The 144,179-nt window shown below is 30.9% G+C and overlaps 1 protein-coding gene across 4 annotated transcripts; it reads right to left on the bottom strand.

Annotated features, from left to right (window-relative positions):
• Positions 1-43,424: 43,424 nt before the first annotated feature.
• On the bottom strand, positions 43,425-133,573 carry LOC105202888 (fez family zinc finger protein erm). Of its 4 annotated transcripts, XR_003269038.2 has the most exons (4): positions 132,481-133,573; positions 47,368-48,762; positions 46,954-46,991; positions 43,425-46,801 (listed from the first exon to the last, which is right to left on the bottom strand). XR_003269038.2 is itself a non-coding variant. In XM_026137705.2 (2 exons), exon 2 carries the CDS (start codon positions 48,753-48,755, stop codon positions 47,550-47,552), a length of 1,206 nt encoding a protein of 401 aa, XP_025993490.1. In that variant the 5' UTR covers positions 48,756-48,762; positions 132,481-133,573; the 3' UTR covers positions 43,425-47,549. The 4 variants fall into 4 exon arrangements, 1 of the variants encoding a protein (XP_025993490.1); XR_005575831.1 differs by having other exon boundaries at positions 46,954-48,762; XR_005575832.1 differs by having other exon boundaries at positions 43,425-46,991.
• Between the last annotated feature and the right edge of the window lie 10,606 nt (positions 133,574-144,179).

Raw genomic sequence — 144,179 nt, 5'->3', positions numbered from 1 at the left:
GCCGGGCACTCCTTCCGATAGCGGACAGGCCGATAGCTGACCGATATCTCGCACTCGCTCGCTCGTTTCCACACACGCTCAGTTCGCCGGGTCGCACGCAAAAGCCGAGAGGATCGCGCTCGATGCGCGATCGATGGGCGCTACCCCTCCCACAGGGTGCGCGATATCCTTGCGCCTAGCGGCGCGGCCTATCAGCGGCCGCCCTTATCTAGCCGCGACGTCACGGCAGCGCAGTGTCGGGTCTCCGCAGGTATCGTGCGGTCCCCGTCGGCATCCAATATCCTCGCCGCTCTCGTCGTCCTCGCGGATGACAGCAGCAGAGATTTCTCGCGACGATTCTTCGCCGCTACCCTTCCCAGCCGGCATTCGACGGCCCTTGTCCTGGCCGTTCGTCCGCCCTGGCCTGTCCCTCGGCTGCGCCAATTGCGAGCCTCTTTTGCGTGGCGCATATCTGTCACCACGTCGAGTCTCGTCCTTCTCTCCGCCGTCGGTTTTCCGTGCGCCGGCCCTGGACGATCGCCTTCTCCTTGTCCTGCGGCTGCCCATCCTCCTCGCTGCGGCTGGTCCTTAGGCGACGTTTGTCGAGGTGCCCGCGGATACATGAAATGAGCCGCGAATAAATAAATAAAACCAATACGCGCCGCAGTCCCGCCGGAGATCTCGCTCTCTCGCTGAGTGCCCGACCCGGTCCCACGCGCCTCCCTGCGCTATGCTCAGGCGGAGGACGAAGTGGCGAGGCAGATAAAACTGCCACGTCACAATATATATATATATATATATATATATAGTTAAAAAAATTTTTATTTAATTTCAGGATTTAAAGTCTAAAAACAATGTTCAATCTAAATTTCTATAAAAATTGTGTAGTATAAAAATAATAAAATATAAATAAGATATTAATACAAAGAATTGAAGAAATTAGAGAAGTTTAATAAATATAAAAAAGCTGTATTCTATATAATTATAAATTAGAGAATTAAAGTTTTAATACTTATTATTACATATAATATTGATTATTAAATAATATAATTTTAAAATTTAATAACTCAATACTTTAGCATTACAAAAAAGTAATGAAACCTTATTTTGTAACAGTAACAGTAATATGTTACTTCATGAAATCAGTAACGACTTACTTTTTTCAGAAAGTAACGATAACAGTATCGCGTTATTTTTTTTAAAATAACGTTCTCAACCTTAGCTATTTTAAATAAATAAAATTGTTGCGATCGAAAAATGTAATACAATAGTGGGCCCACTACGAAGCGTATCGACGACGTCAAACGATAATCGCGTACGGTTGACCTACCGACGACTTGCATTCGAAAACGGCAAAGCTGATTGGTTTTCCCTCAGCTTCAGATTTTCGTATATATAGCGGCCGCCTGCCGAGATCAGGTCAGAGAGAAAAAAGGTTTTCGAGAGTCGAAGCTTTCAGAAGCCTATAGTTACCGAGCCGAATCTCGTGCGTTAATTATATTATTAGAGACTGCGATCTCTTTCTTCATTATACGATAAGTTCGTGCGACGAGACCAAGACCTCTTTGTAATACGTTAAAAATAATAAATATTTTTAACCAAACGAAATCAGTGTATGGAGTGAACTTCCATATAACACGAAACAAAAATCTTTAGAAAATTACAAACTATATTTTAAAAAGATTTTAAAAAGACATTTCTCTACTTCTTGTTTCACGAGTGGTGTCTCCGAAAGCAAGATGGGATACACTTTAAAAATATAAATATACAATAGAAAGTGTCTTTTATTAGATAATATAGTAGTTTTTATAATATAGTTTCGTGATTTGTATTAATTAATGTTTTTTGCAACAAATTCTAAGATGTTATTATATTAACAAGGGAGCTTCCTCACGTTTTTCAAAACTTTCAGCGCTTGCAAAATCAATTTGACAATGGTGTGAATCTCGAGATTTACATATTTTCGCTTCTGATATCTTGTCTGCCAATAACATTGTCGCAGACAGCAAATCTCGTGTAGTTTCAATAGAAACTGAGTGGGAAATCTCTTCTCGACACTTTGCAGAAATACGGACGTTTCGATATAGATCTTTTTGCATCTCATATCCACGCTAAATGCAAGATATTTGTTTCTTAATTTGCTGATCCGTCTGCTACAGCGGTTGACGCTTTTACACTAGAGAGGAGCAAATTTTATTTTTACGCCTTTCCACCCTTTGTTTTAATCACTAGAGTCTTAAGGAAAATTATAAATGATGAAGCAGAAGAAATTGTAGTAGTTCCTAATTGGCCAGCTCAGCCGTGGTTCCCGCTCTTTCATAAATTGCGTATCTCAAACTTAATTTCTTTCAAACCAGATCCTAATCTCCTATTCTCTCCATTCAGGAATCAACATCCGGAGTGGCACAACATTTCCCTGGTTGCAGGGAAATTGTCAGCCAAGCGTTCCGTCGGAAAGGTTTTCCGGAAGAATCAATAGAAACCTTAGCATCACTTGCTGATTCAACTCTAGCTCAATACATCAAACCTATCGAACTACGGTGGACCTTCAGCAAGGAACGCAACATAGATTGGTTTCAGCATAGTATACCATTGGTTCTCAGTTTCTTTTTGGCACAATTTCATAAAATCATTTCTTATGGAACTCTTAATTTATATCGCTCAGCTCTATCTTTAATAACAAATAGTAATATTGGCTCTGACGAGAAAATTATACGGTTTTTCAAAGGAGTATCAATTCTAAAACCTTCAAAACCAAAATATGCGTTAACGTGGGATCCATCGTCTGTTATTAGATACCTAACTTCCTTATGGTTACATGAGAACTTAAGTTTAGAATTACTTACACGTAAACTAGCCACTTTAATAATCCTAGCATCAGTACAAAAAGTACAAACATTATTATTAATACGACGACGTAACATTCAACTTTATTTTATTTTCCTACGGTTTATTTTCTACAAAGCTTCTATGTTTTATATTGAAGTGTCATCTATACACTGTTTGAGTTATGGTATGCAAATAATAAGTCGCTCTCTTTCTTAGGTAAAAATGTAAAATTTTCAATTTACATTATACAGAGAACAAGACCAATTGGTCACAAATCGTCGGCTTTAAACAACTACATTATCTACTTGGACAAAGCAGAACATAATTGTATGATCAAATAAACTTACTAAGTGAAGTTCGATCATAATTATGCGAAGGCTTTGTCCGAGTAGACTCTCCCTCCCTTATCCAAAGGATACTACATACTCCTTTCCCAATCTGATTTGTGACATGCTTTAAAGAATGAAGGTGCAACATGCGCGCTCAGGGACGCGGCGCCGCTAAGGCGCTGCTACGACATGGGGATATTTGTTTTTGGCGCGGGCTTTAAAAAAGCTTGTTGGCTGGGAGTAGCATGGAACATGACTACATTATCTATTCGGACGAAGCCTTCGCATAATTATGATTGAACTTCACTTGGTAAGTTTGTTTGATCATACAGTTATGCATATTAAGGCCCGGTTTTTCTTTAACTTTTGGTTAAATTTAACCTAATGTTTTAACCAATGAGCTTCACCAATGGTATCATCAATACTAGGCCTAAGAGGCACCGCGCCGATGAATTTGACCTTGACCTTGACATATGTTATATAATACCTTTCATATGATGTACAGTATACTATTCCGTGGCGCAGAGAGTCATACGTCTGCTTTCTATGCCAAAGATTTGAGTTCAAATTCTACTAATCAGAAACGTTTCATTCGATTGTTACTTCTCAGTAGGCAATGGCAAAACACCAAGAGTATCTTGCTAAAAGAACCTTTCTAAATTAGGCCGTTTGGAATCGGCATTTAAACTGTAGGTCTTCTATATCTGTGCAATAAGTTGTAAGAAAGCGTACATCACAGAAATACGTAGAGGAGTCATTACGTTTTGACAAGAGCTAAGAACTAGAATCATCAATACTATTTCACATAAAATAACTTTCTACGCATAGAGAAATTCACTCTACCTCATCCCTGCTTAGGAATGAAACGATGTCTATGATAGTACTGTTTTATATGGGTTTGAGTTTTTCCAAGTGAAGCAAAGTTTACCCCCTCGAAGGTTACCCCCGCTCACCGCCTGCTTGGGGGAAAATGTGGTCTATGATTGTACTGTTCCGCATGAGTTTGTGACTTTATACTTGAAGCCAAAGTAACCTTATATCCTTCCTTACTTACAAAATGAAATAAAGTCTATAATTAATGTTCTGTTCTACATGAATTTTGCGTGAAAAGAATATACATGGGGGGGGGGGGAGAGAAAACCCATATGAAACAGTGCAATAATAGATCTCGGTTCATCCCTAAGCAGAGGGTGGAATGAAGTGGATCTCGTTTCGTCTTTAAGCAGGGGGAGATGAACCTTGCTACATATAGAAAGTTATAAAATGTGAAATAGAATAATACCCATCATAAGTTGTCATATACAGGGTGATTCAGAATAACCTTATGTCTTTGAAAAGACATATTCCTGAGATTATTTTGAAACAACTTTTTTTTGGCAAAAACTTGTCCAAAGCTTAATTTTTGAATTTTAAAAAGAAATAGTTATCCAATAATCGAGCGTGTATAGCAGAGAGGCAGGGCCGGCGCAACTCACCGTTTGATACGGGTGATTACGTGAGGCAATCGCAGTGATCAGCTGACAGCTTGAACACTGCTTTCTCTCTCTCCCGCTTTCTCAAAACACTATCCCATTCTCATTCTCATTCTTTTTTTATTTATTTATTAACTCATGCATTGACACTGAAATAATGCTAGATTTAAAAACAATATTTAACTATTTGACGTCTTGTCTTTAATAATTTTTTACGTGTAAAAAATATCTCTTTTAAGTCAAAACTAGCATATTTCAAATGCTTGATTTAAAAATAAACATGCAGAGAGAGAGATTGATTGATTGATTGGGCGTTTATTACTGTCCTAGGGTAAACCCTTTAAGGACAGAAAAAATATACAAATGATACAGGTCTGAAAGCGGTTCAACTTAAAACTAGTAACAACAGATAAAAATAATAGTAAAAAATAAATGAAAACAATAATTAAAATACAGATAAAAACGAAAATGAAAACGTGCTTGATAATTTGACTAGCGCAAGCGTACAGTGAATATAATATATAGACATAATAGTAAAATAAAACAGAACAAGAAATATGATATATCTTTATTTAGTACTAACAGAAAGAGTATTTATATGCTAAGCAAAGAGAACTAGAACGAGAGCTAGAAAGGTAAAAAAAGGTGACAATTTAATTAGACAGGCTAGAACGCAGTTAGGCCTGGGAATGAGGAGCGTCACTATGAAGCAGGAAACTATGAAGATCACGCTTAAAGGCGCCAATGGAAACTGCACCGAGAATGGGTGCGGGAAGTGAGTTCCAAAGCGTTGGTGCAGCTACAGAAAAAGAACGTTGGAAAGTTGCTGTGCGACTAGTGGGAACGGTGAGATCAAGAGGAGAAGCCCTAGAGGCAGCGCGTGATTGGGAGCGAGGTACAAGAGAGGATGCAAGGTAGGGGGGTGTCCCGGTACTGCTGACAGAGTAGATCAGGCGGCCGAGGAGATAAGACCTCCTGTTCTCCGTGCTCAGCCAGCCGAGTTGAGGATAGTGATGGGAAACATGATCGTCCCAGCGGAGGTAGAAAATGAAGCGCACGCAAGCATTCATCAGTCGCCTGAACTTAAGACTTTGCTGACCGATTAGATCAGTGAAGACAGCAGAACAATAATCAAAGAAAGGAAAAATCAGGGAGGATACCAGACGCACTCGCAGAGGACGCGACAGGCAGTGCTTGTAATATTTTAGACGCCAGAGCACTCCGTTTACCCGCAGGGAGGTTGCCTTAACCTGCTCATTCCAGCTGAGCACGCTAGTAAAGGTCAAGCCGAGGTTGGTTACGCGATCAGTTATTTCTATGAGTGTGCCATTGAGCGTAAGGACTATGGCATGGTTAGTGTTGATGGCGTTAATGTAGCGGGCACTACCCATGAGAATAGCCTTGGTCTTGGAGGCATTCAGCATGAGGCGGTTGTTTGCCCACCTCTCGATAGCAGAGATATCCTAGCTGATTTTTCCAAGGGCGTCAGCAAGGTCGGATGGACGGAAATGTAGGTAAATTTGCAGGTCATCGGCATATAGTATGTGATGGCAATGACGGAAAACAGCTCTTAGGTCGTTTATGAAAAGGGAAAAGAGCAAGGGGCCAAGAACGGAGCCCTGAGGGACTCCCGCCTGGACAGTGGACCATGAGGAGAAGTCGCAGTGCCCACGAACACGCTGTGTTTTGTTTGAGAGATACGACTCAAACTAGCCAAGCACAGGAGAGGAGATATCGAGGTTGGCAAGCTTGCTCAGGAGTAGGTTGTGGCAGACGGAGTCGAAAGCTTTGGAAAAGTCAAATAGGATGAGCAGAGTGACCATTCTCTGATCAATGGCCCGCCTTACATTGTCCGCCAGTTTCACTAGCGCAGTCTGCGTGCTGTAACCGCGCCAAAAACCACTGTAGAGGATCGAGGAGATGATGAGAGGAGAGGTGAGAGGATAGCTGACCATAAACGATGCGCTCAAGGATCTTGGAAAGGAAGCATAAGAGTGAGATAGGTCGATAGTCTGAAGGGGAGGAAGGGGCTTTGATTTTAGGGAGAGGGATAACGTGGGAGCGCTTCCACAGGGTAGAAAAGGTAGAGGAGTTAAGGGAGAGGTTTAGGAGGTCGAGAATGATATGAAACACGTAGGGAAGGCAGTCAAATATGAAGCGACGATTGAGATCATCGGGGCCAGCAGCGTTGGATGACCGCTTAGCGAGAGTTGTCGAGAGGATATCAGGTGTGACATGCTTGAAGTAGAAGGAAGAAAAGCAAGGATCTGTGGTTGGTGCAGGGGGGAAGGGGGTAGTAAGGGAGGTTGAGGACAGTGAGGGAGGTGGCTGGGAGTGATGTCTTGCCGTGAAGAAAAGGTTGAGCTGATCAAGAGATGTATTGGAAGACAAGGTGGGCGAGCGAGACTTAGCAAGTCCCATCGATCGAAGCTCGGACTAGAGCTGAGCGGGAGAAGAGGCAAAGTCGAGACGCTGCGCGAGGTAATCGTTCCTGGCCCTGTTCAGTAGGATGTTCTTGTTACGCAGTATGCGAAAAGTGACTAGGGTGGAGGAAGAAGGACGCCTGCGAAAGGCTCTTCTGGCCGAGTCTCTTTCGCGCATGGCTAAGCGCAGTTCACGCCAAATCCACGGGGCAGGCGACCTTCTAGCGGATAAAGTGTGGCGCGGGGCCAGAGCGTCAAGAGTTGAGTGCAGGAGGTTAGTGAAGGCAGCGATCTTATCGTCGAGCGAGACGGAGTGGTATACGGTGGTCCAGTCGAAAGTGGCTAGATAACTATGTAGTGTCTCGAGGCTATATTTGGAGAAATCGTGAGCGGAGATAAGACGAGGCGGGAGGCGATTAAAGTGACTATTAAGAGTGACCTCAATAAGGTCGTGTGATGAGAGGAAGGATAGAGCACATTGGCGAAGGGACAGCACAAAGGCACTATTACTGACCAAGCAATGATCTATGCGGGTATGCGAGGTAGCTGTGTGGTGTGTGTCAGAAAACGGGACAATGTGAAAACGATTACTGTCGCAAAAATCTCGCAGCGAAGAAGCGTCGAAGGACTGGCGATTTAGATTTATGTTGAATGCCGCCTATTATCACGGCAGACGGGAAGGAGGACAGTAGCTTTTCAAAGTCTACTTGGAACAAGGCGAGATGACCTAATTTGGGAGGACGATAAATGATGGCCAGTAGGAAAGGCCTGCGTCTCGTCGCGGAGATGCTTACAAGCATATATTCTGGTTGGCTGCAATACTGTGTGGGCGAGGTAGCAAGTAACTTAGCGGATAGTCCGTCGCAAACATAAACGCCAATCCCTCCCCCCCTTTGCCTATCCTGTCTGCACGCAGAAGCGAGAAGCCAGGGAGGCGTACCAAGCTATCAGGGACGTGGGGCTTGAGCCACGTCTCAGACATGGCAACTAGGTCATAGCCGCGGCCGGAGAAATAGTGAGCGAATTTATCAAAGTGGGGGAGAAGGGATTGACAGTTCACATGGCATAGTCGTAGTGGACTCGAGGGGGCAGAGAGGAGGGAGACCGATGAGAGTCAGGCTCCGCCAGCAGATGAGGAGCGGGCAACCGTCGCATGGCCGACTCCGGGGGCACCGAAGGATGCAGCAGGGGGCGCACGGGGTTTGACTATAGGCACCCGCTGGAGGCCAGTCGTCGCAGAGGCGGCACCCGTTGACTGAGTTGATAAGAGTGCGGGTACGGCAACGTGCGCGAGGTCGGTCGAGGTCGTCGCGGAGGTAGAGGCTCCAGGGGTACTGGTGGCCGGCGCAGAGATCAGAAGCGGGGGGCCGGCAGTGAGGCTGTTCAGATGCTCCCGATATCGCACTCTGATGGGCGAAGTGTCAGAGTGTCGCCTAACAAAGATGAGGCCGTTGCGGAGAGAGAGAGAGAGAGAGAGAGAGAGAGAGAGAGAGAGAGAGAGAGAATCATCATTTATTACGCGCTCTGGGATTAAATCCCCTCAAGCGTAATCTTATGCGTTATCTTCGTAAAGATAAAGACTGATTGCTGTGCAGGATGATAAGTGAGTATACACGTTCAAACTTGATCGGACACGTCTCTCTCTCTCTCTCTCTCTCTCTCTCTCTCTCTCTGCACGTTTATTTTTCAATCACGCATTTGAAATATGCTAGTTTTGACTTAAAAAGGATATTTTTTACACGTAAAAAATTATTAAAGACAAGACGTCAAATAGTTAAATATTGTTTTTAAATCTAGCATTATTTTAGTGTCAATGCATGAGTTGATAAATAAACAAAAGAGAATAAGAATGAGAATGGGATAATGTTCGCGCGCGGCACTGTTGCGCGAATTTGCACCGATGCTACTTGGCGGGGTGGAGATGCCGATTGAATTTCATCAAATGTGCTGGTTGCGTTTGAAAAAGAGTAGAGTTTTAATTTAGTTAAACAAAGATACTCGCTCTCAATATGACACGCTTGCTCCTCGAACTCTGACTACGAAAAGGCGCGCTCCTGCTGTTTGTGAGAGCCTATATAGCTTGCGACACGATTTGTTCCCGAGGGTTTCACATGAAACTTTTCGCGGTTTTGCAGGGAAGAAATCGTGCCGGACTTAGCCGTTCAAAATACGCAAGATCGTCGCGCACCGAACGCCAATTGGTCGGCTCCCGCGCGCATCGCTCAACCACGCGCGCAATCACGCGGGCGGTAGACCGAGCTCACCGCTTTGCTCCGATCGGCAAACAATAACACGTTAATTCCAAAGCCAAGAATCGATCGCCTGAAACTGAAAAATAATAATCTCAGCGCTTCGTAACATTTTTAGCTTTAGAATTAATGACTCTGAAAGAAGCTGGAAAATTGCGGCGTTCCGCAACAGATAGTGTTTTGAGAGAACGGGAAAGAAAAGGGGGAGAGAGAAAAGCAGTGTTCGAGCTGTCAGCTGATCACTGCGATCGCCTTATGTAATCGCCCGTATCGAACGATGAGTTGCGCCGGCCCTGCCTCTCCGCTATACGCGCCCGATTATTGGATAACTATTTCTTCTTAAAATTCAAAAATTAAGCTTTGGACAAATTTTTGCCAAAGGAAAAGTTGTTTCAGTATAACTTCAGGAATATGTCTCTTCAAAGACAGAAGGTTGTTCTGAATCACCCTGTATATAATACATAAATAATAAGTAATGAAATATAATAAATAAAAATAATGAAATTTTGAATGTGTGTGAAGCTGGCGTATCATTTCGTGGAATCTCACAAAATGTTGAGAGTTCTGGCTTTATTTACAATAGTTCTATAGTTCCTGATAGATAAAACAAATAGTTCTGGCCTTTAAAGCGAAAAAAACGTATAGGACAAAGTGAGACGCCAGGTTCACGCAGCGTCTCAGTTTGTCCTGCGTCATTTTCCAGACCCAATTCTTGTAGGATTTTAAAAGATCTATAGTTCTAGATGAGTTCTAGAAAGAGTTCTAGCGTTTAACATAGTTTATTTAATAAAAAAAAAAAAATTATTATAAAATATTTATTTTATAATATTACATAATAGAGTTCCGTGTACAAAAAAATATTTTTCCTCCAGTTCTGAATGTATATAAACGCCTTCCGAAGAGTTCCGGTCGATTGCATAATTTATTAGTTAATAATAAATTGTTAACTCCCGCCAAACACGTATTTTGTCATATATATGGGTGAGACGCTGGTCTTTATTCGAGAGTTCTATGTATCAAAAAATATTTTTCCAATAGTTCTTAACAAAGCGCCTTCCGAAGAGTTCCGGTCGATTCCGTTATTTAATATTTAATAAAAAATTATTAACTCCCGCCAAACACGTATTTTTCCATACATAATTTACCATACATAATTTATTAGTTGACGCTGCAGCGTCTCACCCATATATGACAAAATACGTGTTTGGCGGGAGTTAACAATTTATTATTAACTAATAAATTATGCAATCGACCGGAACTCTTTGGAAGGCGCTTTGTTACGTTAAGAACTATTGGAAAAATATTTTTTTGTACACGGAACTCTCGAATAAAGACCAGCGTCTCACCCATATATATGACAAAATACGTGTTTAGCGGGAGTTAACAATTTATTATTAACTAATAAATTATGCAATCGACCGGAACTCTTCGGAAGGCATTTATATACATTCAGAACTGGAGGAAAAATATTTTTTTGTACACGGAACTCTATTATGTAATATTATAAAATAAATATTTTATAATAATTTTTTTTTTTATTAAATAAACTATGTTAAACGCTAGAACTCTTTCTAGAACTCATCTAGAACTATAGATCTTTTAAAATCCTACAAGAATTGGGTCTGGAAAATGACGCAGGACAAACTGAGACGCTGCGTGAACCTAGCGTCTCACTTAGTCCTATACGTTTTTTTCGCTTTAAAGGCCAGAACTTTTTGTTTTATTTATCAGGAACTATAGAACTATTGTAAATAAAGCCAGAACACTCAACATTTTGTGAGTTTCCACGAAATGATACGCCAGCTTCACACACACAAATTTTGAAAATTAGTTTTATGTTAATATATTTTGGAAACTATACTAGACAACCGATTAATTTATAAGAAAAAGTTGATCAATATCTTTGTCTCTAAAACATAAGTCAAGCTCATGCGGTATCCCTTAATATGCATAATTATCTAAAAATTTGTAAGAGGATAAAACAAAAATGCAGAGATTTTTATTTTTATTTTTTCTTTTCAATGATCTTAAAATATTAATTAAAATCTAAAATTGTATTCTTATAATTGTTACATGTATGGGAGAAAATTATTATATTTACACAATAAACGATAAGATTAAAAGTTTTTTGTTTCCTGAAAATTTTACTTTTTGGATTTGTTCAATTTTTATGGGAAAACGTTCAATTATAAAGAAAGTTCGAAGAGATTTGATTACAGCACATTAACATTTTTTTACTTAATAAAGATAAACAAATGTCAATTTTTTTATTATTTCAGCTTAATATTACAATAAAATTATTAACAGAAATAACATAAAATAGTAGATTTTTATGAATAAAAATTTTGAAATTGAAATTTTTACAAATAAAGGTAAAAATTCTCACTCTCTTCTCCCTTTTCTTCAGAACATATTACACTGTTCAATACCATTTTGCAACATGAATATTTTTGATGTATTTTTGCCTGCTAAACGTAAATTCGTTGACAATATTTACCTATCACATCACAATTTTGAGAGAAATGACATAGAAACTAAGAACAATAGTTTTGAAAATTTTTATGACGTTATAGTACTTGTAATAAATTTTTTATAAACTTCGTTAATGTTACGCAAAAATATCAATTTGTAGTTTCAAGATGTATTTTGATTTGTTTTGATATATGACTCTTCTTTTCAAGATACAGAGAGTAATTTTAAAGAAGATTATAATCTTCCTATCGTATTGTGTTTTGTTAATTTCATATTGCTTCCTGATTTAGTATAATCCAATTATATTATGTAAATACACAACTACTTATAATATCTACAATATTAAAATGCGCGGAGAAGCAATAAAATTCTTCTTCCGCGCATTATAAAAAAAGAGCTATTTTTAAATTATTATACATCGAAAATAAAAAATTATACCGAAACAAACTAAAATGCATTTTAAAACTGAAAATTAATACATTTGTATGATATTAATAAAATTTAAAAAAAAATTTTTTTTTGTTAATGCTAAAATATTATTTTAGCATTAGGAGAGAACTCTTAAAATCGTCATTTTTAGCCTCCTTAATGCCATTTTTCCAAAAATTGTAAAGTGATAGCCACATTTTAACAATAGATTTGTATTCAGTAAACAAAAATACGTCAGACATACATATTCGTGATAAAAATGATAATGTGTATATGGTAGTGTAGTGTTATATATTGTATTAAAAATTTGAAGTATTAATATCTTTAATTCTTCTTAAAAAATAATATCATAAATTGTGTAAACTAATTCAAGTAATATACATTTTTCGAACAAAAATCTTAGAAAACTTTTAAATTGCGTCACTTAGAAAGAAAAATATATACATATAAATATATAGGAAGATTGGACAAGACGAGGTAGTTAAGGTTTGATGAATAAAAAAGATAGGTTTTTATAATCAACAAATCGTTTTTATTTTTTAAATATTCTTTGAATATCAACGTAACTATCATCATTTCAATGTAACTATCATTAAATAAAATCTTCAAAAAATTATAAATTTTATTGAAAAAAAATAGAAAAAAAGTATTTCTCTCCATCTTGCTGCACGGGTGGAGTAAAACAGGGTATGTTCGTGTTCAAGATGGGACACACTTTAAAAGTACTTTATAATTTTATACTAATATCAAAAATAAAAAAATGAGATAAAATTGTAAAGAAATAATAAAAAGATATAAATTATAATCTAACTTAATACGCAGCTGCCTATTTCGCTGGTTCGCATGGGTAACGACCAAACGGCCACATCTAACGCGTATGTTCGATTGTGATTCTTGCAATCGAATCGCACGATACAGGGGATACCGCGTTTTACCTCATCATCCTGTCTTGCTCCACTTTCCCCTATATATACATATATGTATACATATGTGTATATACTTATTTATTTATTCTGTATAAATCGTTATTGCAAAGTCGAGCAGAAACAATATAAATTTGTACTTGGTTATCCTGCTATTAATTCTTTGTTAAAAATTTTTAGTGTGCTTTTTGAATTTTCTTCTCTGCAGTTACACATATTTCATACCGTAAAATAAATTGTTTTCTGTCGTATCTAATCTTAATTGAATTATAATGTTTAACAGAATTTTCTGTACAGACGGAGACGTATTCGTATAAGAACATGATACACAAAAGGTTTAAATGATCATAAAATTACCTCACTGAAGTGTTTTGCTTTGAGCAACGATATATTGATAGGAGCGATCATCGAAATACCGATTGACGAAACGAAACAACATACGCAACAGCGGCACGCAAAATGATCGCAGCAGGAAACTCTAAATCCCCCTGGCATATCGGGTCGCTCGTATAAATGCAACACTCCCTCGGGGGCTGATTCGCGACCAAGCCACCCCCGTTAATATCCTTATAATTGGTTAAAACCCGTAACTGATGAGCGAACTGTAAGTTATTATGCGAGCAAGACCCTTGGTTCGCTCTGTTCGGGTGATGGAGGGGTTTACGAGATACGGTTCGACACCTCTTCATTACCCTCTTCATCCCTCTATAGTCCCGTCGACGGCGTGTCAGTACGGGATGCCTGGCATTATGGCGGCCTCCGTATTGTCATTGTATCACGGATCGCCGAGGATCGTTCGCCCCAGTGCGGGATTCGCGCGAATATTCGCTCGACTGAGCTGATTCGCGCAAAAATTCGCTCGATATACATTTCGGACGCACTCCACTCGAGATTATATTTATTGAAAGAAAATCTATGGCGGATTTGCGGAAATTACAACAATCATTGAGTTCATTTCAATATTCTATGATCTGTATTTAAGTTTTTTAATTGAAAAAATATTGTACATGTTGTGTCGTTTAAAATCTACAGATTTACAACCTGGAAATCTCTATTTCAGAAATTAAAAAAAAGAGTAATCGTAATAAATCAAAAATAATATACACGTAATTTTTTTAAGTTAAAAATAAATCAATAATTAATAAAAAATGTTAAATTTTTAAATAATATTTACTAGTGTACAATTATGTTCTGATAATTTTGAGCGATGAAATTATTAACATAACAAATAATGAAATTTAGTTTTAAAAGTTCAATCTTTATTTTTTCTTTAAACGATATTTTTTAAATGGCAAAAAATGTAAAAATATTACTTTATATTTTCAAACGCGACAATAATTTATGATTTTAGGATACGTCAAATTTACTGATATGATACCTTTTCTCGTAAAGAAAAATTCCAATATCGGAATTGCGGTAGAACGAGCTGATTTAAAAGACGGTCAACGCAGTTACTTTATAATTTATCCTTCGACAGACATCCGTACAAGTTCATGGTTCAAAGGATTTGCAATAGAAGCAAAAAGCCGACAACCGAAGAAGCAGCACGACATCGATTCCAGGTGTCAGTAATCCGCTCGTAATTGTGCCTCTCCAGTGAGAATAATTCCCATTAAATGCAACTAAATACTTGTTTGTATACAAATGCAATGTAATTGGAATTCTTTTATATACTCGGCTGAAAAAGCCGAGATTTCCTGCCGTTACATATAGAAAGCTTGTCATTTTTATATACCTTTCAGAAACAAGAAAATTATCGTCAGAAATAAATTGTATATGAGAATACATATTAAATATATTTAAGAATAAAATTCGAAAACTGCAAACTTCTTAGGCTTATTATTTTTTTTCTAATAAGATAAATAATCCAGTGACCGGAAACATATTCCAGTATCCAACCGTAAATTAAAGAAACAGTTATTATTAAATATTTACAAATATAAATCTTAAAGTAAATTCTTTTAATTTATAGATATATTATATATATTAAAAGTATGTATATACTAAAAGCTTATATATAAATACTACAAGTTTAGAGTCGTTGTGTAATATTTACTCAAATAATAATTAATACAATAAGCTGAGATACATTACATGTGATAATAGACTTTAATCTTTAATAATTTTACTAAAGGTAAATGATTTTTGTAACGTAGAAAAAAGATCTTCTTGATTAATTTTTGAAAGAAATTGATATTTTATTAATGTAAGTAATCATTCTATAATTATTCCTTTCTTGACAATCTAATTAATTTTTATTCTTATAATTTACAAATTATATAAAATATCAAAAGGGAAAAGAAAAAAGTATACACAAAAAAATATTTAGCATTAGAAGTAAAAAGAAGTGTTTTCTATACGAAAATCAAGTGCAATATTTAATGTTCCAAAAACTACGTTATTTGAAAAATATAAAAATATTACTTTAATAAAGGCAACTAAAAAGCAGTTCTTCACAAAGAAACAAAGTTAAAGAAATTTTGCAGTATCATATTATTTTACTAATCATATATTTTATTTACACTTAAATAAAAATGAGTTTACTAATTTTATCATTGTTTTTATTTTTTTATACATTTATAATATTAACAAATTGATTGTCACATTGCGATCGGACAACTTGTGTCCAGATATTGATACACATAAATGTACGAAAAAATTTACGAATATTTATTAAATTATAAATTGATAATCTTTTTTTCTTTTACCTTTTTTATGTAAAGTGTAATCTATATTGTATATATAAAAAAATGTTTAAAAAATATCATTTTGATAAAAAAAATTATGTTTTTAGTATGGATTAGCTCTTAAATGTTTGGTCACTGGGACATTTACTTTAAATGACAACAAATTTTAATTGTATCGTAAATTTTCAAATTTTGATTCTGAAATTAACTGTAAAGAACAAAACAATGACTAATTTGGCAGTGTATTACGCAGTATAAATAACATTTTTCTGCAGTTTTAATTAAATAACTTTTAAACGAATAAGTATATTCAAATAAATTATTATGTGAATATTTATTACGTAGAGTTTTATTATATAGAGTATCTCAAATTTTTATATGAAATCACACAAATACATAAAAGCATTAAGAGCCAGCTACGACCGAAGAGGCCTTCTTGTTTAGTAACTGTGTCAAATATTTATGCTTCACGGAAATTCACGCTACAAACGTCAGAAAAAATAGGAGTGAAGATAACTTGCTTGCAACCACTCTGTTATATGTCTTTATGTTATATGAGTACTGTGTAATTTTAGTATTTTACTCTTAATTTTAATGACTCCATTGTAAGTTAAATCGATTTGTCAATGTTATGAGTGGCTCAGCAACGTGTTACAATTTACGTAAATGATTACTATTTACTATCATTATAGGCAATGTAAAAGATTTATTGATTACTTCATGATACATAAGTCTAAAGAGATTGTAAAGGATGAAGTACACGAAAATACATGTGTTCTTTCTTATATTCTTTATCCAATTTGATTGCCCCACTCATAAGTGACTATAAATCCCACTACTTAATATATGACAAAAATGTAAGAGTTTTTTGAAGTTTCTTTCCTATTATAAAAAAATAAATATTTCGTATTTCTAGTTTATGAAATTTTTATTAGTTTAATTTATTTTCTTTAAATATAATAAATAATACTTGACAAATTAAGTTTTCGATCAATGCGGCGTATATGCAGGAGTTACTCCAGTATGTGTAAAAAGTATGATTAATCCTTACAGTCACTCAATTCATGGAACGAGCGAAACTTTGTATCAGGCATGCTATTATATAATAGTTTCTGAAGGTCGCCGAATTCAAATTTGTGGTCAAATTTCTATAATTAAAAATGGCAGATTTAATATGCCAGCAAATTTATTGCTAAATAAAATTTATTTAGAGAAACCGGGATATTACAGGCATAGTTACTTTAAACTGGTTTCAAACATATTCAAAGTAAATAAATCAAATTGATTTTTTACTAAAATTTTCTTTGAAATACCTGTTTTAAGAAAAAACGAGTTCTATTGCAAAAGAATAAATTAAAAAGACAAAATTATTGTTTTATTGAAAACGTTCACTCATTATGGTCCATTATGCGGGGTATAATGGGGCACGTCATAAAACTTGCTTATTTTTCAAAAATAATGTTCAACGTTTCTTAAAAGTAACTTAATATAAGTAGGAGTACCTAATATAAGTAGGAATATATTATTGTAACTTCACTTAATAATATATACATTATTAATAATTTTTTGATACATTATAATATTGTTATTAAAAAATTAATAAAAATTAAAATTTTGTAACATTTGTGATTATATTTTATATAAAATTTAATGCAAAACACAATGTATATATACATTTTTACGCGACTAATGTATGCCACCAACGCATGCAGTACCACGGCGCACTACTTTGTCCCGTGTTCTAGTGCCCCATTATGCTCCGAAGTATAGAAATTTACTTTAATAATATAAAACATCACAAAAAATTAATATTTGCATAAATATTTTATTAAAGTGACAAGGAATGATCATTTAATAACATGAATGTATTTGCGATAATACAAAATAGAATTTTATTATTGCTTACCTTATGCAAATGTACTCAGAAACTCCAACTCAGTTGTGGAGAGCACAGCAAATACATTAAAAAATTTTTAACAACTTTAAGCAAAAATAATATAAAAACTGAAAACAGTATATGGGAAGATACATCTAGTAGTAATTATTGCATAACATTTCATTACATAGTGGCAACTCTGTGAAAAGTTATCGATTATGCCCCAATATACCCTGCAAGTTCATTATGTCTCGGGTTTCCCTACATGAATGCGTTCAAAGAAAGGCTTTTTTTCAAAAATAGTTGTTTTGCTAGACTCGTAGAAAATAAAACAAAGACAATTTTTTATAGTTTTTGAGACAAGAAATTCGATAGTGCTGATTAAAATTATGTCACGTGAGAGACACACATTAAAAAATTGTGATTAAAATCGGGAAAACGCGTGGCATTGCAGTTATTCGTGAGACAAATCGATATGCTGTAGGTATTGATAGTATGATACATCGTATGATACATGTACGTTTTGATGTTAAAAACAGAGGAAGGACGATAACTGTGATATATATTTGGGATGTTGGAATATCTCATATATCTCGTGAATCTCATATAATTCGCGTTAAATTCTAAGAGTTAAAATTACTTTGTTACAGTCTATTTAGATATTGTAAGATAGTTATTGGTCATTAGTGTTTTATAAAAACTGAATTTACAGGTAGCAGACATTTTTGCAGGTAACCTTTCTACGTAATTTTGAGAAATATGTTACATATCAGCTTTAGTTTAACTTAAAGGCCTTAAATGTAGATTTCAAATAATATTATTAAATAATGTGCGTCATAATGTGTGCATTAATTTACTGATTAAAGTTATCTTATGTATGAGCTGTGATTATGGAATTTGATCCGTCCGTCATGTGCATCTCTCTTGCGACTTTACAATCTCATTATAAACGTAATGTTTATTAGTTAAAAATGACAAGAAATCTAATAGTATTAGTACTACATGATATAATTAAAAAAAAGAAGATAAAAAGTTGTCTCGTATGATACGCTGTAATTGAAGAGTTGAATTAATGTTACTCAGTCATAAAATTTGCAAATAAATACTATAAAACACAATTTTATATCAGAATTAAGAAAAAAATCAAGTGATTATGAAATCAATACACAAATTATGCTTAAATTTACATAGATACTCAAATGTAATACTAAAACTTTTTTATGAAATTTTTACATTTTAGATTGTTTCGAGATATGACTCATATATCCTTAATATAGATTGAATATATCTGAGGTTTTCTCTTTTATACGATCATATAATGTCTATGATATACTCGTATATGTAACAAAATTTAATTAAAATCTCATATTTTTTTCTTTATAATATTTTAACGTTAAATGTTTGTAATTAGTTTCCTAGTAAACACGAACTAATAGTAATTTAACTTCAACATTACAATTTTACGCTCAACAATTTAATTGTTAAGTACAACATGCATTATATTTATATTGTTGAATGTGAAATTGTAATATTGTTACGTCACTGTTACCGTTTACTAGATCTTTTAATAATAATTCTTCAGAATCAATAACGTGACAAGGGTAGCACATGCAATATCGTTATCGAGTTCAGATACATTATTGAGATACGATGTGTTCGTGTATCGACCGCGAAAGTATTCAATGGCGGGGGTCGTGTTACATCGCAAACATCGTAAACCGTGTTTCTCGTTGACACGTAATCTGAACGACGTTCTATGTAGAATAACTGATCCCGTAACGACCGACAGTATTTGATAAGAGACAGGATAGCCCCCGATGGTTGGATGAGCTCGAATTTAATGGATAGCGTACAGATTTTGCAGATACATCAGAGGGCCGGCGCTGTATCTCGCGCAAACATCAGGAGAGAAGCACGTTGTCCTCTCTCTGTCCCTCCTTGATACCCTTCGAGCTCCGCACCCCCTTAGTCATCCATTTCCAACGCGCCTCCCACCCTCACGCAACCGCTATCATTCTTGGTCGCACTTTCAATCTCTGTTTCACTCTAAATCAAGCCAACTTCCTTTCTTTCTTTTTCTCTCTATCCTACTTCCAATCCCGCGGATCGCATCATCTCTAATAGTAGTTATTCTTTTTGTCTCTCTTTTTTCAACATTCTCCGACAACCTCTGCGCTACACGTTTTCGATATCGTTAAGCCTCTCCCGCGATTGTAAAAGATGGGATGTCGAGGTGGACGAAGTGCTTAAGGGGCGGTTCTCGCTTACTACAGCTAGATTAGGGATCGCCCGGATGATGTACCCGACAGATTAGCCTGCATACACCCTCGTTATATGTATTACGCAAGGGGTTAAGCTTTTTTTCCGCATGACTGGTACACGATTCTGTAAAACTCACGGTACTTCCGCTTCTTACTCGAACAAGATACATATTTCGAGCTAAAGTGACGGAGTTCGATTGAATTTCGTATTATTAAACACGAATGCAATAAGCTATTAATTTTAATTAATAGCTGAGAAATTAAAGATCTTTTTGCTGCTGGTGATACATAAATGTTTAGAAATATATTTTAATAATACGTACCTACTATTTAATGTCATGTTTTTGTTTAAAATTTAGAGAAAATAGTAAAAGAGAAGATGATTTTAGGCCCTTGCAGATATTATGACTACTCGCAGATTTTCGTTATGAAATGAGGAAAATTAATGATTACTTATGGAATTATTTGTTTGATAGTCCGTCATTATTGACTCTAATATGTCAATACAAAATATCCGATATTTTTATTTAAGGTATAATATTTTAATAGAATATTAAACAAAATTTTCATTTTTGTGTATTTCGAAACTTTTTTAAAAGGTGTCAAATTACGCATACTTTATAATTCCCTTTGAAGGGAATAATTTCACACTTGGACGTATTATGACACAAATATATGTGCACTCTTAAATGTTTCTTTTGTTATTTAACATTTTATTCAATACTATACTCATTTCAAATTAAATAATTTGCTAGTGAAATTCATTCATCGTATTTTAATAAATTTAATTTTCAAAGAGTTCTGTTTTCGAATTTTTCAGATCAAAGTAATTACTTGACAAACAGACTGTAGTTTTACTAATCTATGGTTTATATTACTTTGTGTTATATTTATATTATATTATAGATTTTTAGTACTGCAGTCTATATGGAAAAGGTGCGAATGTATATGTATACTCGTATTTGCATATATTCTGCAATGTTTTTTTTTCTTCCTTTGTTCTAAATATGTAAGTTTACAACCAAACACTTTCTTTTTTTTAAACAAAATCAATTTTTTAAATCTATTCAGTGAAGAGATCATATTATCAACTTTATTTTTCTGCGAGCTGCCAGCCATCATATTTGGTAAATAATGTAATTCTAAGTAATATATATTTTATTACTTTAAATCTAAAATCAATTGAACGGCATATTGACGAATATAAACGTTAAGTTTTCAATTTGAAATAATGATTTTTAACAATATTATTGCACAAAATGTAAATGGGGAGCCAGATTATCACTTTCTCTTCCATTGACAGATATGTTTTATGTTGGTACATCATATTTTTATATTGATACATCTTTTTTATTATATTATATGTATAGTATAAAAATAGGAAATAATTTTATTACTCTCTAAATTCTTTAGAGTGGAATTTTATCTAAAAGAGTCTGGCAGGATTTTCACATTTTATCTAAAAGAGTCTGGCAGGATTTTCACATTTTTAAAGTGGGATTCCACTCCAAAGAATTTTGAGAATAGGTTTTACTCTTAGTTTTGAGAGTTGACATTCAGATTAATGATGAATAACAGTAAACTTTTTTGTAACATCTACTGCATGTTGAAGCTCTAACATTTTCTACATAACATAAATAGAGTTATTGTTAACTAAAAATACTCATTATTTATAAAATGAACCGTGCCAAATAATATTTTTGACATTTATTACTTTTTTTTCTTCGATCAAAAAGAAATAGCCGCTGAAGCTTCCGTATCATCATTGAAACTTATCTCAATTCTGTTTCCGTATTTGCACAATATGTATGCGACTTAGACGAGTCAAATATGATTTTAACTTGAAAGGCAAGAAATGCCTAGGTTAGCCAATAAAATTTTAAGATGAAGAATTGCAGGTAATCAAAATCTAGCTCAAACGCTGGAAGAACGGAAGGCTTTCTTAGATATTGATCAAAATGCTATTTTGATCCGAGCATTTCCAAGCATAGGAAAAATTGAAAAAGAAGAAAAATGAGTCCAGTATGAATTGTCGGCCATTCAATTTCGTTATAATACTTGCGTTTCACTGCTTTCAAAAAAGTTGCAGTTATCAAACTGTCACTGGAGATGAAAAATGGGTCTATTATGATGGATCTATTATGAATTCAAAATGAAAAAATATAATAAATGCAGAACAAGCGTAAACATCGACGCGACATTCATAGAAACAAAACGCATTGTATTTAAAATTATGAAGATGTGTACTACGAAATACTATAAACAAATGAAACTATTTCGTCTTATCACAATAATTAAGTCACTTACAATAAACATTACAACCAATAACCTCAAATAGTGAAAAAAAGATGAAAAGGTTCTTATGCACGATAATGTCAGGCCACATATCGCTAATTGTAAGTCTGAAAATAATGTTACTAAATCTTGAATGGAAAGTCTTACCTCAACCTGCGTATTTTCCAGACATTGTTTTATTACAATGGTGTGCAACCTTTAAACTTAAACTGTTTTCAAAAATAAGCAAATTGTTGTAAGCTGCGTAATGTCTATTTCGGTAATGCGTATATAATATACTATTTTGTATATGCACTATAGGGTAAATTGGAGTATTATGGCCATACGGAAAAGATGGCCATAGTCTGTAATTTCTCCAGTAATTGCTAAATAGTGCATTTTTGTAGTCATTTTAAAAGATAATCAATATTTACAGTATTTTATATGCGTACACTATTCAAAACAATCTTATTCTGAATATTATATGATACTTTTACTTTTGACTACCTGCAAAGTTTTGCAGGTAGTCAAAAGTAAAAGTATCATATAATATTCCTCTAAAATATGTGTCCTCTAAAAGCTGCTATAGCGTCGAATAAATTACTATTAAGCTATCATAATTAACGTTACGTATAAAGGAAGCTAAATTGTAACATGACTTATAATTTGTGCTTTTATTTTCACTAATTATTTAAATGCACTATAATCATCTTTTTCTTACAATTCGGCCAAGATGGCCCACTTTGTTTTTTCATACATTGTTTTTCTTTAAATTATAGAAATCTGTTTTTTTTTCCTTACTTTAAAAGAATTATAATTGTTATTGTATTGTCTATGTGATTTTATATACTTTCCTCAAGTTCAATGAACTGCGCGCCGAATTAATTTTCAGTCATAACACAATTCTAAATTGAACGAGATTCAGGGGGAAAAAGGGTTAATATTTACGTGATATTGCTTAATCTCGTTCAATTTAGAATTGTGTTATGACTGAAAATTAATTCGGCGCGCAGTTCATTGAACTTGAGGAAAGTATATAAAATCACATAGACAATACAAGCACGAAGACCTAGCTATGACCGTAGTAGGCATTCTTGTTCAATTTGTGTTGATATAGCAACGGTCAAAATATCTCTCTCTATTACTTTATAATTGTTATGTTATTATTGCAATATCAAATTTTACAATTTTCATGTTACTATTGCAATATTATAATTATAACTAAGTCATATATAATTATATATGTATATAAAAATTATATGTGTTTATACTAAACATATAGAATTATAAGTTTTATTTATTACTTTAGAAAATATTACATTCATTTTGAACATGAAACGTGTATAGCCAACTGTCCCATAATAATATGGCCATCTTTTCCTTAAAATTTTGATAAGATAGCCAATACATATGTTACAATATTTTGTTAATATTTAATTTTTAATAAGTGTTTTCTCTTTAAATTCAGTAGTATTATTAACTTTAAGATTCAGTGAAGTGATATGTCAAACATTATTAAAAAATAAAAAAAATGCGTCTTTTGCATTTTGAAAAACTATGGCCATCTTACCAGAGTTTACCTTATACATAAAATGCATAACGTACAGTCTGTAGCTCTCGATCATGTGACCCATGGGCCGTAAGTTGCGCATCACTTATTTAATTATTACTTGTTTCGATCGATGCAGCATGCCCTTAAAGATACATACTTTCACAATTTCGAAGAAATCTAAAAAATGTATCGATGAATGGATTGCTTTAGAAGACAAATCTCTGAAATCTATTTATTGCCAGAAAAATAAGAAAAAGTTGTAGCAAAATCAAAAGAAAATATTTTTACAAAAGTTTAATGTATCTACTTTTTCAAATAAATATATGTCTAAATCGAAAAAAAACCCTCAAAGATAGGTGTAACGTCTATTACAATATTAAATTATAATTCATTTAGTTTCTTTTTGTCATTTTCATTAAAACAGAATAATTTTTTTAAACATGTTATTAAAATTGGTTATTTTGACATGAAATAATTTCAATTGTTATTGTTACAACATTAAACTCTTATACATTTGCATTTTTCAATTTAATCATGTATTAATTAACACATTCTAATTTGCTCTGAATCTGATTAATTCTAGGAAAGAGTTGAGGAGGACTGCGAGTAACAAGCAATACATTATTGGTATCGATGAATTTATTGCATCGGATTGACTCATATTTACAACAAGGACAAATACATATGCATTTCCATCTACTCTACCAATTATCTACATACATAACTTTTCATTTTAAGTTACGCTTCATTAATTTTATTGTAATTACTTGCCGCTTGTCTAGTTCGCACGATACTTATACAAGAATCCATCATGACTCGCTTTGTTTTATAAAATAAATTTTTAATATATAATAAAACAAATTAATCTTTTAATATTTAATAACCAACGGTTGCTTTATAACGCGGCGTCTTGAAATTTACTTTATTCACGATAAAAAATAGTCTTTAGACTGACCTTTCAGTTACGAGATGTAAATAAAAATGCATAAATAGTTACATGAGTTATAATAATAGTAATAATAATCTTTATAAACATTCTTGATTCTATTGCAAAGCCTTTAATGATCGCAGTTGCATTAGCCAAGGTGATCATAATTTCGCTATAATAATTACAATATTAATAATAATGACCAACATTTCATTTACTATCTATTCTTAAAGCTACTATCACACCAATTTATACATTTGCTTAAAAGTAGATAGATATGCGATATTAACATATAAGAACGCTTCGGATGTTCCATTAACCGTAGCTCTTTATTCATAAAATTTATTGATACAAAAAATCACTTTAAAATCTTTTTTCTTTGTGTTCGAACATTCACATCATTGCTGTTTCATGAAAATAAGAATTTTCAATATATAATTTAATATGTAATATTAACAAAATAAAAATAATTACCTAGTACCACCAACTAATCGTAACAGAACATGAACGTTATAATTTCACACTTATCAATGTAATTGTTGGATGTACATGTATTATATTACATTTGAATTGTTGAACATGAAATTATAATATTGATGTTGTGTTACTGTTAATTGATGTTTAGTAGGAAGAATATGCGACTTGAGTCAATAATTGCAAAATAAAATAAGTGAAATTATATTTAAGTTTTGACATGTTACAACGTTACTAAAAATATTGTATTATGTTGTATTATAATTTTATTACAGAAATTGACAATTGCATGTTAAAAAAATAAATATAATTTGAAAATAACAAAATACATTGGAATGTTAATCAGTCCTGTTAAAAAAAATCGATATATTATGAGATAGTTGGAACCAATATGATCTGACAAAAATCTTATCGTTTCTTGTATTTTCTCATGAAAGCGAATTCAATCATTACGTTAAAATTCTTAAATTAATTTATTGCTTTTTTATCATTTCGATAAAATTGACAGTGATTAAATGATTAAAATTTTAATCAAACTAACTATACCCTATATGACCTAGTACCTAATATGGACTATTTGCTGTTTCTAATTAGTTACACGGTGCATTGAAAAAATAACGTTAGTATATCGTACAAGCAATCAACGTGACTTGTTTATAACAGTTGACTGCTTAGTTTGTGTATTATTTGTTATTGACAGTAAGGTCAAAATTTTCGTAATTGTGTTTCTCATGATTTACTATTTTATGGGAAAGTTACTGATTTTCATAACTCTCAAATGATGTTATTAATCTTTATAGTTTATATTATTATACCTCTATATTTGTACTTTAAAACGCTGTATTTAATTTATGTTTTCTTCATAACGTTCTGCTTATAACTAAAGAAAAAAATTTTTAGCGAGCTAAAACTAATATGGCTTAAATCAATGATGAGTATACACACACATCAATTGTAATGTTCTTTCGGTACTTTTATTATTTTAGTTCGGTACTTTTATAAATTTTAATTCATCTATTAAATTGTGATTTATAGTGGTTTTAAGGGGAATTAAAAAATTAATTGTTTACTTAATAGATGGTTAGTATAAAAAAATACTTTATGTACTCTTATGTCAATGTGTCAATAAGCATGTGTTATTAATTTTATAAACTTAATGTTATAAACTTATAACCTTATAAATGTAACATTGAACCACTTTATTATCCATTTTTCAAACACTTTTTATAAAAAAGGAAGACATAATTAGGTCATACGTACAACGCAATATGATCTAAATGTATCTTTTCTAAAAATCTTTACTGCATCCACATACATATTTTAAATTATTGTTCAGATATTTTAAATTAATGTTTAAAAATGTTTCCTAATTTGAATCTGGCTATCAATTTTCCATTTCACACTCAGTAAAAAATTAGAAAATATAGCAAATTTTAATTAGATGGGCCATATAGTGTATAATTATCTTTACTTTATTGTAATCAATTTTGATTGACTCTGTTAATTTTATATTCATAACATTACAATTAAAAACAATTTAACATATCATTTTTATCAATTCTTTTTAACAGGAAGAAAGCATCTTTGTTCATATAAATGAATAAAACAGAATATTGATTCAATTACTTTGCAATTTGACATATTAATAAACTTTTGGCGTTCTCTTCGTGCAAATGCATATATTTATTCGAAATTTTTATTTCTATAACAGAACAATTAATGCATAACGGGACTTAAATGTAAACATTCCGTGAAATCTGGACGAATTTTTGATAAGCCTTTTGGCCAATTTCATCATATTTCCATGGCTCTCTATCAGCCTCTATTTTGAGACCTTAATTACAGATCACTTTGCTAACTCTTGCTTCTGTCCACCGTTACGCGTAACATATTTGCTTTGCACATACAGATATTTACAAATATTTACATTAGCTCACAGGAATCTATTGATGTAATAATTAACCCTCATAATCGATCATTAAAACCCTTCCCAATTCATAGAGACTACCAGGGCATCTGTATCCTATTGATTCATCTCCATGATATGATTGATTTTGTTCACACTGCGAATTATTTAATGATATCCAATACATTCGTAAATATTTTATACAATTACATTCTAGGCATCATGAAACACTACAGCAATACGTTGTAACGTTGTTGCAATATTGTTGCGATATTTCATATTATCTGGGATGTTGATTGTAAGTATCATCTAAAATGTTACAAAACATGCAAAATAGTCGAAAATTTGACAATTTTATTTTTATTTATACATTATGAACTGATAAAATGCATTGTTGATGAAAATTTACTCAAGAACTTTTTAAGTGTGATATAAAAATATGAAGAATCAATTTTACTATGTAATACTTTTATATAAATTTTAAAAAAGAACTTTTCTAATCAATTTTGTCATCGATTAGATCTTATAAAAATAAAAAATTAGAAATACTTTTTTTTTATTAACATATGTGAAAGCAAGAAAATAGAATGATAAGTTTATGTAAATAATTTATTAATTTTGTTTTAATTTAATCTTAATTGTAGTAAAGATAGAGAGCAACCAGATGTCGGAGTTTATTGAATAAATCATCAATTTTTTTATATTAAAACGTCTGTCACATTTAAAATATCTTATCTGCGGATTACTCTTTTATATTTTTATTCATTTTCAGCCAGATACATCGGAACTGTATCTTTCGGCTTACACGAAGACTGATTGGAAAGTAACGACTGTCTTTGTTTTTCTTTCACAAAGTAGATGTGGCAACACTGCAGATATCTGTGAACATCAATTAAATCTACAATTAGATCGATGTAGTCTTCAGTATTCCGTCACAATGAGATAGAATTAAGCACTTTGTACTTCATGGCGGATGAAGTAGATATTTGTCTATAATACCTTTGAAAATATGTGTGGTAGCACGACTAATCGTTTCTTCACCATATGCTAATATTTCCAAAGTTTCATTAGGGTCCGAGTAGAAAGATGACTGTAATAGAGTCGTTATAGTCACCATCATAAATCCAACACATAAACAACTGATGTTAATCGGCAATCGTATCAATGCCATACGAAACAACCGTTACGGAAAAAACTACATGAAAACTATCAAAAAGTTACTGAAATAATATTGAAAAACTGCAGTGCCTCAATAATATATCAGTAACTTTTGACTCTATTACGGCCCTTTTTCTGCACACGCCCTTACTCTTTCAATGCTTGACGCAAAATTCAAACGCACACTTCTATCGTATTTTCAGCAGATTCTAAGACGTAGATGTACAACGTTCATAAATATCTATACATTGATGTCACATCTACCTCATGGAAAAAAAAAACAGAAGCAGTCTCGTTACTTTTCAATCAGCCTTTGTAGGTATCTCTCTATTTACGACTATTTCAACTTACAAATTTTCGGACTTACAATCAGTATGCTATTGATTTAAAACAAACTAATAAATTATAATAAAGTTAATTGAACACTCTTTAACCAGCGTAATTGAAATTAAATATAAAATTTATATATTACTAAATATTAGGGAAAGAGAGGTGATGAAAGTGATTATGAAAAACATGATCTTCTCTATAGTTTCTAGAATACAGAGTCTAGATATTTGACAATAGACCAAAACCTCTCAAAATGGAATGCAAATATATATGGCGCGCGCGCGTGTATGTGTACGTGTCATTCTTTGAACTTTGTACATTCGCACTACACAAATAATACCATCATTGATCTAAAAAAGTTAATTAATAAAAAGATGTGTACGAGGTTATCACCTCTGTATTCCAGGAACTCTAATCTTTCTGGATAGCAAATACTGTGAGTTTAATGTTGCCAATCATTGTAGCAACTAATTTCGGCAAACTCGGGACAAAATAAAACAGCATTATGTCTATTGAGTAGCACTCAGGTGAATTTTAATTCTAACAAGAGCAAATTGATGATAACATGACAGCATCAATTTACTAGTCGCAAAAAGGTGATTTATGACAGCAACTTGATAACAACTTACGTTGTCAATTTATTATCAGCGATTAATAGCATATTTATTGCAAATTAACAGTATATTAGTAACATGACGATAACGCATGTCAAACAATATCCTGTATAACATTTTTTTTATTGCAAATGCTAGCAACTGATTATATTTGCCGCAAATAGAAAAGTCTTGTTGTTGCCAATACTGTTAGCACACTTACGTAAATATTCAGGAATGAAAAGTAACTCGTTACTTATAACAAATATAGTCAGAGTTACCCTTTTTTATTAACGGTAACTTAACTTTGTTACTTCTCCATTTGCAATTACAATTTAACTTATTTTTTTCAATAACTAAGATAATAGAGTTACTTTTATGCAATATAGTTACTTTGACTTTATATATTTCAAACTTATTTGTTAATTTAATATAGTCATATCTGAAGGTAAAAATGAATCATAACTGTTACTAAACTGCTTATTGTAAGTGAGCAAGTACAGTACACTGCTGTATGTTAAATGCACTCTTTGCGCAAGGTTGCCAGAAATTAGCCACCGCAACATTATTCACTATGTGGAGTCATGTAGAGACCACGTCGTATATGCTCGTCACGCTAATTGGCACTTTACACAATTAAAAATATCTGACACTATTCGTCATAGGAATGAACACAGTATTTTTATCTTTGTTTATCATTGAATGTTAAACAAAAATAGAATAATTTCTGTGTCTCTTGCTGAAAGCTCCTATAGTAAGCGTCTCTAAACTTCAAAATATGTTCCAATATAAATAAAATGATTTAGTAATGATAGAATATAAGAGTCTGTTAAAAATAGCATTAAAATCTTACAAGAAATTAACGAAAAAATAATTGAAAATTGTCAGATACTTTTGAGCAACTGTAACGAGTTACTTTTTAAAGTCATAAACTTGTAACGGTAACTAGTTACTTTTTGAGAAAAAAAAACTGTAATTGTAACTAATTATTTTTTTAAAGTAACATTCTGAATATTGTAAATATGCAACAATCTTTGTCGGCAAAATATATTGAGTGATAGTATATATTTTAGTATTTGCTGTTAACATTGTTATCACTGTTAACAACAAACAGATTAACAACAACGACTATATTGATAGCACATGTCAAGCAATTAGTAACAAACGTCAAGTAAATTTGCTGCTATAAATAAACAAACACCACGCAAAAATGCAATACGTTGACGACAGATGGACAATAAGCAAGTCTGTTGAACGCATTAACGACAAATTAACACCAGAATTTAAAAAATCAGTTTTCACTAAAATTGTTTACCCGCAAGCAGACATCATTACTAAATAAACGCGGCGGAGTTTTACTTTTTGTAAGTAAAAAAACTACACTTAATAAAATATGAAAGGCGTAGTTTTTATGAAATATTTTATTCATATTCTAATAAAGTAATTTTCAAGGTAAGTATTCAAAATTTAGTTAAGAAATAAAAATAATGTATGAAATGCATCTTGAGAAAGAGTACTATTGGTTCTGTAAAAATTAATTTGAAGACTTGATATTGATTTATTTTCACTTCTAGAAACAGATTGGGTCTGCATTTGGCACTGTATCGACATATCGTAACAGATCTGATTTGCATTTAGTGTAAAGTTATCGGCGCTTTGTAATAAATAAACCTGCTTTGGCTTTGTTGTTCCGTTGTCATTGCTATTGTCACATCTGTTCTAGTATATATTGTCTTCAATTTGACTTCAGAATATGTTCTTCAAATTTAATTTACTTTGAGAACACCTGAGGATACAATAAGCCCTGGCTTTTGCATTACTGTTCCCCACTCTGCTAGAAAATGTTTGTTGAAATACTATAAGTGAAAGCTTACAACTTTTCATTAATCCTGAAGTCCAATTTTGAAAAGGCATGTGATAAAGGCCAATATATTTGTGATTTTTGTGCATAAAAGTACAAGCGAATTTTTTTTATCATTTTACAGAACAAAATTGCACATAATGCAATTAATCGATGAAATATAAAACATTTTACTTTGTATTTGTTTCATAATCACCTCCCTTTTTCACAACTCCAATCTCTACTTTCAATTCAGTTTTTTTATTAATTCTATTCACATATTTGCTTATCTGGAAAACTTCAAGCTATAGTATCAATTCTTTGCCAATAAATATCTATTATTCTATTAAATTTCTATTATTTTTATTAAGGTAAGTAGAGGAAAAGATGCCACTTATGAAAAAAAGCTACTTTGATTATTTTTTGTAAATTAAAAGTTAGTTATAATGATCACGCAGTGAGTATGTGCTAGAAGTTAACTAATTGTAAGTAAAATTAGGAATCTATGACTATAAAAGGGAATTCTAATATTAAGAAAAATTGACAAAAATTTGTAACACAAAAAGGTAATTAATAAAATTTATCATGTTTAATAACGTATGGCTATGTTCAGGGTTCTCATTTCATGTTTACTTTAAAATCAGTTCAAAACTATTGCACAGTTTTGAACTATGTTTCATGGCAGTTATATGCTTGATATATATATAAAGTACATTTTGTAAAATTATCATGTATGTGTACCAGCTGTAGTGTCATCTAGTAATATTTAAGATACCAATATATACAAAACATCATTTCTTAAGTCTTTATGAAAATGGTCTTAAGAATTAAAATTAGGTATTTTACAATATAAATTCAAGAACGCGAATTGTATACAAAAAATTAAAATAGAAATAAGCTCAGACGGTCATAGCAAGATCTTGGTGCTGAATTAATATTTAATATTTCAATTCATATCAAACTGCGCATTGTTACTTTTAATTTCAAACATAACTCTCGAAAATAAAACACAACCAAAATTGAAAATCAAATTCAATAATACCGATGCTAACTTGCATCTTTAAAATTCTTTTGCCCTAAAAAAAGTGAAAAATTTATTATGAAAAATATTATTTTGACCAGGGTTTGAACCTAGATCCCCCATCCGGGAAAGATGTCTTAGCCAGTTCAATGACTGAGACACTCTATTTTAATTGAGTACTTTATATAATTCTAAACAAAATTTGGTTAGCCAATGTGAGAAAGTATATACGAGCTCGTGAAAGTTGCGTGCGATTAAAGGCGATATTGATAACATTAGATTGTAAGGAAGTTGAGTGAGGGCTATTTAGAAAGAGAAGAAGGGGAGAAGAGTTAGGGAAAGTGAAAAAGAGGAAAAGCATAAAGGAAAAGATTTATAATTCGAGCAAAGAGAAGTGGAAGAAAGATCCAAGTAAGAATGTCAAAATAAGCAAAAAGTGAATGGTGTAAGCAAACTAGTATATTCAGGTAAAGTAAAGTGGTTAAAGCAAAATTTACAATCAGTCTTTATTACTATGTCGACCTGTAGAGCTCGCATTATCACTGTTACATGTTTGATTCAAACACATTTAAACATAAACGAATTATTGGATTTGATGTATGCCAACGTCGATAATGAGAAACCTGCATTACGTCTTTTAACAACCAAACTCGATTCATTCGCGAATAGAAAACAGCAAATCAATCACGATCTTAGAGTATACATATAAATGGAGTGTGCATATCTTCACATCGTGTAACCACACGTATGTCTAATACCCGTATTCATAGTTCTTCCTTAAAAAAATGAGGATTTCTTATTTTTGTCTGTCTTAAGTGTTAATTCTTAAAAAATTTTTAAAAGAATTGACAATTAAAAAAAACGTGTGTATTGTATTTTATGCAGTAATTGTAAGAAATCAATTTTCTATCATTTGTAAGTAAATACGTACATTGAGGGAAGAATTATGAAATTTTAATAAATATTTAATCGAATAGTACTAATAAAATATTTACTAAACGTATTTTTGTTTAGTAGAGGAATTACTAAATTAAGTATTATTTATAATTTAAGTATCATCTTATAGAGTAAATATTTATGTACCATAAGTAAATATTTTACTAATATTATTCGAATAAATGTTTATTAAAATTTAGAATTTTTTTCTCTTAGTATACGTAATATTTAATGTTCAAGTATATTATTTTAAAATTAATAATAGAAAATAACAATCTTATAATTTCTACATAAATTAGAAATGTTCTGTGAAAAAAATAGCAGCCAGCTGAATTGTTACATGGACCTTTATTTCGTTGTTTTTAATAATGTCTCAAAAGTCTCCATTGATGTGATCTCTGTTTAAAATTTTATAGAGGGTCAAAAGTAAAGAAAAAAACAATTTTTGTTCGAATATCTCGAATTTTATTGATTCTACGGCAAAAATAGTTATTATGATATTTGTAGATTAGGAAATTCTTTACAAAGAAATCATATAAGTTTTTTTTCGTAAGAGCAGTGTACTACAACTTCAACGTTTAAAGAGTCATTTTTCTGAGAGGTAATGCACTACTTTTCACTAAAAAAGATAGTTGATATCGATACGATCAGCTTTGTTCAATACAGGTAAAGCAAAAACGTTAAAAATGTTTAAAAAATGTAATATTAAATAAGATTTAATAAGAGGGTAAGGTTATTTCTATCTAGCGGCAGGTGTAACGCAATATAGCATTTTTGAGTCTCAACCTCTCCCTGCCAAAGATCGTGGTGCGGAATAAAGAATCCCAATCTACATCGACATGCCCCTGTCTAGCAGAAGACCACGGATCTAGACCAGAGAAAGTCGAGAAACTATCCCCCGCTCTAAACTGTTGTGTCGTAGCTAATGAGTACTGCACCAGGGTAAATGACACTGGGTGCTATGTTTCTTCTAGTAAGACTACTCACTGCTGTCTATGAACATGTGACGCGAGCAATGGGGAAGAGGTTTTACTTTCAACGCTCAGACATAGAGGAGACTACCTCTCTAAAAAACCCTAAACCAGTGGTGGAACAGCATGTGCCCATGGTTGTGTAACCGAGGGGGTGCTCAACCTCTAGCATGCGAACTCTAGATACAAGAGGATCTCCAATTTTAAAACTCCCTTACTGCGACATGCGAAGCTTTGTCGTGGCGGACCATCCCTTTCCTAGCTTCTCCTAGACCTAACATAGACATAGAGAACAAATTTACAACAGAGGAAAATGCCACTCCGACATTTACATCAACTGAGGAAGTATCCATCGAAACGGTGATTGAAAAGGCAGCAACTGGCCCCGTTACTAACTTTAAGTAACAAGGGGTTTCTGAGGAACAGGCTAGAATCCTATTCTAGGAACAGGCAAGCCACCCAGCCGATCAACATTGAGGGGAAGGGCTCCAAACGGGCTTAATCCGTCAGCTCAACACCTAAAACGCTAGTAAAGAAGAGACCGAAACCCACGGGCACTGATAAGCCCCAGGACACGTCAGCAGCGTCGAAGATTGTTACTTCTTTCACCAGCTTTAAACAAACATTGGAAAGAAAAAAAATAGGAATCCTTCACCAAGGATACCCTGAAATAAGCCTCTCAAATGAGGAAATGAAAACAATCCAGGATGAGATTCTCCAACAGATCGTGGACCTGGAGGAAAGCTCTGTAAAACTCAAATTTCTAGGTTTCAGAGCCAGCTGGATGATTTTCAATTGCGCCAACAAGGCCACCGCGCAGTGGCTAATGGACAAAGTGGGTTTTCTAACACCATGGAATGGAACAAAGTTAAAGGTTGTTGAAGAAAAGGGCTTTCTTTAGAACCTAATTGTTAATACCTTCTTCCCGGGCAGCCTAGAAGACAAAAATGATAGGATCCTGAAACTCATTAAAAGCCAGAACGGCCTTAATACAAATGAAAGATTCTAAGGAGAACATAGCAGAAAACGACCGTGCATCTTACGATGTCAATAGATGGACCCTCCCACAAAGCTCTAAAAAAGAAATGGCTACAAAACTGTGGCCAGCTTTAAGTTCGGTCAAGTGGGTATTAAACCGAAGAGTGCCGCAAGGCCTCCGGCTAAAGCATAGATCATTAGCAAAAAGCCGAAGGATGAGTTTACCCCTACGACTACAGCAAATAGTCGAAACAAAGGAAATTGACCGCCCTGAAGCCTCCCACTGCCAAAAGAGACGTCGGGAGTCGGGAAAGCAGGAGCAAAACAACTGAGGCTAGGGGTGATAAAGCATCCCCCATGTCACCTTCACACCCGGTCTTCGATAACCGCAGAATACAAGGTCCTGCAAATCAACTTGCAGCACAATAAAACAACCTCCGATGTGCTGAGCAGAGTTTTAATAAAAGCAAAGATATTGCTCTTATCAAAGTGCCATATGTCTACGGAGGCCTAGTCCGCCGACTATCAACAACTGCAGGTAAACAGATTTACGGTAAGGGAGTGGAGAGACCAAGGACTGCAGTCCTCAAAAATCACATCAATTTCCTGCCACTACCTCAGTTTACTTGCAAGGATCTTATAGCAGTGTGATCTTGCCAACTAAAGGAGGCTAGCAAGAGGCGATAATTGCCTCGGTCTACTTCCCAGGGAATGCAGCTGACAACCCACCACCAAAGAAAGTCAGAAACCTCATCAATATCTGCCAAGAGAGAAACAAAGGGCTTATTCTTGGCTGCGATCTGTATAGATACAGCTTCATGCTGGGGTATATCCCCAACTAATGAAGGCAGGCAAACGTAGTCTTCTTGCCAAAAGGAGGAGGGAGCTCAAGTGCCCAGTTCAAATCGTTTAGACCGATCAGCCTCACTTACTCAAAAAGAATGGAAAATATGCTGGATCAGTATCTCAGAAATGAGATGCTGATTCACGTTCCATTCTACAAAAATCAACATGCTCACTAAAAGGCAAAATCCACCATTACCGCCTTGCACTGTTGATGGGCAGCAAAGAAAAGGCTCACAAAGCCAAGGAGATAACCCTATGTGCTTTCATGGACATAGAGAAAGCCTTCGACAACACGTCGTATGACTTTATTGAGAAAGCGGCAAATAAAAAAGGATTTAACTATAGTTGTAAAGGCTTGGGAAAAAACCACTTTTTTTTCGCGGATTTTTTCAGTTTTTTTCTCAGGGGTAGAAAAATTTATTGAAAAAATTCAAAAAATGTTATACTAAGGTGGTACCTCATCAGTATCAAAAAGTTACCTGTTTTATGATATAATTTCTTAACTCTAGCTCATCACACTTATGTTCAAGTCCATAGTTTGCCATACTTCTGTTCGTGAGACAGCTTGATTTTTTGTCTTGTCATATTCATTCTAATTAATATTTTAAAGGTTGTATTGCAAGAATTAAAAAATACTTAGTCTAAATATCAGGCTCATAAGATAATAACAGGATGAGAGGATGATTTGAAATAATTGAATTTATAACTTATAATTGAATATACAGGAAGAAGTAAACTATAAAACGAGACACGATTACACTTCAGAATGTCACTGGATCAGGATATGACAAACTAAAATTAAAAATCTGTATTAATGAATAAAAAATAACTAGAAAACGGTCCATATACAGTTAAACTAATGTTTGTTTCTGTTTTCAAGTTTCTGTCGTTAAAGTTTTTTTTTATATTTATGATAATGCAAATACGAGAGAAACAAAAAGCAAATTACAAAAATAAATAAAAACAGAATTAATGTATTTTTTAAATAAAATAAAACGTGTATGCTTTTTAATAATTGCTAATATTCTGAAAAAATTCTTCAAATAATTAATATAAATATTAACTTGAATTAGTCTTTAAACTAGTTGCTAAGATTAGTGTTCTTAGTACAGTTTGTTTAATAATTACAATAATTATACAATAAACTTTAAGTAATATACATCATTCCAAATATAAACAAAAATTAGCTCAATATTAATTCCAGCATTTATACAAGGTATCTTACTTTAATAATATTCTAAAATTAGGTAGCATGACATTTACGTAGCAAAAACAGCAATTTTTTGCAAAAAAGCAATTTTAAAAAAACCGGAATTTTTCTGTTTTTTTCTCCAGCGATTTGAAAAAAGCGGTTTTTTTTTTAACTATTAACTAAATCCAGCAATCACAACCTGGATCAAAGCCATGTTGAGTGCACGGAGGGTCAAAGCTACGGTGGCAGGAGAATCCGTAACCATCACCATTGCAAAGGGGATATTATCACCCTCCAGGGGTGATAATATCCTTCTCTGGGGGTGCCCCCTAGGAAGGGACATTGTCACCGCTTCTTTGGTCGGTGGTTATGGACAATCTCCTAAACACACTGATGACCAATGAATACAAGATGCAAGGCTATGCCGATAACATCATTACTATCAGAGGGCGGTTGGATGCCATCGTATCGCATAGAATGCAAAAAGCCTTAAACATCACACAGCAGTGATGCAAAAGGATGGGTCTATGCATCAACCATGAGAAGACCACCATCGCGTCGTTCACCAGAAGAAAGAAGTTGCACTTAATAGCAGCCACATTGGAAGACACTGTGGACGGTTTTAAGACAGAGGTTAAATATCTTGGAGTTACCTTTGATAAAAACTCTTATGAAATTCCCACCTAAAAAAGATCCAGACGAAAGCTGCCTTAGCGCTTCAAACTTGCCATAGACTCCTCGCGTGGTGCCCTGCAGTGGTATACCGACGGCTCCAAATTAACAACAGGCGCTGCAGGGGCCAGTATCAGCGAGTCTAACTGCTGCAGATCGATCTCTATGAGCAAAGCGCTCTTCATCTTTTAGGCAGAAGTTTTTGCCCACAACTCCTGTGTCACAATCAACCAAAACGAAAGTATGAAGAGTACAATTATTGACATCCTTACAGACAGCCGCACAGCTCTAAAGGCTTTTACGGTCCATATGTATAACTCCGCACTGATCTGGAAATGCATCACTAACCTCAAGCAACTAGCCAGGGATAACCGGGTTATACTCTGGTAGGTCCCGGGACACGAAGGTAATGTGGAGGCAGATGAACTCGCAAAGAAATGGGCGCGTTCGTTCGCGATAGGGCCGGAACCCTGGTGCGGAGTCACTGTCAGCCACATCAAAAGACAAATTCAAAAATGGGAGGATGGGCAAAAGTCCTCATACTGGAGCGGCACGACAGGACTTGCTCAGGCCAAAAAATTCATTACGTATTTGCCACATAGAATACGGGATGCACTATCCCTGGATAAAAAGGACCTGTCAACCTTAGTAGGCCTTCTCACTGGCTACTGCTAACTCAAATACCACCTCAGCGTAATTGGCAAGGCTGAGAATGATGTTTGCCGGTTCTGTATGGAAGCGGCGGAAACGGCTGAGCACATCCTGTACAGCTGTTCGGCCGTCAGCCATCTCAGACAAAAATTTTTAGGTACTCATCACCTCTGATCAAATTAAGGAGCTGGGACTCCAACGAATCTTCTTCAAGAACCTCAACCTGGTGCAAACCTGAGAAAGGATATGGTCATAATGGAGTTTTGAGGTTGCAGTGACAAACTGGCGGGTGCACGCCAGATCCTCTCACCGAATTATTATTATTATTATTATTATTATTATTATTAAGAAGTGCTGCAGAAATGTTCTTAAAAAGAAAAATGTTCATCACAATTCATTTTTAAAAATAGAATCCCCCTTTTTTTGACGATGTATGACGCTCCATCTAATGAGGAATTAATCGACACATTCCGATATTATTGTTTCGCAAAATCAACACAACTCAATAAGGCTGTTAAATCAGCTCTTCTGCCTAATATCTAATGCTACTCAACAATACTTGTATTGGGTGTAATATCAAGTATAAAAATGGCTAGGCAACGAGCTCAATCCAAAAGACTGGGAATGGATAATGATGAAAAACATTTTGAAGCCCATTCAAATTTTGTTGCCACATACTTCAGACATTTTGCTAAATTCGATTTTTTGTAATTGCTCCAAAAACTGTGGAGTAAATTATGGAAGATTGGCCTGCATTGTTCAGTAGTGTATGCTATGATCAGTCTTGTCTTAATGCAGCACCCGATACAATAGATACAATAGAAGATTACTACACGGTTGGAAAAATTGTGTTAAATTTAACATAAATTACATATCTCAAACAGTTCATTCAAAATTTTGTATTAATTGAACATAATCTAGATGTGTTAAATGATAACATTAATACTACGTTAATATTTTAATTTAAAAAAATGTATTCTTAATCATGATTTAAAGTTAATTGTGTGTACAATTAACATAATTTTTATGATAAAATTAATAGAAAAATAGTAAAAAAATATGGCACATTTATCCCCACTTCTGTTACAGGGCAACATCAATACTCTTTTTCTATAAACTTTGACAATCAAAATGTAAAATTATAAAAATAATTGAAAAAATATGTTAAAATAACACAATTTTGTGCATGCATTTATTAAATATGTGCAAATTGTGTTACTCTAACATATTTTTAAAAGTATTTTCACAATTCTACATTTTACATTTGTTAAGTGCAGTAAATACACGCATACATTTTATACATCTTAAGTGCATTTAACACAACATACATATGTTAAATTTACACATGAATATGTTCATTATTTAACACAAAACTTTAACTAACAGATTTATTCACATAAGTACACAAATTTTCCAACAAAGTATGTTGACAATTAGAAAGAAATAGAGTTTGTTGATTTTCTAGCGGAAGTTATGAAAATCGAAAATGAAGTTGACGCAGAAACAACAAACATTGAGCCAGCTTTCAATTTTGTAAAAGAAGAAACTAATTAATTATTACTTTTTTTTCAAAAATATATCATGGATTAGGCCTACTAGAGAAACAACATTTAAAAAAAAGTACGCCTAATAATCTATCTAAACACGTTTACCTTTAAAGTGATATAAAAAGGAATCATTACTCCTTAGGAGCATGATTTTTTTTAAATTCGAAGCTGTAATACACGGAAACGGTTACGTCTACGAAAAAAACTTATAAGACCTTTTGTAGAAAATTTCCTAATCTACAAATATTATAAATATTTTTGCCATAAAACCAATAGCATTCAAGATAGAGTAGGACCCCCTACAACGCAAAAGATGCATTCAGCATTATAAGAATTTTGTTTATATGTACAAAATCAGAAGCACAAAAAGTTAAAATTGAATAAATACTCTTTTTTAATAGAAAATAATATGTAATTTGTTCTGTTTTAAACAATATGTTAGAACTAAATAATCACGTTTTTAATGTAATTGAAAATAAGATACAATTTATTCTATTTTAAACAACACGTTAGAACTGAATAAACACTCTTTTAGTATAACAGAAAGTAATATGTAATTTATTCCATTTTAAACAACATGTTATAATTGAATAAATACTTTTTTTTCTAATCCCATTATACGGGAACAGTAATACAATTTTTAGTTATAGGAATACCGTGTTATACGAAGTCCTACTGTATTTGCAAAAAACTGTGTTTTTACCTTTAATCCTCTATAAAATTTTCAGCAGGGGTCACATCGATGAGGACTTTCGACACTGTTTAGAACGATGAAATAAAGGTCCTTGTAAAAATTCAGCTAGCTGCTAATTTTTCCATAGATTTTTGTCTAATATTCCTGAACTAAAACAAAAATAGTATAAAAAGATGGGTCAGTATGCGAGTAGTTAAATTATTTTACTAATACAATACTATACATAAGAACGCTGATATGCGTCCAACGACTTTGAAATTCAGTATTTTATACATTCATATTACGTTCAAGTTTATATTGTATAAATTGTTGTGATTAGGCTGAAGATGACTAAGTAAAGTAATAACGTTTCTTTTATTATATTTCAATACGTTGTTATAAAATTATAATATATTTGTTATATCCTTTTAATTGCTTATTTATTGATAGATTAAGTACGAACATGTTTTTGGAATTTCAATCAATGAACCTCATTTATTCATGTTAAATTTCATATTTCAACTTTTGATATATGTCAACTGTAACAGTTGCAATATTGGCATATGCGCACAAACGACGAATATTCCATATGTCTTTTTCTCTCACACACATTTTAGACACACTTTTGTTTACATTATTCCTACTCCATTTATATATGTGTGCTCTGAGATCACGAGTATGTTTTACACACTTATGACTTATCTTAATTCTTTCTCTGACATTATTTGTACTTAACTTTTTATACCTATTCGCCGAAACGTTTGAAATACTGATATCATTACGTATCTCTTCAAAATTTTATTGTTTAATCAATTTATATTTGTGCTGAAAAGGACTTTGTGAAGTTAAAACGTCGTACAGCATTTATTGTTAAAGATTAGACACACATTACGCTAGCTTGTGAAATTTTGCGGATGTAATAAGACTAGAGGTGCGTTTACTTTGGACGTTCACGCGCTGTAAGCATCATTTCATCCTTCTTGTTTATAAATATTAAACAAAGCTAAATGATATTTACAAGCGTTGTGAACGCGATAGTGAAAGCCTAGGTGATTTTAAAAAATTCTTTGCAGCTGAATATGAATCCGTTGTCAAAAAATTTGTCTATCACGTCACGATTTTAAGAGAAATAATGTTAAAAAAGTTTTTATTTTGCTACGATCTTTGGTTTCGTTAGATATAGTTGGAAGAAAAAATATTAGTTATACACACATGTCACCAATATGATTGCAAACAATATCTCTCTAATAAATGCAAATAATGATTTCAAAGTATTTTTGCATGTTGAACGTGAATCCGTTGTCCAAATTGGCTACCACATCACAATTTGAAAATATTAAATAGCACAAAAACAAGAACGATTATAATTATTCTGCTTGATACCATTGCCTTGTGATGTAATAACCAAATTCTATTAATGTTAAAAATTTTCATATTTAGTATTCAAAAATATGTCCTAAATGACTATTTGTACTCATTGGAAAAACATCGTATCAAACATTGGTGATACGCGCGTACAACTACTATTTCTTCTTCCAATTATATCTAGGAAACGAAAGATAATAGCGAAATAAACAAAATGTATTTTAAAAATAAAAGTTCATACTTTTATGTGGCGTAAATTTAAACGGAATTTTAAAAAATTGTTGCGGGTGATACAACACAAAGAAATTCTCAAAATCGTTTTTGATCTTTGTCACATCATTTTTCTCAAAATTATGATATAATAGCCGAATTTCGACAACAAGTTCGTGTTCAGCATGCAAAAATCTGTAAAAATCATTTTGTTAGTCTCATTACATTCGCAGCAAAAATGTCTATTTTCACAGGCTAGTGTTATTATTTTAATATAATTGTTTGCTTGTTTTATTTGGCCTTTTTACATATCATTATTATATTATTGTATATTATATTATATTAATTTTTTGAAATCTATACGAGATGTTACCTTATTAAATTTGTTAAAATAAAAAAATAATCGGCAGAAAAAATTAATGACAGAGGATAATGCAATAAGGAAAAAGGTCATGTTTATGTTGAAAGAGGGTAGAGAGAACAGTGAGTAAATAGACAGGAACAAGTTAAGAAAGAGCTATATGAGCAGATACATAAAGAAATAAAGATATTAAAATAGGATTGGAGGACATATTAATTCACATAAATTTATGTGAAGGAGTTGAAGGAGAAAAAGAATGAATAGGAGAAAAGAATTGAAGAAATTAAAGAAAAAGTGGACAAGTTTAGAAAGCAGAATGGAAAGAATTGAAAGAGAAATTAGAGATAAAAGTAGGAAATAAAGGAAAAGAAAAAAGAGAAGATATAATTTTGTCATAAAAGGAGGGAAGATGTAATTTTGTTATAAAAAGAGTAGATACCAAAAGAAATAGAGGGAGGTTGATTAATGTGCGGAAGGTAAGTAGAAGAGTTCATAAAAAAGAAGCTACGAATGGATTGTAAAATAGTAAATTTTAGAATGTATGGGCTGATAGTAATAGCTAAGACATGTCAATTTACAGGAAAGAGGAGAGAAATAGGAAATAAAAGGAGCAAGAAGAAAATAAGAAAAGCAGAAAAAAGGAAACAGAATTTCGACTAAGAAAACTTCCCAACTGCTAATCGCCGATACCAATAAGTAATATATCACTAGAATGTACGCATCGAGATGATCATAAATTTATAGGTCATTATCTCCTGAATGAATCCCGGTATGATATTTACAGGATTCCGCAGTGATAATACTAGAGTAAAGTCGGTATGTATGCTGCATCTTTTGAAAACCTAATTTATCAAGTATTATTTACTATGATAAAAAAAATAAATTATACCAAAAACTTTGACTACTATTATAAAAAAATTTTAAATATAAAATATTTTATTTTTTATATTCGAAAAATTTTTAATAGACCCTTGCATTTTTGTCGTGTAAAAAAAATGGTGGACTTTATGATTACTCATGTGTAAGATACACGGCGCATCGATAATTTACAAATATAATGTAAAATAACATAATGATTTACAAAATATGTTTATAAAGTTTATTAAGGGATAAGAATGATAAATTGTATATACAAAGTAATAATATAATGCGATATTAAAGAGATTAACATGTGCAGACATTAACAGAGTGCAGATATATGCACATTGTATTCTCGACGGAAAAGCAAGTGCTACTTCCTAATCACGCACCGTTTGTGTTAATTGTAAGGTGTAAATCTCGCTTGCTTGAAGTGTACCTATATTATAAATAGGTGGATATCAGATACAAGAAATCAAACTAAACAAAGAATACAAGAGCTATGCATTTGTATCTTGCTCGTATCATCTTCCATTCTTTACTGTTCCTCCACATTTACGTATCATAAAATAATCATTATGTCTTCTACATTTCTTACAGTAATCATTTTATGTAGGTCGTAATACACGATTGTGCTATTTATTACAAGGAGAAATCAATTTATGATATTTTTGTCAATATTAACAATAAAGTATTGAAATCATAATACAATACTAATATATTATAAAGACATATATCAGAATGGTTGCGAGCTAGCTACCTTTACTCCTTCTATTTTTTCTGACTTTTGAGGTGCAAATCCGAGCGCGGTATAAATACCAACTTTATTCTATAACATTTACGCCTTATAACTCGAGAAATAATTAATAAACATCAATATGGTGTTTTGAAAAGCTCTCGACAATTACTATTAGACTGTGGAACTAAATAGGGTGTTTCATTAAAAAGAAGTGTTGTGACTTTGACCTGACCTTGATGATGCCATTCAAGGGCAAACTGATAAGATCAATGAATAAACTTTTTTAAACCTTTCTATTAATAACTTCTATTTGAAACATGTTTTTATGAAACTTATAAGTATTTCCCGAGATAATCCAATTTCGACCTTTCTGTTACACTTTGTAAATACCATATCGACGTTTGTTCGAAAGACAATGACTTACATATCTGTGATCATCTTGGTGTGTGCTTTCCAATGTATTACTTGTCGGGACATATTACTTGATTGGCGACTAGCATTTGAGAGGTTTTTCTAGTGAGCCAAGATAGGATGAAAGATGGTATTAGAAAAGAAGAGGAAATAGTGAATAGTACAAGGAAAGAAAATAGGAACAACAGCAGATTTTTATTTTGGAACATAGCAGAATTAAGAAATAAAGATTTAGATTTTTTTTTGAGGATACGTAAATGGTGATTTTGATTTTATAAGTCTTTGTGAAACTTGAATGAAAAAAAGTGGATAGAAAAATTTAAAGGAAAGACTGTATTACTTGTATGAGCATATAGCTTTATAATGGGAGAGAAAAATAAGAGGAGAAAGAAAATAAAAGTAGGATTTTGCAATTAGAATTATAAATGAATAGAAAAAAGATGATAGTAAATGATTAAAAAGAGAAGAACAGGAGGTATTAATGTTGAAAGCAAAAAAAGAATATAATAATTGTATTAAATTTAATAGAAAGTAATGGAAAAATTTAAAAGAAAAAGGTTAACAAGATAATAGAAGAAAGAAAAGGGGAGAGAGTAATAAAAGGGGATTTTAATATAAGGATAAGTAATATGGTGAAAGGATAAGAAAAGAAGTGAATATAAAAAAAAAGCAAAAATCAAATTATAGGAAATGAGGGAAAAAAGTCTCACAAAATGGATGCAAGAAAAAGGGTAATATACAATGGTCTTAAATAAAATAATAAAAGGGAACTGAGAAGGGTAATTCATATATGTATGAACGAGAGGTAGTGTACGGTAATAGATTACATAGGTAGCCATTAAATGGGCAACATGGATAAGGTGTATCAATTTTTGTAGATTTTTGGTCGCTGATTCCAAATCCAGAACTGCAATATCCCTAGACACTTTCGTGCACACAGCGATACAAGTTGCGTTGCAATTGTAATCGTCGACATTGCAATACTACACATTTGTACTCAACCCGAGAGCTACTAGTGGGCTATGTAAGTTAATCTAACAGTTACTAACCATGGTAGCTACAAATGAGATTAAAACAACAAAATCACAGTTTCTATCATTATCAGGAAATAAAAAATGCTAAGGCATTAACATGGTATTGAAAAATAATCATAACTTTATCGGAAGCTGTGCAAAGTGTACACAATAGTATATACTTTGTTCCAATTAAATCGTGCATAAGAGTGTTATGGCATACGAGGTAGAGATGTGAGGGTGAAAGGAAAAAGAGGTATTAGAGAAGTTTATGATGGATTATATAAGATGGATTTTTGAAGAAGAATTTTATATTAATGTACTTAATTATAAAAGAACTGGCAATAGATAAATTAAGAATTGGATGAAGGATGAGGAGGGAGTGGATGGATTTGTATAGTAGAGGAAGAGATCTTTTAATAGGAATAGATAGGAGACAATGAAGGAATTAAGGGAGAATAACGGAAACATGGAGGGAAATTTAATTGACAGAGAACGGGAAAGACAAAGGATATGGGAAGACAATAAAATTGCAGCAGCAAGATGTAACAGTACATATAGAAAAATAGAAAGAAAGAATCCTAGATATTTGGAAAAGGAATTTTTAGATAAAGTTCGAGTGGGAAGGGGAATTAAGGCGCTGATTAAGTTAAGATGCAGAAATACGAAGAAAGAATAAATATTAGTTAGGTGAAGAAGATTGAAATACATTACGTATTATGTGAAGAAAGAATAGATGTTATGAAACACTATGTATATATAATAAGATAAGCAAATGGTTATGGAAGAATGTAAAGAAGAAATATATAGGTGATCAGAGAGTTTAGATTAAAAAAGGCGAAATATAAAAGATATGGAAAGAGAGAGAAAAGAAGATAAAGAGGAAAAGAGCAGAGTTATGAAAGAAAATAAGAAGTTATAATAAAAATAAACGGAACATAACATAAAACATATGAAATAGGTATATTGCGCAACAAAGAAATTGTAAGGGGCAATTGAAGTCTATTCATATAGTTTTGTAAGGTTAGTTTAAGATGTGGATAGATGAGTGTAACTTAAGTTTTAAAGATTGTAAACCAAATCTCTTTTGGCGATATAATCTGAAGAAATAAATTTCCATGCTGTTTAATTTTTTGTGAAATGTTTTTTAATCTTTAAAAATGTGAAAAGAAGTTGCTTCCCAAATTATCCATTTATGTTTCATCAATTATTTTTGTGTTTTCATAATTTAAACTTGATATTCTACTGTAAATATAACATAAAACTTTTTATTATGTTATACTAATTAAATGCTTGTATCTTCTTTAATCACAGAAGGTGGCTTCTTATCCATACGTTATAAATATAATTTGACAAGGCTGACTAATTTTTTTCTGAAAATTTAGAACATTGAATTAATTTAATTGTTTATACGAATAAATAAAAATCTCGAAAACATTATAATTAATTTTCCTTAACTTAAATCCATAACATGATAGTTATTTAAAAAAAAGACTTAAATGTGGGGCATCTTTTCTTAACTCACCATATAGTCACATCACATGAATATCTTCTTGATTACATCTAAAAAACAAAGAATGATATTCTATAACTTTTTTCTCTTATAGTTTTAAGAAAAAAATATTTTTTATAATCACTTTTAAAGTTAATCTGTGTTCAAGGTAATATTAATTTTGTAATAACAAATATTATGTTAAGAATTATAATCTTTAAAAAATTTGTTTTTTAATTTACTGAATAAAAATCCATACTTGTTTTTAGTAATAATATAATTATCTACCATATATAATAGTTTATTTATATGAAATAATACTAATAATACATCAATTTAAACGTTATGATATCGGCAGTTTAGTGTACTTAACGCTATATTGCTATTCGACTTACAATCAGTTTAATTTATGATCGAAGTCTAACCCTGTCGTAAGTAGAGAAATACCTTTATTTTTGTAACTAAGGGTAGAAATATTCTTTCCGAGTAAGAAATTGAACGGTTTTTGGCGGTTCCTTTATTTTTCACTTAGAAGTTTGCGCCAACTGACTCATGTCAGTTGAATAGCAAGTTGAGCCAATAATAAGCGGATATTGAGTCTTCCTTGGATAATGCATATTTTCGCTTTGTCACAACATCTTACTCAAAGAGTGATAACTGGTGGATCCAGGCGGAGGAAGTATAAACGGGCTGACAATAGAATGTTCCGGGCCGTGATACACTGACGAATAGCCCGTCTGTTGATTGTGATTCTGGCTCGAAGCATCCAATCCGTTGAGCATCGGCGAACCTGTATCGTGCAGCTTTCGCATGTGTTTTTTGAGATCGAAGTTTCTGCAAAAGCCCTTGCCGCAAATCTTACAGGAGAACGGCTTCTTGTCGTTGTGAGTGTGCATGTGGAAAGTCAAATTGTAGATCTGGTGAAACGCCTTGTTACAAATGTTGCACTTGTACGCCTTCTCGCCGCTGTGTGTGAGCTTGTGATTCTTGTAATTGCCCTTCTGATGAAAACCCTTGCCACAGAACTCGCAGACAAACGGCTTAAAATTAGCATGTATGCGCGTGTGAGTGTTAAGAGTAGAACTACGATTGAAGGCCTTGCCACACGTCACGCATTTGTGCGGTTTTTCGGCGGTGTGGATGATTTTGTGTCGGCAAAGTGTGCTCGCCTGACGGAAACCCTTGCCGCAAATTTTACAGACGAATGGCCTGGCGCCCGTGTGCACTGGCATGTGTCTAGTCAAATTATAATGCGCATTGAACACTTTGCCGCACTCCGGGCAAGTGAAAGTCTTCTGCTTGTTCGCAGTGCCAAGCTCGCCTCGCGGCGCCGGGCTCTTTTTACCGCGTTGATTTTCTGGCAACATACTGGTCAAATTCAATCTCGAGGAGGCCTCCTGAATAGTCGTAGGAGGTGGTGAATTCTGCGTGACAGATTGGGCCGAAGCAGGAGGGCCTGGAAAAGCCCTCAATAAGGGATTCGGATAGTACAGTGGATAGTACTTGGATAATACGGGATAATGCTGAAGCAGATCTTGATGCCTCAAGGTCGGCACGTATTTTTCAAACGCTGACTTCAAATGCGCCGAGTATGACGGGGAAGAGATGTTCGGTGGTTGTTGAAGAATTGTTGTCGTCGTTGTGGCTGGGACTGCTGGTGGGGGTGGAAGCACCGGATTAGAGTTTTGCTCGGTTAGTCGTTTATCCGGTTCCATAATTTTTGCAATGGAGAAGGTAAGATTTCGGCAAGGCTCAGTCGGGGAAGTTACCCTCTCGGGTGGTAAACTAGTTGGTGTCTCGGTTGCCATTGTGCTACCCGTTGAAAATGGTTGCATGGTAAACCTGTAATAAAAATATTGATCATCAAACGATATTTTTCCAGAGTGTCTGGATTTTCATAATCGAAAGTAGATTGCATAACAAGCTTTAGGGGAAACACTCCCTATAAAATATTTGAGCTGAATAAAGCCCCACATTAAATAAGGCCCACTTTTGAATTTACCATTTAAAAACGTAATTTATGCTTAAAATATATATTTAAAATATGAGTCATTGAAGTAGATAAAGAGAGGGAAATTGAAACCAGCAGAAACACGTCTGTTTAGTGCGAAAAACTTGTGACAAAGCAGGCACATAAACCGTTTCTATAAAAATTCGCAGCAAGGTTTCTTAAATATATGTTATTTTGTAATTATAACATGTTGCAATATTATTCGACTTCCTAACTATAGAAAGTAACAAACGTATATAGCACTGACGTTTCCAGTAAGCTTCAAGAACATTGCAACGTTGTAAATTGAAATATAATATTGCAGATATGTTTCAAAGACATACGACATCAATGTTTCATTGAAATATTTTAGAAATGTTATAGAAATATTTAAAAATTCTCAGGTTATATATACATATACATGTATTAAAACACGTGTGGAATATGCTCCAATTAGGCTTGTAATTTCACGTGAAAAGGCATTTGCGTCCTCGTATATATACTATTTTATTCAATACATTAATAATATATTAATAACATTAATATTGTTTTATATATGTCAATAAATAAAATAAAATAGCGTTGTTAATATTACATAACATTGGAACACTGTATAATAGTTTTCATTCTTGTATAAAAATTTGGTGACAATTTTCGATTATACAGAATACTTCAAATTTTAATGGATAAACTTTAAGAATATATAATAGTATTGAAGGAAGATAAAAAAAGTTGTTGCAGTTGCGTACATTTGTAATCTTTTTTATCCGAGTTTCAAATGCAATAAGATTGTGAATTTACGTAATTATAACAAGATTTTGTTTATTTATTTTGAACCTTGGATCTATTTTTATATTTTCAAAGTTTGTTATATTTGAAGCATTCAATATTTGTAGTAAAGCGTTTTAATGCAATAAATACATTGCATTATAACATTGCTATAGTCTTATATCATAGTATTACTAACAGTAAAAACGGATTTTTCAACGTTACAAACTTACAATAACGTTGCAGAAATATTTCGTAACTTGCGTGCAATATTACAATGTTTCAGTATATTTATATAATGTTCTTGCAATATTTTGATGCTGTATGTGTATATCCATTTTTTGGAATAAGTAAAGAAAAGACGAGAATTGTGTAGTACGTGTGAGGTGATAAGATACTATGATATTTTTTATAATTCAAATTAAATTTTAAGAACTATTAAAATTACTTTGTTAGGGTCTATTTAGACATTGCAGGATGGTTACTGATCGTTAGTGTTCACTGCGTTTTTACAAAAGCTAAATTTCAGTTTTGCAAGTAGTAGCAATTTTTACAAGTGTATACTCTTTACATAATAATCAAAACAATAAAAATAACAGCTCGTGTATACTAAAACAAAGTCGCTAATTGGATGAAAGTCAATTAATCGACCAAATAAGATGGAATATTATAAAAGTAGTATATATATTGAAATACTTCAAATTACATATCAATAAAACGAACCGGTTCGACTTTATTAAATCTTTTTCAATAATAACGTCAAACAGCGGACTAAAATAATTTAATTCTTATCAACTGTGACATAAATAATAAAACGGAAGCTTTATCATAAAGTCAGACCCAAATTTTATATATATGACCGAAATGTAATTCAAACTATACCAATTTTCACTACTTTCAAAATATTCCATCTTATTTGCTCGGTTAATTAACCTTTATTTTACTTATAAATTTGCTATCTACGTAGTTTTAAGAAATATGTTATATATTCATTTTTTAACTTTAGTCTAACTTGAAAACTTTGAATGTAGCTTTCAAATAATTGAATTTAATGTGTGTTATAATGTGTATAAACTGAGAAAAAAAAATTGTTTATTTGACTATGTTTTACTGGATTGAATTTCTTCAGATCAAGTATTTATGTATTTAAGTTAAATATATATAATAAATAAACCTTAAACACACTGATCTCGTAAACACATTTTCGGATCTAGGAGATCTGTTCAAGCTTTGAGAAGCTTTTTATAACTTTCGTTCCAATCAATATTTATCAACAACTTTTTTTTAAATGAAAGCTCAGAATCTCAGAAATGTGACTGCACAAACGGCATTGCGAAGAAATGATTTATTGTAATGTTACAAGGAAAAAACCATTAGGCAAAAAATTGTTCAAAAATTTACTTTTCTTTTAGAAAATTATATCTTTGCAACAAAAAACTTTTAAGGACTTTAAAATACGGCATTTTAAAGCTAAGGAGTCATACTTTTAAAAAAATTACATCATTGTCATTCTTTTTAAAAGGTATAATGATGTAACAAGAAGAATATAAAGTATTTCTGGATGTTTAAAAAACCACGTCTTTTAAAAAAAATTATATCTTTGCAACAAAAAACCTTTGAGAATTTTACAATATTATTTTAAATATATTTAAGTAACAAAGCAAATATGAGATATTTTTGATTAATTCATGGTGTCTAAAATTGAAAATTAATGTGTTTCATGATATATTTCGGACTCTGCGCAAAATCCTTTTTCCACAGCACTATATAGTATTTTAATTTTAGATAGAGTATATGCGAGTAATATACACAAACGGACCTGTTCGGACGTATTTTGTCCGATTTTTTTATATAAGATTACTCACAAAGAGTTATACTCACACACAATGGCGGTCTCACAGACCTCAACAAAACTTTGCTGCCATGCCGTTTGAATTCTAGTTGACCAATAAAGTTGATCAACCATATCAATCAAAAAAGGAGATTTCAACCTTTTTTTACCTCCTGCTACTATCTCATTCTGTCATCACTGTACTTGAAGAGATCTTATTGAGATGCAAATTTTAAATTTTTTCTAGGTCAACTATTTTAGTTATAGCAACCCTAATATTAAACTTTTTTACAATTTTCTCATTTTTGAAAGTTCATACAAAAAATGGAGACCAAAACACTTCAAGTTTGTTGTTATTTTTATTCTTATCTGATATCTCTATTTGCAAAAAATATTAATTATGGTGTTGTCCCCTTCATAATAAAATTTTGGTTTAAACAGGAGAATAATATAAAATTAGTATCTTGAAAGAATTTAAAATAACAAAAACTACTATCTTTAGGGAAAAAGTTGTAACAATCTAAAAGAAAGAGCATTTTAAGCTGAAGAGAATAGATTTGGTTCATTAAAATCGGACAAATAGAATAACAGTTACAGTCAATGCTTGCAAATTGAAAAATTGCTATACGCCGCCGACTTAAAATGGCCGTCGCAACCAAACGTAAGATTAAAACATTGTTTAAAAATTGGTTTTGAACATTTCAAAACGTAGATAAGTAAGTGATTACAATAACAAAGTTTCCAGAAATTATGAAACGACCAATTAATTCTACACTGATTAAAATGGCAACAATGAATCAATTACATTCGTTCTATTACCAGATACACTTCTATCTATAAAATGATTGGTAAAACTCTATGACTAACAAACTGATATTGATAAAAATGGTATCGCGTTAATATTTACTAATTGTAAGTAAAAAAAACAAAATGATATTTTATCACCTTTTTTCTTTTATTAGCGTATTGTTTTATTTGTCCTATTTTTCCAATTTATTTCGTGACAAAAAGTTGTAAATTATAAATACATTTATTATTATTTTATTTAATCTACATGGAGAGAATTTTCTTTCACAATTTACCTTCATCATGGACAATGTCGTAGAATGAGTCCAAAAAATTTTATATAATTTTCTGTTTTATTAATATCACAATAAAATATAAAATAATTGAGTTCAATTTTACTAAATTTTATCAAAGTTATTATAAAATTCTTCAAAATATGTGTTAATACGTATATTAATGAATATAAAAGGGTAAATCCTAATAAGGAAAGGTTTTGAGGTGTCCCTTTCCGAGTTTGATGAGCCCTTAATATGTTGTTGTACAAATAAAAATAAGGGACACGTATTTTTTTTGTACGTGCCCTAATGCACTTTTAAGGGTGAAACATCCCTTTAAAGAAAATCGGTTTTTTTCTTTCGAAGCATGTATCGTCGAAACTATAAAAGATAGAGAAAAATATTCTAATTAAAAGTTAAATGGTTTGAAGAATACTTTATAACAGTGATAAAAAAACTTTTTAAATTTTTTTAATACTTTTCCCACCACCTACTTATTTTTTCAAAACTTTTATTTCCTGTTATAGGCAAAATAAAGCTTATTTTATTATGAATTTAATAATAAATCGTATGTGACAAAGTTATGTTGCGACATTTACATAACACTTAAATGTATGCATATTAAGGTCAATATGCATACAAATGCTAAGACGTAAAAATTAAATTTCAAGATAAGAGATGATTCAAAGTGCATGCGCCAAGTGGCGTCGTTATGCATATTTCTACATTAATCAAATTTTGTATATAATAAACACATAAATGGAATTATATAAATGCAGTATAAAAGGTTAAATTTTCTAACTAATTTTTAAATTAGTTTTATGTTAGTTCTCTTGTTATTAGTTGATCAGCTAGCATTAGATAGTAAAGGTATGGAATGTTTGAGTAATAACTTTTGTAAAGCAAGTCTCCTTGTCTGTAAAATGCTGAAGAAAACACATGCAGTCGAATCATGTAAACCAGTAAATAAATGTTTAACTTGTATTAATTACATTTATTATTTTGTACACAAAAAATTAATGTCTTACAACACCGTAATTGTTGTTATTCTTCAGTTTAGTGTTATTTTATTTTGAAGTAACTAAGAGAAATATTTGCAATTAAAAACAAGTTATGAATAAATAATAATTTCTTCATTCATAATTGGTTTTCGGTACATATTGTAACATATTACAAAAAAAATTTTACTAATTTTAGCGGTTTAAAAAAGTCACTATTATTTTATTATTACTATTATTATTATTATAAAACTATTATTTCGACATTTATTGTATTGTATTGATTTGTCTTTGTGCTCTTTCGCGTAGTCAACGCCGTTAGATCATAAGACAAATCCGTTTTATTGTGAAGTAATTTCGAACGCACGGATGAATAGGCGGTACCATGCGTTATGGAGTGGTTTTTAATTATTTTTGGAAAATGGAAAGGTCGCATTATAACTTTGTCATATAATTCGTAATAAAATAAGCTTTATTTTGCTTATAAAAAAAATAAAAATTTTGAAAAAATAGGTAAGTGGTGGGGGAAAGTGTAAAAAAATTAAAAAAGAATTTTGTATCATTATTATAAAGTACTCTTCAAGCCATTTAACTTTCAAATAAAACATTTTTCTCTATCTCTTATATTATAGTTTCAACGATACACGCTTCGAAAGAAAAAAACTGATTTTCTTTAAAAGGGTGTTTCACCCCCAAAAGTGAAAAACGGACACGTATAAAAAAATACATCTCTTATTTTTATCTGTACGACAACATATTAAAGGCTCGTCAAAATCGGAGAGGGACATCTCGAAACCTTTCTTTGTAAGATAAAACTCTATAAGTGTATTTGTGTTATACGATTAATTATTTAAAAATAATATATAGTTAGTGTATAAACCAATTTAATAAGATTATATTTTATTGTATCATATTAAAAAAATATTATTAATATTTTTACAATACAAATATTCGCGTAATTTAGTGTAAATTTATGAATCATACACTTGTTTAGACTAACATATTTAGACTAACGATTAAGCATATATGATACGACAGAGGAGAATGAATGACTAAACTGAATGAAATGCGAAATGATCAGCACAGTAAAAGTGCAATCTTCCCTGGAGATATTATGAAAGATTTGCGTGTTGAAAAGTAGAAATGTTTGCTCTGTGGAATGACGTTATATTTGGACTTAAAATGACGGAAATTGGATGAGACCTCGTTGACGATTCCATAAAATACTCGCGACTGTATGGCAGTCGTTGGATTCAAGACTTACTATAGAACCAATCTAAATGAAATAGCTCGAATAATCAGAGACATATCTGTCATTAAACATACTTCAGTATTTTCAATGTAATCAAACATAAAGATGAGAAAATCTTTATCGATCTTTAGCGGATCTTGGCTTAATAATAAATTTTGTAAATTTTTGTAACCTTTAGCTTATGCGTCGTATATTCGTCGGTTTTAAAACACAGTTATTACCTGAAGCTAGAACACGTAATATTATAATTTAAATTTACGAGCATTTAATAAAATTGATGCTAAGAATCATCTATAAGACCACATTTCTCCGAAAAATTGTAGAGAATTTAATATTTTCAGAAAAGGAGAATTACATATTCATAAAGATATCTTGTTTTCTATAATAAATAATATTCATCGGAAATTCTTTCGATGTAATATCGATATCAGATAATTACGAAATGATATTGAAAAAGAGCTAGAGAAAAGAGACAATTTCGATAATATTAAATTAATTATCTCAATTTAATATTAATATTCTATTTCAACTTAAGAACTGAATTTCAAGACTAAAAGTAACACGCAGTTTGAAAAATTAAAAAATGTATTTAATATTGTATAAGAAATGTAATATTGAGCATTAAGGTTCTATTATGATCCTTCTTTCACCTTCTTTAGATTCCAAGTAAAGTTATAATATTGATTTTATGTTATTATTACACTGTTAAAAAGCGACAATGGAATATAACGGAAATATTTAATGTAATGTAACGGAAACAAATTTCAAGTAGGTTCATTAAAAACATTTAATGTATACTTAATGTAAATTTAATATTGTTAAAAATGTACTAAATTTTATATATGTATTTTCCAGTTATGAGTACTTATATTTAAATAAATGAAAAGACGGCGGTCGTAGAATATATCTCAGGTGGAGTATCATATCTTGTATAATTTGCGTTGAATTCTAAGAGTACTCGTTAAAATCACTTTGTTACAGTCTACTTTGACATTGGATGGTTACTAGCCATTAATTTGCTGTAGTTTTATGAAAGCTAAATTTTAGTTTATATGTAGCAGAAATTTTTATAGACATATACTCTTACTGCAAAATTTTGCAAAATATGTTACATATTAATTTTTTAACTTTAATCTAGAATGAAGGTCTTGAATGCAAATTTAAAATATTATTATTGAATTTAATGTGTGCTGTATATATGAATTGGATAAATAAAGTCATCATAATAATATATAATGTGATTGTGGAATATAGTCGTCTACTATGTGCATCTTTCGTACGACTTAATAATCTCATGTAAAGACTGTATGTGTATTAGAAGCAAAAAAAAATTATTTAAAAAAATTTTAGTTTTATTTAAAAAAAAATTATAAAAACAATTTTTTTTTTTAATAAAATGCATATATTTTATGAAATATACGTAAAACGTTGTTTTGTAGCACTTTGTGTTTAAATTCTACGAAAAATCATAAATTTACATACACGCTTTTTGCAAACATTTTTGCTACATATTACTGGTTGTTGTAATAGAAAAAACATCACCACATGTCTCAGTCGTCAAGGCTCAATGATCTGCCCCGAAAAGTCGGGTGGTTCTAGGTTCGATCTCTGTGATATTATTTTTTGCAACAAATTCTTTGATTTAGGGAGTAAAACTTTTTAATAGGAGTAAAATTTTTTACTCCTTAAATTTTTTACTCCCTAATTTTTTAGATACTAGCATCTATTATTAAATTTACTTAATAATGCGATATTATAACTTCTTATTCAACTTTGAATTGTTTTCCCGTAAATTTATTCAGCGTTCAGTTTTATAGACTTGTAATACTATATAAAATTACACAATAAATGTCAGCACTAAAATTTAGCTATAGCCTATAAGGCATTTCATTTATATTGAGTTTTCATTAATTTATGTTTTTTTATAAAAGTGCCTTTCATGACATGTTTTTAGTATTCCACGCCCCCCTGCTTTCCGTAAACGTGTTCTCTTTTCCCTCTTTAGTAAATTGTAAATTACATTTGTCCTATATAGTTGATGAACTATTACTACAGATAGGGTCATTGGTACAATTCTTTGACGAATAAACTGGCGTTGGTTAGAATGGTATCGCGTTAATATTTTCTGAGTTATTGTCAAAAAACAAAATAGTATTTCACGTTCTTTTCTCTAATATACATTAAATTTAATCTGTAATTTAAAAATATATTGAATTTTATGACATTTTTAACAGTGTAGTTGATATTTAGCTACTTGTGCCTGATGTCGAATTATCAACTAAATTTAATAAATTAAAATTTTTAGATTTTGATACATACATATATGGATTACGCCTCAACATTTTACGAAAATATGCTATCATTTTTTCTTTCTTTTATGATTTGTTTAAAGATTTTTGAAAAAGTTTAAAAAGTCAATAATAGAAGAGAAGATTAATTCTTATTAAAAATTCTCTTATATTTGATACGAACATAACGCAATAGGCTTACACAAGCTCCGCCCATCGTTGAGCACTTCTTGATTGCCCTTCGATCGAAGGCAACCCTAATAATCGAGACAGCATAGTAGGAAATGCTACGCCTAGCGTGAGAAGCGAGATTCTAACAGAAAAAAATGGCCTTGTCACGTAACTCGCTTCGAAGCCCGCTTCTCTGTGACCTATAGAAAAGGCCGACAATGTCAACGTAGACAGCGGCAGCGCGCCATATAACGCTATGAAAGGGCGCAACAGTCGATTAAAGTGTATCGATAAAAGAACACGATTACGTACCACGAAAATTACTCTCTCCAAATTCTTCCAAGACAGGCTCAAAGCAACTGTCGTTTCTTGCACTATATTACGTCATGCAGTCATTCTTTTCACTTTCTCTTTCGTAATAATTGTGTTTTTATTTTAAACTTTTACTAAAATATAACATTAATGCAAATTTTTTTACAACGTTTAATTTTTACAACTCAATCTTTATAGATGCTTTTAAAATCTTTATTACTTTCCCAGTAATTTTTATATGCAGTATTTTATTTCATTTTTTATAGCTCCTGAACACTCATCGCTACTGTCTTAGATTGTATCGTCAAGAATAAAGAGAAGATACATGCAGAGAAAGGATCAGCCAAAAAAGTTAAAATCTAGTTATTGCAGCTAAGATGTGTCTTTAAAATAGTGACAGCTGATACCGAATTAAATGATGTTTTGCTGAATTCATTATATTATTTTTTTCGTAATAAAAAGACATACGTGTAAGAAACCGTGTTGAAAAAAATATATACATGCAGTATATACGTTATGTTATAGCAGATAGTGTCCCAATAATTGCGATTTGATTACATATTTATAATAGTTTCATACGTATAAGATATTGAAGAATAGCTGCCTCTTTCTTAACTACGCGTGTTAAAATACATTTTTTATTTCAACTAATAAAATTGTAATTAGCAGCAAATTATTTTATCTTTAATAGTCAATTTTAGCACAAATAAAGAAATTTTAACTAACTATTGATATTTAACCAATACTTCTAAGTCATTTTTTTTCCATGGGACAAAACGGGATCCAGATAGCCAAATGGAGACGATATATTTTTCTGTCACGCATGCCGCATTCAATTTCGGCAATCTAAGGGCAAGGTGCTTCCACAAACTGTAGATTCAGATGTCAGAAAATTGATAAGTTTACAACGCATATGCAATGCTTTAAATTTGTCAAATGTGCTAAAGTTTGTTTCTGGAAATAGATAAGGTTAGATGATGAATAAAAGCCAAATTTTCATAATCTACGAATTGTTTTTACTTTTTATTTTAAATATTCTTTAGATATCAATCTTTCAATACAACTATCGTTAAATAAAATCTTCAAAAAGTTATAAATTTTACTTTGAAAAAATTAAGAAAAGCATTTTTCGTCGTCTTACCTCACGAGTGAGATAAGACAAAAGGTATCCTCGTAGGCAAGATGGGATAAAAACATAAATACAAATTAGAAGCTATTTTCTATCAAATGGTATAACAATTTTTATAATATTGTTTCATATTTTGTAATAACTTTTTTGCAATATAACCTAAAAAAATGTTATTGAGTACATTCCAAATTTACGCAAGCAAATGCATTTGTCCTCGTTTAACGTTCAATGAACCAGGGCAAATTAAGTTCTATGATGCGCAATTCGAAACGGAACCCCTTGTATCGAATGTTTTGGATCCACGTATACAATCGAAAGATTAATGTTTTTTGTCGATTTATACATCTTTCATCTTGTTCTGCAGTTTACAACAATTTATTTCCTTTAGCAGACAAGCTTTTTTCAATCCGTTTATCAATCAAAACATGGAGTGATATTAAAGTTATCATAAATGAGGTTATTTGACTTAAGTCTATTAATTTGAGTGACATCCGATTGATGTCGCTAATTAGCTATCCAAACAAAAAATTGCTCTGCGAGTGACTGTGATCAATTGCTAGACAGGATGTGCACAATTTTACTACGCACACTCTAATAGCTTAGATGTTCCAGAGATATCCACGGGATACTCGTGGGACGTCCAATGGACGTCCGTACGTCCTATGGACGTGCCTGGGACATCCTCTGCACGCAGAGAAAAGATTAGCCAACAAAGCTAAAATTTAGTTGTAGCAACTAAGATGTGTCTTTAAAATAGGGACAGCTAATATCGTTGCTGCCGGAGCTAAATTTATTAGTTATTAAAATTAACAATTACAGCAAGAAATATTCGCTGCTAGAATCAAATAATGTTTAGCAAATGCGTATATAGTTTCACGCTCCTAAGTCCCGGTCTACAACAGGTGTAGTAAGCCTTAAGCCGTAAGAAATTGATCAATCATAGTTGAATATGAGGAGAATAATCGACCATGGTCAATTTTTACGATTTAAGGCTTGCAACATTAATTGTAGTCCGGGACTAAGATATTGAGGAATAGCTGCCACTTTTAGCTACACGTGTTAAAACACACATTTTATTATAGCTAATAAAACTGTATTTCGTAGCAAATATATTTTATCTTTAATAGTCAATTTTTAGCACTGATAGAAAATATCGAACTAGCTACTGATATTTAGTTACCACTTCTAAATCATTTTTTCCGTGTGGATGAAGTGTGCTATTAAGGCACTCTACATTCCTCAACCCCATCTTGCCCCTTACCCAATTATGAAAATGATAGAGTAGAGTCTCCTTAATTTTGATCCTATGGGGCGATAAGAGCAAAATGCCAAAATTATAGAATACCCACGGAAAAAAATGACTTAGAAGTAGTAACTAAATATCAGTAGCTAGTTTGATATTTTCTATCAGTGCTAAAAATTGACTGTTAAAGATGAAATATATTTGCTGCAAAATACAGTTTTATTAGCTAAAATAAAATGTGTGTTTTAATACGTGTAGCTAAAAAAGTGGCAGCTATTCCTCAATATCTTAGTTTCGGTCTACAATTAATGTTGCAAGCTTTAAATCGTAAAAATTGATCATAGCCGATTATTCTCTTCATATTCAACTATGATTGGTCAATTTCTTACGGCTTAAGGCTTACTACACCTATTGTAGACCGGGACTTAGGAGCATGAAACTATATACGCATTCACTAAACATTATTTGGTTCTGGTAGCAAATATTTCTTGCTGTAACTGCTAATTTTAATAACTAATAAATTTGCTCCGGCAGCAACGATATTAGCTGTCCCTATTTTAAAGACACATCTTAGTTGCTACAGCTAAATTTTAGCTTTGTTGGCTAATCTTTTCTCTGCGTGCCCTTACCACAGCACGAGTCTACCAATCACCGTGTACTTGCGCGAACAAAGTACACGGTGATTGATAGACTCGTGCTGTGGTGAGGGTATTCTATAAAAGGAAGGGGTATAATATTAGTGGATGTGACAGTACGTGTGGAAGGAATGCAAAGATTATAGAGGGCCAAAGTTAAAGAGGTTTTACTATATCAATAATTTTTCAAACATTGTTTACAAAAGTAGAAAATAACGTTCTTATAGCTTATTAAGTTTTGTCATAATTACACATACATTCACAAGGGAACTATAATTTGTCGCAATTGACAAAATGGTATAAAGTCATATGGAAGTCACAAAAAATATAAATTAAAATTTAACTTAATAACGCAGCTGCCCACTTCATTCGTGGGTAACTTTCAACGATCGAAAAACCACATTTAACGAATATGCTTCATTATGATTCTTGCATTCAAATCGCGCAATACAAGAAATATCCCGTCATACCCCGCTATTCTATCTTGTCTCACTTTCTCCTACGTAATAAAGATTATATTTTAAATAAAAGAAATAAAATAAAAAAAAATAATTTTCAATTTGCAGTTTATTAAATATTCATAATATTATCGCATGTAAATGTACCAATGCCCGTACAGCTTTAAGGGGATACTGAACTGACAGTGGAACTCATTCAATGTCGGTATTGCAGATTTTTCTTGTTATTAGACGGAAAGAATAAGGGAAACAGGCTAGCGCTCTTTATTTAACATGCTCTTCTGTCTTTATTCTTCGATTTTATCGCCATTTATCATGGCATCCAGGAACTAACCTTCTTTCATCTGTTTACCATTGTGAACCTCTATTTTCCATGCACGTACGCATATAATTTTATGCAAAAATCTTTTTTTCCAAGCTTTCAATGTAAGTTTCGATGATTTAGTTTTATTCTATCACGTTGAAAAGTGGCAATGTTTTATTTTGCCCAGGAAACCTGTGCAACTGTCAAATTAAACTGACATTGTCGTAACTTGATGGCTTTACGGTGTGGATGAGTGCAGATGTGAGTGATTATTACTGTATTTTTTAATTCTTTTATTGTTATTAACATGAATTGACGTTCCCACCCAAAATTAACAAAAGTATATTTTAATAGTGTTAAAGCATTTTTAATTCTATAAACCCAATTCGAAAAAAATGGTTGCAGAAAAAATGTCATTGCCTAATGGAAATATATACAAATATATATAAGAAAATAAAAACGATGGTAAATTTATTTTCATAATGTATAATGTGTTTTAATTATTTTTATTTAAGTGTGATAAAATATGTAATTAGAAAAATAATGTAATGTTGCAAAATTTCTTTACATTTGTTTCTTTCTGACAATTTTCTCAACTTTTTCCTTTTTTAATTTACGTAAAATTTATTTTTTCTACTAATTTCTTCTTTTCTGAAGCATTTTTTGAAGCCTTTTTCGTTTCTTTAATTTTTTATTTTCCATTGTAATTTTTTTTATTTCATGTTTCTCTTCTTCTTTATTTTTAAAATATTGTATGTATTCATCGAAAGGATAAAACAAGATTAAAATATTTTCTAATTAATTATTTAATACTATAAACTTGATACTACAGATATTAATAATTTAATAAACTGTGTCAACAATAGAATAATTATTGAATAATTATTTATATTAACGAAAAAGATATCTGAGAATAAATTAACAGCACAAAGAATGTTCATAACTAATAATATAACATCTATTAAATGTTATACATTTATACTGTCAAACATGTGGACGGGCATTAGGATAGCTGTTAGTTTAACCTGAACCAGTAATCAGACATTAAAGTATTTATATATTAAATTAATTTAAATAAAGAAGCTACAGAGAGAGAAAGAGAAAGAGAATATACTCAAAAGATCATTTTTAAATAAAGTATCAAAACATTTTTTTCAGATTAAGGAAATCTTTCTTCTACGTTATAAAATTTACTTGCTTTTAGTAATTTTTTAAAAATTAAAAATTAAGGATTAAAGTCATTATCTTAGCATATTTTATTAATTATTATTTAAATAAATTAAAGTAAATATTTCGCAAGAACTCTAAACTTTAGTATATACAAGCGTAATATGTCAATGGTTTAAAAAAATATATTTTAAAAAACATTTTTAAAATATTTAAAGATTTATATTTATAAATATTTAATAATAAATAAATAAATAATTATTATTAGGCATTAAGCACTTCTGTGACAAAGGTTTTCTAATTTTATGTTATAATAATAATTGTTTCTTGAATGGGATAACATTAGTGTAAATTTTCAAAAAAATCGAAAAAAATTTTTTGTTTTAGATGATGTCTTAGAGTCTTAACAATAATGTGTAATTGATTTTATACATGAAAAAATTGTTTAAAGTGGTTTTACAACTAATTTTAAAAACTTTTCACGCGCGCGTTTTTTTCCAAACTATGTTTTTTAATTAACTTGCAGCATAACTTTAACAAATTTTATCCAACTTATTTGAAATTTTTACAGTAGTTGCAAAACTAAATTCTCTAAAGAAGTAGAGAGTATATATAATTTTTACTGGTTAAGACATTTTTTGTTATAAATACTTTTTCAATAAACTTTTTGGATAAAAATAAAACTTTGTTTTCAAACGTTCATTTGTACAGAGATCAGTATTTTAACATATACGATTGTATTTATATGTAAGCGTTTAACAAATTTAATGTAAATTATTAAAAAATTTTGCTTTTTGTCCTTAGTGAAAGTATGCGGCACTTCTGTTGCAAGCCGCGGAGGCCCATCAGAAAAAAAACAGTCTCATTTGCAGAGCTCCAGCACCGCCATCTTGAAGCAAAAAATAAAATAAAAATTATTTTGAGCAGTTTGTACACATTAAAGGCCTTTAAACCGAATTTCCATTTATTTTATTATTTATCTACAAAAAATTTTCAAAGTTACCCTATATTTTCAAGTGTTCACACTAGTGCTACCCTTTAATATAAAGTCTAACTTTAAAGTATATTCTAGTTATTGGGATATTCACCTTTCACGCACCCACGCATGCACGCACGCACACGCACGCACGCACGCACACGCACACGCATACGCACGCACACGCACTCGCACTAGTTTGTACTTGTGTTTCTAAAGTCTTATTTTTAGCTTTTGTTTAAGAAATATTATCCAAAAATAAAATGGAATGCCGGTATTGGCAATTTTCCTCTACTTATATATGTACATATTCATTTAGTGAAATCTATTACGTTAAATTACATTGTGTATGCCTATTGACAGCTGCTAGCACAAAGTATATAAATATATATGATTTTATGATTGTAAACAGAAATTTTCTATTTTGGCAAAACTTAACATTTAAATCCTTTATAACGTAGCTAAAATATGATACAATATATCAAAATTTAAAAAATGCATTTTATGAAGGATAAACAATATAATCATAACTTCTAATTAGAATTTCATAAAATAACGTTAACTCTTTTTACGAAAAATTTCAAATATCAAATGTTATTTTTTGTACTTTAAACTTCAACTATTTTGAAAATCTGACGTACTAGCAAAATTTACTTTATGACATTTGTTTTCAATATCTGAAAGTTTGTAAGAAACATCTTCTGCAATTTAACTTATACTTTTTACTTGTAAACTAATGTTATTAATAAAATTAATATTAAATTAATTTTTTTTTATATTTTTTATTATATTAATTTAATACTTTTTCTTATTGAATAACTGTGATACTTTTAATGGCGATACGATTTATGTATAGGTGATCTGAATCTTTTATAGTAAGGTTTGGTGTTGCAAAAGAAAAGTTTATAATAAGTTAAGTCGTTATTGGTGAAAGGTAACTTTGTACTAATAGATACCTACACATTTTACAATTTTTTATGTTTGTTTGCATACAAATTAGTGTAAAATAAGAAATTAATAAAAAATAACTTAATGATATGTATTCAGCAATTGTCCCTTAATTCATGTTTTCATATTTATGTTTGATGTACGCTTTTCTTTCTTCCTCCCCCTTCTCTGTCAGGCTCTCTTTTTATTTTTTGTTCCTCTCATTTTATTGATACTCTCTTATCTTTGTTTCTTGAGCTATTTTCTCCACTCTTTCGTTTTCCTTTCATATTGTTCTTTGTTCTTTATTTCTTCAACATGCTTTATTTCCTAATGTTCTTCCAACTCGTCTATCCCTTGTTATTTTTATTCAAATTTATTATATTTTTATTTAATTTGCATATTTCGCTTCTACGTTGCTTCTTTTATTCTTTTCTTTATATAATCTTTCTCATCTGTATCTTCCATCTTATATCATTTTTTCTCTCTCACGCACTATCATTCTTTTTCTCATCCATCTTTCTTTCGTGCTCTCCACCTTCTCTGTTACTCATCTTCAATGCTATCCTTGGTACTCTTCTCACACTCTTTACGTTCACACGCTCCTCCCCATCTACTATCTTCATTCTGTTTGGTGCATCCTTTTTCCCATTCTCACGCTCCTCTCACTATCTCTTTTGCTCTATCTCCTGCTTCTACATTTGCACTCTTCTCTCCATAGTCTCTTCTCGCACACTACCTGAATATCTGCTTTCATCTTTCTTTTCGGTATCAATCTCTCCTTCTCTTCCGCCATCCTCTTCTCAGTTCACCTCGGTTGATAGAGACAGAATAAATCGTCGTCGACAGGGTGGGAGGTAGGGAAGGGGCAGATGAACGAGAACAGATTGGTGGAAGCTATCATCGCAAGAGTGCAAGAAACGAGGGGTGGCAAACTGGTATCGTGGTGGGGGTCAGTATTGTTACAGTACTTAACGAGCAGCCGTGGCAATCAGTATCGTTCGCCGCTACCAAGACCCGCGGCACCCAGTAATTCTACCAATTTAAATCAATTTCAACCAAAGTATGGCCGATATACGGACAGAGACCATTTTGTTTTCTTAATTCCACTCGACTTAATCGACAATATATTCAATGTGTAATCATTTGTTTCTTTCGATACAACTCGATACACTTTCGCGAATATTCCTCTTTGCAAGATTAAATTTTGATAACATAAAATCGAACTTTGTTATGTACGGTGACGGTCAATTATGGGTCATTTAAGGTTAAAATGATTTTCAACAATTCCTGTAAATTCAATAGTCACGCATTTTAAAAAATTGTTAATGTTAATATAAGCAATGTAAATATAATTTTGAAATATATGGTCATACAACATATTTAATAACCAATTTACGAATTTCGGGAAAATATTTAAAAATGTTTATATAAATTTTAATAATAAGTCGACATAATTAGGTAAATGTACATTATTGTACGTTTTTAATACGTTTTACTGTATATTTATTATACTAAAAATCTATTAATTTCCTTTCTTTATCTTTCTTACTAAAATCTTTATTACTAAAATTCTAGTAATAAAGAACTTATTAAAAAGGCATTTAAAGATCTTATTAAAGAATGCTAACTTTTATTAGTCAAAAATACATATTGATACTTGGTATATAGAGTTTTTGACTTCTTTAATTATTCAATTTATCAGAGAGGTTATTAAAGACAACTTTCGCTTTCTTTCCCTAAATATCAGCAATAATTAAGAAAGTAATTTCATATTGTAATAATTACAGAAAAATTAAAAACTGTAAAAAATTTTCTGCAACTTTATTAACAAATGTATATCGGCAAAAGCATTTAATTTTATAAGCTTGACTTATAATTAGAACTTAACCAATAATTGGGTAAGTATCAAAATATAAAAAAATGTATACATGATAAAAAACTCCAATCACAACTAAAGAATTGAGACATAAAAACGAAACGAGAGAATATCAAAATAATCTTGTAAATATGATAATAGAGAATAAAGATATTACAATTTTCTATTATATCACCTGTATTTTGTATTAAAAACGTTCCACATCTGCACAATCAAAATAGAAAAATTTAATACCTCAAATGAAGTATATGCAATATTAGACATTTATATGTCTAATAAAATATGTTTAAGACGTGTGCGCGCCCATTCCACCCCCCCCCCCCACCTCCATACACACATACACATGAATGTAGATATGTAGAAACATGTATATATAGATGTGCGCACATATGTATGTGTAGACTGCGCAGTAGTCTGCTATTATACAAAAGACGCTTCTCACTTCATATTATATAATGTCCATTATTTACTTAATTATAAAATACATATTTTTGTCTCTCCATAAAGATATCAACGTAAATAGAAACCTAACAATAAAAAATCATATATCAATCATTATTTAAACATATATTTTAAAATAATGCAAACAAAATAAACATATAAACATAACATTGAAGAACAAAATGTTCGAAACAGATATCGTAAATAAGTTTTGTATTAAAGACGAACAGGTTACACAGATAACTGAGAGCCGCTTGCTTAATAATGCGGCAACCCCTTTGCGAGCGATCTATCTAAAGACAGAGATTAAATCGCAGACGCTAAATGTACAAAGATTACCAATATGGTTACAAACGATCCGAAGAATCCAATCACTTCCAGTAAACTATTAATGATAAACGAACAGCTTCAAACAAAAGTTGAAAGAGCTTGAAGAAACTTGAAATGGCTTTGCAAATTTACTCATCTTGTTGTCAGTTTGATAATTACTTTTCTCTATTCTGCGGTCCCTTTCCATCATCAAGATTTTGTCCTCTCAAGATTGTTTACTTTCTGTCATAATCAAAGAACCAATTAAAAGATTACATTCAATTGAACGTCGTTTCACCGTTTCTGTTATCGTGAAATACTTTTTAAGTTCGTCCGCTGATTTACAAATACAACTGTTTGAGAATCACTAGTTGTTTCTCGGAATAATTCTTTCATTGCTCTTATTATTATGTTATTCTATATTTGCATGTTCCTTTTTTTTTCTACGTTATTTAAAGATTAAAATAATAAATATTATTGAGCAAGAAATATTTATAGCTGTTTCCAAGCTACAATAGATGTCCAAGCAATGTCCTATTTTTCATGCATAGAGGTCATTCATTTGATATAGCGAACATGACTCGAAGTCGTCCACGAGTCTTTTTTATAAACAATGTAGCGCCTAAAAACATCCAACTGACGTCATTAGAGCGTAGGAGTATAAAATCCAAAGACGTCGTAAAGATATCTTTCAGACATGTTGCGTAAAATATACAATATGGCGGGCACAATACAATATGTTGTGTGCAATTCTAATTTTTCTAGGTGGTGTTCTATCAGTACTATAGAGAAGGCTGCCATTCTAGTACGTTATTTGTCGTTCAAATACGCATTAAACTACAAACTTTGGTGAGTCGACTTCAAAAAGTTCTCATGCTTCGAAACATATAATTCTTGTCTTAACAAGAATGAAGAATCTCAATGTTGTGCCTGTTACTCTATTGCGTATGAATTTTATTTATGAGAAATACAACTTTACCATAGCCATCTATATATTAGCATACTGCCATGTTCGACGTCAATTGCAAAACAATAAAACTATATTTCAGAACTATTATCGTATTTCTAAACTTATTATCGAGAGAAATATCTGTAAACTAAATATACAAAATAAACTCATTTAATATTATTTGTTGGAATTAAAATTAAGAAAAGTTTAAATTTAATGAATTCAAAAGTCAAACACATTAACAACGTCCCTTGGATGTATTTTAGACACTAATCTTTCAATGACATAAATAGGACTTTTTATGACGTACTTCGGACGTCCCGAAACATCGAATTGTTGCTTAATTTAAAAAAACAATAATAGCACTGTGTGCACAAAATTTTAGATCACAATTCAGATAAAATAAGTCTTATAAATTTTTTGTCACTGAAAACAAATCCGCTAATCAAATTGCTCTGTTACATTACATTTCGTTGAAAATTGGAGTTAAAGATGCCAAAAATAGCATATATAGCAAAGTCTACGAGAAAAATACTTATAAATACTGCATTATTTTTTCGCAATCTTGTTTGTGAAACAATTGATTGTTTTTATTTGACATATTACATATTATATTTGACAATTTTGAACATAGATAATTGTGCAGATGATTATAAGACTGACAAGTATGCACGCAGACCACTATCATCCTTCTTTCTTTTAATCCATAACTATAAATTTTGTGTAAAACAGTTAATACAATACATGATTTTATGGATTTTAAATTGCTGAAAATAAATCTATAAATAAAATTGCTCTATCATATTACATTTTTGAACCATTTTAGTTCAAAGATACCTAAAATTTTTGGCAACTTTAAGTCCAATTTTCTCAATTATGTAACGTGATATAGCATTTTGTTTGCGGTTTTTAGCGACAAGAATGTATAAGAATCATTTTGTCTAATTTGTGGAATAAAAAAGTTTAAAATCACATAGTAATTAATTATTTAAAAATAAAAATGCAAATGATAAAATAAATAAAATGTTGCAAGTTTTATTTGAAATATTTTGATATTCTATTGTTCTTTAAAAGAACTGCACATACTCGATTCATATACCCTTCTATAATTTAAAATATAAAATTAAAAAAAAGATATACTTAACGCGAGACGCTACCGCGTCTCTTAATTCTAAAAGAATTAAGAACCATCATCAAGATTTTATTATATCTATCTTAAAAAAACTCAATACAAATTGGCTTTTACAAATGCTTTTACATTGCAGATGTGATATTTAATTGTATTAAAATAGTTAACCCGAAACATGGCACTGCGATTCGAATTAATGTATCCCTCGTATGATCTTTCTGGAATAAGAGAATGAAAGTGTGTGAATAGTGAATTTGCGTGTACAAGCCGCATCAATCATTACGGTTTTCTTTTAATGCATAAGTCTACTCATGAATTCAGGCTCTTAACCTCTAAATAGCGATAAGAAAATAAGGTGCGCTGCAAAATTTTTTATTCAACTTTTTTATGATTTGTAAACCTTTTTTAAAATATTGTCAATATAAGTCATCCTTCAATTGAGTTTAACAGAAATGTGAGTGCGTGTATGTGTGTGTGACATTTTATTACTTTCATCAAGAGGTTCGGTATAGCGCTCGCGACGCCAAGTAACAAAAGGTAATTGTACTCGTATTCTATACATATAGGTTTAAGCTTTCAGATTTTTTTCTAATTTCTTGATGAGTTCAAAATTAAAAACTAATGGCCGGATTCAAGATAAGAAACATTTCTAGAAAAATATGCATGAAAGTGGAGCAGTCTAATGATTTTACCTTCTCAGAAAGGATTTCTCATACCAAGACTAAAAATATTCTTGGCGTACTTAATCCTATTGCAATCTTGTGCAATATAAAAATAAAACAATATTAAAATGAGGTCTAATTCTTATTCACTTCTATCGAGTTAAATGAGACTGACTTATTTTGAAACAAGAGTAACACATTTCAATTTTATCTTAAGGAAGACAGGGCTAATCAGACCGTGTTTCGAATAGGACCTTTTAATTTAAATGAATACACGTGTATGAAGCTAGCACATCATAAATTGGCATCCCATGAAAGAAAGACAGCTCTATTCGCATACGCTACAGTTCTACAATTCTGGATAGTTTTAAACAAAATAGTTCTATCGAATTACGCCAAAAGATATATTTCAAGAAATGAGATGCTAACTTCCCGTTACACTTTCCAGCATCTCATCGAATTTCGATTGTACGAACCATAAAGTACGAATATTCAAAGAGTTCTACCGTTTCTATCGATTATATCAATAGTTCTGGCCATAAGAACAATAAAAAAATTTTTTATCATTATTAAACGCATTTCACACGCTGGAATGTAAAATGCTAGTTAGTTATAATAATAATAAATAATCTAGTTGTTTATAATAAATTTATTATTTTTTGATAGAACTGTAATGTATATGATGCTAGGGACTGACAACTATGACTTCATGCTCGTACAAACCCAGAACTATCAATAGTGACGCTAGCATATCATATTTAAGCACTCTCGACGGGTAAAATAATTATAAATATATAGTTTCGTTATTGTTTTTTAATAGAACTGTAATGCATGTGATATTAGAGACTAAGAACTATGATTTTATACTCGTACAAAGTCAGAACTATCGATAGTGACACTAACATATTACATTCTAGCGTGTGAAATACACTTAATAATGATAAAAATTTTTTTTCTTATGGCCAGGACTATTGATATAATGGATAGAAACGGTAGAACTCTTTAAATATTCCTACTTTATGGTTCATACATTTGAAATTCGATGAAATGCTGGAAGGTGTAACGGAAAGTTAGCATCTCATTTCTTTAAATATTTCTTTTGGCGTAATTTGATTGCTAAAAACTTTCCAAAACTGTAGAAGCATAGTGTATGCGATCAGAACTTTCCTCGTTTCATGGGATGCGAAAATATGATATACTAGCTTCACACACGTAATGAATATAGTTAGGCAGCTCTGCGTATCATTTATGTAAAGTCCTTATAAGACATCAAATATGTAACAACAGTTTAACAGTTCTCTGTCATAACATGTAGTTAGAATGGACGCGAGTATGTATTTTCAGCCATCCTGTGATAATTGTTTAAAAAAAATTTTTTATAAATTATTATTTAAAAAGTGTTAAATTTTTTAATGTAATGGATTTAAGATAAGTAAAGAGCGTAGGATTCAAAAATATCAAATATTTTGAGATTATTTTTGCGGTTTATTGTAAAATTTGTTTCAAAATTCAAAAGGATTCGTGTCCAAATCGGACTTTTACATCGAAACTGCAACCTAATTTTAGCACTGGTGATCGGCTAACCAAATCTGATCCTAGAAATGTTAAATTAGTAAAATACAGGGAGGGGAAGTCGTTACTTCTTCGTTACTTTATCGTTATTTTTATTGTTTTATAATAACGATTTGGTAATGACGTTAGAATTTTTTATTGTGATAATAATAACGTATGCTAAAGTTGAAGAACAATCATTTATAACAAACCATTTGTTGTTATGCTGTATTCATTGAAAAAATTAACTCGTTAGTTGACTCATTATGTAACGAGGAAAGTTACAAGTTAGTATTTTTCAGTGAATAATGCATTATGATAACGAATTAACTGTCAAAAGTGATTATCCCAACCCTGGCCTTACAATTACTATTATAGAAAATTTGTAACATTATTATCAAATTATAAAGAAGTATTATAAAAAAGTAAGGAGTAATTTACTGTAACTCGTTACTTCCCATCCTTGGTAAAATATTATGAATCACCAGACACGGAATAATTGAATTTTACTTATTTCAATTTTAATTATATAATAACGATATCATAACATATGACCAGGAAACGTCTAATTATATAAATTGTCACTTTCTATTTTTGATTGTCAAATTGCTCGTTTTTAATACTCAATACTAAAAAAAAAATATATTAAAGTCTCTTAAAATTCTATCTAAAAGTCGGTGAAAATAGAAGTGTCTGATTTGCACCAGCAGGTGGTCCAATTTGAAACTAGTGGTTACAAATCGAATTGGAAAAAGCGTTGTTACATTTTCTATTATAGTTAAATACTAATGAGAAATACGTCAAAATGATCTGAAGCAAAAATGAAGAGAACTAAATTATCTTTCCAACGACATCTTTGGTTGTACGATCGAATTTTATTTTCTTTTATGGAGCAAAAACTGCAAATAGGCGCAACTTACCCCACTCTCCCTTATATATTCTTACATTTAGAACAAAAATTTTCTCGCTGTTATAATACACAATGTTTAATCGCTATGCTTCGAAGTATCACCATTAAAAAGCCGTGCGAACAAATACTTTCTCATAAGAAAAATTCGCATGCGATGCTTTATAATATAATTAACGCATCCGCGGAAGCAAGTTTTACTTATGCCAACAGCGTAAGCGTTATGGATCTTCTATGAGTCGAGGTACTTTTGGTGTTTACGAAGCAAACTGCTCCCTTGTGGACATTCGTCATATTTTATAAAAACAGTTCTTCAAATTTTCCTGAGATTAATGTATAATTGTCAAATTACGAATGTTATGAGATTCAGTACAAATTTCCATTGTCTAATTTAAATCTGTCTGAGCAAATCCAGGGGACAGCACCAGAATTATTTTATTGTAGTTATAAGAACTTTTCCATTTAAAAATAAAATATTCTACTCCCAATAATAGTTACAATTATCTCTATATCAATTTTATTTTATAATACATAATAAAAAAATAATAGCATTGAATCTTTCCCAGAAATTCTTTTTGTGAGTGTAACTTTAATATATGTTATTAAAGTTGGTCCTAAGTGACTTGCAAAAGATTTTATGTAATACTTACTCTTCATTAAAGAATTATTAACAAAATATAACATTTCCATCGTTTAGAAATTAGATGGCGATTAGATTAAATTGCAATTATTGCAAGCGGAACCCCTTCCCTGCTCACGCATGGATTTCGATTTTTTACGCGAAACAAGGTCTACCCCACACTTTCCCCTTACTTATGGATCAAAATGAGGTTTGTGATCGTTCTGTTCCACATAAGTTTCTAATTTTCCACGCAAAGTGAGGTTCACCTCACATCTTTCTCTCTTTAAAGGGCAAAACGAGGTCTGTAATTATTCTGCTCCACATGGGTTTTTGACTTTCCACGCAAAGGGAGGTCTACTCCACACCTTCCACTGTTTACGGGGCAAAGTGATGTTTGAAATTGTTCTGCTCCACATGGATTTTCGACTTTCCACGCGAAGCGATAGTTACCCCACACCTCCCCCTGCTCACAGAGAGAAACGAGGTGTGTAATTGCTCTGCTCCACATAAGTTTGCGACATTCCACGCAAAGCGAGGTCCCACACCCTCTGTTTACAGGGCGAAACAAGATCTATAATTGTTGTATTTCATTTCATTATAATAATTTTTTAATAAAGAATGACCATACATCACCTAAAATTTTTTGAACATGTAGAACACAACAATTATAAACTTTATTTTGCTCCATAATCTTTTACAAGTCACACAAGTTCTTGATAACATATGATCAAAGTCGTCAGAGGTCGCTCCCTTTTTACGCATATTTACCTAGTCTGTTAAATAAGAGTTAGGTTAAATAAGAGTGTGGTCAACCTTATTCACAACTGGTAAAAGTATCGCTCTCAATTTTTTGTGAGCCAATAGAAGAAACCTTTGTCTTCGATACATTTTGAAAAATGATTCGTTGTTGTTGATCTTTTGTAAGAAAAACACAAGCGCCATGAATGCCAAATACGCAATACGCTACCAGGCTGTGTTTCTGTGCAGCCAAAAGGTCCGAAAATGTCTCAAGATATTATATGCTTGTTGAGATTGACCAATTTTGTTTGAATCTACTATATGATCATATAGAACATTCGTCAGTAAAAATTACGTCACTAAAATCTCGATTAATGGTCTAGCTCGTGCGCTTAAGCGAATCACTTTTTTTACATGTTTTTCGCTCAACGGAAGTTTCTTTATTGTACTGCGGCATACGAGGTGTGTTCAAAAAGTATCGCGAATTTTGAATTTTCGCGGGTTACGTATATTCGAATTTCGATCTTTTTGTGGCGTTATGTTGGTACTCATGTCTCTCACTTATGCCGACAAGCTCGGCCATTTTGAATGTTCACTTAATTGTTGACAGCTGCTTTGCTTGCACGTGTTTTGGATCGTCTTCGATTTTTACCTATTCAAAAAAATGGATCAAAGAACCTGTATCAAATTTTGTGTGAAAAACGAAATTAAGTGCGCGGATGCATTCCGAATGTTGACTGTGGCATACGGAGAAGCTACCTTGGACCGAAGCAACGTTTATCGGTGGTACAAAATGTTCTCAGAAGGCCGAGAAGATGTGAACGACGAAGAGCGTGCCGGACGCCCGAGCACTTCAACAACAGACGAAAAAATTAATGAAGTGGAGAAAATGGTATTGGCCAATCGTCGAATCACCGTTAGAGAAGTTGCTGAGGACCTAAACATATCGATTGGCTCGTGCCATTCGATTTTTATCAATGATTTGGGCATGAGACGGGTCGCCGCGAAATTCGTACCAAAATTGCTCAATTGCGACCAAAAACAGCATCGCATGAACATTGCTAATGAGATGTTGGACTCTGTCCGCGACGACCCAAATTTGCTCCAAAGGGTCATAACTGGTGACGAATCGTGGGTTTATGGTTATGACGTGGAAACCAAAGCTCAATCATCTCAATGGAAGCTGCCGCACGAACCAAGACCGAAAAAAGCGCGCCAAGTTCGGTCGAATGTGAAAGTTTTGCTGACAGTTTTCTTCGATTGCAGGGGCGTGGTGCATCATGAGTTCTTGCCACAGGGTAGAACGGTCAATAAGGAATATTACCTGCAAGTTATGCGCAATTTGCGCGAAGCAATCCGCCAGAAACGCCCGGATTTGTGGAAGAACAAAAATTGGCTTTTGCACCACGATAACGCCCCTGCTCACACATCGTTGCTTGTGCGCGACTTTTTGGCCAAAAACAACACACTAATGATGCCGCAGCCACCGTATTCCCCAGATCTGGCCCCCTGTGACTTTTTCTTGTTCCCTAAACTGAAGAGGCCCATGAAAGGACGACGTTACGCTACGCTTGACGAGATAAAGACGGCATCGAAGGAGGAGCTGAACAAGATAAAAAAAAATGATTTTTTGAAGTGCTTCGAAGATTGGAAAAACCGTTGGCACAAGTGTATAATATCTCATGGGGATTACTTTGAAGGGGACAAAATAGATATTCATGAATAAATAAATAATTTTTGAAAAAACACAAAATTCGCGATACTTTTTGAACACACCTCGTATTAGTGTTATTTGTTCAATTTATAATGTAACTGCTTAGAAACAGCAAGTAGATCATATAGAATACTAGGTCATTTAGGGTACAGTTACCTTATATAAAAAAAAATTTACAAAATCGTAAAAAATCATAAAAATAATGCCAAACGTAATAGCTTGTTTATTGCATTGGCATTGTCGAATGTGCCGTCAAGATTGTCATGTCACTACCAAGTAGTTTTAGTTGAAGTTTTTGCCTTGTCAGATTTCCGATTTATTATTTCGAAGACAAAAGTCATAATAGAAGATATAATGATTTTTATTATGTAACGTCGAGTTTTCAGTTTATAATATTGTATCGCAATCATATATACAATTATCACATACTAGTCGACACAATTTGTAACTGCTATATAGTTTGGTAATACTTTATATAACAAATATTTCGTGATATTAATATCATAATTATACTTATTGCTTTTTTGTGTAATATAAATGTGCAAATGCTGCATATTATTTACATAATAAATATATGATGCTACAATATATACAATTTAGGGGAAAGTAGGTAAATTGCACGCAACTAAGGGAAATTTATCGCAGTGAAGTGATTTTTGAAGTTGAAATCGAGTAAAGAAATAGAAACTTTAAACATTTTTCTATCATTATGTATAGTCATATTAAACAATTTTTCATTTGGTAATGTTATATTCAGCAAAAAGAGGCAAGTGGATAAACGAAAAAATTTCTCGCGCTTTGGATAATTGTACGCGCGCTTGGATAAATGTATGCGGAGGAAAAATAAGTCCATTCTTTTAGCTGAACGAACTGCACTACACTGTACTAGTGGCACTATAGTTGTTGTCATGCCTTTCAAGATGGATGCATAAAATTGTCCACAGCGGACTTGATTTGATAAAAAAACAATTACTCAAAGAGTATTTAATTAAATTTAATAAACAATAGCTCAAAAACGCACAAAATAACGTACTTTTGTTAGGTATAAGATTAACTGAATAAATTAAAAATACAAACTTATTGCCTTATTTTCTGAACGCCGAAATCGCAACAATAATCATGATTTTACTTTTTCTTATTTTGTTCAATTAACTACATTTCATCGGGAAGATGTCAAACTAGGAAGCGTACAATTACTCAATGCGTACAATAACCCTATTTTTCCCTAGACATTGAAACTATATAAACGTTATGTAAAAAATAAATAATTATAATAAGATAGTATAAATATACCGTTGTTATTTTTGAAAAGGGGCAAAATTATATTATAACTATATATACAATATTGATGCAACTTTCACGTTATACAAAATGTGATACTAAAACTTATAGTATAGCTATTATATAGTGAATAATGTTGGGTAATGCTTTTATACATCTAGATACGTATATCTATACTCGGTTCACAGCAAGAATATATCCAAGCCTGCGCATACGGACAGCACAGTGGGGAGAGCGTAGCGCCTTACTCAGTACCGTGCACGTAAATATGATACGCTCGGGTCCGCGCTTACTGTTAAAGCACCGACGAGAGACTATTAAAGACCGCTGACGGGAGTTTGTGTGACTGTTAAATTTTTAATGATAAACTGATAATATAGTACTAATTTTATGATTTATTGTTATCCTGATATTTCATAGATATGTTTATGTATTTGTAACCTAAAAATTCTCGATTTTTATTAAAAATTGCAGTTTTAATGTTAATCCAAGTTTGATTATCCTGGGAGATAATAACTGATCAAAAAGAAATGAAATTTTAAAGCAATATATATGATGTTATTGCATATAAGTATGCATACTTGCTTATGAAGTATTTGTATAATAAAAAAATCAAGATTTTAATAATGTATTACTCAAATATTTGTGTTAACAATCATATAGTCGATAACGTCATTGCTGTTTAATTACCGCCGGGCCCCTGGGGTCCCCGTGACGGTCACGAAAATTTACCCAGGGTTGACGGTCTTTAACAGTCTCTCGTCGGTGGTTAAAGAATTGAACAGGTGAAATAATCTCTACATTACAGTATGATTAAGTCGAAATTGTAATATATTTAAATTACACAACCGAGTGTCAATGATTTATGAAATAGTTAAAATCATAAAACAAACATATATTTTTTAAAATCGTTTTTATTTATTTGAGTATTACAATAATAATAATATACAAAGCAATATAAAAAATAAAATTTTATAGAATTACTAAAATTTAAAAAATACAACATGATAAATTATATTACAAAATGGAAAACAAAACAAAAAATAATTTTTATTTTACAAAACTTTATTATAAGGGTTATTATAATAATAATAGAAAAAAATTATTGTGAAATAAAAAATAATATGATATAATATCAAATTGATGTACGAAGAAAGATTATAATAAATTATAAATATCATATCGATTTTTGTTGAAAGTTTATGAAATAAACACAAATAAAAATCGTCGAGATACTCAATGTTCTTTTGCAAATTTATTGTATTATATTATTCTTTAATATGTAGAATCTCAGAAATTAATATCGATATAAAGTCGATGCTCTCATACTATCCGCTGTAAAGAAGTGAGTATACGTGCCTGAGTGGAAGGCGTTCTCCTGCTGTAGGGGAACATGCGCGAAACGGATGAATTTTCGTTCGCGCTGCATATATTCTTGCAGTGAACCGAGTATGGATACATGTATCTCAACTCATATCTAAGATGCATTCATATTGGAGTTTTTGTATCTGTATCTATTAAATACGATATGATACTAAAATACAACAGCTAAACTATTTGTCAAATACATTTTTAGATACATTTCTTCCATACAGGCTACAATTCCATTATATGTGTAATGACAGTGCTTCTGAGACAAAACCGCAGTGATGCTTGTTTGGAATCATATCTGTTGAATGCTAAAAAAGATAGAGCAAATGGTACGTGTGATGTACAAAAAATATCTATTTTTCCTTTTTTATTCTATAATTATGGTTGGAGTTTGGTTAGAGAATTCTTTGATATCTTTCTGCTTTTCGCACATTATTAAATTAATTATATCTATAAATTTAATTAGTATTTAATATTATTTTATAATTAAATTTCACAGATACGTATGTGGAAATTTTATTTATGTTTCACATTTATGTTAATTTATCACGAGCCGTCACATTTCTAAAACTTTTTCTTGTAAATCTGTGACAATAAATGACTACATAATGTAGACTACACTGTTTTGAATTGGCATTGTGTATTTGATATCACGTTTTGTATTCTGTGCTTTTAATTAAATCATTGCGGACAAATCGTAATGTGCCACTAACATTAATGAATGTTTATTTATAATATTATCATTATTACAAATAAAATATAATTTTGAAGTATCTAACATGCATCTCAGATATCTTTGAAGTCTATATTTTGAAGTGTTATCTGTATCTATTTACATTTTAATTTGTGTATCTATATCTACATCTGTGTCTATATGTGTATCTATATCTGTATCTACATTTTAAAAGTATTTTACTCATTATTTATAGTGAACACTGTGTCGACTGGGATGTTTAATCAAGGAAGTAAATCTTTTGTATTTCTTAATTTATATTAAAATGTGTTTCATTTGCATAAAATTTGAAATTTAAATTTATGTTACGCAAATAGTAATTAATTACAAATTTCATAAAAAATTTTTTTTAATGTTTAATGGCATAGAATTATTTTATAAGAAATCATCAAAATTGTAATTAGACATGCATGCGCGCGCACCGCACACGCGCACGCACGCACGCACGCGCGCGCGCACACACATACACACGCACACGCACACGCATACACACGCACGCACGCACGCACACGTACACGCGCACGCACACGTACACGCACACGCACACGCACACGCACACCCAAATGAAAAGTTTCTTGTAAGAAGTTGAAAATGTTTGAAAATGTTTTCGCTTCATATCATACCCATTAGCAAGTCTTTTCTCATTGTCTCTAACTTCTGACCGCCAACCTTTGATATGACACGTGAATGGTTGACATATAATTAGCATTTGGGGCAACGAAGGCTTAGGCTGAAGATGACAGGAGGTACAATGCACACCCCCTTGATTTGTTCTCTGTCCCATAACTCGGCCACAAATCGCCCTTCATGTTCTATTCAGTTGACAAGTATGTCACGTAAGCTTCAAAATTAGTTGCTTTAATTATTAATAAGACCGCAATTTCACACGCAGTTTAAAACATTACAAGCATGTATTAAAGTTATACGCCATAATACATTTTATAGGTTTAGGGAGATATAATTAATAAATCTCTGTAAAAAGTGACTTATATTATTAAAAACGTAACAATTTTTAAAATTCTAGTTGGTATAATGCTTGAATTCCATAAAATTAGTGTTATTGCACCAATCAATAAACAAATAAAAAATTGAACTAATCAATGATTATATAAATGAAATTTTAATATAATTACAATTTTAAATAAAAAATGATCTTTTAATAATATCTTTGCAAAAATTAGATCGTAAAAAATACAATTAATTCATTATTTATTATTTTAATATTTTTCTGAAATATTCGTTTCCTGATGATTGTTCAGCGACTGGTGCAGCTTAATTTTTAATTAATATAGGAAAAGGTGGTAAAGAAAAAGGGAGCAGTATTATTGATAGTGTAAACATTAAGGATACACCTATTATCTCAGTTATTAGACTTATTAGATGACGAATTCTAATAATTGCTTATGGAATTATTCGTTAGGAAGCCGTTTTTAGTAACGCTAATATGCCAATACACAATAACTGATATTTGTTATAAGGCATTTTTACTTTTGAGCCTTTCAAAACTTTCTCAAGCTACATTTTAAAACTTAATTACACATACTTCCTCATTGTTTTCAAACTTCAGCATATTATTACACAAATGTATATACACTCGAGTGTTTTAATTATTTAACTTTTTATTCGCCTGTATATATTTCGAGTTATGCAAAATTAAACAATAAAATGGAATCTTGCTAATTAAGCCTTTATGCGTATTGACGTTTCAATATGCCTAATATGATCTTTTTAAAGTTCCATTAAAGTTATTATTCAATAGATTGATTGTAATTTCTTTACTAATAATCGTATTTTACCTGTAAAAGCTTTTTGCTAGTAATCTTATTTTAATTTTAATTGCATTTATTAATTAATTATACGCAACACTGCCAAAAACTTACGAGTTAACTACACGAGAGTAGCTTTCTTAAACTTTCATGCACTCTCACATTAAGAATAATGTAAAAAATGCCCTTGCAGACTTATCGTATCTATATGGAGTTAATGTTTTCTTTAACCTTAATCTAAGTCTTTAAATTATAGCGCAAACAGAGGTATTATGGCCATACTAAAAAGATGGCCATAGTCTGTAATTTCTCCAATAATTGCTAAATAGTGCATTTGTATAATCATTCTAAAAGATAATCAATATTTACAGTAATTTATATGCGTACACTATTCAAAATGACCTTATTCTGAATATTACTTTTACTTTTGACTACCTGCAAAGTTTTGCATGTGTCCTTTAAAAGCTGCTATAACGTCAAATAAATTACAATTAAGCTTCTATAATCAAAGTTACGTATATAATAAAGTAACGTAAATTGTAACGTAACTTATAATTTGTACTTTTATTTTCACTATTGATTTAAATATGCTATGATCATCTTTCCCTTACAATTTGAGCAAGATGACTCATTTTGCTTTTCCATACATAGTTTTTCTTTAAATTATAGAAATCTGTTTTGTTTCCTTACTTAAAAAAAATTATAATTATTATATTATTATTGCATTCTCAGATTTTAATTTTTATGTTACTATTGCAATATTATAATTATAACTAACAATAAGTCATGTATAATTATATATACATTTAAGATATATACGTATTTATACTAAATATATAACATTATAAGTTTTATTTATCACTTGAAAAATGTTATATTCATTTTTAACATAAAACGTGTATAACCGTATAATGGCCATCTTTTCCTTAAAAATTTGATAAGATGGCCAATGTATATATTATAATATTTTGAGATAATATTCGATTTCTAATAAGTGTTTTCTCTTTAAATTCAATAGTATTATTAACTTTAAGCTTTAGTGAAATGATATATCGAACGTCATTAAAATATAACAAAAGTAAAAATATATTTTTTTGTATTTTATGACCATCTTACCCGAGTTTACTCTATTATAAAAAAACGTCATCATAAAATATCGTGCAGAGTGCCGCACATCCTGGTGTGGCGAATTAAGGTTAATTTATAAAGTGTAAATATGTATAGTAATATTATTCATAATGATTAAAAAACTTCTCTTATTGTACAAGTACGGGAAGTATATCTAAAGTAAATTAAATTATTTTAAAGATTGTTAATTATAATTTGTGTAAAGTTATATAAAATATTATTTACATAAAATGTATGGTATGAGTAAAGGAATAGAAGAAGTATAGAAATTAACTTTCAAAAACATATTAACACGCGAAAATCTTGCAGTATATAACGTCCTTGAGTAAATCGAGATGAACTGGGACTGAATTTCGAAGTTTTACGTTATGAGAAGGGTCCGCGGAGGAGGGTGATTTAAAGTTAATTGAAGAGTGGCAATGCGATGGCGAGGAGTACGGAGGAATAAATTGCGAGTCGACGAATCAGGGGATTGGTATATTCCAGCGGTATTCCGGATTAAGTCGTTCGGTTATATGCCGTTTACATTGCGTCTCAGCAGTCTTTCTCCCGAATCATTCGGGGGAATTGCTTAATTTTAAGAAAGTTCCCGGTAGATTTACCAAGTTGGACTTTAACATCTAACTAGTAGAATCGAGAACGCACGACTTTTATAGAGTTCGAATAATTTACTATTTTAACAAGTATAACGGAACTTAATTATAAAAAAAGTTAAATTTGTTGATTATCTTTAAAATCATTTGTCAATAAGTAGTCAATAACTTAAAATATAATTGTAATTATATTTTACGCATTTGTGCTTGGTTATACTCGCCAAAAGTGGGCTACTTTTCAGCATAATTTTATTGACATTCTTCAATAGCAATAATTCAGCAAAAGATTATTGTAATGAAATGATTATTGAAATGAAGAAAAAAAACTTTATAAAAGTTATAGTAAACAGTTTATCTAGAAAAAATTCTCAAATTAAGACTTTAAACTAACGTAAAAATGGCATATTTTTTATTAAAAATTTATATTACATATACTTATAACAAAACATTAAAATATATTACACTGTTTAAAAAAATTTATTTATTAAACAGTGAGAGGATTTAGAATTAGTGTGTGAAAATTATTATATTGTTATATAATTATAAATGTATACGGAAACATATAGTATATGTAAGAAATACATTTTTTATACTATTGTAGAACTAGCCAGAAATAAAAGTTAAGTTGCACAAATACTTCGCTCGAGCCTCACATAGTAATAATACATATGAGTAAAGTCACGAAAAAAAAAAAAAATCGGTGCCCGTGTGTATGCTCGGATGAATGTGAGCGGCTTTGCAAAATGGCAACGCGGGTCCCGCTGGGTTCGATACGTGAGTTCAAAATTCACTGGTGTTCGACATGCCGTCGTCATTGAAACGAAGCGGAGTTGGCGGGGAGTTCACAGCTGCGCAGTCTACGGGGGGTTAGTGTTCTCTCCCACCCGACGACTATTGCAGCCCCTGTTGGAGCACCGGAGGCACCTCGTTATCACTGCTTCTTTCTTCTCGTTCTTCCTTTTCCAACTAGAATGGAGCGGTTGCCTTTATAAACGTGCCACGAGCTCATTTCTGTTTCCACGAAGAGTTGAATTCGCAACGAATGATTCGTGTTATAAATAAAACATAATTATATTTATAGCACGCATATTGTGGGCACACGAAATTTTGCTGACAATTTAGATGCAAAGTTAAATTAAAATTAGCATTCTCACGTATAAGGCACCAGTAATACCATTTATCTTCATGCTCGATAATACTAACGCCCTAAATAATTTCGACGTTCGTATATATAAATTTTAATGTACGATCGTGAATACCGTTCACTGAATGCTATATGAAATTTTTGTCACAATTGGTCGATCCGTAATGTCATAAATTTACATCATAAACGTAAAATAACTGCATCGGAATAACTAATTAAATTATGATTCTCCTCACAAACTCAGATAAGGTTGTTTAAACGCCAATAAAAATCGTTTGAGCGGAAAGTTATACATAACACATGCTGATCGCCGTCGCACCGTCGCCGCGCCGCCGCCCGTCACTCTGCGTTTTGTATTTTCGGTGTGTTATGCGCGTTCTTTGTCGACAATGACTGGGTAACTCGAGATCATCGACCTTTATAATGACGATCGGCAGCTTGGACAATCATAATAGTCGCGCTGAATAATGAGTAGGATAAAAGTCAGAGGAAACAATTGTCTCGCCATTGTCATTTTGTAGCCCATTCAAATTACTCTACATATCCAGTTTCGTCACGTACGTTTTCGCCGAGAAATCCACAAACGAGATTGGAATTAGGAATTTCTGTAATATCATGAATAAAACGAATATGCGTTGGATTCTTTAAAATATAATTCCGAAAAATTGCTTATACTTAAAAATTTAATTATAATATTATACTATATATGTATAATGCTAATGGACGGAGTGAATTTGTTCTTAGAATTAATCTTAAAAAATTATGGTAGCCGAGCGATAACACAAAATTCGAAAAATTTTTTTTACTATAATTTTAGTAATATTTAATAAAATTTTCCCAAATTTAGTAAGATTTAATAAAATTTTAGTAAAACTTGATAAAATTTTATTACTTTAGTAGAATTTTATTAATATTTACTAAATTTCATTAATTTTATCAAATTTTACTCTCTTAAAATCTAGTAAAATTGTTTAAATAAATTGGGATTTTGTTAATATGGTTTTTTAAACAAAATTTTTATATCGAAATATTTCTTCGATAAATCGATTGTTACTTTAAACGGCGATGTTCAAAAACATTAAAGATATCATTTTGTTTGTTGTTCAATGTTAAACAGGGATAAAATGATGTCTCTAAAGTCTTTAAATGCAGGAAAATTTTATATCAGAAGACTTCTAAATAATGTAAAATTAAAAATATATAATTTTGTAATAAAATACTGTATGTTTTTTTTAAATCAATTTTTTTAAAATTATTTTTGGGCCAGCCATATTACCACCACTTTCTTTCTTCTATCGATTATACAATACGTCACGTTTTTATAAATCACATCAAAAGTAATAAATATTTCATTACTTTTAATTTAGAATCTGTTAACACTTTGACGAATAAAATCGTTCGAATCTCAATATAAAATATAGATTATAAACAAACTTATTCAATCAAATAAAATAGGTGTTATATTACCCTCTTCTCTTCTACATATATATTTGTTAACATCATTGTAGAATAACAGACAGATTGTCACAATTGAAACTTTTATACAATGTATATAATGTTTGAGACTTTATTATAATCGTGTACATTCGCACATTGTTCGCAGTATTTCTTGACATTCTTCTCACGTTTCTAACCATCTTCACCAAGTCGTATGAGACAATGAACGACAAGAAAGGGGTTTTGCGTGACGCGACACGCTCATATACAAATGCATGGGGGCGTATGCTACTTCCGCTCTCGCCATTCAATCGCGATCTCGATTCTCGAAGAAAGAATGAACCATAAACCCGATATTCCAAGTACGGGAGACGTTGCAAAGGTGAGCCGGGGACCGATACCGGAAGTCTCGTGTGCCATTTGCTTGGTATGATATACATGTCTTCGGGAATCATGATAAGATGAACATGAGACTCTTCTAGTGGCGCGTGCCTGTTGCCATCAGCGCAGATCTGACACTGAGAAAAATGTGTAGCAACTCTAGTTTCAGACTGTATGTATAACAAGATCTTCTGGTGATTATTTTTCACGAATTAATATTAAAATGTATGTTATTATTACTTAAATGTCTTTACTAACTAAAATAGCCGGCGTAAGACAAGCACTTTTAGACAAATTAAAAACATGATTCCATAGTAATTAAAACATTAAATAACTATCTCCAACAATTACAAAGCAGAAAAGATGAAAGTGACATGGAAATGTAACGTTGCGATTATATTTAAAATAAAAACAAATGAATTTAAACATGTTCTTACATGTTGATTCTTTTAGGTTCCACTCTACCTCGATTGGATCGAACAGTTATATAAAATCTTTTATATTATTTCATTATTCATTATTTTTTATTTTTTATTTTATTTATTTAATTAATGATTATTACTCACTGTTTATTGTCATTATATAACAATAGTTTAAAATTTATTCATATATTTAATTTTTTTGTATATTTAAGATGTTTTTCTAAATAAATTCTGTCTAAAAACAAGAGTAATATTCTTATTGTTACCAATTCGAAATATTATCACATGAAACATATACGTAGTGATATTTATCCCAATAACTGATAAATGTTAAAAGGAGTATATGCATATTCAGTACATTTAATTTTTAAAGGCATGTTTATAAGAATAGATGTTTATAACAATAAATGAGAATATATTACTCTAACAACATACTCAATTTTGATAATAAACTTCTCTAATAAAGAGAAGTTTTCCAACACGTTAGTCATCAAAATATGAGTTACAATATAATGAAGTAGAAATAGCCCTTTTTGCAACTTCAATTCCTTAAAACTGTGATATAACGATGCAATTTAAAAATAAATTTCAGCATCCAAAAAATTATTGGAAATGATTTTCGTTCTGATGTTAAAAAAGTTTTTTTAACTGCGTTACTAACACACTAAATTTTTTAAATCTTAGTCTTTTATTTTTGTTCATTTTTTTATAAACTTTACTATAGTGCAATAAATAGCAATAAATTTATCAATGTATTGCTACATACCAAAAGTGTTTTTATAGTTCAGTCAAATGAAGCACGGACATTCAAAGTAAAACTTATAATCCTTTACTTTGTGACGGAAGGATAAAGGGCGAATGTTCGGAATTCGCCGGAAGACAGGTTGAATCGAGGATACTTCAATCTTGGGAAGTGTTCGATGATCGATTTGGGTAGTCGTGGGGACCCTCAATAGTACGGTTTAGTTGCCGAGGAGTGTGTTACTGGCGGATTTGACGTGCTTATCAATGGATCGCCGACGTAACAGGCACGCACCCTAAATCAAGCACATAACTGATATCTGATAAGGAAGGAATGGTCATGATGATATTTGCGTACGCTTATTGATATCCGTGATAAATTTTCACCATCAAATTTGATATTGTGTAATCTTAAAGCACGAAACAATTTCAATATAAAATGAATTTCTTCTAAAATATATATCTCTATAGTTGAAATTACAAAAAATTAAATTTTTTTCTATGACCGGCAACATAATCTTAAAAAATTGTTAAAAAAAACAAATATTATTTTTTTATAAAATAGATATACGTATATATATAATAAAGATCTTAATGAAGAGATTGAGTGTGAAAATAATAGAGCGAAATGTAATCAAGAACATTCGAAGAGACTTTACTAAATAAAAATATTTCTATTCTAATTTTTATTAATTTCAATTTTTGATAGACATAAAACTTATAAACATTACACAATAGTAGTCGTTAAATTAAAAAGTTTTCATAATAATATTTAAAATTACAAATTCACGTAACCACAAACTTACATTCAAAACATTTTAACAGGAAACCGTTTTTGTTGTACATATAATAGATACAATTATTACAGAATATATTGTGTAATATAAAGAGATAAAAAGAATTTTCTTTTTAATATAATTAAAAACGTTATAAAAATATTCGAAGGAAGACTACTACTACAAATTTAAATCTTCCTTAGAATATTCTTTGATTTTAAAGAGTTTGATCATTTCCGAAACGTTTTTCAATAAGAGAGACGTTAATCATCTCCGTGATGACACTCCGACGTCTCCGAGCACTTAATCCCTTACTCTTTTCTGAAGTAAGTATCGGGCAAAACTGGCGGGGCAAAGTGCCGGAAAGAACTGGTCCGATGGCTGCCATCTGCCACCCCCAACCCCCGGGGAGTTCCTGCCATCGGTCTCAGAAGCTCGGAACTCTCGCGAGTGGCTTGGACGGCTCAATGCCTTTAACCGTCCTTCTAACCGCCCCTGAGAAACCACCCTTACTACTACAGCGGCTTTATTCTATCGCGAACTACTGCATGGAGCTTTTCATACAAGATTATATAGGATATTACACGTTAAATGTCACAATTTAACGCCTCAAGCTACGCCGTTGGTTGGAACACCAAAGAAATCCTGTAGAAACGATTAGAACGGAAATACTGTGAAAAGAAACTGTCGAATAAACATTGTGACATTTAACGCAAAATTTAAAACATTTTTTTTAAATTTGTTATATAAAGAAATATTTTCATTTATTCTTTGTTTCAATTTCTAGATGTTTTTTTAATTGCTAGCCTAATAATATTTTAATTGAATGATTTTCTATGAAGACAAGTCCATTTTAATAAAATCTGGGTTATGACGCCAAATCATCCACTATTATCAATAACGTCACATCGAGACAATTTTGTTCTGGTAAAATCAAACAAATAACGAGATACATAATAAAGAAATAAAAAATATAAAATTTTTGCAAAAATCAAACAAATCTAGAGATTTTTATATTTTTAATGAGTTCTCAATTAATCAAAATCTAAAACTTTGTTCTTAAATCTATTATATATTTGAAGAAAAATTAGCATGTTTATAATAAGAGGAATAATATAAGAATGCTTTTGTTAAGAACAATTTGTAAAACTTTGTAAGTAAGAAATAAAACGTTATTACTTTATATTTTAAATAAATATTTTCTTTTACACTTTCACACCATTACAAAAAATAGGTTATACATATAAAATATTATGAGATAAATACTGACAATAAGTTGGAATAAAAGTTTGTATAGCGTTATTTTAAAATTCAAAAATAATGAATTGATTTGTAGACAAAATTATTTAACCACATATGTGCTTCTACGAACTTTCGTTTCAATCCAATAGATAGCAAATATAAATTTCTTACAATAATCAAACGAGTCTCTCTCCCTCTTCCCCCTTCCTTTTCTCTCTCCCTCTCTTTTTTCTCTAAAAATTTTTTATTTATACAATAAACAATTTGAAAAAATAAAAAGTTTTTTTGTTTACTGATAATTTAATTTTTTGAACTTATTTGGTTTCTTAGGAAACTCTTCAATTCTATACACTCGTACACATATTGATATTGATAACTCTATTTATTGGATAGTCTATAACAGATGTTTTAATAATTGGTAAAAATAATAGATTTTTGTGAATTATTGAATTTCAGCATCCACAGCCGTGTGTTATTTCCGGCATACCCGCAATTTGACTCGGCGAAAGCCGTAAATCGGTGTCAAATTGTCGGGCAAATAGAGGGCGGAGACGAGTTGACGAGTGACATAAAAAAGCCTTATATACAGCGTATGGCTCCTTGGTCGTTCCCCCAGTACAGATCTCACAATCAGTCGCAGCGAAGGCAGCTGGCTCGTTTTTTGAATTCCATTTGAATAATTCGTGGCCTTCGTGGCGCGTGCCGTCGAGACTGTACATGCCTTTTCTTGAATCCTCGCGCCAGGTTGGTCCTTCTTACGGTATCGCAGCTTCCATTGGCTCGTCTCACGGGAGACACGTGGCCGGATGTCGGTGTACATGTTCCGTATCCAACGTTTCCGTTCATCTTGACGGAATAATACCGTCTCGCCTCGCGTTGCAATTGTCTTCACCTCCCTCGATCGGTACTCTTTTGTCCATCATAGGGAGTCCTTATAACTTCGAGATTCACGCAACGGTGTGTTTCGGAATCTTGAAAGCATTGTAATTTCTTTAACGACGCAGGCGCTTTATATTCTTTGCCGTTAGCGACTGTTTGATTTAAGTCAAGGACATTTTATCACATTTTTAAATATTTAATCAAATGTATGCTTGTTTGAAAACTGAACAATTTTTTTCTCATTTTTTTTCTTTTCGTCTTAATATAAGGACGGAAACGTCTGTATTATTATAAATTTTATTTTACGTACTTACGGCTTGTTTGGGCTTTTATGTTTCTTTGATCAACATTTTTGTTTTTATTGTTTTTTTCTTTTTTTCTTATATATTTTTAATAATTTTTGTACGTGTGTAATTTTTGTACACACATACACACACAACACGCTCTTAATATATCATAACAAATAAAAGTCCAAAAATCACATGTCTCTTTTTCCCTAATAGAATAGTTGAGATCTCAAGAGAAAGTCCACAAGAAGAGACGAATTACGCTGGGTAAGCTATAATCAGAATGACCACTCGACAATTTATGTGATAAATAGTGGAGGGAGATATTGAAGAAGGGGATGTGGTCTACATCGACAGAGGTGAAAAGTTTATTTAAGACCAAATCATCCTTCATCGATTAAGGTAAAAGAGGGTGCGTGCACAGGGCGACAGTGAAATTGCGTGGCGAGAGGATAAGAGAGTGGGGGACGAAAGTCGGTACGTGTTATTGCTTGTATTGTGGTTCGACCCCTCGAGCAACTGGTAGGGGTTGGTTTTAGTCGGCAAACTCTCCCCAGAGATTTCAAACTTCTCGGTTGCCCTTAAACGGAATGGCAGGATGCGGATTTAGTTGGTGGCAGCTACTTGTCGCGGCCAATGTAATGTTATCGTACATAAATCATATGTTATGCCAACAAGGATCTCCAGTTGCAATATTTATCAGAAAGCGTTATGGAGTGTAATGACTGTTAAACTTGGTGGGTAAATGACGGTAGGCCTGGTAAGTATCTTTATAAATTTCTGACTTATTAACTATTGTGAAAATTGCAAAATTATAGTTGAAAAGGATTTTACGATTTAGTTTAATTTGCTCTACTGCATATAACCGCTTGGCCATTTGTTATGGGACGCCATGCATGTATGTAGAGGAAAAAAAGGAATTATGGCTACTGTCTACAATATGGTTACTCCTGTTATCTTAGCTATTAGGTGATTCTAACAATTGCTTATGGAGTTATTCGTTTAGTAATCCGCTGTTTTTTAGTGATGCTAATATTCCAATATGTAATAACTGACAATTGTTATAAGGCATTTTTACTTTTGAGCACTTCTAAACTTTTTCAAGGTACACTTTTAAAGCTTTAATTATTTCCTCATTATTCTTGAATTGAGTGTATTATCACACGAATGTACATACACTCGAGTATTTTTTTGATATTTAGCTTTTTATTCGTATGTACACATTTCGAATTAGACAAAGTTAAAACAATAACATGGAATTTTGTTAATATGATTTTTTAAGAAAACTTTTTATATCAAAATTTTTTTTCGATAAATTGATTGCCATTCTAAAGGATACTGTTCAGAAACATTAGAGAGATATAATATTTTATGTTTGTTGTTTAATGTTAAACAGAGACAAAATAATGTTTCTAATGAAATTTCCAATGGTATTTCTAAAGTTCCTGAACGCAGAAAAATTCAAAATCCGGAAAATTTTAAACAATAGAAAATTAAAAATATATAATTTTGTAACAAGGTATTGTGCTTTTTTTTAAATTAAACTAATTTTTTTAAATTACACAGGCACATAAAAAAACAAAAGTGTCGTGTCCAAGAGAATACACCTACGTATTCTTATGTATTTTGACCCCCTGAAATCGAATATGACAGAATTGTTCCATCAGGTCAGGATTTTTTTTACACTTAAAAAATTGCCAAATATTTCTTAAAATTACACTATTCAGCTCTGTAAAAAAAATCTTGATTTGATGGCGCAATTCTGAAGTTATATTCGGTTTTAGGCGTCAAAATACATAGAGATACATAGGTGTAGAGTCCTAAAAATTAGAGAGGCGACATAGAAGGGTATGATGTGATTGGTAGTCTAAATCACGTGATATAGAGCCATTTTTTTCCTTGCTATAGATGTAACCGCGCGGTATATGAACGGTTAACCTTTTTTTTTAACAGAAAATAATCAATTAATCGATTTAATATTTTCCTCTTACAATATATCGATTTTCATATATCGCTCGTTCTAGTACCCATGAGGAAAAAAATGGCGGTATCGACCTAGCCAAACCACGTCGTGAGGCTTCTCTAATTTCTAGGACTCTACATAGGTGTAGTTTCTCGAACATGACACTTTTGTTTTTTTATGTGCCTGTGTTATTTTTATGGATAGCTATATTACATAACTACTTTCTTTCTTCTACCTATTATGTAGTGCATTAGATTTTTATAAATCACGTCCTAAATAATACATATTTCATTACTTTGAGTTTAGAATCAGTCAAACAACACTTTAACGAATATAATCGTTCAAGTTTCAATAGAAAGTATTAATTATAAACAAAGTTATTCAATGAAATAAAAATGCAACACAAATTTTTATATAACACCAAAATCACGTTCAAGAAACTCATGAAAAACGCCTTAAATTCGTGAGGAAGCATGTGTAACAAGACCGCAAACATTTATTGTATGATATTAAAGTTGTATGATATTAAAGTTTGATTGAATAAAAAAATCTTATTTTTTATCAAGACTGAGATTATGTCTCTTATGTCGTTTTTTCGCAAGAACCACATTGTACTTTCTGTTTTTTTGACTAATATATACCTTATTGATATATTTCCCCTTATATCGCAATTGTGTGGACAGTTTTGTTTATTGTACAAATATTTTCACTCATAGCTCTGCTCATGCGCGTATATTAGTTTAAAATTTAACTATCATGATTTAATTTACTACGCGATGCATAAACTTCCTTTTTTTCTTCAATTAATTTATTTTATTATTATTTATAATTGAGTAAGTAAGTGTATAAAATAATTTGTCTTTTTTTTAACTTCTAGATTTTACATAACGTATATATTTCGTTTAAATTTATAGATATGTTTGAGTTATTGACTCGCATTGTTGGGATAATTACTTTAAGTTCAGCAGCCGCGCTCCAGATGAAAATTGACAATCATCACACATACACAACTCATACACAGCGGTATTCAGCACGCGACGGAATCTCGCATAAACTACCGAGTTCTAATGACATAACATTGCTTATAATTTAACTTTCTTTAAAAAATTTGATAACCTTAAATTTTAACAAAATTTTTTACATAAAAACACATGTTACATATTATTTTTCTTTCAATATTACATTAATCATCTAAATCTATAGAATGCAAAATGAATGTTTTAATAATAATAATAGTATTAAAAAATTCTAATTCTTAATTTGAATTAATATTAGTGTTTATATTCTGTTTAATATGTTTTTCTCTCAACTCATAAAAATTATTGTTCAATAATGAAAATATATTTTTCTTGATGAAACTATACAAAACTTTTTTATGTAAGCAAATTATGTCTGTGTAACACTGTATAATCTCATTTCCATATTTACTTCAAAAAATAAAGATATTTTTAAAACAAGAGTACTTTTTTATGCAAATAAAAGTAATATTATTTATTGAATAACATTATGTATTTATTACCCGATGAGAACAGGTACGTGGATACCACGTTCTATCCTCGTGTATTATGTAAAATTCGTGGATAGGACTTCATCGACTTGATATCCACGTGAATTCTACGTGGACACTTCCACGTAGATTTTAGTACATTTCATTTACGTAGAATTACTGATGAAATTTGACGGAGATTAAGATAGGTGACAGCAACGTGGATTTCATGAGAATAAATTCACATCGACTTATCCTGTACAATTCACGTAGAATTATTGGTAAAATTTAAAGGAGATAAAAATAGGAGATAGCAACATAGAATTCACGTGAGTAATTTCTTTATTTTGATTTTGAAGTCCAAGATTTCTTTCTTGAATACAGTACTGTTGAGAAACGTAAATATTATCGGTAGACAAAATAGATCTATGAATGAAGGAACCTTGATCTACATCCCAATGAGCAAACAATATTTTTTAAAAGTTTTTGAATTTTCTTAACAAAATTTTTTAAATATTTAATTTGATTATTATATTATATTGACATATGTTTTTTAGTTGCATTCTTATTTAAACAAATAACAGAAAAGTTATTCCAGATATTATTCCACATTTATGAAAATCAGTAAAAAAAACTATAATTTTATATATATTTATATAAATAATATTAATTATACATGGTTTATATCTTTTCGATAATATATATTCACCTAAACTATCAGTTATGTACACATATTAGCGTAAAGTGTTCACAGGTCATCACGAGGGATTCAGTTCGCAGCGATCTTGGAATTCAAGCAGCGTTCAGGGGTCACACCTTGAATGGGCGGCCGCTCGGGAATTTTCGAGAGAAAATTCCCGATTTTTTTTGTGAAAAATATTTTTTAAAACGTTACAAAAATATTTTTTTACTCATTGGAATTATGTGATGTAATATTATAATATTTATACGGATATTTCGAAAAAATTCATAGAAAAATTTGAAACATTGATTAGATTTTGACGTGGATTCTAGTACCGTTTTTGAGTGGACCATCCAATCGATTGGTTATGTAGATTTCACTTGAACGATCCACGTGAAGATTGTGGATTCCAGTACCCTTTTTTCATCGGGTACTGTCAAAAGTACTTAAAAACACGTAAATAACTGATTCTCGAATGGAAGATTTAAAATAAGAAGAGAGAAACAGTACACACACACACACACACACACACACACACACACACACACACACACGCGCGCGCGCACATGCGCGCATACGCACACATTGTCTTACTCTCTTGTAAATAGAAAAATTTAAACTATAATTAAAAATATTATCTGTGTTTTAAGGATAAAATAAAAAGTTTAATATAGTTTTTAGGACACGCATCTATTTATATTTAAATAATTTAAATATAGTACATTAAAATAAACTATTTAAAGGTAAAAGGTAGCATGTTTTTAATGTGTGTGTTTAAAGTATACAATTTAAAAATATTCTATTTAAAAAATGATGTAATATAGTGACTGCAAAGGTACTTGTTTTTTAGAACCGTAGCTGGATTAATTAATTTGTTTATTTTATTGTGATATTTATATTTTCCATACATCAACGATACTTATCATTCGTGTATCACTTTGATAGGTATCATAAAACGCCAAATTTCGTCGTCCAACTTTAAACTCTTTACGTTGCTCATAAATAACCACGTAACTGCGATAGAGACGTTCTCGCGTGTCGGTCAATAATTCTTCAAGCTGCAACGAAATGCTCTCGATACTCCTGTTATAACTCAAGCGTATACGCACGAGCTATAACAATGGTCGGCTTTGTTGATACCTAATTGGGTGTCGTTAACGCGCACCGGGTCATAAATGTAGTGGCACCTATAGCGATAAATTTCCCTATACTCCTTCTTAAGGAAATTAAAGGTCCAACGCCAACATGTGGACGTGGGCCGGAACCCAGGCCGTAAAGGCCGATTGTGATGAGCAGGTGTTTATATCCGGCTTCTCTCGACCGGTGGCCGCACCGTTCCGTTTCGCGTCCGTCCGTCTGCCCGCGTGCGCATACGATATGCATACATATGCATAAAAAGAACGTGTAATGCCCAGTGGGCATTGTACGCCCCCGCCGCAGTTCGCAATTCGTCGAAAACTTTCCGGCGGCATAAGCATATGCATTGCTCACTTAACAAGATTGATATAACGAGATATACATGAGAATCGCGCGCGTGCGCGTGTCTGTGCGAGGGCGTGCGAATGTTCGGCCGTGCGTGTGCATCCGTAATTACGCAGACAGAGAGGATATGTAACAAATAATTAATGCAAACGATGGCTTGCCCGGGAAATTTCGGCCAGACGCGGTGGGATCTGCCGGAAAGGTGCGAAGTGGAATGTGACAGCTTGGAAAAATATTTATGAAATCGATGCGTTTCCGTAGCAGCCGCGTCATCGCATAAATTAGATCGTTCGTGCATTCTTAATGGCATTACTAAGGATACTTCAAAGATTATTTTAGCTCTGCATTTTATGGAATACGTTTGATTTGCGTTTGAAACAGGATTTACGGTTTATACTTTTTTAAAGACAAAAAATATGTAAGATCTTATTAATTATTAATTAATTGTCATAGAATGACACACACACACACACACACACACACACACACACACACACACATACACACACACACACACACACACACACACACACATTATAAACGTAAAAATACATCCTTTTATAATAAAGAAGAATGTATATCCAGATAGCATAAAACATTGCAGCAACATTATAACAATATTGCAACGTTGCTACAATATTCCTGCAATGTTTTATGTTACCACGCAAATATTTATGATAAAAAATACTTTATCAAACACCAATAATCTTGTAAAATTCTTAAATTGTTATTTTCAAATTCTAAAAAAAAATGAAAACCTTTTTTATATAATATATTATCGCGTTTGTATAAATACATGTTTTTATTTGCAAAAATCACTACAGGTTAATGTTCAGCTATTAAAATACGAAAAACTTCATCTAGATTTTAAAAAGCATTCACTTCCTGAGCAACCAATCTTATCTGATGCCAAGAGCTGATTGATATCTCGATATAGTCTGAAAAGGGATGGTTCGAGTCTCATCCGTTATAAACCACCCCCATTGGCTTTATGAACTGCGCGTAGGGTACTGAACATCTAGTGCCTCGGAGGTAGGTACACATTTAATCATAATCTAATATTTAAAAGGTAATTTCACGGCCTGTTTACTTCGTGCAATTCGCCTACCCTCACATCGCTCCATTCTCTTTCCCCTTCGCACTACTCTGACCAATGCTGGAGTATGAGAATCGTGTTTTCATAAACGGCGCCACTTCTCACGGTTTTCATCGATATATCGTTTTCACATAACACATGAATTATATTACATTCTCAACTCCAAGTTTGTTTATAGAACTTATTAGATTGATTAAGCTGGAAAAAGTTCTATATTAGGGACACTAGGGGGAGAATTTTACAATAAATTTTAAAATATTTTAAATAATTCCTTCATAATAAAATTTTTATTATTAGAAAATTTTTTGTATTTATTACTAGTTTTAATTCTTAAACTGCAAAAGACAAATATAAATCATTTCTACGCATTTATATTTCTCGTATTTAAAAGAATTTGTCTGCGGATATTTCTCTTACTTTTTTATTGTCACACTCATTATTCGTGCGGATAAAAATACATTTATAATTATCTCTCGTTATAGTGCACTCTCTAGTTCTTTATTTCTTCACAATTGCTTTCCGCTAATGAGTCCCTCCATAATTATAACGATTGCGTATATAACAAAGAAGAGATATTTGTACCAGGAGAGACTAAATATCAGAAAAGGTGGAAATAGTAGATATTGCGTCCACGTGGCCAGATAATGAAAAACGTAATGTATTCGTTTAACGCTTGTAAACAGGCGTGCGAGGCACTACTATTATCGTGAGCCATTGCGATTAATCGCCGTTGATTCATTCTGCTTAATTTATACGTAAATTATACCCGGTCGCCCTTTCGGTGCTCAGTGAATAAGTATGAACTTCCGGTGTCCGTATACCTCGATTGCGTTCTACGATACGCTCGCACATTTATTCCCGTGAACTTAGAATGCTTTACCAGCCATGTAACATGTAAGTGTCCGCATAATAGCGACAACGAGTTGTGCGAATTTTATTGAATTCGAGAAATTTATTTTTACGATAATATATGAGCCTCTAACTTTGAGAGAAGTTTAAAAAACTTAAAAAGATTTTTCTTAGTTTCAATACCGCAGCGCAATGATTGATTTTAGCAATTTATTAATTTTTTCTTCTTTATTTTATGGAACCGATCAGTTTAACATCTGAAAAATTCATAAAAGTGAAATTGAATTAAAAGTAAAAAATTTTTATATAAAACTTAACACATTTTATATATCTTAAATTATCCATCAACATTTTTATATTAATTTAATACAAGATGAATATATTGCAAAGCAATACAAATGATATTATGTTATGTGAAAAATTACCACAAAAATTGTAACATTTTGACATAATTTGAAGAGAAGCGCATTTTTTCAGTAAAATTAACATTTGAAACATATTAAATTGATAAGAGGAAAGAAAAGAGTGGTGGAATACCAATTTGATTTTTAAATAACGTGTTAGTAAATATTAACGCGATTTAATTTGTGAGAAAGGAGGTCGTGGAATACTAACAACCAATATCATAAAAGACAACATATTAATTATAAAGAATTGCAAATTAATGACTCCTTCATATATCTTACATACTAATAAGTGCTAAAATTTTATAAAAATTTTATAATACATGTTTTATTTGAAAAAAAAATTATTCTTAAATAACTTTTTTTGCTTAAAAAATAATTTTTTTAAATAATTTGTTCGCTGCTAATAAGTGATGTCCACCGTGAGATTGTAAAGTTGCAAGAGCGACTTTAATATAATGCTCACAATGCAAATGGCTCACGAACATTACGACTTCTTTCAAAAAGTCGTAAAGTTATAATTTACGATATAACTTTATACGATATAACTTATTTCAAATAAATAATTCAACGATATAACTTGTGTTAATATAAGCAAACATAAGGAAAATTAATTCCCAAGCTACACAGTTACAAGGTTTTCGTTAAAATTAATAAAAAAGATGATAATTGGTGATTGAAAGATAGAAAATGGCTGACCATCTATTTATATTTTATACAATAACTTTGTTATTAATCAATATTTTAAACAAAATGAAACGACCAATATCGGTCATAACGGATCTTACAATTAATAGTGAATAATAATATTTATAATCTCTGGCTAATGTGATCTGCGTGCCGCATATTCATCGGACTTGAAATGCAGTTATTGCTTGATACCGGAATACGTGGAGGAGGAGGCAGTATGTGGACATTGTGGCTACCTTAATTAGGTGACGAATTCTAATAATTGATTATGAAATTCATCACCAAATAATGTTATTTATTTAATAGCCCACCATTTTCTAGTGGCCCTAATATACCAATACACAAGAGCTAACATTTGTACTTTTGAGCACTTGAAACTTTTCAAGGTACACTTTAGCATTTAATTACACATATCTTTTCATCGATTTTAAACTTGAGCGTATTATCATATGAATGTATGCACACTTGAGTGTTTTGTTTTTGTTATTTAACATTTTATTCGACTGCACACATTTCGAGTTAGGCAAAGTTAACAACAACATAAAATTTTATTAATATGGCTTTTTAACCGAAATTTTGATGTGGAAATATTTCTTTGGTATATCAATGATTACTCTAGAGAGAGGGCTGTGTTCGAAAACATTAGAAATATCATCTTATGCTTATTAGTTATTATTATATTAAATAAGGATGGAATGATATCTTTAACAATATCTGTAATGTTTTTGGACGCAAGAATATTATAAATCAGGAAAATTCTAAACGATGAAGAATTAAAAATATACAATTTTGTAACAAAATACTATGTATTTTTTAAACCAATTTTTTTAATTTATTTTTGGACTAGCCATATCACTACCACTTTTTCTATTCCACAGAGTATGTAGTGTGTCACATTTTTATAAATCACGTCCTAAATAATAAATATTTCATTACTTTGAGTTTAGACTCTATTACAATACTTTGACAAATATAATCGTTCAAGTTTCAATATTGATTTTATTGATTAAAGTTATTCAATAAAATATAAAAATGGGCAAAATAAATCTCCTCTAATAGTGTTCAGAAGCACCTATAGAATTCCCCTTTCCCAATAAACTGTAAAGAATTTTACTGCAATCAATGCGACGCGTAGTTCCCATAAGCCGGAGATTGTAAAAATTATTATTCAGCACTAAGATCTATTGACCGATATAGATTGTCTCATATTTACGTTTGATATTTTCATCGAACCGAATTTCAAACTTATTGTCAATATTTTAAATTAAAAACTTAAAGATTGCATTCATCAAACTGTTGTTCAATAGATTCTAGACTCGAAGTTATGACATATTTATTATATTAAATATTATTTATAAAAATGTAGCAACGCTGGATAATGTGTCATAAAGAAATATGTAGACATGGTAAAGTAGTCCACCACAAAAGCATATTTAAAAAATTGGTTTTAATTTTAAAAATACAGTATATGTTATAAAATTATACATTTATTAGAAGTAAAGAGAAAATATTACAAAATACATGTAAATATATGTACATACACACAAGCTTTCCACATATAGACTGCAGTACTGCAGTACTGAAAATCTCGGCTTGTAGGGTCACTGCACCAGTCACCGAACACAATCATTAGTAAATGACTATTTTAGAAAAGTATTAAAATAATAAGACTTTAAAATAATAAATTGCTAATTAATAGTATTTATCATGACCTAATTTTCATAAAGAATTTTATTAAAATATCATTTTTCGTTTAAAAATGTAATTATATTAAAATTTCATTTATATAGTATGTTTATTGACTAGATCAATTTTTTATTTGTTCATTGACTAGTGCAGTGACCCTATATCGGCATATTAGCGCCATAATATAACAGCAGACCTTTAAAAGAACGATTCCATAATTTATTACTAGAATTCATCATCTGATAACGTGGAAATAATACGAGTGGCCATAATACGGCTGATAATATACTCTCTTGTCCTCTATATATCCCATATCCCAAACAGTCGATTCAAATTTTTGTATTAATTTTTAATAAAATAAAATAAACGTGTTAGAAGATAACACAAATACGTATTATGTAAAAATTTAATATAAAAGATATAAGATATTTTGACCTAATTTGAAACTAATTATAGGGGCATTTATTTAATAGAACATTTATATTATGTTGAAATGCATATTTCATTGATTATCTTAGAATTTACATTTCAAAACAACATTATTTTAATATGCATTTACTTATAAATTGTTACCTTAATGCTAAGAAATATTGAACATCAATTTAATAAAATAATCAAATTACAATTACAATTACAATTAAATTATCACTTTAGTATGTTGAAAATTCAATACAAAAATTGTAACAAGTGTCAGTGTTTAACAAAAATAAAATATTTTCACTGTATGTAGCTATAAAAACTATAAGTTTCGCAAAAATCTTACGTGAGAACAAGTGCTGCATGATTTCGATCGTAACTATGCTTTCTTTATTTCTCATCTTTTTACTATCATAGATAGTCTCACCACGGGATCTCGATGGAAAAATAATCGCAAGACAATCTGAGATGACATTATCATATTGGCTGCAACTACTAATTATAGAATTATAGCCCCGTACCTCGATTACTTTAATTAACTGAGCGTTTCGAATTAACGTACACCAACCAATGCTGGTGCGTCGCACGCGAATGTTTAGCTTCTGCGATGCATACAGTATTATACGTGGTATACGCAGCGCGCGTGTAAGTCGTCTCACCAATTTACTGCTTTAGGTACAAATCCATAAGAGGATGACCTAGCTCGTTGCTTGCGTATCTCGCATGTGTAACCGTCCTCTACAATATAAAACGCTAGCGGATAATTATATTTTCATCTCCTCGTCGCATTAAGATCATATCTAAATGCGTAATGAACACGCCTAACGATAACACTGTTATTACATGTATACATATACACATACATGCCACAATACGCGCGCGTACACGGGAGAGAGAGAGAGAGAGAGAGAGAGGGAGAGAGAGAGAGAGAGTGTGTGTGTGTGAGAGAGTGTGTGTGTGTGTGGGTGCGCGCGCGCGCGCGTGTGTGTGTGCGCATGTGTGTGTGCGTGTCTGTGTACGTGTGTGTATTCCTTGATATGTGTATCTATAATTATTTATTACGAAAACCAGGCACTATTGTCACATCCTATCGCTTAATTATAACATTTAATTTGCGCAAGTGCAATGTATATATGATATAGCAAGAAGTTGCGCCTATGTTAATATTCTTTAAACATCACTCTCGTGAATGAAATGATCGAGTAAACAACGATTATAACTGCCACATAACATAGGTATTATATCTACGTATATGTTATAGCAGTTATATTTGTTTGCTGGAAATAAACAATAAAACGTTTGTGAACAACATTACTTTCTATAAATAGGCAGAATATTAAATGATTATACAAGTCATAATTTTTAGCAAAAATAGATTTGTTTTTGTGAAACATCGATAAATATTTCCAAATGGCTTATAATTTAATAAGTATTTTTATATCGATGTTATTTTAAAGACTGTTTCTTTAAAACTTTAGTAATCAACAGATGCATATTTTACAATAATTTTATAAATTTATTTAGTTGTTGCTTTTCATTTTTAATTAAATGTGATAAAATTGCATAAAATCTATCAGTTTTAACGATAAATTTTACACTTAATTTATGGTACAGTTGTTTCCGAATCATGTCGTTCAAACTCTTTTCACTATAGTGTATTAGATCGCCTTAATGCGTGTTAAATTGCATTATATCTGCTTATTAGTCATGGCATGAGCAAACTGCGTGCAACGTTGAAAAGGCAATCGTGTAATACGTCATAATTTCCATAGCGTGACTGGACACTCCTCCGTACACCTTCACTATTTTCACTCCGTTAATACGTGACTGCGTTTTAATTTACCGCTTCGATGAATATAATTTATTATTTATTTAATTTCAACTTCTATTTATGAAAAGTGATATTTAATAATATATTTTGTGGAAATTGTATGATTCTATGTAATATTTATTAGGTAATTTAATTGTAAGTTCGAGCACATCTACATTTTATATTTATATTTTTTATTATAAATGATAAATGTTTTCTCGCCCCTCCTTCATTCATATAATTTTTGTACCGCGATAATAAGTCATCTTTAAACTTACAAATCAAATAAAATCGTTTCGAAGTCAAAATATTTAATATAATTAAAAATTCAATAAGCCAGTTTGACTAACTTTACCGCGAATTTTTATTTATTTTGATTATTTCTTTAATTATTGATATATTAGTAGTCATACCACATCAATATTACATCAACACAAAAGTGAAATTATTGTAAATTTCTGGAAAGTGTAAATTTGCATTTCCGCAATATTGTGTAGGGCAACAATAATAATACATTTGCGATCAATTCGCTGTTATTAATTTCAATAGAAGTAAAATTGTTACATATCAAATATGTGCGATTTAATATATCAACACTATTTATCACATATTCAAATCGCAATTTAATTAATAGATATCGATGTATATGTAAAAATAAGTCACATAATCGAAATGATCCGTTACTAGATACGCGAACGATCTCCCTGTAATATGCACGCGAGCCTTTCATACCGGTCGAATTAAATCCACTCCAATAAATTTTTCAGTATTCCATTCGAAATATTTTATGCCGAATTATTAACTATCCAGGTGCCACGCAAAATTTGACCAATTGAACAATCCGCAAGGTATATCTAGTTATATATTCACTACGTATTTTTCTTCGAATCTAATAAAAATATTTATGCGAATTATCCGCGAAAGAGCAACACCGACATATTGCGTACGTTTAATGAGTTTTAAGAAAGCGAAAAGAGCAGAAAAAAAAACGAGAAGAAATTTACTCACTGCAATTCGGTATTAAGAGACAGAAATAGAAAGAATAAAAGTCGCAATTGGCGTACGAACCGACACAGGTGAGGGTGCAACGATAAATCAAGATATTATGATAAACAAATTAGTCGGCGCGCACTGCTGCCCCTTACTGGTGTTATTGTCTATCGTATATCTCCGTACAAATTACCGGCCGTCCCGAACACCGCAGGCTGTTGTAAGAACTGTCGTTCTTAGGTAGTCTTAGTGTTGCACACGTATAAGGGTAAAGGATATTCGAGGGGTAACTCGGAATTAATGTACTACTTCCTCTCTTCTACGCAATCTCGTATTACACCATATTAGGCCGGCTTTTCTACACGGTATGCTCAAATCTAATAAATACAAATATTATACCAACACTTTTTTTTAACTAATTATTCTTTCTATTTTAACTTTTTCTATAATTATTTTGTTCTTAATATTATTATAAGTTAAACAACGATAGTGTCTCAATGATACAGTAATTGTCATTTTGTTTAGTTCAGTTTCCATTGATTTCTATTGTTTTAAAAACAGAATTGAGAAAATAAGTTTTAAATTTTTTAAACTAAATTAAGTTAAAATTAAGAGCTCATGAAATTAATTTAATTACGTCAAAAATTATATAAATAAAAAACTAGCCCAGTTAAACCTTGCGTTATGATTCACTAAGAAAAGAAATGTTTAATTTTAAGATACTAAAATGTTTCGTTCCCAAATTCCTTTATCACCAGTTATTGCCGATGTAGTGATACAAGATTTCAATAATTGCTTCGAAAAACGGAATAAAATCGAAATAGAATTAGTATTTTATTTTTGTTATGTAAACGACATCCCATAATACATATAATAGTAATATAATAGTAACAACAATACATCATAATATGTTGAATACGTTTAACAGCTGCTATGATAGATTGTAACTCACTATTGAAGTGGTAGAAAATCATGACATCAATTTTTTTAGATATTTTGATTAAAGTATTCAACAATATTAATATTAGATTTGTATTATACAAAATTTTTTTTGGAAAGACATTTATCCTTATCGAGAAAAAATTGTTTACTGTTAGTCTTAACGAGGAAAATATGAAATCTATTAATTCTAGTATGACTAAGAAGATATCATAATTTTCCCATTAAAAACATTTTGGAAACAGTTATTGCTATAGATAAAAAAGAGTTTTTAATAAATTATAGATGTCTAAATAAATTGACTGATTTTCTAAGGAGATATAAAGCCGACGTAAATAATATAATTTATTCTTCGTAAAGATTGTGATGCATTTGTGTCGGTCAAAATAAAATATAAATAAAGACTTACGGTAGTGAACATAAGCAAAATATTAATCTAAACATTTTAATCACTAATCACATACTGCAATTTAACTATAAATTTGATTTGAATAATCCATTTATACTTCATTTTGAACCAAATTATCAAAGATAGATTGTTGAAATAATCTATACTACATGTATAAAACATAGAAAAATAGTAGTCTAGCGTGTGATGCAGATCTTTCGAACAAATCGTATTTTAGCTTGTTATTTAGCTTCTTAGCTAATAATGTTAAAGTGACTTTCAAATACGTTTAGTTTATTAACTTTATAAACATATATGTATATTGGAATTCGATTTAATCTGTTGAGTTTTTCACAGTCCCGTTATTACTTATTTTTAATCCGATTCAATTATTGATGGTGTCAAATTCAACAGATTAAGTCGGTTTCTTCTTTGTACGGACTCAGCACAACAAATTTTTTATCTTTTGACAAATTATAAATCTTTAGATCTTCTTTATTGAATTATTTTATTAATTAGTTTTATTTATTTATATTTAACAATTATTAATTATCCCAACCTGATTCACATATAGGTATTTCATATATGTTTTCTAAACGTATCTAATGTTTTATAAATCGTTTAAAAAACAAATATAAAATTAGTTGTGTTATTAAAGATGCGATTATTTACCCATTTACTTTTTTTTTAATTTTTGACTTGTATTAGTTTCAAATTTAATAAAAATTTTTTTAGTTATTACTTTATTCTCAAAACATACCTAAAATTATCTTTAAATAAAGCTGTTAAACTGAAATTGAAAATTCTTTGCCACTAATTTGACATAACTGTACTCGACTTTCATGCAGAGTTTCACTGAGATGTATTAAATAGTTTGTTTACGGCAGCCATTTATGTTAGTCGACCACTTACGGTAATTTCCTTTCATAGCTTCTGTCGATTTAAAACTTTCCATGAAGTAGTAATTTGAATTTTGGGAGCAGGAAAAAGTAACAAATATTTGTTGACATTTTGATGAAAAAGTTGCGTACCAGTATCGATATGTGAGATGGCACAATATCATGGTGCAAAAACCAAAAGTTATTTTATCTTTCTGACTACTTTTTTCGATTTCAACCGCTTCGTTTAAATAGCAATTCTGGGTACTTACTTTTTGAGCAAAAATTGATCAATCTTTGATTTAATTATGACATAAAACTATCTCGAGTTGGTCGAAATTTTGCACCGTGAAAAATGCCTGTTGACTTCAAATAATATCCAGTAAAAAGTGTATATTTTTTCCAAGATAAAACTATATAAATGTATCACGTCTAATAAAAGTCGATTAAAACATGTGATGTACAATTTTTGTTTTTATCCTTTCTAGTCATTATCTATAATAATATTTACTCATTTACAACTCTTTATTCACCATTTTATATCGTTCAGTATAAAATTTTGCACATTAATTGTAAAATTATGATTTGTTGATCTTTCAAAATTATTGATACTTGAAATAATTAAACTTTTTGAAGTGATTTACATCATATTATTTTTTTTGCTTAAAGCACATTCTACATTAAATGCATAACAAAGCATAAGCATAACATAAGATCGTAGGATCAATGAGCATTCAGTATAAATATTGATACATAAGATTCTCATTGATCGAGCAGCCTTTTGTTATGCTTTTACTATACTATGCATATTTTATAGAATGGGCTTGTGTAGAATGGGCATAATCTCATTACGCATATATATACGAGTATATGCACATATGTAAGGGAGAGGGGGTAAGATAATGAATTGTTAATTTTTCCAAGTTAATAACGAATAACGAACCGATGCTTAATTTATTAGAGACTTTATTAGGCTGCTCGATATTATTAAAATCAAATTTTTCATATATTTTTTAAAGAATCATTGTTCAAACAAATTATGTTCGACAATTTGTTCGACAATTTGGACCATGTGTTAATAATAGGCTAATCTAGAAATCATTATGTACAAGTAAGTACTTAAATTGTGTAAGTATACCATTTTTCCTTTCTTTTAACTAAAATTAAAAATTTTAATTTGTATAAAGCAGTTAATATAATACGTAAATCTTATGAACTTTATATCATTGAAAATAAATCCGTAAATAAAATTGTTCTTCCACGTTACATTTTTTAGCTATTTTAGCTCAAAAATGCCATTTTTGGCAACTGTAAGTCCAATTTTCTCAAATATGTGACGTGATACAGCAATTTCGCTTGCCGATTTGTTCTCAATATTTCAATCACAAAAAATCGTGATCATCTCTTGAAAAATCACCTCATCAAATTTGTAATACATATAAAAAATTTAAATTTTTCACACAGTGACAATTATATTTAAAGTCTGTTACTAATGGCTATATATAATTACATATTCTTAGGAAATTCATACTAATATGTCAAATGTCACTATTTAATATTATTTCTTAATTTATTTTACATATAACGAATATTATTTTATTACATAAAGGCGAATTTTTTCTTTTGCTTTAGACATCCCATCTCTACAGTATATTGCAAAAAATTATTTGATTCTTTATATTATGTATGAATTTGAAAAATTGTTTTCTAGTGCAAAGCAGAAACAAGAAAAAAAGAAAATAAGAGAGGCTGTGATTCCGCACTATATTTCAGGTCTTTGGCTATTGCTATCATCTCAGTATTCTAGTATTATATTGTATATTAGTATCTAATACCGCATCGATACTTTAGTTTATATTAGAAATCGATACTGGACTAGTATCTCACCGACTTTCTATTTTCATTTGGGAAATTATCGATTAATTTAACTTCTAATGAAAGTTTAAATGAGACTGAAAATGTTCCGCTGTATACAGCATGTAATGTAATTCGACAATATATTATTATTTATTTATAAAAACTATTTTATATTTGCTCATTCTTGATCTCTTATATTTAATTTTTAATTTGTTAATAACGAGACTTTACAATAACGAGACCTAAGTCAAGTAAAATGTTTTATACATCTATCCATTCTGAGTGTTAAATTAAATAAATTTTGAAAAATATTACATTTATATTAAATTAGAATATAATTTTTAAAAATTAAAAATTAAAAAATTTTAAGTAATAAAACAACAATATCGATTATCAAATAAATTTAATATTTTATTTGTAATAAAATTTATATGAAATACAAATAAATACTGGTTCTTCATATGAGAATGCATTCTTTTGTAATTTTTTTCTTTTACATAGATAAATTTATATATAATTTATTGTTAAAAAATGTGAGTAAAAGTTGACATATTAATGTTCAAAAATAACTGATGGAAGTTGAAGGTTAACTCATTTAAAATTAATTAAGTTAAGTTAAAAGTGATTGACATTTAAATTTATTATTTAACATTTAATTTCTTAATTAGAGACTGTTCAACGCTGTTCAGAATAGATATATGCGCGATTTGCAACACGCTATATAAATTACCTACAGTACAGAATATCATTGATCTATGTATTCCGAAAGAATTGTTCTGTCGCTCAAGTTCCTCAAAAGCTCATTCCAGAGTTGTATAATAAAACGGTGTCGACGGAAACGTGCGCGTTCTAGCGCAAAGGCAAGCTAATTTTTTAAAGAGCACCGTAAAAAGAGGGTACAAACAGCTAGGCAAAGCAACCCCGAGCGCGGCCTCTCCGTTCTCCTCGCCCACTCGCCGCCTCTCCTCACGCTCGCTTCTTTCCGATTCAATCGCGCACGCAAACTGTTGGAAGAACCTCGAGCTGCCAGCTCGTATTTCTCGCCCTCCAACAAGATACCAACCACCTTCGGCCCTCTATACAACTTCGTGTCACGCACACACGACGTTTCGCAGATATAGGCACGAACTTATCCATCCATACACATGCGCGTACAACCAACAGTCACCCGCCGGCTGTGAGCAAGTGTTGTAGCGCTGCAAAGTGCTATCCGACTAACCATCTTGCTGATCCTTGGCCTGAGACGCCGGGCTCACGCGGATTGTGAGAGAGGGTAAGGGAGTGGGTGTAACGAGTGGCGGTCCCTAAGTCACGGATAGCTTAAAACAACGCGAACTCTCGAAGACCTTTTTGCGCATCCATCGGAATTTATAATGTTGCTTCTAGCAATTCCATCTACCGTCAAACAATCCATAGGTGCACACAGAAGAATACACGACTTCACGCATAAAAGGGGCTATCTATGAAACATTAAATATTCTCCATTTATATTTGCTTTTTCACGGCAAACGGCTACTTTAATTTTTCAGATCATGTTGTTTCTAACATAAAAATAAGAAAGCTTACACAGTGTAACTATAAAATTTCCAAACAAATTTCGTAAAAATACTCTGTATAGAAATTTTTATTCTTTAATTTTTTTACATATAAATCTCCTAATTTGATACACTTTCAAAGGAACCTTAAAAAGTGTCGAATTTTGATTTCAATGAAACTTTCTATGTATACGCGTAAATAAATGAAATTAGAAAACATCAGTTGAGGCCATAAAATATTATGTCTAGACCTAAAAAGTGAAATTGCCTCTTATGTGTAAAGCAGTTTTCAGCTTTTTCGTTATATCATAATTTATTCAATAAATCAAAAAATGTTTTATATAAAAGTTTTACAATAAAATTACCTTTATTCATCCATGTCAATGTTTTGTTTAATAATTATTTTTAAATTTTGAAAATTTTTTAAATTAATATTTTTCAAGAATATCATTGACGTTGATAAACAGAAATAATTTTATTATAAAACTTTCGTATAAAGCATGCTTTGATATTTTGAATAGTTTTTAAGATACAACAAAAACAGCTTAAAATCGCTTTACACATATAAATGATTTCAAAATCTTAAACCGTAAAAATTCGAAATCTTAATACCGTTTCATGGCCTAAACTGATATTTTCTAAATATATCTATTTACGTTACTTATATGTATACAAAGTTTCAATAAAATCAAAATTTGATACTTTGCGAGGCTCCGTTATTAATAGCATATTCCTGAAATTGTTTTACGTATGCCGTATTTAAAATCATTAGCTGTAAGTGTGTTCAGCTCTTTGATTACACTTTTCTGGATGGTTACAATGTCATCTAAATGTTTTCCTTTCAATTACAGTTTTAGTTTTGGAAATAAAAAAGAATTGGGTGATGCTAAATCAGGAAAATATTAGCGGATGGTGTAGCACAATGATATTTTTACGGGCGAGAAAGTGACGAACCAATGCCGCTTTGTGAAATGGTGCATTGTCATGCAATAGAGCATGTATTATGAAACTTTTTGAAATGGATTCCGATTGGAATTATTCAATTATTTCCTAGATTTCTATTGTATTTTCTTGGGAAAATGAAATAATCCCATTCTGAACAATTTCATAATACATGCCTAGTAAACAGTTGCCAGATTTAAACATTTTCAGTCGCACCTATACTATCTTCTTCAGAAGACGTTTCAGTTTGGTAAAATGCTGCATTAACTGTTTGTCCCTCAGGAATAAATTCTCAATGAATTATCCGCTTACAATCAAAAACGTTATTATCAATGTCTTCATTCAAAATTATTAAAAACAATTTTTTGGCTCGCGGTGAATTATTTTCCATCCGTATAAGACAGTACATCACCTTGGCATGTTTGTCGAATCATATCAGTTCTACCGTTTAACTTTTACTGAGTTTTACACAAAATTTGATCACTTGCTTGACATTGAGAAAAAACTTGCTTAGGAAAACAAGTCACTGGAAAAACAGCTACGATACATAAACTAATAAAACTTGGCACATTATTAGAGCAAGGTTCGATAAAAATTAAGTTTAAAAAATCACCTGGACATATGTTATTGAGATCATTCACCTGAGTGTCCTCCAACAGATTTTAACCGTCGGTGATTTTTTTTTTTTAAATTATTAACAAAAATATTTTTGACAAATATACTACCCCTACTTAGGAACGAAACAAGGTCTATGATTGTACTGTCCCACATGGGTTTACAATTTGGAATCTATAATTGTAATTGTTAATATTAAAGGACATATTTGTTGTACTTCTTATAGATACATTGTTTATTTTTATTGATAGCTTTTGTTTTAAAATCGCAAAGATTTCGCCCCTACTCGCGGAAGGGTGGGCCTCGCTTCTCGTAGAAAATTTCAAACCCATGTGGAATAGTATACATCATGTTTCGTACCTAAAGCAGGGGGGGGGGTAGACTTTGTTTCGCGTGAAAAATCACTTTCTTCACTGCAAAATACGCATTTATATTGTCAATTATATTTATTAATAACTTTTTGCAATTAATGACCGATGGCTAAAAGCTGCTGGAGGTCATTCAAGGTCATAACCTTGACAACATATGTCAAGGTCAATATTACTGGGGATAATTCCCTCAACTTCATTTTTATTGAATCCATTGTGTTTAATGCTTTAGATCCACGTATACATTAATATTTTGTTGTCAACTTATACACCTTATCTTGATTGTGTTTTTCTGCAGACTGCAATAATTTATTTCTTTCAACAGACAAGCTTTCTTTTTAATCCAGTTGTCAATCGGGACACGTAGTGATATTAAAATTATATACATATTGTTATGCCCGTTCTTCGGCCAGCTTCTCAAGCTCAGCCAAAGAACGAGCATACATATAATTATCAAACATAGTTCTATTCGGGTGACATTCGATAGTCCACGTCGCTAATTGGTTGTCTGAAGAGAAAAATTGCTGTGCAAATGACTATGGTCAATTATCAGACAGGATGTGCATAATCTCGCTGCACAGTTACTCTACTTTCCTCAACCCCATCTTGTCCTTTTTCATCTAACCAAAATATCAATAATTTTCCTAACACTGTTTACAAAAGTAGAAAATAACATTTTTATCTTATAGTCTATTTGGTCTCGGAAATACATGAATTCACAAGGAAACTATTATAATTTAATACTAATGTCACAAGTGAAAAATAATGAGATAAAATCATAAATAGCAAAAAATATAAATTATGATCTAACGCAATAACGCAGCTGCCTACTTCGTTGGCGCGTAGGTAACTTTCAACGACCAAAGAGCCACACGTAACACGAATACTCGATTGTAATTCCTGTATTTAAATCGCGTGATACAGAGGATACCCTATCTTACCCTGCCATACAGTCTTGCTCCACTTTCCCCAATCACTTGTTCTTGAGTATTAAGTTCATATATCTGCAAATCTATCCATCGTATGTTCATCACATAATCATTAAATTTATTTAAAATATATTCTGAATTCTAGTAAGTTAAATACTTTAATAAAAAATCATAAGTTAAATCAAATATTCGAATTTTTTATTATTCTGATTTTTTTTTTTGATAAAATTTTATAATATTTTTCGAGAAAGTACTCTCTAAATTTCTTCAAGTAAAATCTCACTCAATTGAAAATTTACTCCAATCGATAATGAAAATACTGTCACTGGGAATGGATTAAAATTGCACTTTTCACAAAAGTGAATGTTTAATTCCTATGAAAAAGTAATTCTGTCACTTATTTTAATTTTTCTTCACTTCTTGAAATGAATCTTTCACCCCATCGTTATGAATAAATTTCATCGGCATGAATAACATAAGATACACTCTTTCAGTATACAATAAGTTGTGTTCTTTTTTAATTTGTGATGAATTTATTTTAAGACTATTATGAAAAAAATATTTTTTATTAAGGTCAATTTCTACTTCCTTTGGTTGAAAATTAGGTTACTTAAAAATTTTTTTGGATATATAAAAAGCAGGTGTGAATTAGGGACTTCTTGCATGTTATTTATTACACTTTAAAATACATAAAATTATTTTTATAGACAACAAAATTTAAAATGACGGCCGTTGTCGTATTGGCCGGAGTAGCTATTTTCATTTACGCAGCCCAACCTTGAACAAGATTCCGATTGTAAAAATTATATGACACAAAAAGAAAATTTACTAAAAAATATTAATTTTTTATTATATCTAATAATGCATGGCCAAAAATACTAAGTTTTTATATTTTATTCTTTACTAAGGTTTATTCTCTAATATATAGCATTTAATTATTGTAACATTAGGTTGAATTCAATCGGTTGATTGATTCATGAGGTATGCTGTTCGGAATATCACGAAACATGAATCCGAAAAAAACGCGTTTAAATTTAAACTGAGTAGCAAGTTACTCAGTTACATTAATTACATACTTCTTAGTACCCACTGTTATCGACCAAAAATGTGCCTTGCAGATGTGTGCTGTTTTCCATACGATAAAAATTTTCACCACCAGCATTTAAATTTGCCGAATAATCCGACTTTATGCAATTGCGTCGCGCCAGTGCATCATTGCGTTCGGCAAGCATATCTTCTTAAATAACACGATTATTGCAAAATCGTTTTGCAGGCATAATCTATACAACTTAGAGACCTAAAAAATTTAAAATAAAAAAAAAATTGATTTTTGTAACCAAAAGAAGTAGAACTGATCTTTAAAGATAAGTTACTTAAAAGAAAAAAAAAAATAAATTCAATAACCGCTTTTTTTTAGTAATAGAATTAATATTTTTCTGTGTGTATGCATGGAATAATCTGATACTATTCCCCTGCAAGTGTTCCAATTTGTGATTAAGAGTCTTCACTTCAAGTTTCAGCATTCTTCGGTTTTCGTTTAACTCATTCAAATGTATGTACTGAGTACAGGTACCTAATTTCAGATCGCTGAGCTTTCTGTTTAGATGCGTAAGATGATTAACCTCCTTTTGCAGATTTAAAATTTTCGCTTCGGTATTGCCAAATGTCCATTATATCATTCATCATTATTAAATAATGTTGATAAATGACAATACGGTTGCATTGAATTTCTGTATTATCTAAGCCTTTTATAGTCTCTATTAATTGACTAGACATCGCTCCTCGCGAATTCGTAGCACGGTCTATCGCGCATCGCTCGATGGCGGCGGCGTGCGGCAAGAGGAAGGTGACGCGTCGCTGAACTGGCAAGGTGCGACATCATCGCATTGGGTCAGATGTTTCATTTTTTTAAGTCGATAATAATTACCGAATATCTCAAAATGGTATAAGACTTTTTGTTTCTCTTGACTGTTTCCACATCTCCAATGAGGCTCATATTACATACACACTCACACGCACACGCGCACACACACACGCACACACACGCACACACACATGCGCACACGCGCGCACACACGCGCGCGCGCGCATACGCACGAGCGCACAGATGTTTGTTTATGTATGAAGTAAAGAAAGAATAATAAAAAATTAATTAATTAATATAACATGTGTAAAGTAATTTATGTTACAGACGTAGATTGTTCCTGAAAAATTTAAGTAAACGCAAAATGTTTTTTTTTATAATATTGTTGCTTACCAAATCACGTATCTATCTCAAACGCGCAAAATTGTAGAAATGTAAAACTTCAAAATGTTATATCGATGCTACAAAACAAAGATTTATAGCAGATTTGAAGCAAATTGATAATGATAATACGTAACAAGGAAGATTAATTATTGAATTAATGATCGCTATGAGTCTTGACACTGAACAAAATATCAAGAAAGAAAAAAGTTGTAAAAAACTTAAACTGCGCGTTTACGACAACAATTTCCGTTCCTTTCTTTTCTAGTCCAGATACTTGGAATATTTCGGTTTATTCTTCTGGTTCGCGTAATCTTCCTCGAGCTTCATCATTTCGCATCGTTTCTCATGGGATCACTTGATGTAAAGGCATCTCGCGAGGGGTGATGCCACCGCTATGTCACTGGAGAATGAGTTCCCTGAACCAGTAATATCATTAATCGATCGGAGAGATTCGACGGAGCGCATTAACTCGTCAATTTTACAAGATCGACGACTACGATAGGTTGACACAACGCGATATCCATTATTAAATAAAATAAGAGAATTTTTAAAACTCTTTAAAAGATCGAGAAACGGATTTTTATTAATTGTTTATTTATTATAATTAGCATTACAAGTAATTTAAAAAAATTCTTCTAATTATCAATAAAAAAAGCGTAACAACAATGTAACATATTTTGCCAAAAGTACACATATTTTTTTATTCTGTACTTTTTTTAAATAACTGAGAGATTTTAATTCTAGATATTTAACTTTGTATAGTACGTGCGTTGGATAGTGTATTCATATTATTTTATCCACATATGTAAATCTATACGCAAAATATTTTTTTTAAATTTACCCTCAGAATCGTAATAATCGTGCAACATGGATTTTTTAGAAAAATTTTATTGTAACTTAATCAAATTCTGGTTCAGTTTAAAAAAAGCACTTTTTTCAAATCGCTGGAAAAAAACCAGAAAAATTTCTGTTTTTTTCTGAAAAATTGTTTTTTGTGAAAGTTGCTGTTTTTACTATGCAAATGACATATTAATTAATTTACAGTATTATTAAAATAAGGCACTTTCGTATAAGCGCTGGAATCAATATTGAGCCAACTTTTATGTTCATATTTGAAACACAACATCACTTGAAGTTTAATAATCATCAATTATTAAATAAACTATTGTAAGAACGAATATAATCCTAACAACTAGTTTTAAAAATAAGTGTAGCAAGATAGAGTCGAGAAATCATATCGTAAAACAGGTAACTTTGATACTGATGAGATACCACTATAGTATAACATTTTTTGAATTTTTCCAATAAATTTTCTTACTATTTGAGAAAAAAATCGAAAAAATTGGGAAAAATGGAGTGTTTTTTAAGTCTTTAAAACTATAAATACTATCAAAATTTTTATAAAATTTAATCAAACTTTATTATAATTACTAGAATTTAGTAAAATTTTTAAAACTTTAATAAATTTCATAAAATTTTACTAAAATTTCAGTAAAATTTTGCAAAGTATATATTGTTTCACGATTACCATGATTTTGTGGATAATTTCTAAGAGAAAATTTTCTCCTTATACAATATTTATAAACTCTGATATTCTTTAACACATTGTAACATTAAATATTATATTATACTATAATGAGATATTTTCTAATATCTTTTATATATCACGTATTCCACTTTTACAGAAGCATGATATATATTAGCTGCACCTACATATCTGCAAAGATGTGTCGCTGAGAAAAAGACCCGAGATTGATTGTACAATGAGAAAGCCCATGCGCGTCCGGTAAGACCCAAAACTGTGCAAGGCCTCTCTTCAAATATTAGCGGAGGTTGCCGGGGTCTCCCTTTGAATCAGAATCCCCGAAATTTCTATAGCAAATAATCGGAGACAGCTGGCTCGATGCGAAATCAAGTAGCGTAATAATACCAGAGATCCACAACAGAGAAAATGAAACGAGAAAGGAAGTCGCGGCGCGGCGGTTCCATTGAATTTAAGAATATTCTCGCACTCTCTCATCCTCATGTCTGTGGGAGTAAAATTAAATAAATTTTCATTTGTGATTTAAACAGTTGCTCTTGCTTTTCTATACATATATACGTGCGCGTGCGTGTGTACTCGCAAAAAAGTTTTTATTTTATTCTTGGCCTCGTGGCTCAAAAGTTTCCATTTCATGCTAAAAATATACCCCTAAATTTTTGTTAAAAAATATTGACATTTAGATGTTGCTAGGGAACGATTTTTAAATCAATTGTTGAGTTTCATTAATACATGTGTGAAAATGGCTTCCGGGGCATAATTCGAAGTTTTAAATATGGTACTTTGTTTTTTTTGGTCGCCTTAAGAAATACAGTCCAATTAATTCCAAAAATGAATTTAAAATCGATTTTAGCAAGGTTTTACGCGTTTAAGTAGGTCATTACCCTCCTTCTGTTGTAGATCTATTCACCCAGAATAATATCCAGTTGGAATTTTTCCGAGAACTCCTACAGGGCCTTCAAAAGTTGCATTTAACTAGACTATAATACGTTTTTAAAAATAAAAAAATCTTTTACAAGCTCTAAAGTTTGTAGGCTTGACATCCTCAAATTAAATTCCACAATTTCACAATAAAAATACTCTGTATTAAGATAATAATGATTACATACACAAAGATATGATTTAATTAATTGTAATAAATCAAAATAAAATCCAAAGAAATAGAATTTTAATAAAACTATAATATATAATTCAGAACAAACTATTACAAATCTTGTAAATAATATAAATAAAATGCCAAAGAAACCACTACTTCATATAATGGTTTCTTCATAATCGTATTTTATTTAAAATAATGATTTCTCCGGAATTTTATTTATATTATTAACAAGATTCATGATAATTTATTATGAATTATCTTGATCATAAATTATGATACCATTAAAATTCTATTTTCATTTTTGTTTCTATTTTGATGCATTATACAACTAATTAAATCATATTTTCGTATTATGTAATTATTTCATTATCTTAATAAAAAAATTTTTTATTGTTAAATTGAGACATTTAATTTGAGGATGTTAAGGGGATGCTGGATTGACGCAATTACCGACATTTTTTCTGCGACCATTTTCTTCGAATTTGATTTACAGAATTAAAAATGCTTTTACACAATTAAAATATACGTGTTAATCTTGAATGGGAACGTCAATTTCATGTCAATAACAACAACAAAATTAAAAAGTACAGTAATAATCATTCACATCTGCATACAGCCACATCGTAAAGCTGTCAAGCCATGACAATGTCAGTTTAATCTGACAGTTGTACAGGTTTCCTGGACAAAACGAAACATTGCCATTCTTTGGACAACATGATAGAACAACACTAAATCGTCGAAACTTAGATTGAAAGCTTGGAAAAAAGAGTTTGCTTACATAAAATTATATGCGTACGTACACGCGAAATAGAGGTGCACAGTGGTAAACAGAACGCTTATAGCTATAGAAATGGAAGAAGATTAGTTCCTGGATGTCGTGATAGATGGCGATGAAATCGAAGAATAAGGACAGATAAGTATGTTAAACAAAGAGCGCTAATTAATTCCTCTTATTCTTTCCGTCTAAGAAAAATCTGCAGTACTGAAAACGAGTGAATTCCACTATCAGTCCAACATCCCCTTAAGACCACAAAGTTGTATACTTTGAAACTAGTAAAAGAATTCTTTCTATCCTTAAAAACGTATTATAATTCAGTTAAATGCAACTTTTAAAGCCAGGCTTGTAGAAGATCCCGGAAAAGTTCCAACTAGATCTTGCTCTGGATGAACAGATCTGCAACTGAAGGAGGGTAATGATCTATTTAAACGCGTGAAATCATGCTAAAATTGATTTTAAATTCGAACTTTTTTGAAATTAATCAGGTTGTACTTCTTAAAGCGTATATCGTAGAGTGTCTAAATGAATACATTGTATTCAACGACCCAAAAAAACATAAAGTATCATATTTAAAACTCGAATTATGCCCCGGAAGCCATTTCACACATGTATTAAAGAAAATCGAAAATTGATTTAAAAATAGTTTACTAGCGATCTCTAAACTTTAATACTTTTTGACAAAATTTAAGGGTGTACTTTTGGCGTGAAATGGAATCTCTTGGACATGACACTTTTGTTGTGTGGCTGTGTAATTAGTACTTTATATTAAAACTTGATTATATTCGTCCAATTGTTGTTTAATACATTCTATATTAAAAGTTATGGAATTTATTACTTAGGATGTAATTTATAAAAATTACACTGCATAAAGGGTGGAAAAGAAACAGGGATGTTATATGAGTCACCACAGAAATAAATTGATTTTTTTGTTTGATTTAAAAAATTTATAGTAATTTGTTAGCAAAATTATATATTTTGTTTAAGTAAATTATTAAAGGAACTCACAATGTAATCGCAAAATTTTAAGATAAACGAATAGGTCTAACTTATTTCAATTAGAAGATTGATCATAGACAAACTAGACGGTTTTTACAAAACAAACATTATTACATCACTCCTTATCATACCAAAAAAGACTATTATAATTTTTCTATCACTAGTAGACAATCTACCAACTGTATTTCCATTTCTGAAGGTATAATATTATTGGCTTTCATCCTAACCTCGTATTTACATATTCTTTTGAGAGCAAATCTTTTTCAACTAATCTCTAAAAGATACTTCTGGGAACTTCAAACACATTTGCAGTTTTTCCGGCGCTTAATTTTTTCAATCTGACACACTGTTGATTGCTAGCTACATGACTTTATCGTACTGATTCTTGGCTTTTCTTTTGCACGTTGCTGTCATCTGTTACAGAAAATAATTTAATATATTGCAATATAAAATATTACTTCATAATTATAGAAACAAATAAAATATTGTAAAAATACATTCTTTTATATACAGTATTATAATCTCTATCGATACTATAAATTTATAATACGTAAAATGTAGATTAAATACAATTGCGCGCAAACATCGTGCAAATTTACCCGAATGCGTTTTATCCTTGTTTAACATTTGGTTTAATTAACAAAAAAAAGTAGAATAATATCTTGAATGTGTCTGAATGCATTCCTTTAGAGTGGCAATTGATTTATAGAAAAAGACACTTGATTATATTCGTCCAAATATTGTTTAATACATTCTAAATTAAAAGTTATAATAGTCAAGAAGAAATATTTCAATATAAAAATTTTCAGATTTCTCATATTACTAGGACGCTTTTGTGCTTTCTTCAGCAAAATGCTATTGAAGTTTGCATAATTCAAAATGTGTATAACAGTGTTCAAAAGTTAAATAAAAAAAACACTTGAGAGTCCATACATTTATGTGATAATACGCTTAAGTTTAAAAACAATGAGAAAATATGTATAGTTAAATGTTAAAATGTATATACTTCTTAGAACATACATACGAGTGCATACATAGAGGAGAATACAGGCACGAAACATGAGACCTACATAGGTGCGAGAGAGAAAGCTATAGAATCCCATTTGTCTGCAATGCGCATGCTTCGATATTATCATTACTATGGTGACAAAAAATACATAAAGTAAAAAATTCTTCTAATTCTCTATATTTTACTTAAATATGACATTTTCTTAAACTGTAATCATGGATGACACTGAGCCTTACGCAATACTGGGACTCTATAGCTTTTTCTCTCGCACAGATGTTGGACTCATTTTCAGACGACGGAAAACAGTACAATGTTCGCTTTCCAGTATTTTATGTGTTCTAAGACATATCTTGAACGTTTCGAAATGCTCAAAAGTAAAAATACCTTACAACAATTGTCTATTGTGTATTTACTTAAAGCCATTATATAACAGCAGGCAACTAAAGAAATGATCCCATAAGCAATCATTAGATTTTGTCATCTATTAACGAAGATAATACAGTTGCTCACTATACCCCTATGGTTAATAATACCACCTTCTCCTCTATATCACTTTAATTACCTAGGATAACTAAGACATTGGCATGTGTCCTGCTAAAAGGACTCACATTTTCAACTGCTATTTTAAAAAGAATGTCTATGCAGATGAAGAATTCTGTTAAAACTGGTGATAAACCAAATTCCCAAGTGTCTTATGGAATTGCATGATTACTACCTAATTTTTATCATTTGTACTATTTGCAAGAATCTGAACGAATAAAGGAATTATTGAATAGTCTTGATATTCCGTTCACGTATCAATTTGCATAAAGACTAAAAAGGGCTTTTATACTTGCTCTGATCAAGGTTTTGGACAATGTTAGATACGGGAGTTCTTTAGGGTTATGCTCTTTTTTATTTAATTTATGTTTATAGGACTTCATCTCTTTGTTGGAATTTTGTAAATATAATTTTTATATTAATGATCTATTTATTATATACACACTGATCTCGGGCACCTTAATGAGATGATATACAAAGTACTCAGATAGTCAAACGCAGTGAGTTTGCTGTCATGTTGCCAACAATTGTGCATTAACTAATTCTGATAAACTCGAGATACGATGAAATAGCATTATGTCTGCCGGGTTGCACTCAAGTGAATTCCAATTTTAACAATAACACATAAATGGCAATATGTCAGCATCCGTTTATTGCTCACAAAGAAGTTGCTGTCTATTGTTGTTGATAACAATATAACGCATTAGTATTGCTGATTGTTCGTTCTTAAAATTTTATCAACTTATTGTATGTAGCATTGCTACATTCGTTATGTATCTATGTCAATATCAGCAAATGTACAGCATATAAATAACAAATATATAACAACACACGCAATGCATAGTTTGCTCAATATGTTATATTGACGCTTAATTATCTGAATAAATAAGGACATATCAAATATATTTGTATAGACTTCAAGAAATAAGTTAAGATTAAACTCTAAGAAGACTATGCAGTAAAAAGCCTAATATTGGAACGTGTCGAAACAACGATGCCCAAATTAGTACGATAGCACTGATAAGAATAAAAAGATCGACGTTTATTTAAATTTCGACTTATTTTCGAGTTACCTTGAACATTTTGACAGGAATGATAGCCACTTCCGTTATTGCTTTGTTCAATTTTACTATTGTAACTTTATATATATTCGTTTAAGCATAACATCTTGATTCGAGAACGAAATGGTATTAAATTGATATTTTTGATTCAATGTTGATATGAATTTATCGATTCGACATCAATTTCAGATCAATTTAACGAGTTATTAAGCCTGTTCTTTTTAATTGAATTTCTTGCCCGATTCGTCTTTTGTTCTATATTAGAGAGAAAAAGAAAAAAGATAAATTGTACAAGAAATTCAGTCCTAGATTATAAAAAAAAAAAACAAATCTTAATACGAAAGTATGAAGTTAAAGAAAAGAAGAAATAATCGAAATTATTCTTTGATTCGACATCAAATTAACGTTGAATCGAAATAAATTTAATAATTTCAATATTGATTCAACGAGTCATTTCTTACTGGGGGAAGAATTAAAAAGTTAATAAATTTCTAGAAATGCAAGTCCTTCAAAGTTTCATAGTGATTTCAGAGTCAAAGATTGTTCGAAATTTAACTGTTTTTGATGTCAAAAATTGCTCAAAATCAAACTGTTTTCGATGTTGAAAATTTCTCAGAATCAAGCCCTATTGAATCTCAAATCAATATTAAATTTCCATCTCTTTTCAATAATCAAATTTCGATATCGTTTCGACTTCTCATTTCTTACTAGGTAATGACAATGAAAATGATAATGACGAGATAAATAAACGATCTTTCTTGGATCGAGTTACATTGATAAATCACATATAGTAACTTTGTTATATATTTCTTAGTTACTATCTCCAGCATTCTCTCTTAAGAAAGACAAGTTTTTAAAGTGATCTGCAGTAAATGTTTCAGTTTATCAGTTAAAAATGTTCACACTTCTACTTTGCACTAATATAGGAGATTTAATTTTAACAATCCTATTATTTTTAGTAAGTGATGCCGCGAATTAGATAATAGTAAATTAGGAACCAACGACAAAAATCAAGCAAACAAGTGCAAGAGAATAAAACGTGTCGCGACATCGAGATGAAGGGACAGAGTAGGAACGAGAAAATTGCGTGCGTCGTACAGTTACGATGTCCCGCAATATTTTGCATCTTTATATTTTTGCATATTAACTATTAAACACAGCATATTCGGCATCAACTTACAGGACATACGTAAAATACAAAATAAGTTTCAGAATGATGTTCTATTACTATCGTTATGTCGAACGAAATTCTTTAAGTTATCCTCTAAATGCAGCTGACTGAATGAATGATTTTGGAATAGTCTATCGACTGACTTAAGAAATTCTACTTTGAGTTCCTTTAAAAACAAGTTGTGTTTTTAAAAGATTAAATTATCTACTGAGCATTAAATAATAATTCTACAGCTCTTCTAATTTCGTAATTTATAATATTGTTATAAAGTATATTCTAATTCTATAAAATGCTACATTTATATTTTACAAGTAGAAATGATTCTGGGATTTACGTACACAACAAAGAATAAAGATTATTAAATCAATATGTTATAACTGAAGGAACAGCCGTGTGTTTTGGACACAAGAAATATGTAAACATACTATGGGTTTCGAGCAATAGTCGCTGGATGGGAAAAACCGACTCGAACATATTCGTACAAGCGCATAAACCGTTGCGTCTGATATTTTCACTATTAAATATTCGCAATTTTTACGATGGCACTAAAATCATTCAAAATAATCGCTCTAAGGCTAAAGAATTTGGTTGACTTGGTGCTTTATAAAATAAATTACAAAGCACTTTTATTGTCTAATTTGCTTTGAGGAACCACACAATATAGCGAATAATTTTTCGTTTTTTTGTGATTTTCGATATTTTTATCGCGTTACTTTTAATATTTACGATTCTTAGAGTGATTTGTCTACACTTCTTCAAAGAGCGCCGTTTTAAATGCAACTCGCGAATAGCATCTTTATAAAATATTTTGTATTTTTAATGTCAGAACATGATTGTATAACTCTATGTATTATCGATACATGTATTATAGTGTAGAGTCCTATCCCGTGAATGACTGCAAAACGCTGAGCGTTTTCCCGACTTAAAGGTATAATAGTTTTCTATGTGTTACCATCACGTGATGTAATCTTTTAACTAACACCATCGGATTCCTCACCTCAAAAACTATAAGAAATGATATTCATTTTAGTTTCCTCAAACAGTAAAAACAGGCTTTTCGTAACATCCTTCTTTATTATTTGAAAAAATATTTTTTTTTTTTTCAAATTGCTTAATATCTGAATAATTTATAATTGTCCATCCCACTCGACGGCAAACTCTCGTTTATTAATTAAAGTAATTTTTCAATAATTCAAAGTGTAAAATTTTATTCATTTAGTATACAATAAATTAGTGCTAAATAAAATTGAATATTTTTTAACATACTTGCCGAATGTAGCTGGGCGGTTCGATAAATTAAGCGATATTATTTATCAGTCAACCGTATTTCAACGCTTGACAATTAACATCATGACACGTGGCCTTATTTCAACAACGATGTCAATAAATATGCTAATCGCGGCTTCGCGCACTCTTAAAATTCTCCATTCAGCGGCTGTAGATTCATTTATCGTCACAGAATCAGCTGCTCTTTAATTCGACAAGACATTTAATACGCCCGTAATGCATGGAAAGTTGTACCGAAGTTGCACAATCTAGGCAACTCGAAAATAATTTTAATCTAATCATACAATAGTAAAATTTAACGTGTGACATTACTATTGTAATATAGTAGAAGTAAAAACGAGACAGACTTTATATGCAAAACAAAAGCTCTTTCTTTTAAAGAATGTAAATTATAAATGCATATGTGTATTTGTATGTGTATGTGTACAAAAAGGATGTGTTGCCCGATTTTATTATTGATTAATAATTAACTGTCTTTTAATAATCACAATTAAAATATTATGTTTTAAAAAGTATATTTCTTAAACTTGAATATTGTCGTATATATACATATATGTATTTATTTTTTATATTATACAAATTTTTATATTGATTGAACATACAACGTAAAGATGTTAGAAAGTAATACAAAAATATTATATATACAATTAACAAAAAAGATATAATGAGTATGTCAAAAATTCAATACAAAAATTTTAACAAGAATTGATTTTAACACAAATAGAAAATGATTTTACTGTGTATGAAAAGTGTATGAAAGAAAGATAGAATGTTTTGTATTGCAAATCTAATTGTACATACACATTCCAATAGTTACAAAATTCACTTGCTGTATTAAGATTCACAAACTGTAAAAATATAAATTTTAATAGGGCTGAAAGGTTTTATGTGATTTTTGAAGAATATATGTCTTAATATTAATTTTTGTTAGAAGCTTTATTTTTTTGTATATAATTAATTAACTTTTTGTTTACATTTAATTGTTACAAATATTAATACAAATACAATCAAAAAGAAATGAAAAACCAAAACTTGCCAAAAGAATATTCTATTCTTAGCAAATCTATTAACTCAACTAATGAATTAAAAAAGGGGGATAAAATGACAACGTTAAAATTGTCGACTTTTTCTAATTTCTGTAATTTCTGTAATAATGTAAAAATAATCCATTTTTCAGATTCACTAAAGCCTTGTTTTTATCATCTGTAAAATTAGAAACTGTTAAATAAGTTATAATCTTTTAAAATTTCAATTTATATGGTATTCTTTAAGGATGTGTCAGTTTCGTCATCTTGCCTTCATACGCGGGTAAGATAATTTATTATAGAGGATAAGATGACAAACAGTCAAGTAAAGTTAAAAACGTACTTTTTATGAATAAAAAAGTACTTCTTATAAATAAACTTATATTAATTTGACATTACAGTATAGTTAAAAAGAATATTAATGGAACGTAAAATATTTATGTAATTTGCAAAAATTAAATTATTAAAATTGCGATATATGATATATTGCGGTTTATATTGAGATTAAAATTGTATTACATATAATCAAAACGCTGTTAAGACTAAAAAAATTAATACACAAATATGTCATCTTGTCCGACTTTTGTCCGACTTATGCACGACTTTTGTCATCTTAAATATAGGCTGCTGGTATATCTCGTATAATTTGCGTTGAATTCTAAGAGCAACCGTTAAAATTACTTCATTAAAGTCTATTTAAACATTGTAGGATGGTTCGATGTGTTTCTATAAAAGCTGAATTTCTGTTTTACAGGTACTTACTTATTAATTTGTTAAGTTTTGTCTAACTTGAAGGTCTTAAAAGTGAATTTCAAATAACATTGTTGAATTTAATGTGTGTCTTAATATGTGTATGAATTCGACAAATAAAATCATATTATATGTAGGCTGTGGTTGTGAAAGATGGTTATCCACTCTGTACATCTCTCTTGCAATTTTACATCTCATTATGAACGTTATATAATGTTTATTAAAAGCACAAAATTTATTACAAAAAGTTTGAAGTTTTATTTAAAAAAATTTTTAAACCAAAAAAATTATTAAACAGAAATTATTTAATAAAATATCTTTTATGAAATGTTTGTAAAACCAGCGAATGATTAGGTAGAGCATAATAAAATAATTAAACTGCGCTAGGTGTTACGATATTTTTATTAGTTATAATAATTCGTAAAACACTGTTTTGCAGCACTTATTGGTGTGCAAGGATCGTTAATTTGTAATTTTTTTTAAATTCAAAGTGTCTGTCATGATATTAGTTGTTAGTATTCCGCGTTAGTAATCCCTCTGCTGTTCCTCAAACGCATCCTTTTTTTCCTCTTCAGTAAACTATTAATTACGTTCGTTCTATATGAACTTCGTATGAACTTTTACTTATAGGGTGATTGGTATAAATCTATGACTAATAAACTGGCGTTGATTAGAATTGTGTTGCGTTAATATTTACTAAATTATTGTCAAAAACGGTATTTCATAATCCTCTCCTTTCCTCTATTACCAATTAAATTAAATGGCGTACAATTTGAGAGAATTAGAAATTGTAAAATCACACAAGAGACGTTACTTCCGCACTAAAATCTAGCTACTTTAAAATGTTAAGATTTATATAATTATTTTAAGTGACATTAAATTGTATTAAATGTTTATTTTTAACGTTTATTATTAATAAAGTTTGTCCAGAAATTAGACTTAACTTATTTTTATCTTTTGTTTTGCTTGTGGCAATGTGGTGACTTCTACACTATTACAAATGTCATAAAATTCGATGTAGTTTTAAATTACACATTACATTTAATGTACATTAAATTTAATATATCTATACCTGAAAAGCATGTGAAATTAAATGCACCTTTGATAACAGTAAATTTACATTAAATGTATATTAAATGTTTTTTAATACATACTTGTTTGAAATTTGCTTCCGTTACATTACATTAAATTCTGCTGCCGATTTTTAACAGTGCTGTAATAGGTGAAATCGAAAACGTCAGATTTCAGAAATGACAATGTTACCACAAGTATGCGATTAACTTAGCGTTGGACTACAATTCTGAAATTTTCGAATCTCACTGATGCGTTTTCAAATATTGTAAAACAATGCATGATTTTAATTAATAAAATACCATGTAAAACAATGAATATATTAAGCTGAAAAAACATTAAAAAAAAACGTTTTTACATTAAAATATTGTTCCAGAATCACTATTGGTCTTTATTGTAATAATTATGAAACAACAATATTGATCCAAAACTAAATTAAGAAATAAATTTTTATAACCCATTTCTGTATTTGTTAGAAAATCGGTAAATATTACTGCGAAATCCGTACTGATTACTGGATGAAGTTTACTGCATTAATATTAGATTTTACACTTTATTCTGAAGGTTTGTTTTAAAATGCATTTATTAAAAATGGTGATACATTATATTTCAATCAAAATATAATATTTTTCACATTTGCTACAACCTTTTTCCATCTCTGACAATAAATGAATTCCACGATAGATAAAAGATTTATCTTTTGAAACAATTCATTCATTGATTTTTACTTCCTTAAGATTTTGAAAGCGTGTATCTTCAAGGACATTTCTGCATCGATCAGAACAAGTGATAATTCAACGAGTGGAGATTCCCCATCCAAGATCCAATAACTTTGCTTTCACGGACGCAGCAATATATGGCCTGGCATTATCGTGAATGTACTGAGAGAATGCCATGATTACTAAGAATGACCAAAAGTTAAAAACGAACAAAAATATGATAATCCTTATTTTGTATCTACTGATTGAAATATCATTAAAAACTAAACATCTATGAATATTTAAAGAAGCGGAGACAAAAAAAATAAAACATTTTAATATCTCGCTTACTATTTGCTTAGCTACTTTTGTTCTAATTTTCTAATATTTGTTACGTATGGAATCACATCTTCTTGATCGCATTGTTACGCAATCTAGCTGTTCTAATCTTCAATCCAAAGAATCTACGGATCGAAACGGCTCGTGACACGAAAGAGAGTATATTCGACGATACAATGAATAAACAGAGAAACCACGCGCGGTCGAGTGAACTCCATGAACGGTGCCTTATTGGGATATTAATCGCTATACCAAGCGAACGCTCCGCTCCCAGTGTTTGCAGAAGGTTTGAAGAGGCTGCAACACCAAAGCCACCTTGGCTTGCCCTTCCAACCCTCCGCGCCTCGCCGCGCTTTTAAACACAACGAAACGCTCTTCGCGAGATCCCGCTTCCGTGCCGTGCAGTGCTCGAAGACCCCAAGTACTCGGTCGAATACACGGATATTTCGGACACGTGGTACTTAGGTAGTAGCATGTAAGTTAGTGAGCAAGTAGGCGAAAGAATCCTTGAAAATAATGGCTGTCGATGGCGCGAGCGTTGTGTTTATAAAACATGAACGGGGCAAACTAATTGTTCGTTAATTTCCAGTGGTACTTATCGCGCCATTACTCCGCTTCGACATGCATTTGTTTGTGTCGCGCACCGCACGCACACTGTGTTTTGGATACGCGAATTGTTATTGCATCGCGATAATAGTCGAGGCGCTCTCGAATGCTAAATGTTTTTATCGTTGGTACAACAAGCCGCATTACATCTGAATCGTTACGGGAGGAAGAGATGAAGAGGCAAATTATACAGCGCAAATAGCCGCTGTAGTTGCCGGTTAATCATGTTGCTCGCATCGAATTTGTTTTGAAAGATGCTCGTTGCAAGATAAAAATCAAATTTCATAAATTTAGCAATTCATTATTAACTATTGTATAGATAAGAAAGTAAAATAACGAAACGAAAGATACGTGAAGACCCTATTATAAGCTGATTCCTAAATAAGTATAGAAATTGTGTGTGAAGAGTAATATTGATTATTTTAGGATATAAAGATCCTAACTACTCTGTTTTCAACTTAATAGTTACCTTTACTCATGCTTCTAGCTGTAAAAATGTTTCACCGATGTTGAAAAATGGTTCTTAATGTTACGTACTACATACGTACTACATGTACGTACATCAAATTTGAATAAAATACTCCTAAGCGTTTAATAGATTTTCGAAATTTTTATTTTTCTGAAATTCTTAATTCTGACACCCTGTATTCTGAAAATAATATTGTTTAGAACATTAGTTTTTAAAACCTTTTTGGTCAAATATGCTAAGAAGTATCTTCTTTAATTATTTGTACTTAACTGTACTGTATAATGTTGTAAATGCAATACAAAATTGCAAAACAGCCTAATAAATTGAAAGAGAGAAAGAAAGAAGATATTATGGAGTCACTCGTTTTATAAATAATTAAACTTGAAATTTTTGTTAAGTTTTCGTTCCTACATTTTTCTTCCGACATTTTAATGTTTTCTTTATTATTAGAAAGTCACCAATACCGACAAATCTTGTAAAGCGATACTGTTCTATTTCTCGAAAATTGCAGATTGTACTTTATTAGTACTGATAAAAATATGATCTGCTTAGATAATTAGAAAAGTAAAAACTCATAGTTCATACATTTTTGGCTTTTTTCTCTCTATATAAAATCTACTAAAAAACAAATTCTTCAAAAGTAGGAATATTTACACGATTGTTTTTGCAAATTGCACAATTTAACCAAGAATGAGTACATTATTGATAATATTGGATTATTTTCCGTGTTTCTAGCATCTAAAAACTTTTTTTATTAATATTTATATTTTTTTCTTTTTACTCACATTGCGGTTTTAAATATAAAATCGAGACGTATAAAGCTATAACGCTGCACCTCAATAATATATACTATTAGGTTATTAAAAACCATATAAGATAAAAGATACATTATATGTGTATATATATAATATATATAGGAAATTTATTTATTTATGCCATTTCATGAGACCTATGTTGACATTGAAGACTTTCCAGTATGTAATATATTATTAAAAACAAAATTTTAATCTTCTAATTTAAAAAAAATACTTAAATTGTGTAAGTTACAATTTTTGTTCGAACGACACTTATTCCTACTTTAAAAAATGCGAGAAAAGGCAGTTACGGAAATGATAATTTGAAGTTAAAATGAACAAAAAGTGCCAATTGGAACAGTTTTATTTAATAATATAAAGTTAAAAATAAATAAAAAATGCAGAGTATTAAGTAAATTATGTACAGTTACAATTCAATTATTAATGTCAATAATACGTTTACAATTTTTGTTCCTAATACAATCTACAGTATTTGCAAACAATACAAGATCTGAAATTAAATTGTAAAGCATTTTAAAGAGTCTCATACAACACGTCTTGGGACTCAATTTTTAATTTTGTACTGTTTAGGTTACAAATATAAATTCAAAAGTCGACATAATGTTGATATAGTATTTTAACTTTCTTGCTGCCTATTAATTTGTAATCACTTATCATACACGGCCACAAATGCCTTCTCATCTGAAGTTAGCTACATTCCGGGATTCATATAGTATATGTAATGTATATGCTATAAGGAATATAAAATACAGTTAGCTTTAGGTGAAAAGGAATATGTGTTTACATGTGTATTAAGTATTTGTTGTACATTTCATAAAAATGATATTTATTAACATAAAGGTAAGTTAAATACTTAATTGTTATATGTGTGTGATTAATCGATTTTTTAAAATGTCAAACAGCAAATAAAGAATGTAAAGAAATTTAATTAATTTGATTTCCTTCTCAAATACAATTAAATCAAACAGAAGGGTTTGTTTATTTATTTGTAATTTAGCCTTAATCTCACTTGAATTATTCTATCTATTTTATTATTTTAACTTTAAATTATTAATTGGATATAAAAGTTTATAAGATAAAAACTGCCAATAACACGATCATTTGATTGTTAAAAATATGAGCAAAGAAATGTTAAAATTGTAAGTAGGATATGTGATTTCATCATTTATTTTTTTTTTTAATAAAAAATGAATTAATATATTTATTAAGATAATTAACACTTTTTTTGTGAAATTAATTCTACAAGAAAATAAAAGTCTTTAAAAAACTAAATTAGCCAAATATATACCCAATCAAAGTTACAAAAACACTTAATATATCAGTAATTGGGCTATTTATCCTATTAAAGAAAAAGGAAAAGAAAATGTAACATTATATGTTGATTTAGGAGTTTACTTTGTTATGTCTGCTTAATTTACAAAAAAGGTGAATTATTACAAAATTTGAAATGTGTAAATACTGTTATATCATCTAATAGAAAACACTTTCTAATTTGTATTTGTTTCCATAATATCTCCAATTTTTATTTAAAAAATACAATCTAAAAACAAAATGGTATATATAGGCGATTTTTCCCTTTAGAGAACAGAAGCATTTGTAATGTTTTTGTTATTTATAAAAGTTATAAGAAATTGAAATATACGAAATTTTTATAATATATGTACAGTAACTTCTTCATATTTCTTTTTTTAATTTTCTTCATTCTTTTAACCTTTAGATCGCCCGAAAATCTAAATGCAGACTCTTTGAAATAATTCATCTAAACACTCAAAAACGTGCACAGAAGGTTCGATACATACCCCCCCCCCTCCTCCTCCTCGCACACATACACAAATAAAAACAAAAAAAAATAAAAGATGGAGCCACACTGTCTCTCTCTATGACCCCGTCGTTGGCTCTAGATAATGCTAAAGGAGCATATTTATAATCACATACTTATAAACCTTAAGCAATTTTGGCGCATAGGCATAAGGATCGAATATTTTCCAAAACTGACTTTGCCATCGTATTCAGTGACTCCAAAAACCTATGAAAACGACCTTTTTGACCAAATTTGAAATTTTGAATTTTTTCCTTATGTTAGCCGCCGGAAAGTCTATATATAGACGCAATGTCATATCCCCCATTATAAAGGTTATATCCAAAATATAAGTACAATATTTTAGGAACTTTCTGAGGGAATTACAATAGATCTAACGCCGGCGGTTTAAAGGTTAAATAATTAGGATTCAAGAATCAGAAATCCATTTTTTATTACAAAATAGTTCAGCACATAATTACGAGTTATTTTGTTTACTTTTGAGCGCTTACGTCATTTTAAATATATCTGATTATTGCGAGTGGTATATCCCTCTTCTTGTACGAGAGAACGAAACCGCGCGACGCAACGCGCGTTTTAATCCATTTAGGATTCTTTGGATGCAGAAAAGCGGTATATATCTTCGCTTTATCCGTTCATGAAATCTGGTTAATTACGCCAATCTTTTGATCTTATAATCTACCCTTCGGATAATGAACTTCTGTGTTCTAGACATTGAATACGCATATACAATGCGTTATATATACTCTTTACCGCAGTCGCGTTATCGTTATATTGTTAGATATATTCGTCACATAAAACTCGATCACAATTACGAATATCAACGTGATTTTATCATGAAAACATTAATAATTTCTTATTATTATATATAGTACAGCATTTAATGTGCGCGACTTGCATACATTATCGATTTATATTATAAATTACGTAATATACATATATAAAGCAAAAAAATAATATTAAATTAATATGTATAAATTTAATATTATTTGTTACTTTAATGTAATAATAATATGCGTGTATTTGCTTCTTTATAAATAAATAAATTTATTTATTGATTTATAAACATGCGTATACGATTCATTCAACTAATCAAATCGTACTATTGTTACAAATTCCTTTTGAAAATTCGTGCACAAACGTGTCGGTAGCACAATCATAGATACTTATTTGTATATTAATATTGAAATTTTGTTTTTGTACATTGTCTTAGAATCAATAAATCATAGATAGTTGCATAATACGTCATGGTTTAAGTCAGTGTACATACTAATGGTAGCTTGTTCAAATAGTAACAGAATAAGATTGATAAGAGCGGATGACGAAAAATTTTTTAAATAAAAACATTGATTTTAAATTTTATGTTTCGTTTAATTATTAATTTTGATTTACTTACAATTTATATAAATCTGTACGTTATTTAATTAAAAAAAAATGTATAAGAAAAGTAATAATGTTTTGTTTACACACATTATTATTCAGAGTTTTCATGTCATTACTTAAGAAATACCTACAAATTTAGTGACAACATAAAAAACATGAATAACAAAAACTACAGAATAGATTAACAGATTGACAATTTTTAAGTCAATAGTTAAAATTTAATAGCTAAAAGTTTTATATGTAACTGTCAATACGTACAGAAATTGTTAAGATATCGCCGTTTAATTGACCCAAGCAGCACAGCTCACAACACAACTTTTTCTTCTGTCAGCCGTCACTTTCACCGACTTCCAAGTAATTATTGAGTATACGAGATACTTCGAGATTTGAACAAAATTCACATTCGCATTAATCACAAGGTACGTTCTACAGTCCTTAACAATTGTTTAAATTTATCGCGAATAATTTTAAATCACATCCATTGCGACGCGAATCGACATCGTAGATTTTAAAAGATTTTCTTCATTTTAAAAGTGTATTTTCCACTACGATTTGATGTTCGACACTTCAGTAATAAACTTTACGTAATCCCCATTGTCCGACGTCATCATCAAGCTCAGTTCGTTTCAATCCTATAATCGTTTTACACATTCCATATTTATAATCACCAACATCTCGTATATTTGTTGAACTAGTCCTCTATCTCATTTTTAATTTGCTAATTATCGAATTATAAATTAAAAGAATTTTTCTTTAACAAGATAATTAATTGTGATTTAAAAGTTCAATTTGAGAGAATTATTCTGTAAAGAATAATATTGTTTAAACATCTTCATACACCAATATATCTTTTGCACCAATCTATTCGAAAACTGATTCTCTTCCGGCTTCTTTCCGGTTCTTCTATTAAATTCGTTCAATTTTATTTGAAAGTTTTCAATTTCAAAACAATGTCCAGTCAATTCACATCTCAGCAACGTCACATCGATACACGGTTTAGATCACTCGTAGAAGTATTCCCAATAATAGTTCACAATCGACGAATCCGACGATTTCCGAAGGGATGGATCGTGATAGATGGATCGTAACGGCGACCCCGAGGCTACGATTGAAAGCGCCGTTCGCCGTTGGTGAGGATGACGTGTGTGCGCTGCTTCGCCAGCGAGAAGGTCCCAGCTGCGCCGCGAAGGATGAAGGGCGAGGGAGCGGAGAAAGCTTAGCGGCAACCACCACTGACGTGGGCGGGACGATGGGCGGGGCGACACGGTGGCCCGTCCTCGTTGCTCGACCGGCGTTATCCCATAAAATTTTTCATCCCCACGTTTCTCTTTCCCTTCCCCCTCTCTATTTCGCTCTTTCCCACTTTTACTTATCACAGATTTCGCGCTGCAGCTATTTCGTTTCTGTCCGCCGCGCAAGTTGCTCGAATTCGCGGTGGATAGAACGAAGTGCAACCAACATCAAAAGTGCAGACGAAGGCACTCGCTCTCTTCGCTTTCGAGTTCGACACTTTGCATCGATTCCCCTTCGGAACTGAGGCGTCTGCTCCTTCTCGGTCTAATTCGTTCACTGCCAACATCATCGACTACACCACTGACCCATGTTGCTTTAAGAGCCAGATATTCCGGTGATATTCTTGAGCATCATCACTTTTTAGAATTTCTAATGTGATAACATTTTCTATCTTAGACTTTTTCAAACGACAGTAACAAGACAAATGTCAAGACATACGTTTTGAAGAAGTTATTATTTGCCCATGACAGGTATTACTTTTTTATAATTTCAATAATTTTTTGAAATTAATTAAAAACGATTTGATTTGTTTAAATTGATAAATTTTTAGCTGATAAATTTTCTGATGGATAAATTTTTAATTTAAAAAATGTAGTATTTTTTAATAAAAACATATTTTGTATTATTTTAGAAGATATATGTATATACATATGTATATATATATATATATATACATATGTTTGTATATATATATATACATATATATGTACATTTAAAAGATATTTATTTGTGAACTAATTAAAAAAAAAATTTATTCTAAAATTAGTATTATAAATTATATAGTCTTACAAAAGTTTCTTACTTATTTATAACTCCTTTAAATTTTTGAAATTGTTTTTATTTATATATCTATTTATTGAAAGAAAGAAATGACAAATACGTAACATAATTTATTCATAATCATTTTTAAAACTGTTATGCTTTTTCAGATATTAAATATAATATTATAGGTTTTTACATCAGTCTATATCATTACATATTTTTAAAATCTCTTATTTTTATACTTAAATTATTATTATTATTATTATTATTAATATTAGAACTACAGTAGTATAATTTTATATTTTTATTTTATATTTCTTTTAATATATTTTTGTAAATTAGGATTCTTTTGTATAGATATTTTTTCTAGTTTGCAAAAATTAAGGCGTGCGATATATCGATTTGTTATGAATAAATAATAATCTTACATAACATTGAATGCAAAAGGCATACACCTACACTAACATTATTGATAAACATATCATTACAAGTTATATCGACATTACTAAATCTTTGTAAAATAGTTTGATTTAATACGACCGTTTCAATATGGTTTAAAGAGAAAAATAAATTACAAAGTTTTACAATTGACTCAACTGCATTAGATTACATAGTATACGATTGTTTTGCTGCATACAAAATGTATATTTTACTTTAAAATATACTCTGCACCAATTGTTAGTCAATGCTAATAAAAACTATAAGCACCAGAGAAATGCGGAGAACACATATACATATACATATATCAAAATGAGAAAAATATCTGCATTGAAGGCTGAGGAAAAATCTGAACGAACATGGAAATCTAATTTCCTCCCGCAAAGACACATGCAAAATGGCGCTGCAGCGCTTACTATCACACCCGCACGTTCTTCAACGCTTATTAAAAAAGTATTTATTTAGAAATATTCGACGCGAGAGGTAAAAGCGCCGGCGGTGAAATGCATTGTAAAAGCGCCCCTTGATAGAGGGGTGAATTGCAGTTGTGAGTTCGGCCGCTTGCACAAGGAGTGTCGAACGAAAAGGACGAGTAGGAGAGAGTGGGTCCGCGAGGAAAGCGGAGTAAACAGGATTTCGACCCCGCGAAGGATCGACGAATGGGGTGGCGAATGAATACCTAGTATGGATTCGCCGGGAGCCAATAGCGACGCGTGATGTCCTCCCTCGTTCGAGAGAGAAACGCCAATCGGGTGTTCTCGCCGTCGGCGAAACTCTCGACAAGAAGAATGGTGAAGGATGAAAGAATGGGAGGGGTGAGGAAGACAGTTTGCACGACGGCTCGACGCAGCTCTACCTGCCTGCCCGGCTGATAAAGACAGACAGACTCTCCTGTCTTTCGTGCCAGATTATACCAGCTTTTGCTAAGACGGTGACCCCCAGTGTGTGGCACAACCACACCCCTAACACCGACTCGGTAGCCACCTACCTCCGCCGCTCACTTACATCCACTTTACCAGTGACGCCGTGATGCGCTTCAACGCTTTCTTCGAATTATACTGTTGCCTTTTAAACATCGTCTCTTACCTCACCTCGCTCCTTTCACCAGTATTAATGGTTCCTTCGCGTAATTAACTGAAGAGGAACACAAATTACGTTCCATGATAGGTACATCTTTATCGCTATGCAAAATGTATCTAAGTTGCAAACAGTTTTGAAGCTTAAGAATGACTATGTAAAAATGTTATATATATTTTCCAACATGTATCGGTAATAGTTTTTTATACAATGTACGCAGTAAAAAATGTATTTATGTATTAAAATTGGTCTTTGCAAACATTTTTATGTTAACTCGAATGTTAATTTAACATAATGTAAATATGTTACTTGAATATCATGTGTTTAATTGATATTTAATATTTTAATAGTGTTGAAATAACATAATTTATGGGTAAGTGAATAAACAATATAAAAATAATATAATTTTAAAACATAAATTCTAAGAGAAATGAGTAAAACACATACATGTCAAGGTGTCAACATATTATAAATGTTAATTTTACTAAAAAAATATGATTCCATAATTTGTTTCTAAATTGTACTAAAGCATTTTGTTTTTTTTTTGTGTTAATCGTTTATATAATGCTTTTATGTTATTTTTTAACATGTTTATCTTCTCTTTAATTAACTCAAAAATTTGAGCGTACAGTTTCAAATATGTAAAATATATTAAATTTAACGTGCAATTTTTTACTATGCATAAATTCTTTAATCCTTATTTAAATGTAGTTTACGTCGCTTATTTCATCCTTTGCTTTTCAAGTGTTAACTATTATCTTGTTACTATATCGTTAAATGTAATCCTATTGTTTCTATGAGAAATTATTATATTCTTTATTAAACGTCATATAAACAATACATTTTTAATTTTTATATCGAACATTTGACAAAAATACCCATTCGTTAATAACGTTGCAAATTGATCTGACGATTTCGTTGCAACCATAAATTGTATTGACAAATCTTAAATTGCCGAGAATTTGATTCGGCTCTGAAATGTGAGGACCAGTAAGACTTAATTCGTTGTTTGCCATGCGACACGAGTTTAGCACTGGAGCACGTGTCACGCCATATGACGAACGTGTATATCACAGTGTCGCACGCAAGCACTTACGCGACACTCGAGAGAGTTCAGGCTCAAACATTGACGCGAAGTACATGTCAATACAATATCTCAATGAAGACAATCGACGATTGGTCAAGAAAAAAGTTTTATTAACTGAACAAGATAATATAAAAAGAAAAAGAGAATACTTTACATTCTTTATTTATAACTTATCTTAAGTTAATTTAAAATAGTATACTATTTTTTTTAAAAAAAAAAGGGAAAAGACAACAGTAAAAACATTTTTTTCATGCAAAATGATATAGAATATATTTCTTTACAGTATAATATAATTATGTTTGTGTATATAAGATGTGAATTGTGATATGCATTTTATATAACACTTAAATTTATATTTACCATCAGCTTTCGAAATCTTTTAGTTAATTTATTACTTGAAAAACAGTTACCTTTATATAATATTGATAATTTTAACCTTTTACATGTAAATTTTACTCTCTCTCTTTCTCTCTCTCAAATAAAGTAATTCAAACATGAGCTCTTCGATCATCTGCGGAGTATTGCACCGTCCTAGTTCCTGCGGACACATTTATTAGCCTTCCGTTTTCCGCACGTATACTCTTATTAAATATTATACCATTTATTTAAGCAACTCACATTTCTGTCATTATTATTTTCACTTGCGGCACAATATTTTTATTTTTACTCCTACTTTTTGTTAGCTTTTACTTTATCAATATTTGTGTATTTATTTGTTACGCTTGTAATCTTTTCATTTCTTTTTCCTTTTCTTTGATAATTATTATAATTCATTATTTCCTCATATTGATCTTATGTATCTGCCATCATTGCGTTCTTAGAGGGCTTGTCCTAAAACGGTAATAAATGCTTTGTCTCTCTCTCTCTCTCTGTCTCTGTTTCTCTCTCCGTTTAATAAAATTACTGTATTTCATCTTTCTGTTAAAAGAATTTTTGTTTGTAATAAGAATCGCACGGAATCTTTTTTCCAATGTCAATACGAATCAACACTCAACAATCAAAAATATCCGACTGGATGAAAAATAGATCGCTACGACAATCGTGCTGCTATTCTATCAAATTTATTGACGGGCATATTCGCACATGGTCTAGCACGGAAGAGCGACGTTTCATTGCTGAACGCGTTTGCGTATAAAAATAAAGAAAGCACAGCTCCTCGTTATAATCAAGTAATCTTGTTTTCATCACTTCTCAACGTGAAACTTTGCACCGTCGCGTCGCTCCGTTGCTTCGAATCGATGCACCCTCTCTGTCGCTCGTATCTGCACCATATAACTGCCCCTCTCTGCCCGCGCCCACAAGTTGCCATAGCAAGAGGGGAACCATGACGGACAATATATCAGTTTACAATGATAAAAAGCAAACACGGGAAATAACACGAGGAATTACTGAACCAAACAATATGTCCCCTGTCTCTAGAGAGATAGGGCGTATTTCAAACGGGCCGTCCGCGCCCTGAACCAGCAGCAGCTCCGACGGAGGGTGGCGCGTCGTATATTTTTCCTCACAATACAACTGCGATCGTTTTATTTTATGTGGAGGCGATATCATATTGTTGATATTGAAAATTGTCTCATTATTACATGCTAAAACAATTTAATGACAAAATATTGATGCCTCAAAACGTCATTCATCTTTCGCGATAATTAAGAGGGGCACTTACAACCCTATTTTACATAGGAGAGACGAAACTATCTAATTACAACAGCCTTTCAATTATTGCATTCAGGGTCAACACAAATTCTGTTCGATTCCTGCCAATAATCTACTGTCATAAATTACTTTCAAAACATTAAAATGATTATATATGTATATAATATTAACATTTTCTAAAATTTAACTTTAAGATCTAGCTGTATTAATTGAAAAAGAGAATATTCTAGGCAATGTTCTATCTCCACAAAATGCTATTGTTTCTGTATAAAAATGCACAAATTTAAAGTGTATAAGAACGCAACTCGTAAATAAATTATAATAAAATAATACAAAATTAACATTGATCAAATCGATTGCTTCAATTATTGCTTCCACAAATAATATAAACAAAATTAAAATTTTTATTAAAAACATCTCATATATAATCGTATTTATGAATTTGTAACAAAATGGCATTGCTATATTGTGAAATAAATAAGTTATAGAACAACAATACTACATCATACAATTAAATGATTTGTAATTGTAAATTTCCTGATGTTAAAATAGCATAAAGAATACAAAAAATGTTTGCATGCAATGCAAATGTTTGTTCATGTGGAATATTTAAGAAAAGAGTGTCTTGTTCAGGGAATTGTGCATTCTTTATGCAAAAATTTTGTATATTTAATAACTTAATAAACATCTTTCTCATACTTATATGTGCTTTAAACAACTGTGTACCCGATTTCAATTTTTAAAATTTTTCTAAGATCTCAATTGGTTTAATTATTATAGACACGGCCCTCTGTTATTTCTTTAAGAAATTTTACAAGATTAGGTCTTGTAAAGATAAAGCATTGATTTAAAGTTTAAATTTTCAAGGATACAAGTAGCGCGAGTTTTAAGACTCTGAGATTCAAATATGATCACAAATACGCACGCATACACATGTGCACACAAATATAAGCATAACAGTTCTTTGCATTAAATGAATTTTTTATTACATTAATGTTGGTAATTGTGCACTATAAAGGACCCAGCTCCAATTATGTTGACCTTGACATATGTTATAGAGGCAAGGATACTGAACAACTTTTTTTTATAAATTAAGTAGTGCTCTCGTCTAGTTTTTGAGATATACTTTGAGAAAGAAAAAACAGTTTTTCTTAATTATTTCAGAAAATATTTATTTTATAAAAAAATGTGTCAAACGAAAAATGAAGCTCATAGTAAGCTCTATAAAAAAGGTTATATACATATCTTACCTAATTTCAATACTGTAGTTGTTATAGCAGAAAAACTGTTTTAAAATAAATTTTTTTTATTTTGAGTAGTTTTGCGTAAAATGTAGATGTTTGGGCAAAGGAGGGGCTTCGCCCCTCCCCCGCACCTCCTTGCCGTATTTTGTCTAACCTAATCTAATTCTATTTTAGTTGTAATTTGGCCAAGGATATCTAATTGACCAAGTTGCAATATTAGATTTGAAATTATGGCCCCACCCTCTCCCGCACCCACCACGTCATTAGTGGACCAATTGAGACGGGGTGGGTTAGGTTAAAAAAAAATACGGGGTAGGAGTGCAGGGGCAGAGATGGAGCCCCTCCCCCGCCCACGCGTTCTCTGTACATGTAAAAATTTGAATTTATCCAAGTTTTTTTAAAATGGTTTTTTGACTATAACTTCTAAAGTATTAGGAGTTAGGTAAAATATGTGTAGAACCTTATTTGTAGAGCTTATCACAAGCTTCATTTTTTTGTTCAACACATTTTTTTGTAAAATGAATATTTTCTGAAATAATTACAAAAAACTGTTTTTCTTTTCTCTAAGTATATTTCAAAATCTATAGGAGAGCGCCAATTAATTTATAAGGAAAACTTGGTCAGTATCCTTGCCTCTATAACATATGTCAAGGTCAACATGATTGGAGCTGAGTCCCCTATAGTGCACAATTACCGATTCTCCAACTGCATAATTTGTTGATAAAATCTTTTTTTTATATTTTGTGTGACAAAAGAAATTTATACATATATATATACATATATATACATATATGTATATACATACATACAACTTACGCTATCTCTTATTTACAATAATTTGTTTGTAATACACCTTTATTGCGATACACAATTCAAATATTACACGTTAAATAAATACAAGGCTGCGTTCAGAAACATCAGAAATATCATTTTATCCTTATTATTTATCGAATGTTGAACAAAGATAAAATGATATCTGGGTGCAGTGTAACTTTCAAGCTTTACAACTTGGAAAGTACTTAAGGAAAAATAACTTTATTATAGTATAACAACACTATAACAAAATATTTTTCTTCATTAAGAACTTTCCGAGTTGTGAGGCTTGAAAGTTACAGTTTATATAGTATATATTGTAACGTTTAAACTTCATAATTCGAAAAGCACTTAATGAAAAAGTATTTTGTTATAGTGTTTTGGAAAGCTTTTAAAGTAAGCTACAAAAATATGTAATGAAAAATGGAGAATTTTATTGAAACAATTCAAAGTAACCTTATCCTAATCTTACCACTCAAGGTGGTATTAGTCATACTAATAGTATCACCTTATGTCCCCCTCACTGTCATAAAACTCTTGTCGGAAACATTTTTCGATTTAACGCAGTGTTTCTGAAATATTTAAATAAATCTCTTAAAATAGACATACTATACAATAAAATACATGTAATTATATATATTTTATATGTAATTATACAGTAAAGTTGCTAAAATCGCACTACTTTTGACATAAAGACTTATAACTAAGAAATTATGAGGAGTATTTTTAATTTGCTTACGTCATAATAAAGTACAACATTTCTCCTTTTATACTTATTTTTTTAGAATTTTATGTATTGTATCATAAATTTTTAAAACAATTAGTAATTGAAATTAGGCTAATGAGAATCATCGCGGGTAAAAGTGCGCAATCATAAGTAATGATAGAGAAGAAGAGAGTAATACGGCACCCATTTTCATTTTATTGAATAACTTTGTTAATAATTAATATTTTCTATTAAAACTTGAACAATTACATTTGTCAGAGTGTTGTTTGACAGATTCTAGACTCAAAGTAATGAAATATTTATTATTTAGGACGTGATTTATAAAAATCTAATGCACTCCATAATCGGTGGAAAAAAAATGATTGTAATATGGCTATCCATAAAAATAATTTTCAAAAATTAGTTTAGTTTAAAAGAAACACAGTACCTTGTTACAAAATTATATATTTTTAATTTTTCATTATGTAGATTTTTCCTGATTTAGAATTTTCCTGCGTTCAAAAGCATTAGAAATATCATTAGAAATTTTATTTAAAATATCATTTTATCCTTATTTAACATTAAACAATAAGCATAAAATGATGTCTCTAATGTAAATACTGCTCTTTAGAATGACAATGGATTTATCGAAGAAATATTTTGGTATAAAAATTTTGCTTAAAAAATCATATTAACAAAATTCCATGTTTTAACTTTGTACAACTCGAAATGTATATGGCCAAATAAAAAAATTAAATAACAAAAAACACTCGAATGTATATACCTTCGTGTGATAATACAATCAAGCTTAAGAATAATGAGGAAGTGTATGTAATTAAAGGTTAAAAGTGTACCTTGAAAAAGTTTAGAAGTGCTCAAAAGTAAAAATGCCTTATGACAATTGTCACTTGTTATGTATTCGCATATTAGCATCACTCAAAAACGGCAGACTACTAAACGAATAATTCCATAAGCAATTGTTTTTTCCTTGGGTTGATTGGGTGTTGTAGCCTAATGTCGCAAACTGCCATTTTGGTACCTTCAGGACACCTGAACACTTAGGCCCGGTTTTTCATTAACCGATTAACTTATGATTAAACTTAACCTGATGTTTATCCAATGAGCTTCACCCATGATGATGCCAGAGGTGAAACTCATTAATTAAAACATCAAGTTAAGTTTAACTTCAAGTTAAACAGATAATGGAAAACCGGGCCTTAGACATCATTATGATCCTTGAACTTACAACGAAGGTTTGCAAACCCGACAATTCAAAAAATTCTGAAATTTGTGTACACATAAAGAAGTTCATCTATAATACAAAAATATTTTTTGTTTGTGGCCAATTTTAGTATAAGGGGGTGAAATACCCTTACGAAAAAAATCGGTTTCTTTTTTGAAGCGTATATCGTCAAAACTATAAAAGATAGAAAAAAATGTTTTTAATAAAAGTTGAATAGCTTGAAGAGTACTTTATAACAACAACAAAAAATTTTTTAACGTTTTTTTATATTTTTTCTCACTACTTACCCCCCTTTTTTTTTAAGCAAAATGAAGCTTATTTTATTACGAATTTAACGATATACAATAAAGTTATGATGCGACATTTTCCAAAAATAATTAAAAACCACTTCATAACGCATGGTACGCGTCAGTTTTTTTTTAAGCGTATATCGTTGAAACTATAAGAGAAAAACATACACGCTTTAAAAAAAAAAAATCGATTTTTTCCCAAAAAAAGTGTTTTACCCTTTAAAAGTGAGATTAGGCACGTAGAAAAAAATACGTGTCACTTATTTTGATCTGTACTACAACGTATTAAACGCTCGTCAAAATTGAAGGGGGACACTTCTATAGTACACGGACGGTGCGCCTACCATGCGTTATGTGGTGGTTTTTAATTTTTTGGGGAAAAATGGAAATGTCGCATTATAACCTTATCATATATCGTTAAATTTGTAATAAAATAAGCTTTATTTTGGTTATAAAAAAAAATAAAAATTTTGAAAAAGAGTCGGTAGTAGAAAAAAGTATTATAAAAAAAAATTTTTTTAGTTTTTTTTGTTGTTATAAAGTGCTCTTCAAGCAATTCAACTTTCATTTATAACATTTTTTTGTATCTCTTATAGTTTTGACAATATACGCTTCGAAAGAATAAAACCGATTTTTTTCAAAGGGGTGTTTCACCTCCTTAAACTAAAATTGGGCACGGACAAGAAATAGTTCTGTTTTATAAATGAATTCCTCTATGTGTACACAAAATTTCAGAATTTTTTGAATTTTCGGGTTTATAAACCTTTCTTGTTAGTAAAGTCTATCCTTAAAGTTTCAAGTTTTAATTTTAACTTTGAAAAATTCTGGCATTTTTGGAATACTCCTTTTCTAACATCATATATCTTTTAATGCATTTTTTGCAATTGATCTTGAGAGTTTTTCCGAACACTTTAATAAAGTTATTTTTTATTAAGTATAGTATAACTTTCAAACCTCGCAATTCGGCAAAGAAGTAAAAAATAACTTCATTATAGCGTTTTAAAAAGCTCTTGACATTAACTATTAGATTTTAGAATAAAATTTATAGTTAGTCAAGTAAGAGCGTGGCAAGGTTAATTTATAAAAGAATTTATTTTAAAAAATTTTTAAATGCATATATGTATTGTACTCGATGAGAACAAATATGTATTTACGTTAATAATGCGTCCAGTCACCACCGGCGTCAATAATTGCCTGGCATCTGCAAGGCATGCTTTTGACCAAATTGACGGCATAGAACTTCTATACGAATTTCACGAGATAACTGCTTCAAAGTATACGTGCGTTTTCCACGCAACTGTTGCTTAATATATACCCACACATTTTTGATAGGATTTGTATCGGGCGATTG

The sequence above is a fragment of the Solenopsis invicta genome, chromosome 11 (genome assembly GCF_016802725.1).
Source record: "Solenopsis invicta isolate M01_SB chromosome 11, UNIL_Sinv_3.0, whole genome shotgun sequence".
Classification (NCBI taxonomy): Eukaryota; Metazoa; Arthropoda; class Insecta; order Hymenoptera; family Formicidae; genus Solenopsis; species Solenopsis invicta.
This window is presented reverse-complemented; position numbering and strand designations above follow the sequence as displayed.

Excerpts from the sequence above, each read along its gene's own strand:
- LOC105202888 (XM_026137705.2), bottom strand. The coding sequence starts at position 48,755 with ATGCAACCATTTTCAACGGGTAGCACAATGGCAACCGAGACACCAACT.